Here is a 126,044-nt window from a genome sequence, read left to right as displayed (position 1 = left end):
CCCGGCCAGGGAGCACCTTCTGCGGGTCGGAGGCTCCGGGTCGGAGCCCCTGGAGCCTGGAGCCCTCACCGGGCCCCGAACTCGGCTGCCGGAGGCAGTGCAGTGCCTCATGGATAAAAGGGCACCCAGCCGGTCTCGAACTCGCGTGAGGCGGAGCAGGGATCATCCACCCCGCACACGGCCAGACTTTGCCCGGCCAGGGAGCACCTTCTGCGGGTCGGAGGCTCCGGGTCGGAGCCCCTGGAGCCTGGAGCCCTCACCGGGCCCCGAACTCGGCTGCCGGAGGCAGTGCAGTGCCTCATGGATAAAAGGGCACCCAGCCGGTCTCGAACTCGCGTGAGGCGGAGCAGGGATCATCCACCCCGCACACGGCCAGACTTTGCCCGGCCAGGGAGCACCTTCTGCGGGTCGGAGGCTCCGGGTCGGAGCCCCTGGAGCCTGGAGCCCTCACCGGGCCCCGAACTCGGCTGCCGGAGGAAGTGCAGTGCCTCATGGATAAAAGGGCACCCAGCCGGTCTCGAACTCGCGTGAGGCGGAGCAGGGATCATCCACCCCGCACACGGCCAGACTTTGCCCGGCCAGGGAGCACCTTCTGCGGGTCGGAGGCTCCGGGTCGGAGCCCCTGGAGCCTGGAGCCCTCACCGGGCCCCGAACTCGGCTGCCGGAGGCAGTGCAGTGCCTCATGGATAAAAGGGCACCCAGCCGGTCTCGAACTCGCGTGAGGCGGAGCAGGGATCATCCACCCCGCACACGGCCAGACTTTGCCCGGCCAGGGAGCACCTTCTGCGGGTCGGAGGCTCCGGGTCGGAGCCCCTGGAGCCTGGAGCCCTCACCGGGCCCCGAACTCGGCTGCCGGAGGAAGTGCAGTGCCTCATGGATAAAAGGGCACCCAGCCGGTCTCGAACTCGCGTGAGGCGGAGCAGGGATCATCCACCCCGCACACGGCCAGACTTTGCCCGGCCAGGGAGCACCTTCTGCGGGTCGGAGGCTCCGGGTCGGAGCCCCTGGAGCCTGGAGCCCTCACCGGGCCCCGAACTCGGCTGCCGGAGGAAGTGCAGTGCCTCATGGATAAAAGGGCACCCAGCCGGTCTCGAACTCGCGTGAGGCGGAGCAGGGATCATCCACCCCGCACACGGCCAGACTTTGCCCGGCCAGGGAGCACCTTCTGCGGGTCGGAGGCTCCGGGTCGGAGCCCCTGGAGCCTGGAGCCCTCACCGGGCCCCGAACTCGGCTGCCGGAGGCAGTGCAGTGCCTCATGGATAAAAGGGCACCCAGCCGGTCTCGAACTCGCGTGAGGCGGAGCAGGGATCATCCACCCCGCACACGGCCAGACTTTGCCCGGCCAGGGAGCACCTTCTGCGGGTCGGAGGCTCCGGGTCGGAGCCCCTGGAGCCTGGAGCCCTCACCGGGCCCCGAACTCGGCTGCCGGAGGCAGTGCAGTGCCTCATGGATAAAAGGGCACCCAGCCGGTCTCGAACTCGCGTGAGGCGGAGCAGGGATCATCCACCCCGCACACGGCCAGACTTTGCCCGGCCAGGGAGCACCTTCTGCGGGTCGGAGGCTCCGGGTCGGAGCCCCTGGAGCCTGGAGCCCTCACCGGGCCCCGAACTCGGCTGCCGGAGGCAGTGCAGTGCCTCATGGATAAAAGGGCACCCAGCCGGTCTCGAACTCGCGTGAGGCGGAGCAGGGATCATCCACCCCGCACACGGCCAGACTTTGCCCGGCCAGGGAGCACCTTCTGCGGGTCGGAGGCTCCGGGTCGGAGCCCCTGGAGCCTGGAGCCCTCACCGGGCCCCGAACTCGGCTGCCGGAGGAAGTGCAGTGCCTCATGGATAAAAGGGCACCCAGCCGGTCTCGAACTCGCGTGAGGCGGAGCAGGGATCATCCACCCCGCACACGGCCAGACTTTGCCCGGCCAGGGAGCACCTTCTGCGGGTCGGAGGCTCCGGGTCGGAGCCCCTGGAGCCTGGAGCCCTCACCGGGCCCCGAACTCGGCTGCCGGAGGCAGTGCAGTGCCTCATGGATAAAAGGGCACCCAGCCGGTCTCGAACTCGCGTGAGGCGGAGCAGGGATCATCCACCCCGCACACGGCCAGACTTTGCCCGGCCAGGGAGCACCTTCTGCGGGTCGGAGGCTCCGGGTCGGAGCCCCTGGAGCCTGGAGCCCTCACCGGGCCCCGAACTCGGCTGCCGGAGGCAGTGCAGTGCCTCATGGATAAAAGGGCACCCAGCCGGTCTCGAACTCGCGTGAGGCGGAGCAGGGATCATCCACCCCGCACACGGCCAGACTTTGCCCGGCCAGGGAGCACCTTCTGCGGGTCGGAGGCTCCGGGTCGGAGCCCCTGGAGCCTGGAGCCCTCACCGGGCCCCGAACTCGGCTGCCGGAGGAAGTGCAGTGCCTCATGGATAAAAGGGCACCCAGCCGGTCTCGAACTCGCGTGAGGCGGAGCAGGGATCATCCACCCCGCACACGGCCAGACTTTGCCCGGCCAGGGAGCACCTTCTGCGGGTCGGAGGCTCCGGGTCGGAGCCCCTGGAGCCTGGAGCCCTCACCGGGCCCCGAACTCGGCTGCCGGAGGCAGTGCAGTGCCTCATGGATAAAAGGGCACCCAGCCGGTCTCGAACTCGCGTGAGGCGGAGCAGGGATCATCCACCCCGCACACGGCCAGACTTTGCCCGGCCAGGGAGCACCTTCTGCGGGTCGGAGGCTCCGGGTCGGAGCCCCTGGAGCCTGGAGCCCTCACCGGGCCCCGAACTCGGCTGCCGGAGGAAGTGCAGTGCCTCATGGATAAAAGGGCACCCAGCCGGTCTCGAACTCGCGTGAGGCGGAGCAGGGATCATCCACCCCGCACACGACCAGACTTTGCCCGGGGAAGGGCCACTCTGGCTGGGCATGGCCCCCACTGAGCACCCCCTGGAACCCCTGGAGCCCCTGGAGCACCTCCAGAGCCACCCCCACTCCTCCAGACTCTGCCCGGGGAAGGGCCACTCTGGCTGGGCATGGCCTCCGCCGAGCACCCCCTGGAGCCCCCGGAGCACCTCCAGAGCCACCCCCCACTCCTCCAGACTCTGCCCGGGGAAGGGACACTCTGGCTGGGCATGGCCTCCACTGAGCACCCCCTGAAGCCCCCGGAGCACCTCCAGAGCCACCCCCCACTCTCCCCAGACTATGCCCGGGGAAGGGCCACTCTGGCTGGGCATGGCCTCCACTGAGCACCCCCTGGAGCCCCCGGAGCACCTCCAGAGCCACCCCCCACTCTCCCCAGACTATGCCCGGGGAAGGGCCACTCTGGCTGGGCCTGGCCTCCGCCGAGCACCCCCTGGAACCCCTGGAGCCCCTCCAGAGCCACCCCCCACTCCTCCAGACTCACCCCGGGGAAGGGCCACTCTGGCTGGGCATGGCCTCCGCCGAGCACCCCCCTGGAACCCCTGGAGCCCCTCCAGAGCCACCCCCCACTCCTCCAGACTCACCCCGGGGAAGGGCAACTCTGGCTGGGCATGGCCTCCGCTGAGCACCCCCTGGAACCCCTGGAGCCCCCGGAGCACCTCCAGAGCCACCCCCCACTCTCCCCAGACTATGCCCGGGGAAGGGCCACTCTGGCTGGGCATGGCCTCCACTGAGCACCCCCTGGAGCCCCCGGAGCACCTCCAGAGCCACCCCCCACTCTCCCCAGACTATGCCCGGGGAAGGGCCACTCTGGCTGGGCATGGCCTCCGCCGAGCACCCCCTGGAACCCCTGGAGCCCCCGGAGCACCTCCAGAGCCACCCCCCACTCCTCCAGACTCTGCCCGGGGAAGGGCCACTCTGGCTGGGCATGGCCTCCACCGAGCACCCCCTGGAACCCCTGGAGCCCCCGGAGCACCTCCAGAGCCACCCCCCACTCCTCCAGACTCTGCACGGGGAAGGGACACTCTGGCTGGGCATGGCCTCCACTGAGCACCCCCTGGAGCCCCCGGAGCACCTCCAGAGCCACCCCCCACTCTCCCCAGACTATGCCCGGGGAAGGGCCACTCTGGCTGGGCATGGCCTCCGCCGAGCACCCCCTGGAACCCCTGGAGCCCCTCCAGAGCCACCCCCCACTCCTCCAGACTCACCCCGGGGAAGGGCAACTCTGGCTGGGCATGGCCCCCACTGAGCACCCCCTGGAACCCCTGGAGCCCCCGGAGCACCTCCAGAGCCACCCCCCACTCTCCCCAGATTCTGCCCGGGGAAGGGCCACTCTGGCTGGGCATGGCCTCCGCCGAGCACCCCCTGGAACCCCTGGAGCCCCTCCAGAGCCACCCCGCATTCCCCCAAACTCAGTCTGGGGACGGGCCACTCTTCCCCGGGTTGCAGGCTCTGGGACTCCGGGGATGACCACCGGGGACCAGGCCCTCCCTTCGAACCCGGGGACCCACACTTAAGCACCCCCACACGGGCTACACACCCTTGTTTCAGCCCCCTGGAGGTCCGTGCCCTTGGTACTATACCATGGAAGTCCGTGCCCTTGGTACTCCGACTGGAGTACCAAGGGAACGGCCCAGCACTCACCACAGAGGCTCGCGCCGGCCCCGGCCCACCTTTCGTCCCCGGGTACCCACACTTAAGCACCCCAACACGAGCTACACACCCTTGGTGCAGCCCCCTGGAAGTCCGTGCCCTTGGTACTCTGAGCCACTTTAAAAGATAAAAAGCACCAGGACCCCAAGGCCCTGGCTCCCCTGTCCCCTACACCACACTTGGAGGCAGGGCCCTTGCCCTCCACTGGCTGCCCCCGCGCCCAATGTACTCCATAACCGAAGAAGAGAGGGGGACCCGGAGGCCGGCCTACTAGGGTAACAGGTTTAATTTAGAGCCGGGGCTCTGGACCACAAATGCCAACAACCCCGCAGTGCGCAGGAGCCTTCGAAGCTGGATGAAACCAGAACGGGGCCCTACGATGGCGGTGACCAGCCAGTTGATAGCAAAGTGAGCCCTGGACAGGAGCTGCATTTGACAAACTCAGAGACGAGGAAGGGACCGGAGTCGGACCAAATATATCATCTGGCGCTGTGTCCAGCGTGAGGGTGAGCCAGCGCAAATCAGGACCACAAATGCCAACAACCCCGCAGTGCGCAGGAGCCTTCGAAGCTGGATGAAACCAGAACGGGGCCCTACGATGGCGGTGACCAGCCAGTTGATAGCAAAGTGAGCCCTGGACAGGCGCTGCATTTGACAAACTCAGAGACGAGGAAGGGACCGGAGTCGGACCAAAAATATGCGCCGGCCCTGCCCCCCGCCCCGCGCAGAGCCATCGGACACGTTGAGGCTGAAGGGGACTGGCGCAGAGCCCTTGGGCCCAGGGGCTAAGCGCAGCCATCATCCTTCAAGCCGCGCCTCCTGCTGCGCGGGGGTGAGTGACAATGGGCTCGGACTGTGGTTCCGTCGGACGCGTTGAGGCTGAAGGAGACTGGCGCAGAGCCCCTGTAACAGGGGCTAAGCGCAGCCATCATCCTCCAAGCCGCGCGTCCTTCAGTGCGGGGGTGAGTGACAGTGGGCCTGGACTGTTGTTCCACCGGACGCGTTGAGGCTGAAGGGGACTGGTGCAGAGCCCCTGTGCCAGGGGCTAAGCGCAGCCATCATCCTCCAAGCCGCGCGTCCTTCTGCGCAGGGGTGAGTGACAGTGGACCCGGACTGTGTTCCCACCGGACGCGTTGAGGCTGAAGGGGACTGGCTCAGAGCCCCTGGCACAGGGGCTAAGCACAGCCATCATCCTTCAAGCCGCGCGTCCTTCAGTGCGGGGGTGAGTGACAGAGGGCCTGGACTGTTGTTCCACCGGACGCGTTGAGGCTGAAGGGGACTGGTGCAGAGCCCCTGTGCCAGGGGCTAAGCGCAGCCATCATCCTCCAAGCCGCGCGTCCTTCTGCGCAGGGGTGAGTGACAATGGACCCGGACTGTGTTCCCACCGGACGCGTTGAGGCTGAAGGGGACTGGCTCAGAGCCCCTGGCACAGGGGCTAAGCGCAGCCATCATCCTCCAAGCCGCGCGTCCTTCAGTGCGGGGGTGAGTGACAGTGGGCCTGGACTGTTGTTCCACCGGACGCGTTGAGGCTGAAGGGGACTGGTGCAGAGCCCCTGTGCCAGGGGCTAAGCGCAGCCATCATCCTTCAAGCCGCGCGTCCTTCAGTGCGGGGGTGAGTGACGGTCCCATCTCCGGAGACAAGGGGCCAGGCGCGGGGGAAGCCAGTCAGACTGAAGCCCCGCGCCTGGTGGGACCTCTGTCTCGGCCTCGCTTCCAACGTTTCCGGCGTGAGGTTAGCCGGAGCAAACCACAGCCGCAAAATGTAAACAAACCCGCAGTGCGCAGGAGCCTTCGAAGCTGGATAAAACCAGAACGGGGCCCTACGATGGCGGGTCTTGAGTGCCAATAGACCAAGCTCCTTGTCTGGTATACATAGAACCATGATTTGTACCATTTTCATGGTTGATTCACGGATGATCCCTGCTCCGCCTCACGCGAGTTGGACGGCTGGGTGCCTTTTATCCATGAGGCACTGCACTGCCTCCGGCAGCCGAGTTCGGGGCCCGGTGAGGGCTCCAGGCTCCAGGGGCTCCGACCCGGAGCCTCCGACCCGCAGAAGGTTCTCCCTGGCCGGGCAAAGTCTGGCCGTATGCGGGGTGGATGGCCCTGGGTCTGGGCGGCGCTAAGATCACGGAGCGGGTCACCTCCGCGTACAGCCCGTGGTCAGCGTGACACCGTGCTCTGCCCCGAGCAATCAGAGCAAACAGGAAGCTTCTGGAAGTGCCCGGGAGTCTGGTAAAATCAAGCCGAAAATAGACCCTCTCATGCCGGGTCTGAGCGGCGCTTAGAGCCCGGAGGAGCGCGGAGCGCGGGGCTCCATTCAGAGGCTCCGTGATCCGCCTTACAACCAGCTCTCACCTCCGCGTACAGCCCGTGGTCAGCGTGACACCGTGCTCTGCCCCGAGCAATCAGAGCAAACAGGAAGCTTCTGGAAGTGCCCGGGAGTCTGGTAAAATCAAGCCGAAAATAGACCCTCTCATGCCGGGTCTGAGCGGCGCTTAGAGCCCGGTGGAGCGCGGAGCGCGGGGCTCCATTCAGAGGCTCCGTGATCCGCCTTACAACCAGCTCTCACCTCCGCGTACAGCCCGTGGTCAGCGTGACACCGTGCTCTGCCCCGAGCAATCAGAGCAAACAGGAAGCTTCTGGAAGTGCCCGGGAGTCTGGTAAAATCAAGCCGAAAATAGACCCTCTCATGCCGGGTCTGAGCGGCGCTTAGAGCCCGGTGGAGCGCGGAGCGCGGGGCTCCATTCAGAGGCTCCGTGATCCGACGCTCACCTCCGCACCTCCGAACCATGACTTGACATTACGGCTGTGAAGGAGCCTTGGAAGCTGGATAAAACCAGAACGGGGCCCATCGATCGCGGTTCTCGTGTGCCCGTCAAACGAGCTCCTTGCCCGGTATCCGCACAACCAGGAAATGTACCTGTTTCGATTGCGAAAAACGTCATTCTCAAAAACCGCCCGCCCCTCCCTCCCAGCATTACCATTTTGCACATTCCGCGTGAGAGCAGCGTAAGAATTTCTCGGGAGCAGCGTGATTTAGCCCGGGAATTTTGAGCTGAACGCTTATTCCCACGAGCCCAAAAAACGACTAAGTCCAACGGTATATAGTGTACTATTGCCGAAAAACGACAGAGTCGCTCTGGTATAGTGTACTATTGCCGAAAAATGACAGAGTCTTTTCAGGTATAGTGTACTATTTCGGTTTTTACTCTAAGTCCCTCAGGGGCATATGGTGCTATACTATGATGGTCAGATCACCTCCAGGCCCCAGGGGAGTGCTTTTCTGGGGGCAAACAGTGCACTGATGATGGGGGATTATTTCATTTTGCTCATTTTGGTGTTTTTTCACATTTTAACCCATTTTCACCCCATTTGCTCACAACTTCATACTACGGCCCGGAAAAACGACAGAGTCGCTCTGGTATAGTGTACTATTGCCGAAAAATGACAGAGTCTTTTCAGGTATAGTGTACTATTTCGGTTTTTACTCTAAGTCCCTCAGGGGCATATGGTGCTATACTATGATGGTCAGATCACCTCCAGGCCCCAGGGGAGTGCTTTTCTGGGGGCAAACAGTGCACTGATGATGGGGGATTATTTCATTTTGCTCATTTTGGTGTTTTTTCACATTTTAACCCATTTTCACCCCATTTGCTCACAACTTCATACTACGGCCCGGAAAAACGACAGAGTCGCTCGGGTATAGTGTACTATTGCCGAAAAATGACAGAGTCTTTTCAGGTATAGTGTACTATTTCGGTTTTTACTCTAAGTCCCTCAGGGGCATATGGTGCTATACTCTGATGGTCAGATCACCTCCAGGCCCCATTGGAGTGCTTTTCTGGGGGCAAACAGTGCACTGATGATGGGGGATTATTTCATTTTGCTCATTTTGGTGTTTTTTCACATTTTAACCCATTTTCACCCCTTTTGCTCACAACTTCATACTACGGCCCGGAAAAACGACAGAGTCCCTCGGGTATAGTGTACTATTGCCGAAAAACGACAGAGTCCCTCGGGTATAGTGTACTATTGCCGAAAAACGACAGAGTCCCTCGGGTATAGTGTACTATTGCCGAAAAACGACAGAGTCCCTCGGGTATAGTGTACTATTGCCGAAAAACGACAGAGTCCCTCGGGTATAGTGTACTATTGCCGAAAAACGACAGAGTCCCTCGGGTATAGTGTACTATTGGCTGGAAGCTCGGTTTTTTTTCTAAGACCAGCAGGGGTATATGGTACTATATTCTGGTGGTCAGATCACCTCCAGGCCCCAGGGGAGTGCTTTTCTGGGGGCAAACTGTGCACTGATGATGGGGGATTATTTCATTTTGCTCATTTTGGTGTTTTTTCACATTTTAACCCATTTTCACCCCTTTTGCTCACATCTTCAAACTCGGGCCCTGATTACAAGTTCTGACCAAATGATGACAAACACGGTATTTATTATGTATTTTTTTCATTTTTTTTATTTTTCCAACTTATACATCCATCATTGGTGCCAGGCAGGTTGTGGAGAAAGCAGTGAAGAAAGGAGAGAGCCATCACAGAAAAGATGTCCATCCAGGGTCAAGGTACCCTGCACTTTTACATATCCAAATGACAGCATTTAAAGTTTTTTAGCGTATGGTATCTCTCGTTGCATGGAACCGCACAGAGGCCAACGCCACACTGACGGCACCTGTACTTTGTTTGCCGCCTGCCTTTGGTACGAGAGCGGTCAGAGCACACGGCGCAGTCTGGACGTCCCTCTGCTTGACAAAGCCAATGACGCTCTGTGAGTCTCTGTGGCATTTCACCCTCCGGTCTTGAGCGCCTTTCTTGTTTTTTGGAGTGATCAGCCAGTAATGCATCAATAATCTTCTGAATGTAAACCTTTAAAGGTTTGTGTGGGCCTGGAGTGGATTTGGTGCATATGATGTGTGAGTTGACAATACTTATGCTTATAATGGCATTGAATATGCGATGATACCATTTCCGGGACCTGTGTGGAAAGAGGTATGTCTTCATCCTCTGGTCAGCAGTGTCCACTCCACCCATGTAGGCGTTGTACTGGTCGACACATACAGGTCTTTTGATGTCACGGAAGCCAGTGTCATCTGTCTTGGATCGGATCCTCCTCTGAACACAATCATTTCCATGGACTGTGGACAACATGGTGAGACGTTTAGTATCGTGCCAAGCACAAGCCAGGAGTTTTCCCTTTCTGCAAAAAACTGGGTCATCTCCTTTTTTCAGCTGTAAGACACTTTTACCAAGGCATTTTGGCATCCCCAACCTGGTAATCCTTACCGTCCCACACAGTCCAGTTTCCAAATCTGCTAATTCATTTGCAATTACAGGCGAGGTATAGTAACTGTCCATGTAAATCTCGTGTCCTTTGCCCGTAAAGGGAGAAACCAACTCACGGACAACTGCGTGTGTTGCACTGATGTTGCTTGCATTATTTTTGTACTGTCCAGTGTGCATTGACCAGCGCAAAACATACCCTGAACAGCTTTCACTCAGGGCATACACTCTATAGCCATATTTGTCAGGTTTATTCGGAGAGTAACATTTTAGTGAAGATCTCCCCTTGAAAGCTATTGTCATTTCATCTAAAGAAAGCTCCTTGATTGGACTGTAAACTGCTGCAAATTTGGGAATAATCAAATCTATTATTGGGCGGACTTTGAACAGTTTATCGTGCCCGGGCTCGCCTGTTCTCACATAATCATTATTGTTGACAAAATGAAAGAACGAAAGAATGATTTCAAATCTGTTTCTTGACATTACATTTCCAAATCCAGGCGTTTGTGTAAGCCAAAATGTTCCCCAGTAATCCTCGATTTCAGGTTTCTCAACAAGGCCCATGGAGAGATGCAAAGCGAAGAAAGCTTTCATTTCGGTGACTGATACATCATACCACTCAAGAAATCTTGAATGTGGCCTCAGAATCATAGGTGCCATACACTGATGTGCATATCTATTTGTCTCATCAGTAATGAAAGTCCAAAACTGATCGGTCAGAAAGAGTGACAGAATATCAAATGGATTAGCATCCGTCAGATCCATCTCTCCTGTGTAGCCAACTGGGTCTTCAAAAGGTTTGATCCATGCCTCAAATACCTCGACCTCTCTCAGCATGTCCCAGCTCTCATCCACCGGGCAAGTTTTACTGCAGCCACTGGTTCCACTGGTTCCTCGCCTCCGTCTGTCCTTTGCACCTGTCCGTTGTTTCGAAGTCCCTTCATCTCCACTTGGAAATCCATCGTCACTCTCGGGGAGATAATACCCTTCAGAGTCAGAATCTGCTGTAAATTGCATGCCACGTGTACTTCCTCCAGCCATTTTTTTCCTTACCGGATCTGCCCTGGATCATACCTGGCTAATAAAGGGAAGTTGCACCGAACCGACCAATGACTGAAGTGATTCATTTTCTACTATTATTTCATTAATTTCCTTGTACGGTAAAGTTGCATTTCTGCGACTTTGGCGCTTAAAGGGTTAGAATACAGAGTTGTTGGTTTCAATACCTTATCATCTGCTGCCATCTTCTGTATTTTTTGTAAATAAAGGTGGACAAAAATAAATAAATATTTGACAAACGCCAAGCCTAGCCCCAAGCCCCAAGGACTGATAACCCTTTAGGCGCCAGAGATTATGGATGAAATAGATGTATAAATAAAAAACTTCCTGAGATACAGAGAACTGAAGCCGGGGCACAGCTCTGGGTCGGCAGTGCCCCTGGAGGCCCGTAGAAGCTCCACACTCCAGTTGATTCTTGGATAAAAGGGTACCCAGCCGGTCTCGAACTCGCGTGAGGCGGAGCAGGGATCATCCACCCCGCACACGGCCAGACTTTGCCCGGCCAGGGAGCACCTTCTGCGGGTCGGAGGCTCCGGGTCGGAGCCCCTGGAGCCTGGAGCCCTCACCGGGCCCCGAACTCGGCTGCCGGAGGAAGTGCAGTGCCTCATGGATAAAAGGGCACCCAGCCGGTCTCGAACTCGCGTGAGGCGGAGCAGGGATCATCCACCCCGCACACGGCCAGACTTTGCCCGGCCAGGGAGCACCTTCTGCGGGTCGGAGGCTCCGGGTCGGAGCCCCTGGAGCCTGGAGCCCTCACCGGGCCCCGAACTCGGCTGCCGGAGGCAGTGCAGTGCCTCATGGATAAAAGGGCACCCAGCCGGTCTCGAACTCGCGTGAGGCGGAGCAGGGATCATCCACCCCGCACACGGCCAGACTTTGCCCGGCCAGGGAGCACCTTCTGCGGGTCGGAGGCTCCGGGTCGGAGCCCCTGGAGCCTGGAGCCCTCACCGGGCCCCGAACTCGGCTGCCGGAGGCAGTGCAGTGCCTCATGGATAAAAGGGCACCCAGCCGGTCTCGAACTCGCGTGAGGCGGAGCAGGGATCATCCACCCCGCACACGGCCAGACTTTGCCCGGCCAGGGAGCACCTTCTGCGGGTCGGAGGCTCCGGGTCGGAGCCCCTGGAGCCTGGAGCCCTCACCGGGCCCCGAACTCGGCTGCCGGAGGAAGTGCAGTGCCTCATGGATAAAAGGGCACCCAGCCGGTCTCGAACTCGCGTGAGGCGGAGCAGGGATCATCCACCCCGCACACGGCCAGACTTTGCCCGGCCAGGGAGCACCTTCTGCGGGTCGGAGGCTCCGGGTCGGAGCCCCTGGAGCCTGGAGCCCTCACCGGGCCCCGAACTCGGCTGCCGGAGGCAGTGCAGTGCCTCATGGATAAAAGGGCACCCAGCCGGTCTCGAACTCGCGTGAGGCGGAGCAGGGATCATCCACCCCGCACACGGCCAGACTTTGCCCGGCCAGGGAGCACCTTCTGCGGGTCGGAGGCTCCGGGTCGGAGCCCCTGGAGCCTGGAGCCCTCACCGGGCCCCGAACTCGGCTGCCGGAGGCAGTGCAGTGCCTCATGGATAAAAGGGCACCCAGCCGGTCTCGAACTCGCGTGAGGCGGAGCAGGGATCATCCACCCCGCACACGGCCAGACTTTGCCCGGCCAGGGAGCACCTTCTGCGGGTCGGAGGCTCCGGGTCGGAGCCCCTGGAGCCTGGAGCCCTCACCGGGCCCCGAACTCGGCTGCCGGAGGAAGTGCAGTGCCTCATGGATAAAAGGGCACCCAGCCGGTCTCGAACTCGCGTGAGGCGGAGCAGGGATCATCCACCCCGCACACGGCCAGACTTTGCCCGGCCAGGGAGCACCTTCTGCGGGTCGGAGGCTCCGGGTCGGAGCCCCTGGAGCCTGGAGCCCTCACCGGGCCCCGAACTCGGCTGCCGGAGGCAGTGCAGTGCCTCATGGATAAAAGGGCACCCAGCCGGTCTCGAACTCGCGTGAGGCGGAGCAGGGATCATCCACCCCGCACACGGCCAGACTTTGCCCGGCCAGGGAGCACCTTCTGCGGGTCGGAGGCTCCGGGTCGGAGCCCCTGGAGCCTGGAGCCCTCACCGGGCCCCGAACTCGGCTGCCGGAGGAAGTGCAGTGCCTCATGGATAAAAGGGCACCCAGCCGGTCTCGAACTCGCGTGAGGCGGAGCAGGGATCATCCACCCCGCACACGACCAGACTTTGCCCGGGGAAGGGCCACTCTGGCTGGGCATGGCCCCCACTGAGCACCCCCTGGAACCCCTGGAGCCCCTGGAGCACCTCCAGAGCCACCCCCACTCCTCCAGACTCTGCCCGGGGAAGGGCCACTCTGGCTGGGCATGGCCTCCGCCGAGCACCCCCTGGAGCCCCCGGAGCACCTCCAGAGCCACCCCCCACTCCTCCAGACTCTGCCCGGGGAAGGGACACTCTGGCTGGGCATGGCCTCCACTGAGCACCCCCTGAAGCCCCCGGAGCACCTCCAGAGCCACCCCCCACTCTCCCCAGACTATGCCCGGGGAAGGGCCACTCTGGCTGGGCATGGCCTCCACTGAGCACCCCCTGGAGCCCCCGGAGCACCTCCAGAGCCACCCCCCACTCTCCCCAGACTATGCCCGGGGAAGGGCCACTCTGGCTGGGCCTGGCCTCCGCCGAGCACCCCCTGGAACCCCTGGAGCCCCTCCAGAGCCACCCCCCACTCCTCCAGACTCACCCCGGGGAAGGGCCACTCTGGCTGGGCATGGCCTCCGCCGAGCACCCCCCTGGAACCCCTGGAGCCCCTCCAGAGCCACCCCCCACTCCTCCAGACTCACCCCGGGGAAGGGCAACTCTGGCTGGGCATGGCCTCCGCTGAGCACCCCCTGGAACCCCTGGAGCCCCCGGAGCACCTCCAGAGCCACCCCCCACTCTCCCCAGACTATGCCCGGGGAAGGGCCACTCTGGCTGGGCATGGCCTCCACTGAGCACCCCCTGGAGCCCCCGGAGCACCTCCAGAGCCACCCCCCACTCTCCCCAGACTATGCCCGGGGAAGGGCCACTCTGGCTGGGCATGGCCTCCGCCGAGCACCCCCTGGAACCCCTGGAGCCCCCGGAGCACCTCCAGAGCCACCCCCCACTCCTCCAGACTCTGCCCGGGGAAGGGCCACTCTGGCTGGGCATGGCCTCCACCGAGCACCCCCTGGAACCCCTGGAGCCCCCGGAGCACCTCCAGAGCCACCCCCCACTCCTCCAGACTCTGCACGGGGAAGGGACACTCTGGCTGGGCATGGCCTCCACTGAGCACCCCCTGGAGCCCCCGGAGCACCTCCAGAGCCACCCCCCACTCTCCCCAGACTATGCCCGGGGAAGGGCCACTCTGGCTGGGCATGGCCTCCGCCGAGCACCCCCTGGAACCCCTGGAGCCCCTCCAGAGCCACCCCCCACTCCTCCAGACTCACCCCGGGGAAGGGCAACTCTGGCTGGGCATGGCCCCCACTGAGCACCCCCTGGAACCCCTGGAGCCCCCGGAGCACCTCCAGAGCCACCCCCCACTCTCCCCAGATTCTGCCCGGGGAAGGGCCACTCTGGCTGGGCATGGCCTCCGCCGAGCACCCCCTGGAACCCCTGGAGCCCCTCCAGAGCCACCCCGCATTCCCCCAAACTCAGTCTGGGGACGGGCCACTCTTCCCCGGGTTGCAGGCTCTGGGACTCCGGGGATGACCACCGGGGACCAGGCCCTCCCTTCGAACCCGGGGACCCACACTTAAGCACCCCCACACGGGCTACACACCCTTGTTTCAGCCCCCTGGAGGTCCGTGCCCTTGGTACTATACCATGGAAGTCCGTGCCCTTGGTACTCCGACTGGAGTACCAAGGGAACGGCCCAGCACTCACCACAGAGGCTCGCGCCGGCCCCGGCCCACCTTTCGTCCCCGGGTACCCACACTTAAGCACCCCAACACGAGCTACACACCCTTGGTGCAGCCCCCTGGAAGTCCGTGCCCTTGGTACTCTGAGCCACTTTAAAAGATAAAAAGCACCAGGACCCCAAGGCCCTGGCTCCCCTGTCCCCTACACCACACTTGGAGGCAGGGCCCTTGCCCTCCACTGGCTGCCCCCGCGCCCAATGTACTCCATAACCGAAGAAGAGAGGGGGACCCGGAGGCCGGCCTACTAGGGTAACAGGTTTAATTTAGAGCCGGGGCTCTGGACCACAAATGCCAACAACCCCGCAGTGCGCAGGAGCCTTCGAAGCTGGATGAAACCAGAACGGGGCCCTACGATGGCGGTGACCAGCCAGTTGATAGCAAAGTGAGCCCTGGACAGGAGCTGCATTTGACAAACTCAGAGACGAGGAAGGGACCGGAGTCGGACCAAATATATCATCTGGCGCTGTGTCCAGCGTGAGGGTGAGCCAGCGCAAATCAGGACCACAAATGCCAACAACCCCGCAGTGCGCAGGAGCCTTCGAAGCTGGATGAAACCAGAACGGGGCCCTACGATGGCGGTGACCAGCCAGTTGATAGCAAAGTGAGCCCTGGACAGGCGCTGCATTTGACAAACTCAGAGACGAGGAAGGGACCGGAGTCGGACCAAAAATATGCGCCGGCCCTGCCCCCCGCCCCGCGCAGAGCCATCGGACACGTTGAGGCTGAAGGGGACTGGCGCAGAGCCCTTGGGCCCAGGGGCTAAGCGCAGCCATCATCCTTCAAGCCGCGCCTCCTGCTGCGCGGGGGTGAGTGACAATGGGCTCGGACTGTGGTTCCGTCGGACGCGTTGAGGCTGAAGGAGACTGGCGCAGAGCCCCTGTAACAGGGGCTAAGCGCAGCCATCATCCTCCAAGCCGCGCGTCCTTCAGTGCGGGGGTGAGTGACAGTGGGCCTGGACTGTTGTTCCACCGGACGCGTTGAGGCTGAAGGGGACTGGTGCAGAGCCCCTGTGCCAGGGGCTAAGCGCAGCCATCATCCTCCAAGCCGCGCGTCCTTCTGCGCAGGGGTGAGTGACAGTGGACCCGGACTGTGTTCCCACCGGACGCGTTGAGGCTGAAGGGGACTGGCTCAGAGCCCCTGGCACAGGGGCTAAGCACAGCCATCATCCTTCAAGCCGCGCGTCCTTCAGTGCGGGGGTGAGTGACAGAGGGCCTGGACTGTTGTTCCACCGGACGCGTTGAGGCTGAAGGGGACTGGTGCAGAGCCCCTGTGCCAGGGGCTAAGCGCAGCCATCATCCTCCAAGCCGCGCGTCCTTCTGCGCAGGGGTGAGTGACAATGGACCCGGACTGTGTTCCCACCGGACGCGTTGAGGCTGAAGGGGACTGGCTCAGAGCCCCTGGCACAGGGGCTAAGCGCAGCCATCATCCTCCAAGCCGCGCGTCCTTCAGTGCGGGGGTGAGTGACAGTGGGCCTGGACTGTTGTTCCACCGGACGCGTTGAGGCTGAAGGGGACTGGTGCAGAGCCCCTGTGCCAGGGGCTAAGCGCAGCCATCATCCTTCAAGCCGCGCGTCCTTCAGTGCGGGGGTGAGTGACGGTCCCATCTCCGGAGACAAGGGGCCAGGCGCGGGGGAAGCCAGTCAGACTGAAGCCCCGCGCCTGGTGGGACCTCTGTCTCGGCCTCGCTTCCAACGTTTCCGGCGTGAGGTTAGCCGGAGCAAACCACAGCCGCAAAATGTAAACAAACCCGCAGTGCGCAGGAGCCTTCGAAGCTGGATAAAACCAGAACGGGGCCCTACGATGGCGGGTCTTGAGTGCCAATAGACCAAGCTCCTTGTCTGGTATACATAGAACCATGATTTGTACCATTTTCATGGTTGATTCACGGATGATCCCTGCTCCGCCTCACGCGAGTTGGACGGCTGGGTGCCTTTTATCCATGAGGCACTGCACTGCCTCCGGCAGCCGAGTTCGGGGCCCGGTGAGGGCTCCAGGCTCCAGGGGCTCCGACCCGGAGCCTCCGACCCGCAGAAGGTTCTCCCTGGCCGGGCAAAGTCTGGCCGTATGCGGGGTGGATGGCCCTGGGTCTGGGCGGCGCTAAGATCACGGAGCGGGTCACCTCCGCGTACAGCCCGTGGTCAGCGTGACACCGTGCTCTGCCCCGAGCAATCAGAGCAAACAGGAAGCTTCTGGAAGTGCCCGGGAGTCTGGTAAAATCAAGCCGAAAATAGACCCTCTCATGCCGGGTCTGAGCGGCGCTTAGAGCCCGGAGGAGCGCGGAGCGCGGGGCTCCATTCAGAGGCTCCGTGATCCGCCTTACAACCAGCTCTCACCTCCGCGTACAGCCCGTGGTCAGCGTGACACCGTGCTCTGCCCCGAGCAATCAGAGCAAACAGGAAGCTTCTGGAAGTGCCCGGGAGTCTGGTAAAATCAAGCCGAAAATAGACCCTCTCATGCCGGGTCTGAGCGGCGCTTAGAGCCCGGTGGAGCGCGGAGCGCGGGGCTCCATTCAGAGGCTCCGTGATCCGCCTTACAACCAGCTCTCACCTCCGCGTACAGCCCGTGGTCAGCGTGACACCGTGCTCTGCCCCGAGCAATCAGAGCAAACAGGAAGCTTCTGGAAGTGCCCGGGAGTCTGGTAAAATCAAGCCGAAAATAGACCCTCTCATGCCGGGTCTGAGCGGCGCTTAGAGCCCGGTGGAGCGCGGAGCGCGGGGCTCCATTCAGAGGCTCCGTGATCCGACGCTCACCTCCGCACCTCCGAACCATGACTTGACATTACGGCTGTGAAGGAGCCTTGGAAGCTGGATAAAACCAGAACGGGGCCCATCGATCGCGGTTCTCGTGTGCCCGTCAAACGAGCTCCTTGCCCGGTATCCGCACAACCAGGAAATGTACCTGTTTCGATTGCGAAAAACGTCATTCTCAAAAACCGCCCGCCCCTCCCTCCCAGCATTACCATTTTGCACATTCCGCGTGAGAGCAGCGTAAGAATTTCTCGGGAGCAGCGTGATTTAGCCCGGGAATTTTGAGCTGAACGCTTATTCCCACGAGCCCAAAAAACGACTAAGTCCAACGGTATATAGTGTACTATTGCCGAAAAACGACAGAGTCGCTCTGGTATAGTGTACTATTGCCGAAAAATGACAGAGTCTTTTCAGGTATAGTGTACTATTTCGGTTTTTACTCTAAGTCCCTCAGGGGCATATGGTGCTATACTATGATGGTCAGATCACCTCCAGGCCCCAGGGGAGTGCTTTTCTGGGGGCAAACAGTGCACTGATGATGGGGGATTATTTCATTTTGCTCATTTTGGTGTTTTTTCACATTTTAACCCATTTTCACCCCATTTGCTCACAACTTCATACTACGGCCCGGAAAAACGACAGAGTCGCTCTGGTATAGTGTACTATTGCCGAAAAATGACAGAGTCTTTTCAGGTATAGTGTACTATTTCGGTTTTTACTCTAAGTCCCTCAGGGGCATATGGTGCTATACTATGATGGTCAGATCACCTCCAGGCCCCAGGGGAGTGCTTTTCTGGGGGCAAACAGTGCACTGATGATGGGGGATTATTTCATTTTGCTCATTTTGGTGTTTTTTCACATTTTAACCCATTTTCACCCCATTTGCTCACAACTTCATACTACGGCCCGGAAAAACGACAGAGTCGCTCGGGTATAGTGTACTATTGCCGAAAAATGACAGAGTCTTTTCAGGTATAGTGTACTATTTCGGTTTTTACTCTAAGTCCCTCAGGGGCATATGGTGCTATACTCTGATGGTCAGATCACCGCCAGGCCCCATTGGAGTGCTTTTCTGGGGGCAAACAGTGCACTGATGATGGGGGATTATTTCATTTTGCTCATTTTGGTGTTTTTTCACATTTTAACCCATTTTCACCCCTTTTGCTCACAACTTCATACTACGGCCCGGAAAAACGACAGAGTCCCTCGGGTATAGTGTACTATTGCCGAAAAACGACAGAGTCCCTCGGGTATAGTGTACTATTGCCGAAAAACGACAGAGTCCCTCGGGTATAGTGTACTATTGCCGAAAAACGACAGAGTCCCTCGGGTATAGTGTACTATTGCCGAAAAACGACAGAGTCCCTCGGGTATAGTGTACTATTGCCGAAAAACGACAGAGTCCCTCGGGTATAGTGTACTATTGGCTGGAAGCTCGGTTTTTTTTCTAAGACCAGCAGGGGTATATGGTACTATATTCTGGTGGTCAGATCACCTCCAGGCCCCAGGGGAGTGCTTTTCTGGGGGCAAACTGTGCACTGATGATGGGGGATTATTTCATTTTGCTCATTTTGGTGTTTTTTCACATTTTAACCCATTTTCACCCCTTTTGCTCACATCTTCAAACTCGGGCCCTGATTACAAGTTCTGACCAAATGATGACAAACACGGTATTTATTATGTATTTTTTTCATTTTTTTTATTTTTCCAACTTATACATCCATCATTGGTGCCAGGCAGGTTGTGGAGAAAGCAGTGAAGAAAGGAGAGAGCCATCACAGAAAAGATGTCCATCCAGGGTCAAGGTACCCTGCACTTTTACATATCCAAATGACAGCATTTAAAGTTTTTTAGCGTATGGTATCTCTCGTTGCATGGAACCGCACAGAGGCCAACGCCACACTGACGGCACCTGTACTTTGTTTGCCGCCTGCCTTTGGTACGAGAGCGGTCAGAGCACACGGCGCAGTCTGGACGTCCCTCTGCTTGACAAAGCCAATGACGCTCTGTGAGTCTCTGTGGCATTTCACCCTCCGGTCTTGAGCGCCTTTCTTGTTTTTTGGAGTGATCAGCCAGTAATGCATCAATAATCTTCTGAATGTAAACCTTTAAAGGTTTGTGTGGGCCTGGAGTGGATTTGGTGTATATGATGTGTGAGTTGACAATACTTATGCTTATAATGGCATTGAATATGCGATGATACCATTTCCGGGACCTGTGTGGAAAGAGGTATGTCTTCATCCTCTGGTCAGCAGTGTCCACTCCACCCATGTAGGCGTTGTACTGGTCGACACATACAGGTCTTTTGATGTCACGGAAGCCAGTGTCATCTGTCTTGGATCGGATCCTCCTCTGAACACAATCATTTCCATGGACTGTGGACAACATGGTGAGACGTTTAGTATCGTGCCAAGCACAAGCCAGGAGTTTTCCCTTTCTGCAAAAAACTGGGTCATCTCCTTTTTTCAGCTGTAAGACACTTTTACCAAGGCATTTTGGCATCCCCAACCTGGTAATCCTTACCGTCCCACACAGTCCAGTTTCCAAATCTGCTAATTCATTTGCAATTACAGGCGAGGTATAGTAACTGTCCATGTAAATCTCGTGTCCTTTGCCCGTAAAGGGAGAAACCAACTCACGGACAACTGCGTGTGTTGCACTGATGTTGCTTGCATTATTTTTGTACTGTCCAGTGTGCATTGACCAGCGCAAAACATACCCTGAACAGCTTTCACTCAGGGCATACACTCTATAGCCATATTTGTCAGGTTTATTCGGAGAGTAACATTTTAGTGAAGATCTCCCCTTGAAAGCTATTGTCATTTCATCTAAAGAAAGCTCCTTGATTGGACTGTAAACTGCTGCAAATTTGGGAATAATCAAATCTATTATTGGGCGGACTTTGAACAGTTTATCGTGCCCGGGCTCGCCTGTTCTCACATAATCATTATTGTTGACAAAATGAAAGAACGAAAGAATGATTTCAAATCTGTTTCTTGACATTACATTTCCAAATCCAGGCGTTTGTGTAAGCCAAAATGTTCCCCAGTAATCCTCGATTTCAGGTTTCTCAACAAGGCCCATGGAGAGATGCAAAGCGAAGAAAGCTTTCATTTCGGTGACTGATACATCATACCACTCAAGAAATCTTGAATGTGGCTTCAGAATCATAGGTGCCATACACTGATGTGCATATCTATTTGTCTCATCAGTAATGAAAGTCCAAAACTGATCGGTCAGAAAGAGTGACAGAATATCAAATGGATTAGCATCCGTCAGATCCATCTCTCCTGTGTAGCCAACTGGGTCTTCAAAAGGTTTGATCCATGCCTCAAATACCTCGACCTCTCTCAGCATGTCCCAGCTCTCATCCACCGGGCAAGTTTTACTGCAGCCACTGGTTCCACTGGTTCCTCGCCTCCGTCTGTCCTTTGCACCTGTCCGTTGTTTCGAAGTCCCTTCATCTCCACTTGGAAATCCATCGTCACTCTCGGGGAGATAATACCCTTCAGAGTCAGAATCTGCTGTAAATTGCATGCCACGTGTACTTCCTCCAGCCATTTTTTTCCTTACCGGATCTGCCCTGGATCATACCTGGCTAATAAAGGGAAGTTGCACCGAACCGACCAATGACTGAAGTGATTCATTTTCTACTATTATTTCATTAATTTCCTTGTACGGTAAAGTTGCATTTCTGCGACTTTGGCGCTTAAAGGGTTAGAATACAGAGTTGTTGGTTTCAATACCTTATCATCTGCTGCCATCTTCTGTATTTTTTGTAAATAAAGGTGGACAAAAATAAATAAATATTTGACAAACGCCAAGCCTAGCCCCAAGCCCCAAGGACTGATAACCCTTTAGGCGCCAGAGATTATGGATGAAATAGATGTATAAATAAAAAACTTCCTGAGATACAGAGAACTGAAGCCGGGGCACAGCTCTGGGTCGGCAGTGCCCCTGGAGGCCCGTAGAAGCTCCACACTCCAGTTGATTCTTGGATAAAAGGGTACCCAGCCGGTCTCGAACTCGCGTGAGGCGGAGCAGGGATCATCCACCCCGCACACGGCCAGACTTTGCCCGGCCAGGGAGCACCTTCTGCGGGTCGGAGGCTCCGGGTCGGAGCCCCTGGAGCCTGGAGCCCTCACCGGGCCCCGAACTCGGCTGCCGGAGGAAGTGCAGTGCCTCATGGATAAAAGGGCACCCAGCCGGTCTCGAACTCGCGTGAGGCGGAGCAGGGATCATCCACCCCGCACACGGCCAGACTTTGCCCGGCCAGGGAGCACCTTCTGCGGGTCGGAGGCTCCGGGTCGGAGCCCCTGGAGCCTGGAGCCCTCACCGGGCCCCGAACTCGGCTGCCGGAGGCAGTGCAGTGCCTCATGGATAAAAGGGCACCCAGCCGGTCTCGAACTCGCGTGAGGCGGAGCAGGGATCATCCACCCCGCACACGGCCAGACTTTGCCCGGCCAGGGAGCACCTTCTGCGGGTCGGAGGCTCCGGGTCGGAGCCCCTGGAGCCTGGAGCCCTCACCGGGCCCCGAACTCGGCTGCCGGAGGCAGTGCAGTGCCTCATGGATAAAAGGGCACCCAGCCGGTCTCGAACTCGCGTGAGGCGGAGCAGGGATCATCCACCCCGCACACGGCCAGACTTTGCCCGGCCAGGGAGCACCTTCTGCGGGTCGGAGGCTCCGGGTCGGAGCCCCTGGAGCCTGGAGCCCTCACCGGGCCCCGAACTCGGCTGCCGGAGGAAGTGCAGTGCCTCATGGATAAAAGGGCACCCAGCCGGTCTCGAACTCGCGTGAGGCGGAGCAGGGATCATCCACCCCGCACACGGCCAGACTTTGCCCGGCCAGGGAGCACCTTCTGCGGGTCGGAGGCTCCGGGTCGGAGCCCCTGGAGCCTGGAGCCCTCACCGGGCCCCGAACTCGGCTGCCGGAGGCAGTGCAGTGCCTCATGGATAAAAGGGCACCCAGCCGGTCTCGAACTCGCGTGAGGCGGAGCAGGGATCATCCACCCCGCACACGGCCAGACTTTGCCCGGCCAGGGAGCACCTTCTGCGGGTCGGAGGCTCCGGGTCGGAGCCCCTGGAGCCTGGAGCCCTCACCGGGCCCCGAACTCGGCTGCCGGAGGAAGTGCAGTGCCTCATGGATAAAAGGGCACCCAGCCGGTCTCGAACTCGCGTGAGGCGGAGCAGGGATCATCCACCCCGCACACGACCAGACTTTGCCCGGGGAAGGGCCACTCTGGCTGGGCATGGCCCCCACTGAGCACCCCCTGGAACCCCTGGAGCCCCTGGAGCACCTCCAGAGCCACCCCCACTCCTCCAGACTCTGCCCGGGGAAGGGCCACTCTGGCTGGGCATGGCCTCCGCCGAGCACCCCCTGGAGCCCCCGGAGCACCTCCAGAGCCACCCCCCACTCCTCCAGACTCTGCCCGGGGAAGGGACACTCTGGCTGGGCATGGCCTCCACTGAGCACCCCCTGAAGCCCCCGGAGCACCTCCAGAGCCACCCCCCACTCTCCCCAGACTATGCCCGGGGAAGGGCCACTCTGGCTGGGCATGGCCTCCACTGAGCACCCCCTGGAGCCCCCGGAGCACCTCCAGAGCCACCCCCCACTCTCCCCAGACTATGCCCGGGGAAGGGCCACTCTGGCTGGGCCTGGCCTCCGCCGAGCACCCCCTGGAACCCCTGGAGCCCCTCCAGAGCCACCCCCCACTCCTCCAGACTCACCCCGGGGAAGGGCCACTCTGGCTGGGCATGGCCTCCGCCGAGCACCCCCCTGGAACCCCTGGAGCCCCTCCAGAGCCACCCCCCACTCCTCCAGACTCACCCCGGGGAAGGGCAACTCTGGCTGGGCATGGCCTCCGCTGAGCACCCCCTGGAACCCCTGGAGCCCCCGGAGCACCTCCAGAGCCACCCCCCACTCTCCCCAGACTATGCCCGGGGAAGGGCCACTCTGGCTGGGCATGGCCTCCACTGAGCACCCCCTGGAGCCCCCGGAGCACCTCCAGAGCCACCCCCCACTCTCCCCAGACTATGCCCGGGGAAGGGCCACTCTGGCTGGGCATGGCCTCCGCCGAGCACCCCCTGGAACCCCTGGAGCCCCCGGAGCACCTCCAGAGCCACCCCCCACTCCTCCAGACTCTGCCCGGGGAAGGGCCACTCTGGCTGGGCATGGCCTCCACCGAGCACCCCCTGGAACCCCTGGAGCCCCCGGAGCACCTCCAGAGCCACCCCCCACTCCTCCAGACTCTGCACGGGGAAGGGACACTCTGGCTGGGCATGGCCTCCACTGAGCACCCCCTGGAGCCCCCGGAGCACCTCCAGAGCCACCCCCCACTCTCCCCAGACTATGCCCGGGGAAGGGCCACTCTGGCTGGGCATGGCCTCCGCCGAGCACCCCCTGGAACCCCTGGAGCCCCTCCAGAGCCACCCCCCACTCCTCCAGACTCACCCCGGGGAAGGGCAACTCTGGCTGGGCATGGCCCCCACTGAGCACCCCCTGGAACCCCTGGAGCCCCCGGAGCACCTCCAGAGCCACCCCCCACTCTCCCCAGATTCTGCCCGGGGAAGGGCCACTCTGGCTGGGCATGGCCTCCGCCGAGCACCCCCTGGAACCCCTGGAGCCCCTCCAGAGCCACCCCGCATTCCCCCAAACTCAGTCTGGGGACGGGCCACTCTTCCCCGGGTTGCAGGCTCTGGGACTCCGGGGATGACCACCGGGGACCAGGCCCTCCCTTCGAACCCGGGGACCCACACTTAAGCACCCCCACACGGGCTACACACCCTTGTTTCAGCCCCCTGGAGGTCCGTGCCCTTGGTACTATACCATGGAAGTCCGTGCCCTTGGTACTCCGACTGGAGTACCAAGGGAACGGCCCAGCACTCACCACAGAGGCTCGCGCCGGCCCCGGCCCACCTTTCGTCCCCGGGTACCCACACTTAAGCACCCCAACACGAGCTACACACCCTTGGTGCAGCCCCCTGGAAGTCCGTGCCCTTGGTACTCTGAGCCACTTTAAAAGATAAAAAGCACCAGGACCCCAAGGCCCTGGCTCCCCTGTCCCCTACACCACACTTGGAGGCAGGGCCCTTGCCCTCCACTGGCTGCCCCCGCGCCCAATGTACTCCATAACCGAAGAAGAGAGGGGGACCCGGAGGCCGGCCTACTAGGGTAACAGGTTTAATTTAGAGCCGGGGCTCTGGACCACAAATGCCAACAACCCCGCAGTGCGCAGGAGCCTTCGAAGCTGGATGAAACCAGAACGGGGCCCTACGATGGCGGTGACCAGCCAGTTGATAGCAAAGTGAGCCCTGGACAGGAGCTGCATTTGACAAACTCAGAGACGAGGAAGGGACCGGAGTCGGACCAAATATATCATCTGGCGCTGTGTCCAGCGTGAGGGTGAGCCAGCGCAAATCAGGACCACAAATGCCAACAACCCCGCAGTGCGCAGGAGCCTTCGAAGCTGGATGAAACCAGAACGGGGCCCTACGATGGCGGTGACCAGCCAGTTGATAGCAAAGTGAGCCCTGGACAGGCGCTGCATTTGACAAACTCAGAGACGAGGAAGGGACCGGAGTCGGACCAAAAATATGCGCCGGCCCTGCCCCCCGCCCCGCGCAGAGCCATCGGACACGTTGAGGCTGAAGGGGACTGGCGCAGAGCCCTTGGGCCCAGGGGCTAAGCGCAGCCATCATCCTTCAAGCCGCGCCTCCTGCTGCGCGGGGGTGAGTGACAATGGGCTCGGACTGTGGTTCCGTCGGACGCGTTGAGGCTGAAGGAGACTGGCGCAGAGCCCCTGTAACAGGGGCTAAGCGCAGCCATCATCCTCCAAGCCGCGCGTCCTTCAGTGCGGGGGTGAGTGACAGTGGGCCTGGACTGTTGTTCCACCGGACGCGTTGAGGCTGAAGGGGACTGGTGCAGAGCCCCTGTGCCAGGGGCTAAGCGCAGCCATCATCCTCCAAGCCGCGCGTCCTTCTGCGCAGGGGTGAGTGACAGTGGACCCGGACTGTGTTCCCACCGGACGCGTTGAGGCTGAAGGGGACTGGCTCAGAGCCCCTGGCACAGGGGCTAAGCACAGCCATCATCCTTCAAGCCGCGCGTCCTTCAGTGCGGGGGTGAGTGACAGAGGGCCTGGACTGTTGTTCCACCGGACGCGTTGAGGCTGAAGGGGACTGGTGCAGAGCCCCTGTGCCAGGGGCTAAGCGCAGCCATCATCCTCCAAGCCGCGCGTCCTTCTGCGCAGGGGTGAGTGACAATGGACCCGGACTGTGTTCCCACCGGACGCGTTGAGGCTGAAGGGGACTGGCTCAGAGCCCCTGGCACAGGGGCTAAGCGCAGCCATCATCCTCCAAGCCGCGCGTCCTTCAGTGCGGGGGTGAGTGACAGTGGGCCTGGACTGTTGTTCCACCGGACGCGTTGAGGCTGAAGGGGACTGGTGCAGAGCCCCTGTGCCAGGGGCTAAGCGCAGCCATCATCCTTCAAGCCGCGCGTCCTTCAGTGCGGGGGTGAGTGACGGTCCCATCTCCGGAGACAAGGGGCCAGGCGCGGGGGAAGCCAGTCAGACTGAAGCCCCGCGCCTGGTGGGACCTCTGTCTCGGCCTCGCTTCCAACGTTTCCGGCGTGAGGTTAGCCGGAGCAAACCACAGCCGCAAAATGTAAACAAACCCGCAGTGCGCAGGAGCCTTCGAAGCTGGATAAAACCAGAACGGGGCCCTACGATGGCGGGTCTTGAGTGCCAATAGACCAAGCTCCTTGTCTGGTATACATAGAACCATGATTTGTACCATTTTCATGGTTGATTCACGGATGATCCCTGCTCCGCCTCACGCGAGTTGGACGGCTGGGTGCCTTTTATCCATGAGGCACTGCACTGCCTCCGGCAGCCGAGTTCGGGGCCCGGTGAGGGCTCCAGGCTCCAGGGGCTCCGACCCGGAGCCTCCGACCCGCAGAAGGTTCTCCCTGGCCGGGCAAAGTCTGGCCGTATGCGGGGTGGATGGCCCTGGGTCTGGGCGGCGCTAAGATCACGGAGCGGGTCACCTCCGCGTACAGCCCGTGGTCAGCGTGACACCGTGCTCTGCCCCGAGCAATCAGAGCAAACAGGAAGCTTCTGGAAGTGCCCGGGAGTCTGGTAAAATCAAGCCGAAAATAGACCCTCTCATGCCGGGTCTGAGCGGCGCTTAGAGCCCGGAGGAGCGCGGAGCGCGGGGCTCCATTCAGAGGCTCCGTGATCCGCCTTACAACCAGCTCTCACCTCCGCGTACAGCCCGTGGTCAGCGTGACACCGTGCTCTGCCCCGAGCAATCAGAGCAAACAGGAAGCTTCTGGAAGTGCCCGGGAGTCTGGTAAAATCAAGCCGAAAATAGACCCTCTCATGCCGGGTCTGAGCGGCGCTTAGAGCCCGGTGGAGCGCGGAGCGCGGGGCTCCATTCAGAGGCTCCGTGATCCGCCTTACAACCAGCTCTCACCTCCGCGTACAGCCCGTGGTCAGCGTGACACCGTGCTCTGCCCCGAGCAATCAGAGCAAACAGGAAGCTTCTGGAAGTGCCCGGGAGTCTGGTAAAATCAAGCCGAAAATAGACCCTCTCATGCCGGGTCTGAGCGGCGCTTAGAGCCCGGTGGAGCGCGGAGCGCGGGGCTCCATTCAGAGGCTCCGTGATCCGACGCTCACCTCCGCACCTCCGAACCATGACTTGACATTACGGCTGTGAAGGAGCCTTGGAAGCTGGATAAAACCAGAACGGGGCCCATCGATCGCGGTTCTCGTGTGCCCGTCAAACGAGCTCCTTGCCCGGTATCCGCACAACCAGGAAATGTACCTGTTTCGATTGCGAAAAACGTCATTCTCAAAAACCGCCCGCCCCTCCCTCCCAGCATTACCATTTTGCACATTCCGCGTGAGAGCAGCGTAAGAATTTCTCGGGAGCAGCGTGATTTAGCCCGGGAATTTTGAGCTGAACGCTTATTCCCACGAGCCCAAAAAACGACTAAGTCCAACGGTATATAGTGTACTATTGCCGAAAAACGACAGAGTCGCTCTGGTATAGTGTACTATTGCCGAAAAATGACAGAGTCTTTTCAGGTATAGTGTACTATTTCGGTTTTTACTCTAAGTCCCTCAGGGGCATATGGTGCTATACTATGATGGTCAGATCACCTCCAGGCCCCAGGGGAGTGCTTTTCTGGGGGCAAACAGTGCACTGATGATGGGGGATTATTTCATTTTGCTCATTTTGGTGTTTTTTCACATTTTAACCCATTTTCACCCCATTTGCTCACAACTTCATACTACGGCCCGGAAAAACGACAGAGTCGCTCTGGTATAGTGTACTATTGCCGAAAAATGACAGAGTCTTTTCAGGTATAGTGTACTATTTCGGTTTTTACTCTAAGTCCCTCAGGGGCATATGGTGCTATACTATGATGGTCAGATCACCTCCAGGCCCCAGGGGAGTGCTTTTCTGGGGGCAAACAGTGCACTGATGATGGGGGATTATTTCATTTTGCTCATTTTGGTGTTTTTTCACATTTTAACCCATTTTCACCCCATTTGCTCACAACTTCATACTACGGCCCGGAAAAACGACAGAGTCGCTCGGGTATAGTGTACTATTGCCGAAAAATGACAGAGTCTTTTCAGGTATAGTGTACTATTTCGGTTTTTACTCTAAGTCCCTCAGGGGCATATGGTGCTATACTCTGATGGTCAGATCACCTCCAGGCCCCATTGGAGTGCTTTTCTGGGGGCAAACAGTGCACTGATGATGGGGGATTATTTCATTTTGCTCATTTTGGTGTTTTTTCACATTTTAACCCATTTTCACCCCTTTTGCTCACAACTTCATACTACGGCCCGGAAAAACGACAGAGTCCCTCGGGTATAGTGTACTATTGCCGAAAAACGACAGAGTCCCTCGGGTATAGTGTACTATTGCCGAAAAACGACAGAGTCCCTCGGGTATAGTGTACTATTGCCGAAAAACGACAGAGTCCCTCGGGTATAGTGTACTATTGCCGAAAAACGACAGAGTCCCTCGGGTATAGTGTACTATTGCCGAAAAACGACAGAGTCCCTCGGGTATAGTGTACTATTGGCTGGAAGCTCGGTTTTTTTTCTAAGACCAGCAGGGGTATATGGTACTATATTCTGGTGGTCAGATCACCTCCAGGCCCCAGGGGAGTGCTTTTCTGGGGGCAAACTGTGCACTGATGATGGGGGATTATTTCATTTTGCTCATTTTGGTGTTTTTTCACATTTTAACCCATTTTCACCCCTTTTGCTCACATCTTCAAACTCGGGCCCTGATTACAAGTTCTGACCAAATGATGACAAACACGGTATTTATTATGTATTTTTTTCATTTTTTTTATTTTTCCAACTTATACATCCATCATTGGTGCCAGGCAGGTTGTGGAGAAAGCAGTGAAGAAAGGAGAGAGCCATCACAGAAAAGATGTCCATCCAGGGTCAAGGTACCCTGCACTTTTACATATCCAAATGACAGCATTTAAAGTTTTTTAGCGTATGGTATCTCTCGTTGCATGGAACCGCACAGAGGCCAACGCCACACTGACGGCACCTGTACTTTGTTTGCCGCCTGCCTTTGGTACGAGAGCGGTCAGAGCACACGGCGCAGTCTGGACGTCCCTCTGCTTGACAAAGCCAATGACGCTCTGTGAGTCTCTGTGGCATTTCACCCTCCGGTCTTGAGCGCCTTTCTTGTTTTTTGGAGTGATCAGCCAGTAATGCATCAATAATCTTCTGAATGTAAACCTTTAAAGGTTTGTGTGGGCCTGGAGTGGATTTGGTGTATATGATGTGTGAGTTGACAATACTTATGCTTATAATGGCATTGAATATGCGATGATACCATTTCCGGGACCTGTGTGGAAAGAGGTATGTCTTCATCCTCTGGTCAGCAGTGTCCACTCCACCCATGTAGGCGTTGTACTGGTCGACACATACAGGTCTTTTGATGTCACGGAAGCCAGTGTCATCTGTCTTGGATCGGATCCTCCTCTGAACACAATCATTTCCATGGACTGTGGACAACATGGTGAGACGTTTAGTATCGTGCCAAGCACAAGCCAGGAGTTTTCCCTTTCTGCAAAAAACTGGGTCATCTCCTTTTTTCAGCTGTAAGACACTTTTACCAAGGCATTTTGGCATCCCCAACCTGGTAATCCTTACCGTCCCACACAGTCCAGTTTCCAAATCTGCTAATTCATTTGCAATTACAGGCGAGGTATAGTAACTGTCCATGTAAATCTCGTGTCCTTTGCCCGTAAAGGGAGAAACCAACTCACGGACAACTGCGTGTGTTGCACTGATGTTGCTTGCATTATTTTTGTACTGTCCAGTGTGCATTGACCAGCGCAAAACATACCCTGAACAGCTTTCACTCAGGGCATACACTCTATAGCCATATTTGTCAGGTTTATTCGGAGAGTAACATTTTAGTGAAGATCTCCCCTTGAAAGCTATTGTCATTTCATCTAAAGAAAGCTCCTTGATTGGACTGTAAACTGCTGCAAATTTGGGAATAATCAAATCTATTATTGGGCGGACTTTGAACAGTTTATCGTGCCCGGGCTCGCCTGTTCTCACATAATCATTATTGTTGACAAAATGAAAGAACGAAAGAATGATTTCAAATCTGTTTCTTGACATTACATTTCCAAATCCAGGCGTTTGTGTAAGCCAAAATGTTCCCCAGTAATCCTCGATTTCAGGTTTCTCAACAAGGCCCATGGAGAGATGCAAAGCGAAGAAAGCTTTCATTTCGGTGACTGATACATCATACCACTCAAGAAATCTTGAATGTGGCTTCAGAATCATAGGTGCCATACACTGATGTGCATATCTATTTGTCTCATCAGTAATGAAAGTCCAAAACTGATCGGTCAGAAAGAGTGACAGAATATCAAATGGATTAGCATCCGTCAGATCCATCTCTCCTGTGTAGCCAACTGGGTCTTCAAAAGGTTTGATCCATGCCTCAAATACCTCGACCTCTCTCAGCATGTCCCAGCTCTCATCCACCGGGCAAGTTTTACTGCAGCCACTGGTTCCACTGGTTCCTCGCCTCCGTCTGTCCTTTGCACCTGTCCGTTGTTTCGAAGTCCCTTCATCTCCACTTGGAAATCCATCGTCACTCTCGGGGAGATAATACCCTTCAGAGTCAGAATCTGCTGTAAATTGCATGCCACGTGTACTTCCTCCAGCCATTTTTTTCCTTACCGGATCTGCCCTGGATCATACCTGGCTAATAAAGGGAAGTTGCACCGAACCGACCAATGACTGAAGTGATTCATTTTCTACTATTATTTCATTAATTTCCTTGTACGGTAAAGTTGCATTTCTGCGACTTTGGCGCTTAAAGGGTTAGAATACAGAGTTGTTGGTTTCAATACCTTATCATCTGCTGCCATCTTCTGTATTTTTTGTAAATAAAGGTGGACAAAAATAAATAAATATTTGACAAACGCCAAGCCTAGCCCCAAGCCCCAAGGACTGATAACCCTTTAGGCGCCAGAGATTATGGATGAAATAGATGTATAAATAAAAAACTTCCTGAGATACAGAGAACTGAAGCCGGGGCACAGCTCTGGGTCGGCAGTGCCCCTGGAGGCCCGTAGAAGCTCCACACTCCAGTTGATTCTTGGATAAAAGGGTACCCAGCCGGTCTCGAACTCGCGTGAGGCGGAGCAGGGATCATCCACCCCGCACACGGCCAGACTTTGCCCGGCCAGGGAGCACCTTCTGCGGGTCGGAGGCTCCGGGTCGGAGCCCCTGGAGCCTGGAGCCCTCACCGGGCCCCGAACTCGGCTGCCGGAGGAAGTGCAGTGCCTCATGGATAAAAGGGCACCCAGCCGGTCTCGAACTCGCGTGAGGCGGAGCAGGGATCATCCACCCCGCACACGGCCAGACTTTGCCCGGCCAGGGAGCACCTTCTGCGGGTCGGAGGCTCCGGGTCGGAGCCCCTGGAGCCTGGAGCCCTCACCGGGCCCCGAACTCGGCTGCCGGAGGCAGTGCAGTGCCTCATGGATAAAAGGGCACCCAGCCGGTCTCGAACTCGCGTGAGGCGGAGCAGGGATCATCCACCCCGCACACGGCCAGACTTTGCCCGGCCAGGGAGCACCTTCTGCGGGTCGGAGGCTCCGGGTCGGAGCCCCTGGAGCCTGGAGCCCTCACCGGGCCCCGAACTCGGCTGCCGGAGGCAGTGCAGTGCCTCATGGATAAAAGGGCACCCAGCCGGTCTCGAACTCGCGTGAGGCGGAGCAGGGATCATCCACCCCGCACACGGCCAGACTTTGCCCGGCCAGGGAGCACCTTCTGCGGGTCGGAGGCTCCGGGTCGGAGCCCCTGGAGCCTGGAGCCCTCACCGGGCCCCGAACTCGGCTGCCGGAGGAAGTGCAGTGCCTCATGGATAAAAGGGCACCCAGCCGGTCTCGAACTCGCGTGAGGCGGAGCAGGGATCATCCACCCCGCACACGGCCAGACTTTGCCCGGCCAGGGAGCACCTTCTGCGGGTCGGAGGCTCCGGGTCGGAGCCCCTGGAGCCTGGAGCCCTCACCGGGCCCCGAACTCGGCTGCCGGAGGCAGTGCAGTGCCTCATGGATAAAAGGGCACCCAGCCGGTCTCGAACTCGCGTGAGGCGGAGAAGGGATCATCCACCCCGCACACGGCCAGACTTTGCCCGGCCAGGGAGCACCTTCTGCGGGTCGGAGGCTCCGGGTCGGAGCCCCTGGAGCCTGGAGCCCTCACCGGGCCCCGAACTCGGCTGCCGGAGGCAGTGCAGTGCCTCATGGATAAAAGGGCACCCAGCCGGTCTCGAACTCGCGTGAGGCGGAGCAGGGATCATCCACCCCGCACACGGCCAGACTTTGCCCGGCCAGGGAGCACCTTCTGCGGGTCGGAGGCTCCGGGTCGGAGCCCCTGGAGCCTGGAGCCCTCACCGGGCCCCGAACTCGGCTGCCGGAGGAAGTGCAGTGCCTCATGGATAAAAGGGCACCCAGCCGGTCTCGAACTCGCGTGAGGCGGAGCAGGGATCATCCACCCCGCACACGGCCAGACTTTGCCCGGCCAGGGAGCACCTTCTGCGGGTCGGAGGCTCCGGGTCGGAGCCCCTGGAGCCTGGAGCCCTCACCGGGCCCCGAACTCGGCTGCCGGAGGCAGTGCAGTGCCTCATGGATAAAAGGGCACCCAGCCGGTCTCGAACTCGCGTGAGGCGGAGCAGGGATCATCCACCCCGCACACGGCCAGACTTTGCCCGGCCAGGGAGCACCTTCTGCGGGTCGGAGGCTCCGGGTCGGAGCCCCTGGAGCCTGGAGCCCTCACCGGGCCCCGAACTCGGCTGCCGGAGGAAGTGCAGTGCCTCATGGATAAAAGGGCACCCAGCCGGTCTCGAACTCGCGTGAGGCGGAGCAGGGATCATCCACCCCGCACACGACCAGACTTTGCCCGGGGAAGGGCCACTCTGGCTGGGCATGGCCCCCACTGAGCACCCCCTGGAACCCCTGGAGCCCCTGGAGCACCTCCAGAGCCACCCCCACTCCTCCAGACTCTGCCCGGGGAAGGGCCACTCTGGCTGGGCATGGCCTCCGCCGAGCACCCCCTGGAGCCCCCGGAGCACCTCCAGAGCCACCCCCCACTCCTCCAGACTCTGCCCGGGGAAGGGACACTCTGGCTGGGCATGGCCTCCACTGAGCACCCCCTGAAGCCCCCGGAGCACCTCCAGAGCCACCCCCCACTCTCCCCAGACTATGCCCGGGGAAGGGCCACTCTGGCTGGGCATGGCCTCCACTGAGCACCCCCTGGAGCCCCCGGAGCACCTCCAGAGCCACCCCCCACTCTCCCCAGACTATGCCCGGGGAAGGGCCACTCTGGCTGGGCCTGGCCTCCGCCGAGCACCCCCTGGAACCCCTGGAGCCCCTCCAGAGCCACCCCCCACTCCTCCAGACTCACCCCGGGGAAGGGCCACTCTGGCTGGGCATGGCCTCCGCCGAGCACCCCCCTGGAACCCCTGGAGCCCCTCCAGAGCCACCCCCCACTCCTCCAGACTCACCCCGGGGAAGGGCAACTCTGGCTGGGCATGGCCTCCGCTGAGCACCCCCTGGAACCCCTGGAGCCCCCGGAGCACCTCCAGAGCCACCCCCCACTCTCCCCAGACTATGCCCGGGGAAGGGCCACTCTGGCTGGGCATGGCCTCCACTGAGCACCCCCTGGAGCCCCCGGAGCACCTCCAGAGCCACCCCCCACTCTCCCCAGACTATGCCCGGGGAAGGGCCACTCTGGCTGGGCATGGCCTCCGCCGAGCACCCCCTGGAACCCCTGGAGCCCCCGGAGCACCTCCAGAGCCACCCCCCACTCCTCCAGACTCTGCCCGGGGAAGGGCCACTCTGGCTGGGCATGGCCTCCACCGAGCACCCCCTGGAACCCCTGGAGCCCCCGGAGCACCTCCAGAGCCACCCCCCACTCCTCCAGACTCTGCACGGGGAAGGGACACTCTGGCTGGGCATGGCCTCCACTGAGCACCCCCTGGAGCCCCCGGAGCACCTCCAGAGCCACCCCCCACTCTCCCCAGACTATGCCCGGGGAAGGGCCACTCTGGCTGGGCATGGCCTCCGCCGAGCACCCCCTGGAACCCCTGGAGCCCCTCCAGAGCCACCCCCCACTCCTCCAGACTCACCCCGGGGAAGGGCAACTCTGGCTGGGCATGGCCCCCACTGAGCACCCCCTGGAACCCCTGGAGCCCCCGGAGCACCTCCAGAGCCACCCCCCACTCTCCCCAGATTCTGCCCGGGGAAGGGCCACTCTGGCTGGGCATGGCCTCCGCCGAGCACCCCCTGGAACCCCTGGAGCCCCTCCAGAGCCACCCCGCATTCCCCCAAACTCAGTCTGGGGACGGGCCACTCTTCCCCGGGTTGCAGGCTCTGGGACTCCGGGGATGACCACCGGGGACCAGGCCCTCCCTTCGAACCCGGGGACCCACACTTAAGCACCCCCACACGGGCTACACACCCTTGTTTCAGCCCCCTGGAGGTCCGTGCCCTTGGTACTATACCATGGAAGTCCGTGCCCTTGGTACTCCGACTGGAGTACCAAGGGAACGGCCCAGCACTCACCACAGAGGCTCGCGCCGGCCCCGGCCCACCTTTCGTCCCCGGGTACCCACACTTAAGCACCCCAACACGAGCTACACACCCTTGGTGCAGCCCCCTGGAAGTCCGTGCCCTTGGTACTCTGAGCCACTTTAAAAGATAAAAAGCACCAGGACCCCAAGGCCCTGGCTCCCCTGTCCCCTACACCACACTTGGAGGCAGGGCCCTTGCCCTCCACTGGCTGCCCCCGCGCCCAATGTACTCCATAACCGAAGAAGAGAGGGGGACCCGGAGGCCGGCCTACTAGGGTAACAGGTTTAATTTAGAGCCGGGGCTCTGGACCACAAATGCCAACAACCCCGCAGTGCGCAGGAGCCTTCGAAGCTGGATGAAACCAGAACGGGGCCCTACGATGGCGGTGACCAGCCAGTTGATAGCAAAGTGAGCCCTGGACAGGAGCTGCATTTGACAAACTCAGAGACGAGGAAGGGACCGGAGTCGGACCAAATATATCATCTGGCGCTGTGTCCAGCGTGAGGGTGAGCCAGCGCAAATCAGGACCACAAATGCCAACAACCCCGCAGTGCGCAGGAGCCTTCGAAGCTGGATGAAACCAGAACGGGGCCCTACGATGGCGGTGACCAGCCAGTTGATAGCAAAGTGAGCCCTGGACAGGCGCTGCATTTGACAAACTCAGAGACGAGGAAGGGACCGGAGTCGGACCAAAAATATGCGCCGGCCCTGCCCCCCGCCCCGCGCAGAGCCATCGGACACGTTGAGGCTGAAGGGGACTGGCGCAGAGCCCTTGGGCCCAGGGGCTAAGCGCAGCCATCATCCTTCAAGCCGCGCCTCCTGCTGCGCGGGGGTGAGTGACAATGGGCTCGGACTGTGGTTCCGTCGGACGCGTTGAGGCTGAAGGAGACTGGCGCAGAGCCCCTGTAACAGGGGCTAAGCGCAGCCATCATCCTCCAAGCCGCGCGTCCTTCAGTGCGGGGGTGAGTGACAGTGGGCCTGGACTGTTGTTCCACCGGACGCGTTGAGGCTGAAGGGGACTGGTGCAGAGCCCCTGTGCCAGGGGCTAAGCGCAGCCATCATCCTCCAAGCCGCGCGTCCTTCTGCGCAGGGGTGAGTGACAGTGGACCCGGACTGTGTTCCCACCGGACGCGTTGAGGCTGAAGGGGACTGGCTCAGAGCCCCTGGCACAGGGGCTAAGCACAGCCATCATCCTTCAAGCCGCGCGTCCTTCAGTGCGGGGGTGAGTGACAGAGGGCCTGGACTGTTGTTCCACCGGACGCGTTGAGGCTGAAGGGGACTGGTGCAGAGCCCCTGTGCCAGGGGCTAAGCGCAGCCATCATCCTCCAAGCCGCGCGTCCTTCTGCGCAGGGGTGAGTGACAATGGACCCGGACTGTGTTCCCACCGGACGCGTTGAGGCTGAAGGGGACTGGCTCAGAGCCCCTGGCACAGGGGCTAAGCGCAGCCATCATCCTCCAAGCCGCGCGTCCTTCAGTGCGGGGGTGAGTGACAGTGGGCCTGGACTGTTGTTCCACCGGACGCGTTGAGGCTGAAGGGGACTGGTGCAGAGCCCCTGTGCCAGGGGCTAAGCGCAGCCATCATCCTTCAAGCCGCGCGTCCTTCAGTGCGGGGGTGAGTGACGGTCCCATCTCCGGAGACAAGGGGCCAGGCGCGGGGGAAGCCAGTCAGACTGAAGCCCCGCGCCTGGTGGGACCTCTGTCTCGGCCTCGCTTCCAACGTTTCCGGCGTGAGGTTAGCCGGAGCAAACCACAGCCGCAAAATGTAAACAAACCCGCAGTGCGCAGGAGCCTTCGAAGCTGGATAAAACCAGAACGGGGCCCTACGATGGCGGGTCTTGAGTGCCAATAGACCAAGCTCCTTGTCTGGTATACATAGAACCATGATTTGTACCATTTTCATGGTTGATTCACGGATGATCCCTGCTCCGCCTCACGCGAGTTGGACGGCTGGGTGCCTTTTATCCATGAGGCACTGCACTGCCTCCGGCAGCCGAGTTCGGGGCCCGGTGAGGGCTCCAGGCTCCAGGGGCTCCGACCCGGAGCCTCCGACCCGCAGAAGGTTCTCCCTGGCCGGGCAAAGTCTGGCCGTATGCGGGGTGGATGGCCCTGGGTCTGGGCGGCGCTAAGATCACGGAGCGGGTCACCTCCGCGTACAGCCCGTGGTCAGCGTGACACCGTGCTCTGCCCCGAGCAATCAGAGCAAACAGGAAGCTTCTGGAAGTGCCCGGGAGTCTGGTAAAATCAAGCCGAAAATAGACCCTCTCATGCCGGGTCTGAGCGGCGCTTAGAGCCCGGAGGAGCGCGGAGCGCGGGGCTCCATTCAGAGGCTCCGTGATCCGCCTTACAACCAGCTCTCACCTCCGCGTACAGCCCGTGGTCAGCGTGACACCGTGCTCTGCCCCGAGCAATCAGAGCAAACAGGAAGCTTCTGGAAGTGCCCGGGAGTCTGGTAAAATCAAGCCGAAAATAGACCCTCTCATGCCGGGTCTGAGCGGCGCTTAGAGCCCGGTGGAGCGCGGAGCGCGGGGCTCCATTCAGAGGCTCCGTGATCCGCCTTACAACCAGCTCTCACCTCCGCGTACAGCCCGTGGTCAGCGTGACACCGTGCTCTGCCCCGAGCAATCAGAGCAAACAGGAAGCTTCTGGAAGTGCCCGGGAGTCTGGTAAAATCAAGCCGAAAATAGACCCTCTCATGCCGGGTCTGAGCGGCGCTTAGAGCCCGGTGGAGCGCGGAGCGCGGGGCTCCATTCAGAGGCTCCGTGATCCGACGCTCACCTCCGCACCTCCGAACCATGACTTGACATTACGGCTGTGAAGGAGCCTTGGAAGCTGGATAAAACCAGAACGGGGCCCATCGATCGCGGTTCTCGTGTGCCCGTCAAACGAGCTCCTTGCCCGGTATCCGCACAACCAGGAAATGTACCTGTTTCGATTGCGAAAAACGTCATTCTCAAAAACCGCCCGCCCCTCCCTCCCAGCATTACCATTTTGCACATTCCGCGTGAGAGCAGCGTAAGAATTTCTCGGGAGCAGCGTGATTTAGCCCGGGAATTTTGAGCTGAACGCTTATTCCCACGAGCCCAAAAAACGACTAAGTCCAACGGTATATAGTGTACTATTGCCGAAAAACGACAGAGTCGCTCTGGTATAGTGTACTATTGCCGAAAAATGACAGAGTCTTTTCAGGTATAGTGTACTATTTCGGTTTTTACTCTAAGTCCCTCAGGGGCATATGGTGCTATACTATGATGGTCAGATCACCTCCAGGCCCCAGGGGAGTGCTTTTCTGGGGGCAAACAGTGCACTGATGATGGGGGATTATTTCATTTTGCTCATTTTGGTGTTTTTTCACATTTTAACCCATTTTCACCCCATTTGCTCACAACTTCATACTACGGCCCGGAAAAACGACAGAGTCGCTCTGGTATAGTGTACTATTGCCGAAAAATGACAGAGTCTTTTCAGGTATAGTGTACTATTTCGGTTTTTACTCTAAGTCCCTCAGGGGCATATGGTGCTATACTATGATGGTCAGATCACCTCCAGGCCCCAGGGGAGTGCTTTTCTGGGGGCAAACAGTGCACTGATGATGGGGGATTATTTCATTTTGCTCATTTTGGTGTTTTTTCACATTTTAACCCATTTTCACCCCATTTGCTCACAACTTCATACTACGGCCCGGAAAAACGACAGAGTCGCTCGGGTATAGTGTACTATTGCCGAAAAATGACAGAGTCTTTTCAGGTATAGTGTACTATTTCGGTTTTTACTCTAAGTCCCTCAGGGGCATATGGTGCTATACTCTGATGGTCAGATCACCGCCAGGCCCCATTGGAGTGCTTTTCTGGGGGCAAACAGTGCACTGATGATGGGGGATTATTTCATTTTGCTCATTTTGGTGTTTTTTCACATTTTAACCCATTTTCACCCCTTTTGCTCACAACTTCATACTACGGCCCGGAAAAACGACAGAGTCCCTCGGGTATAGTGTACTATTGCCGAAAAACGACAGAGTCCCTCGGGTATAGTGTACTATTGCCGAAAAACGACAGAGTCCCTCGGGTATAGTGTACTATTGCCGAAAAACGACAGAGTCCCTCGGGTATAGTGTACTATTGCCGAAAAACGACAGAGTCCCTCGGGTATAGTGTACTATTGCCGAAAAACGACAGAGTCCCTCGGGTATAGTGTACTATTGGCTGGAAGCTCGGTTTTTTTTCTAAGACCAGCAGGGGTATATGGTACTATATTCTGGTGGTCAGATCACCTCCAGGCCCCAGGGGAGTGCTTTTCTGGGGGCAAACTGTGCACTGATGATGGGGGATTATTTCATTTTGCTCATTTTGGTGTTTTTTCACATTTTAACCCATTTTCACCCCTTTTGCTCACATCTTCAAACTCGGGCCCTGATTACAAGTTCTGACCAAATGATGACAAACACGGTATTTATTATGTATTTTTTTCATTTTTTTTATTTTTCCAACTTATACATCCATCATTGGTGCCAGGCAGGTTGTGGAGAAAGCAGTGAAGAAAGGAGAGAGCCATCACAGAAAAGATGTCCATCCAGGGTCAAGGTACCCTGCACTTTTACATATCCAAATGACAGCATTTAAAGTTTTTTAGCGTATGGTATCTCTCGTTGCATGGAACCGCACAGAGGCCAACGCCACACTGACGGCACCTGTACTTTGTTTGCCGCCTGCCTTTGGTACGAGAGCGGTCAGAGCACACGGCGCAGTCTGGACGTCCCTCTGCTTGACAAAGCCAATGACGCTCTGTGAGTCTCTGTGGCATTTCACCCTCCGGTCTTGAGCGCCTTTCTTGTTTTTTGGAGTGATCAGCCAGTAATGCATCAATAATCTTCTGAATGTAAACCTTTAAAGGTTTGTGTGGGCCTGGAGTGGATTTGGTGTATATGATGTGTGAGTTGACAATACTTATGCTTATAATGGCATTGAATATGCGATGATACCATTTCCGGGACCTGTGTGGAAAGAGGTATGTCTTCATCCTCTGGTCAGCAGTGTCCACTCCACCCATGTAGGCGTTGTACTGGTCGACACATACAGGTCTTTTGATGTCACGGAAGCCAGTGTCATCTGTCTTGGATCGGATCCTCCTCTGAACACAATCATTTCCATGGACTGTGGACAACATGGTGAGACGTTTAGTATCGTGCCAAGCACAAGCCAGGAGTTTTCCCTTTCTGCAAAAAACTGGGTCATCTCCTTTTTTCAGCTGTAAGACACTTTTACCAAGGCATTTTGGCATCCCCAACCTGGTAATCCTTACCGTCCCACACAGTCCAGTTTCCAAATCTGCTAATTCATTTGCAATTACAGGCGAGGTATAGTAACTGTCCATGTAAATCTCGTGTCCTTTGCCCGTAAAGGGAGAAACCAACTCACGGACAACTGCGTGTGTTGCACTGATGTTGCTTGCATTATTTTTGTACTGTCCAGTGTGCATTGACCAGCGCAAAACATACCCTGAACAGCTTTCACTCAGGGCATACACTCTATAGCCATATTTGTCAGGTTTATTCGGAGAGTAACATTTTAGTGAAGATCTCCCCTTGAAAGCTATTGTCATTTCATCTAAAGAAAGCTCCTTGATTGGACTGTAAACTGCTGCAAATTTGGGAATAATCAAATCTATTATTGGGCGGACTTTGAACAGTTTATCGTGCCCGGGCTCGCCTGTTCTCACATAATCATTATTGTTGACAAAATGAAAGAACGAAAGAATGATTTCAAATCTGTTTCTTGACATTACATTTCCAAATCCAGGCGTTTGTGTAAGCCAAAATGTTCCCCAGTAATCCTCGATTTCAGGTTTCTCAACAAGGCCCATGGAGAGATGCAAAGCGAAGAAAGCTTTCATTTCGGTGACTGATACATCATACCACTCAAGAAATCTTGAATGTGGCTTCAGAATCATAGGTGCCATACACTGATGTGCATATCTATTTGTCTCATCAGTAATGAAAGTCCAAAACTGATCGGTCAGAAAGAGTGACAGAATATCAAATGGATTAGCATCCGTCAGATCCATCTCTCCTGTGTAGCCAACTGGGTCTTCAAAAGGTTTGATCCATGCCTCAAATACCTCGACCTCTCTCAGCATGTCCCAGCTCTCATCCACCGGGCAAGTTTTACTGCAGCCACTGGTTCCACTGGTTCCTCGCCTCCGTCTGTCCTTTGCACCTGTCCGTTGTTTCGAAGTCCCTTCATCTCCACTTGGAAATCCATCGTCACTCTCGGGGAGATAATACCCTTCAGAGTCAGAATCTGCTGTAAATTGCATGCCACGTGTACTTCCTCCAGCCATTTTTTTCCTTACCGGATCTGCCCTGGATCATACCTGGCTAATAAAGGGAAGTTGCACCAAACCGACCAATGACTGAAGTGATTCATTTTCTACTATTATTTCATTAATTTCCTTGTACGGTAAAGTTGCATTTCTGCGACTTTGGCGCTTAAAGGGTTAATTTCCCCTGGGGCCAGATTTTTCGGAGGACCAGAGGTGCACAACACGACACTACTGTATCAAAATGTTGTCAAATGTTGTGTGAAATAACATACCAAATGCTTTAGCAACATTCCTTTGCAAAATTACCCATCCAGTACCGAACCTGAATTAAAACTAGGACTAGACGAATACCAACCAGGTCTGAACCAGAACTAACCCTGAATCAAAGCAGGTGGAAAGCAAAATTCAGCAAGGCCTTAACCAAGACCAAACCAGGTCTAACCTAGTGCTAACACAGAATTAAACCCGTAAACAAGATGATTCTTTTTTTAAAATTGATTTCAAAGATGGGTTGTGGACTGGAGTATATCAACTGGAGGGTCTGATGGACTCCTGCATACAAAATGCAGTTTACATAGGCTATACTACCACATCTACTTTTTGATACTGGGGTCTGACATCAAATCAGTGTACAAAGACCAATCTATCAGCAAAAAACAAAAACGATACACAGTAGTTTTACTTGCTTAAAAATTGAGAAGATAGAAGACAGAATCTGGTTTGATCTTCCAAATGAACCCTTGGTTTAACATTAAAGGATTTACCACTTATTTATTTCACACTGATCAACTGACCGTTTTCAAGTTAAAATTTGAAGCGGGCTAGCCAGGAGTCGAACCTAGAATCTTATGATCCGTAGTCAGACGCGTTATCCATTGCGCCACTAGCCCCTAAAAGTCCAGCTTTGTGGCTCAGTTGTCCAGAGTTTAAGGACAAACTGATGAATATCAGTAGAAACACTCAAACTGAGCACTGCAATGCCTGGCATATTTCTATCATAGTGAGAATATTGTATTATTGGACATTTATGAATGCTGTCAAGCTATCTATTTACTGTAATATTCTTATGTATGAAACTGATTGAGAAAAATGCAAAGAAATCTTGCTGGGTATGCCGTGACCCGGATTCCAACCGGGGTTGCTGCGACCACAACGCAGAGTACTTACCACTATACGATCACGGCTGCTTTTTCGTAGGGCACTGACATTTAATCAGTGGACAAAGACCAGGTTTTTGTTTGGGCCTCCAAATTAGCTCTTGTCTAACATTCTAGTACTTACCAGTTATTTTACACACTGAGCCTAGAATCCTCTGATCCATAGTCACATGCGTTATCCATTGTGCCCTTAGCCCCTATACCAGGGCTATTCAACTTAATTTCCCCTGGGGCCAGATTTTTCGGAGGACCAGAGGTGCACAACACGACACTACTGTATCAAAATGTTGTCAAATGTTGTGTGAAATAACATACCAAATGCTTTAGCAACATTCCTTTGCAAAATTACCCATCCAGTACCGAACCTGAATTAAAACTAGGACTAGACGAATACCAACCAGGTCTGAACTAGAACTAACCCTGAATCAAAGCAGGTGGAAAGCAAAATTCAGCAAGGCCTTAACCAAGACCAAACCAGGTCTAACCTAGTGCTAACACAGAATTAAACCCGTAAACAAGATGATTCTTTTTTTTAAATTGATTTCAAAGATGGGTTGTGGACTGGAGTATATCAACTGGAGGGTCTGATGGACTGCTGCATACAAAATGCAGTGTACATAGGCTATACTACCACATCTACTTTTTGATACTGGGGTCTGACATCAAATCAGTGTACAAAGACCAATCTATCAACAAAAAACAAAAACGATACACAGTAGTTTTACTTGCTTAAAAATTGAGAAGATAGAAGACAGAATCTGGTTTGATCTTCCAAATGAACCCTTGGTTCAACATTAAAGGATTTACCACTTATTTATTTCACACTGATCAACTGACCGTTTTAAAGTTAAAATTAGATGCGAGCTAGCCAGGAGTCGAACCTAGAATCTTCTGATCCGTAGTCAGACGCGTTATCCATTGCGCCACTAGCCCCTAAAAGTCCAGCTTTGTGGCTCAGTTGTCCAGAGTTTAAGGACAAACTGATGAATATCAGTAGAAACACTCAAACTGAGCACTGCAATGCCTGGCATATTTCTATCATAGTGAGAATATTGTATTATTGGACATTTATGAATGCTGTCAAGCTATCTATTTACTGTAATATTCTTATGTATGAAAATGATTGAGAAAAATGCAAAGAAATCTTGCTAGGTATGCCGTGACCCGGATTCGGACCGGGGTTGCTGCGACCACAACGCAGAGTACTTACCACTATACGATCACGGCTGCTTTTTCGTAGGGCACTGACATTTAATCAGTGGACAAAGACCAGGTTTTTGTTTGGGCCTCCAAATTAGCTCTTGTCTAACATTCTAGTACTTACCAGTTATTTTACACACTGAGCCTAGAATCCTCTGATCCATAGTCACATGCGTTATCCATTGTGCCCTTAGCCCCTATACCAGGGCTATTCAACTTAATTTCCCCTGGGGCCAGATTTTTCGGAGGACCAGAGGTGCACAACACGACACTACTGTATCAAAATGTTGTCAAATGTTGTGTGAAATAACATACCAAATGCTTTAGCAACATTCCTTTGCAAAATTACCCATCCAGTACCGAACCTGAATTAAAACTAGGACTAGACGAATACCAACCAGGTCTGAACCAGAACTAACCCTGAATCAAAGCAGGTGGAAAGCAAAATTCAGCAAGGCCTTAACCAAGACCAAACCAGGTCTAACCTAGTGCTAACACAGAATTAAACCCGTAAACAAGATGATTATTTTTTTTTTATTGATTTCAAAGATGGGTTGTGGACTGGAGTATATCAACTGGAGGGTCTGATGGACTGCTGCATACAAAATGCAGTGTACATAGGCTATACTACCACATCTACTTTTTGATACTGGGGTCTGACATCAAATCAGTGTACAAAGACCAATCTATCAACAAAAAACAAAAACGATACACAGTAGTTTTACTTGCTTAAAAATTGAGAAGATAGAAGACAGAATCTGGTTTGATCTTCCAAATGAACCCTTGGTTCAACATTAAAGGATTTACCAGTTATTTATTTCACACTGATCAACTGACCGTTTTCAAGTTAAAATTTGATGCGAGCTAGCCAGAGAACCTAGAATCTTCTGATCCGTAGTCAGACGCGTTATCCATTGTGCCACTAGCCCCTAAAACTCCAGCTTTGTGGCTCAGTTGTCCAGAGTTTAAGGACAAACTGATAAATATCAGTAGATACACTCAAACTGAGCACTGCAATGCCTGGCATATTTCTATCATAGTGAGAATATTGTATTATTGGACATTTATGAATGCTGTCAAGCTATCTATTTACTGTAATATTCTTATGTATGAAACTGATTGAGAAAAATGCAAAGAAATCTTGCTAGGTATGCCGTGACCCGGATTCGAGCCGGGGTTGCTGCGACCACAACGCAGAGTACTTACCACTATACGATCACGGCTGCTTTTTCGTAGGGCACTTACATTTAATCAGTGGACAAAGACCAGGTTTTTGTTTGGGCCTCCAAATTAGCTCTTGTCTAACATTCTAGTACTTACCAGTTATTTTACACACTGAGCCTAGAATCCTCTGATCCATAGTCACATGCGTTATCCATTGTGCCCTTAGCCCCTATACCAGGGCTATTCAACTTAATTTCCCCTGGGGCCAGATTTTTCGGAGGACCAGAGGTGCACAACACGACACTACTGTATCAAAATGTTGTCAAATGTTGTGTGAAATAACATACCAAATGCTTTAGCAACATTCCTTTGCAAAATTACCCATCCAGTACCGAACCTGAATTAAAACTAGGACTAGATGAATACCAACCAGGTCTGAACCAGAACTAACCCTGAATCAAAGCAGGTGGAAAGCAAAATTCAGCAAGGCTTTAACCAAGACAGAACCAGGTCTAACCTAGTGCTAACACAGAATTAAACCCGTAAACAAGATGATTCTTTTTTTTAAATTGATTTCAAAGATGGGTTGTGGACTGGAGTATATCAACTGGAGGGTCTAATGGACTGCTGCATACAAAATGCAGTGTACATAGGCTATACTACCACATCTACTTTTTGATACTGGGGTCTGACATCAAATCAGTGTACAAAGACCAATCTATCAACAAAAAACAAAAACGATACACAGTAGTGTTACTTGCTTAAAAATTGAGAAGATAGAAGACAGAATCTGGTTTGATCTTCCAAATGAACCCTTGGTTCAACATTAAAGGATCAACCACTTATTTATTTCACACTGATCAACTGACCGTTTTAAAGTTAAAATTAGATGCGAGCTAGCCAGGAGTCGAACCTAGAATCTTCTGATCCGTAGTCAGACGTCCAGAGTTTAAGGACAAACTGATGAACATCAGTAGAAACACTCAAACTGAGCACTGCAATGCCTGGCATATTTCTATCATAGTGAGAATATTGTATTATTGGACATTTATGAATGCTGTCAAGCTATCCATTTACTGTAATATTCTTATGTATGAAACTGATTGAGGAAAATTCAAAGAAATCTTGGTAGGTATGCCGTGACCCAGATTCGAAGCGGGGTTGCTGCGACCACAACGCAGAGTACTTACCACTATACGATCACGGCTGCTTTTTCGTAGGGCACTGACATTTAATCAGTGGACAAAGACCAGGTTTTTGTTTGGGCCTCCAAATTAGCTCTTGTCTAACATTCTAGTACTTACCAGTTATTTTACACACTGAGCCTAGAATCCTCTGATCCATAGTCACATGCGTTATCCATTGTGCCCTTAGCCCCTATACCAGGGCTATTCAACTTAATTTCCCCTGGGGCCAGATTTTTCGGAGGACCAGAGGTGCACAACACGACACTACTGTATCAAAATGTTGTCAAATGTTGTGTGAAATAACATACCAAATGCTTTAGCAACATTCCTTTGCAAAATTACCCATCCAGTACCGAACCTGAATTAAAACTAGGACTAGACGAATACCAACCAGGTCTGAACCAGAACTAACCCTGAATCAAAGCAGGTGGAAAGCAAAATTCAGCAAGGCCTTAACCAAGACCAAACCAGGTCTAACCTAGTGCTAACACAGAATTAAACCCGTAAACAAGATGATTATTTTTTTTTTATTGATTTCAAAGATGGGTTGTGGACTGGAGTATATCAACTGGAGGGTCTGATGGACTGCTGCATACAAAATGCAGTGTACATAGGCTATACTACCACATCTACTTTTTGATACTGGGGTCTGACATCAAATCAGTGTACAAAGACCAATCTATCAACAAAAAACAAAAACGATACACAGTAGTTTTACTTGCTTAAAAATTGAGAAGATAGAAGACAGAATCTGGTTTGATCTTCCAAATGAACCCTTGGTTCAACATTAAAGGATTTACCACTTATTTATTTCACACTGATCAACTGACCGTTTTCAAGTTAAAATTTGATGCGAGCTAGCCAGAGAACCTAGAATCTTCTGATCCGTAGTCAGACGCGTTATCCATTGTGCCACTAGCCCCTAAAACTCCAGCTTTGTGGCTCAGTTGTCCAGAGTTTAAGGACAAACTGATGAATATCAGTAGATACACTCAAACTGAGCACTGCAATGCCTGGCATATTTCTATCATAGTGAGAATATTGTATTATTGGACATTTATGAATGCTGTCAAGCTATCTATTTACTGTAATATTCTTATGTATGAAACTGATTGAGAAAAATGCAAAGAAATCTTGCTAGGTATGCCGTGACCCGGATTCGAGCCGGGGTTGCTGCGACCACAACGCAGAGTACTTACCACTATACGATCACGGCTGCTTTTTCGTAGGGCACTTACATTTAATCAGTGGACAAAGACCAGGTTTTTGTTTGGGCCTCCAAATTAGCTCTTGTCTAACATTCTAGTACTTACCAGTTATTTTACACACTGAGCCTAGAATCCTCTGATCCATAGTCACATGCGTTATCCATTGTGCCCTTAGCCCCTATACCAGGGCTATTCAACTTAATTTCCCCTGGGGCCAGATTTTTCGGAGGACCAGAGGTGCACAACACGACACTACTGTATCAAAATGTTGTCAAATGTTGTGTGAAATAACATACCAAATGCTTTAGCAACATTCCTTTGCAAAATTACCCATCCAGTACCGAACCTGAATTAAAACTAGGACTAGATGAATACCAACCAGGTCTGAACCAGAACTAACCCTGAATCAAAGCAGGTGGAAAGCAAAATTCAGCAAGGCTTTAACCAAGACCAAACCAGGTCTAACCTAGTGCTAACACAGAATTAAACCCGTAAACAAGATGATTCTTTTTTTTAAATTGATTTCAAAGATGGGTTGTGGACTGGAGTATATCAACTGGAGGGTCTAATGGACTGCTGCATACAAAATGCAGTGTACATAGGCTATACTACCACATCTACTTTTTGATACTGGGGTCTGACATCAAATCAGTGTACAAAGACCAATCTATCAACAAAAAACAAAAACGATACAGAGTAGTGTTACTTGCTTAAAAATTGAGAAGATAGAAGACAGAATCTGGTTTGATCTTCCAAATGAACCCTTGGTTCAACATTAAAGGATCAACCACTTATTTATTTCACACTGATCAACTGACCGTTTTAAAGTTAAAATTTGATGCGAGCTAGCCAAGAGTCGAACCTAGAATCTTCTGGTCCGTAGTCAGACGCGTTATCCATTGCGCCACTAGCCTCTAAAAGTCCAGCTTTGTGGCTCAGTTGTCCAGAGTTTAAGGACAAACTGATGAACATCAGTAGAAACACTCAAACTGAGCACTGCAATGCCTGGCATATTTCTATCATAGTGAGAATATTGTATTATTGGACATTTATGAATGCTGTCAAGCTATCCATTTACTGTAATATTCTTATGTATGAAACTGATTGAGGAAAATTCAAAGAAATCTTGGTAGGTATGCCGAGACCCAGATTCGAACCGGGGTTGCTGCGACCACAACGCAGAGTACTTACCACTATACGATCACGGCTGCTTTTTCGTAGGGCACTGACATTTAATCAGTGGACAAAGACCAGGTTTTTGTTTGGGCCTCCAAATTAGCTCTTGTCTAACATTCTAGTACTTACCAGTTATTTTACACACTGAGCCTAGAATCCTCTGATCCATAGTCACATGCGTTATCCATTGTGCCCTTAGCCCCTATACCAGGGCTATTCAACTTAATTTCCCCTGGGGCCAGATTTTTCGGAGGACCAGAGGTGCACAACACGACACTACTGTATCAAAATGTTGTCAAATGTTGTGTGAAATAACATACCAAATGCTTTAGCAACATTCCTTTGCAAAATTACCCATCCAGTACCGAACCTGAATTAAAACTAGGACTAGACGAATACCAACCAGGTCTGAACCAGAACTAACCCTGAATCAAAGCAGGTGGAAAGCAAAATTCAGCAAGGCCTTAACCAAGACCAAACCAGGTCTAACCTAGTTTTAACACAGAATTAAACCCGTAAACAAGATGATTATTTTTTTTTAATTGATTTCAAAGATGGGTTGTGGACTGGAGTATATCAACTGGAGGGTCTGATGGACTGCTGCATACAAAATGCAGTGTACATAGGCTATACTACCACATCTACTTTTTGATACTGGGGTCTGACATCAAATCAGTGTACAAAGACCAATCTATCAACAAAAAACAAAAACGATACACAGTAGTTTTACTTGCTTAAAAATTGAGAAGATAGAAGACAGAATCTGGTTTGATCTTCCAAATGAACCCTTGGTTCAACATTAAAGGATTTACCACTTATTTATTTCACACTGATCAACTGACCGTTTTCAAGTTAAAATTTGATGCGAGCTAGCCAGGAATCGAACCTAGAATCTTCTGATCCGTAGCCAGACGCGTTATCCATTGTGCCACTAGCCCCTAAAACTCCAGCTTTGTGGCTCAGTTGTCCAGAGTTTAAGGACAAACTGATGAATATCAGTAGAAACACTCAAACTGAGCACTGCAATGCCTGGCATATTTCTATCATAGTGAGAATATTGTATTATTGGACATTTATGAATGCTGTCAAGCTATCTATTTACTGTAATATTCTTATGTATGAAACTGATTGAGAAAAATGCAAAGAAATCTTGCTAGGTATGCCGTGACCCGGATTCGAGCCGGGGTTGCTGCGACCACAACGCAGAGTACTTACCACTATACGATCACGGCTGCTTTTTCGTAGGGCACTTACATTTAATCAGTGGACAAAGACCAGGTTTTTGTTTGGGCCTCCAAATTAGCTCTTGTCTAACATTCTAGTACTTACCAGTTATTTTACACACTGAGCCTAGAATCCTCTGATCCATAGTCACATGCGTTATCCATTGTGCCCTTAGCCCCTATACCAGGGCTATTCAACTTAATTTCCCCTGGGGCCAGATTTTTCGGAGGACCAGAGGTGCACAACACGACACTACTGTATCAAAATGTTGTCAAATGTTGTGTGAAATAACATACCAAATGCTTTAGCAACATTCCTTTGCAAAATTACCCATCCAGTACCGAACCTGAATTAAAACTAGGACTAGATGAATACCAACCAGGTCTGAACCAGAACTAACCCTGAATCAAAGCAGGTGGAAAGCAAAATTCAGCAAGGCTTTAACCAAGACCAAACCAGGTCTAACCTAGTGCTAACACAGAATTAAACCCGTAAACAAGATGATTCTTTTTTTTAAATTGATTTCAAAGATGGGTTGTGGACTGGAGTATATCAACTGGAGGGTCTAATGGACTGCTGCATACAAAATGCAGTGTACATAGGCTATACTACCACATCTACTTTTTGATACTGGGGTCTGACATCAAATCAGTGTACAAAGACCAATCTATCAACAAAAAACAAAAACGATACACAGTAGTGTTACTTGCTTAAAAATTGAGAAGATAGAAGACAGAATCTGGTTTGATCTTCCAAATGAACCCTTGGTTCAACATTAAAGGATCAACCACTTATTTATTTCACACTGATCAACTGACCGTTTTAAAGTTAAAATTTGATGCGAGCTAGCCAGGAGTCGAACCTAGAATCTTCTGATCCGTAGTCAGACGCGTTATCCATTGCGCCACTAGCCCCTAAAAGTCCAGCTTTGTGGCTCAGTTGTCCAGAGTTTAAGGACAAACTGATGAACATCAGTAGAAACACTCAAACTGAGCACTGCAATGCCTGGCATATTTCTATCATAGTGAGAATATTGTATTATTGGACATTTATGAATGCTGTCAAGCTATCCATTTACTGTAATATTCTTATGTATGAAACTGATTGAGGAAAATTCAAAGAAATCTTGGTAAGTATGCCGTGACCCAGATTCGAACCGGGGTTGCTGCGACCACAACGCAGAGTACTTACCACTATACGATCACGGCTGCTTTTTCGTAGGGCACTGACATTTAATCAGTGGACAAAGACCAGGTTTTTGTTTGGGCCTCCAAATTAGCTCTTGTCTAACATTCTAGTACTTACCAGTTATTTTACACACTGAGCCTAGAATCCTCTGATCCATAGTCACATGCGTTATCCATTGTGCCCTTAGCCCCTATACCAGGGCTATTCAACTTAATTTCCCCTGGGGCCAGATTTTTCGGAGGACCAGAGGTGCACAACACGACACTACTGTATCAAAATGTTGTCAAATGTTGTGTGAAATAACATACCAAATGCTTTAGCAACATTCCTTTGCAAAATTACCCATCCAGTACCGAACCTGAATTAAAACTAGGACTAGACGAATACCAACCAGGTCTGAACCAGAACTAACCCTGAATCAAAGCAGGTGGAAAGCAAAATTCAGCAAGGCCTTAACCAAGACCAAACCAGGTCTAACCTAGTGCTAACACAGAATTAAACCCGTAAACAAGATGATTTTTTTTTTTTTAATTGATTTCAAAGATGGGTTGTGGACTGGAGTATATCAACTGGAGGGTCTGATGGACTGCTGCATACAAAATGCAGTGTACATAGGCTATACTACCACATCTACTTTTTGATACTGGGGTCTGACATCAAATCAGTGTACAAAGACCAATCTATCAACAAAAAACAAAAACGATACACAGTAGTTTTACTTGCTTAAAAATTGAGAAGATAGAAGACAGAATCTGGTTTGATCTTCCAAATGAACCCTTGGTTCAACATTAAAGGATTTACCACTTATTTATTTCACACTGATCAACTGACCGTTTTCAAGTTAAAATTTGATGCGAGCTAGCCAGGAGTCGAACCTAGAATCTTCTGATCCGTAGTCAGACGCGTTATCCATTGTGCCACTAGCCCCTAAAACTCCAGCTTTGTGGCTCAGTTGTCCAGAGTTTAAGGACAAACTGATGAATATCAGTAGAAACACTCAAACTGAGCACTGCAATGCCTGGCATATTTCTATCATAGTGAGAATATTGTATTATTGGACATTTATGAATGCTGTCAAGCTATCTATTTACTGTAATATTCTTATGTATGAAACTGATTGAGAAAAATGCAAAGAAATCTTGCTAGGTATGCCGTGACCCGGATTCGAGCCGGGGTTGCTGCGACCACAACGCAGAGTACTTACCACTATACGATCACGGCTGCTTTTTCGTAGGGCACTTACATTTAATCAGTGGACAAAGACCAGGTTTTTGTTTGGGCCTCCAAATTAGCTCTTGTCTAACATTCTAGTACTTACCAGTTATTTTACACACTGAGCCTAGAATCCTCTGATCCATAGTCACATGCGTTATCCATTGTGCCCTTAGCCCCTATACCAGGGCTATTCAACTTAATTTCCCCTGGGGCCAGATTTTTCGGAGGACCAGAGGTGCACAACACGACACTACTGTATCAAAATGTTGTCAAATGTTGTGTGAAATAACATACCAAATGCTTTAGCAACATTCCTTTGCAAAATTACCCATCCAGTACCGAACCTGAATTAAAACTAGGACTAGATGAATACCAACCAGGTCTGAACCAGAACTAACCCTGAATCAAAGCAGGTGGAAAGCAAAATTCAGCAAGGCTTTAACCAAGACCAAACCAGGTCTAACCTAGTGCTAACACAGAATTAAACCCGTAAACAAGATGATTCTTTTTTTTAAATTGATTTCAAAGATGGGTTGTGGACTGGAGTATATCAACTGGAGGGTCTAATGGACTGCTGCATACAAAATGCAGTGTACATAGGCTATACTACCACATCTACTTTTTGATACTGGGGTCTGACATCAAATCAGTGTACAAAGACCAATCTATCAACAAAAAACAAAAACGATACACAGTAGTGTTACTTGCTTAAAAATTGAGAAGATAGAAGACAGAATCTGGTTTGATCTTCCAAATGAACCCTTGGTTCAACATTAAAGGATCAACCACTTATTTATTTCACACTGATCAACTGACCGTTTTAAAGTTAAAATTTTATGCGAGCTAGCCAGGAGTCGAACCTAGAATCTTCTGATCCGTAGTCAGACGCGTTATCCATTGTGCCACTAGCCCCTAAAACTCCAGCTTTGTGGCTCAGTTGTCCAGAGTTTAAGGACAAACTGATGAATATCAGTAGAAACACTCAAACTGAGCACTGCAATGCCTGGCATATTTCTATCATAGTGAGAATATTGTATTATTGGACATTTATGAATGCTGTCAAGCTATCTATTTACTGTAATATTCTTATGTATGAAACTGATTGAGAAAAATGCAAAGAAATCTTGCTAGGTATGCCGTGACCCGGATTCGAGCCGGGGTTGCTGCGACCACAACGCAGAGTACTTACCACTATACGATCACGGCTGCTTTTTCGTAGGGCACTTACATTTAATCAGTGGACAAAGACCAGGTTTTTGTTTGGGCCTCCAAATTAGCTCTTGTCTAACATTCTAGTACTTACCAGTTATTTTACACACTGAGCCTAGAATCCTCTGATCCATAGTCACATGCGTTATCCATTGTGCCCTTAGCCCCTATACCAGGGCTATTCAACTTAATTTCCCCTGGGGCCAGATTTTTCGGAGGACCAGAGGTGCACAACACGACACTACTGTATCAAAATGTTGTCAAATGTTGTGTGAAATAACATACCAAATGCTTTAGCAACATTCCTTTGCAAAATTACCCATCCAGTACCGAACCTGAATTAAAACTAGGACTAGACGAATACCAACCAGGTCTGAACCAGAACTAACCCTGAATCAAAGCAGGTGGAAAGCAAAATTCAGCAAGGCCTTAACCAAGACCAAACCAGGTCTAACCTAGTGCTAACACAGAATTAAACCCGTAAACAAGATGATTTTTTTTTTTTAATTGATTTCAAAGATGGGTTGTGGACTGGAGTATATCAACTGGAGGGTCTGATGGACTGCTGCATACAAAATGCAGTGTACATAGGCTATACTACCACATCTACTTTTTGATACTGGGGTCTGACATCAAATCAGTGTACAAAGACCAATCTATCAACAAAAAACAAAAACGATACACAGTAGTTTTACTTGCTTAAAAATTGAGAAGATAGAAGACAGAATCTGGTTTGATCTTCCAAATGAACCCTTGGTTCAACATTAAAGGATTTACCACTTATTTATTTCACACTGATCAACTGACCGTTTTCAAGTTAAAATTTGATGCGAGCTAGCCAGGAGTCGAACCTAGAATCTTCTGATCCGTAGTCAGACGCGTTATCCATTGTGCCACTAGCCCCTAAAACTCCAGCTTTGTGGCTCAGTTGTCCAGAGTTTAAGGACAAACTGATGAATATCAGTAGAAACACTCAAACTGAGCACTGCAATGCCTGGCATATTTCTATCATAGTGAGAATATTGTATTATTGGACATTTATGAATGCTGTCAAGCTATCTATTTACTGTAATATTCTTATGTATGAAACTGATTGAGAAAAATGCAAAGAAATCTTGCTAGGTATGCCGTGACCCGGATTCGAGCCGGGGTTGCTGCGACCACAACGCAGAGTACTTACCACTATACGATCACGGCTGCTTTTTCGTAGGGCACTTACATTTAATCAGTGGACAAAGACCAGGTTTTTGTTTGGGCCTCCAAATTAGCTCTTGTCTAACATTCTAGTACTTACCAGTTATTTTACACACTGAGCCTAGAATCCTCTGATCCATAGTCACATGCGTTATCCATTGTGCCCTTAGCCCCTATACCAGGGCTATTCAACTTAATTTCCCCTGGGGCCAGATTTTTCGGAGGACCAGAGGTGCACAACACGACACTACTGTATCAAAATGTTGTCAAATGTTGTGTGAAATAACATACCAAATGCTTTAGCAACATTCCTTTGCAAAATTACCCATCCAGTACCGAACCTGAATTAAAACTAGGACTAGATGAATACCAACCAGGTCTGAACCAGAACTAACCCTGAATCAAAGCAGGTGGAAAGCAAAATTCAGCAAGGCTTTAACCAAGACCAAACCAGGTCTAACCTAGTGCTAACACAGAATTAAACCCGTAAACAAGATGATTCTTTTTTTTAAATTGATTTCAAAGATGGGTTGTGGACTGGAGTATATCAACTGGAGGGTCTAATGGACTGCTGCATACAAAATGCAGTGTACATAGGCTATACTACCACATCTACTTTTTGATACTGGGGTCTGACATCAAATCAGTGTACAAAGACCAATCTATCAACAAAAAACAAAAACGATACACAGTAGTGTTACTTGCTTAAAAATTGAGAAGATAGAAGACAGAATCTGGTTTGATCTTCCAAATGAACCCTTGGTTCAACATTAAAGGATCAACCACTTATTTATTTCACACTGATCAACTGACCGTTTTAAAGTTAAAATTTTATGCGAGCTAGCCAGGAGTCGAACCTAGAATCTTCTGATCCGTAGTCAGACGCGTTATCCATTGTGCCACTAGCCCCTAAAACTCCAGCTTTGTGGCTCAGTTGTCCAGAGTTTAAGGACAAACTGATGAATATCAGTAGAAACACTCAAACTGAGCACTGCAATGCCTGGCATATTTCTATCATAGTGAGAATATTGTATTATTGGACATTTATGAATGCTGTCAAGCTATCTATTTACTGTAATATTCTTATGTATGAAACTGATTGAGAAAAATGCAAAGAAATCTTGCTAGGTATGCCGTGACCCGGATTCGAGCCGGGGTTGCTGCGACCACAACGCAGAGTACTTACCACTATACGATCACGGCTGCTTTTTCGTAGGGCACTTACATTTAATCAGTGGACAAAGACCAGGTTTTTGTTTGGGCCTCCAAATTAGCTCTTGTCTAACATTCTAGTACTTACCAGTTATTTTACACACTGAGCCTAGAATCCTCTGATCCATAGTCACATGCGTTATCCATTGTGCCCTTAGCCCCTATACCAGGGCTATTCAACTTAATTTCCCCTGGGGCCAGATTTTTCGGAGGACCAGAGGTGCACAACACGACACTACTGTATCAAAATGTTGTCAAATGTTGTGTGAAATAACATACCAAATGCTTTAGCAACATTCCTTTGCAAAATTACCCATCCAGTACCGAACCTGAATTAAAACTAGGACTAGATGAATACCAACCAGGTCTGAACCAGAACTAACCCTGAATCAAAGCAGGTGGAAAGCAAAATTCAGCAAGGCTTTAACCAAGACCAAACCAGGTCTAACCTAGTGCTAACACAGAATTAAACCCGTAAACAAGATGATTCTTTTTTTTAAATTGATTTCAAAGATGGGTTGTGGACTGGAGTATATCAACTGGAGGGTCTAATGGACTGCTGCATACAAAATGCAGTGTACATAGGCTATACTACCACATCTACTTTTTGATACTGGGGTCTGACATCAAATCAGTGTACAAAGACCAATCTATCAACAAAAAACAAAAACGATACACAGTAGTGTTACTTGCTTAAAAATTGAGAAGATAGAAGACAGAATCTGGTTTGATCTTCCAAATGAACCCTTGGTTCAACATTAAAGGATCAACCACTTATTTATTTCACACTGATCAACTGACCGTTTTAAAGTTAAAATTTTATGCGAGCTAGCCAGGAGTCGAACCTAGAATCTTCTGATCCGTAGTCAGACGCGTTATCCATTGCGCCACTAGCCCCTAAAAGTCCAGCTTTGTGGCTCAGTTGTCCAGAGTTTAAGGACAAACTGATGAATATCAGTAGAAACACTCAAACTGAGCACTGCAATGCCTGGCATATTTCTATCATAGTGAGAATATTGTATTATTGGACATTTATGAATGCTGTCAAGCTATCTATTTACTGTAATATTCTTATGTATGAAACTGATTGAGAAAAATGCAATGAAATCTTGCTAGGTATGCCGTGACCCGGATTCGAACCAGGGTTGCTGCGACCACAACGCAGAGTACTTACCACTATACGATCACGGCTGCCTTTTCGTAGGGCACTGACATTTAATCAGTGGACAAAGACCAGGTTTTTGTTTGGGCCTCCAAATTAGCTCTTGTCTAACATTCTAGTACTTACCAGTTATTTTACACACTGAGCCTAGAATCCTAGGATCCATAGTCACATGCGTTATCCATTGTGCCCTTAGCCCCTACACCAGGGCTATTCAACTTAATTTCCCCTGGGGCCAGATTTTTCGGAGGACCAGAGGTGCACAACACGACACTACTGTATCAAAATGTTGTCAAATGTTGTGTGAAATAACTTACCAAATGCTTTAGCAACATTCCTTTGCAAAATTACCCATCCAGTACCGAACCTGAATTAAAACTAGGACTAGACGAATACCAACCAGGTCTGAACCAGAACTAACCCTGAATCAAAGCAGGTGGAAAGCAAAATTCAGCAAGGCCTTAACCAAGACCAAACCAGGTCTAACCTAGGGCTAACACAGAATTAAACCCGTAAACAAGATGATTATTTTTTTTTAATTGATTTCAAAGATGGGTTGTGGACTGGAGTATATCAACTGGAGGGTCTGATGGACTGCTGCATACAAAATGCAGTGTACATAGGCTATACTACCACATCTACTTTTTGATACTGGGGTCTGACATCAAATCAGTGTACAAAGACCAATCTATCAACAAAAAACAAAAACGATACACAGTAGTTTTACTTGCTTAAAAATTGAGAAGATAGAAGACAGAATCTGGTTTGATCTTCCAAATGAACCCTTGGTTCAACATTAAAGGATTTACCACTTATTTATTTCACACTGATCAACTGACCGTTTTCAAGTTAAAATTTGATGCGAGCTAGCCAGGAGTCGAACCTAGAATCTTCTGATCCTTAATCACACGCGTTATCCATTGCGCCACTAGCCCCTAAAACTCCAGCCTTGTGGCTCAGTTGTCCAGAGTTTAAGGACAAACTGATGAATATCAGTAGAAACACTCAAACTGAGCACTGCAATGCCTGGCATATTTCTATCATAGTGAGAATATTGTATTATTGGACATTTATGAATGCTGTCAAGCTATCCATTTACTGTAATATTCTTATGTATGAAACTGATTGAGAAAAATGCAAAGAAATCTTGGTAGGTATGCCGTGACCCAGATTCGAACCAGGGTTGCTGCGACCACAACGCAGAGTACTTACCACTATACGATCACGGCTGCTTTTTCGTAGGGCACTGACATTTAATCAGTGGACAAAGACCAGGTTTTTGTTTGGGCCTCCAAATTAGCTCTTGTCTAACATTCTAGTACTTACCAGTTATTTTACACACTGAGCCTAGAATCCTCTGATCCATAGTCACATGCGTTATCCATTGTGCCCTTAGCCCCTATACCAGGGCTATTCAACTTAATTTCCCCTGGGGCCAGATTTTTCGGAGGACCAGAGGTGCACAACACGACACTGCTGTATCAAAATGTTGTCAAATGTTGTGTGAAATAACATACCAAATGCTTTAGCAACATTCCTTTGCAAAATTACCCATCCAGTACCGAACCTGAATTAAAACTAGGACTAGACGAATACCAACCAGGTCTGAACCAGAACTAACCCTGAATCAAAGCAGGTGGAAAGCAAAATTCAGCAAGGCCTTAACCAAGACCAAACCAGGTCTAACCTAGTGCTAACACAGAATTAAACCCGTAAACAAGATGATTATTTTTTTTTAATTGATTTCAAAGATGGGTTGTGGACTGGAGTATATCAACTGGAGGGTCTGATGGACTGCTGCATACAAAATGCAGTGTACATAGGCTATACTACCACATCTACTTTTTGATACTGGGGTCTGACATCAAATCAGTGTACAAAGACCAATCTATCAACAAAAAACAAAAATGATACACAGTAGTTTTACTTGCTTAAAAATTGAGAAGATAGAAGACAGAATCTGGTTTGATCTTCCAAATGAACCCTTGGTTTAACATTAAAGGATTTACCACTTATTTATTTCACACTGATCAACTGACCGTTTTCAAGTTAAAATTTGATGCGAGCTAGCCAGGAGTCGAACCTAGAATCTTCTGATCCTTAATCACACGCGTTATCCATTGCGCCACTAGCCCCTAAAACTCCAGCTTTGTGGCTCAGTTGTCCAGAGTTTAAGGACAAACTGATGAATATCAGTAGAAACACTCAAACTGAGCACTGCAATGCCTGGCATATTTCTATCATAGTGAGAATATTGTATTATTGGACATTTATGAATGCTGTCAAGCTATCCATTTACTGTAATATTCTTATGTATGAAACTGATTGAGAAAAATGCAAAGAAATCTTGGTAGGTATGCCGTGACCCAGATTCGAACCAGGGTTGCTGCGACCACAACGCAGAGTACTTACCACTATACGATCACGGCTGCTTTTTCGTAGGGCACTGACATTTAATCAGTGGACAAAGACCAGGTTTTTGTTTGGGCCTCCAAATTAGCTCTTGTCTAACATTCTAGTACTTACCAGTTATTTTACACACTGAGCCTAGAATCCTCTGATCCATAGTCACATGCGTTATCCATTGTGCCCTTAGCCCCTATACCAGGGCTATTCAACTTAATTTCCCCTGGGGCCAGATTTTTCGGAGGACCAGAGGTGCACAACACGACACTGCTGTATCAAAATGTTGTCAAATGTTGTGTGAAATAACATACCAAATGCTTTAGCAACATTCCTTTGCAAAATTACCCATCCAGTACCGAACCTGAATTAAAACTAGGACTAGACGAATACCAACCAGGTCTGAACCAGAACTAACCCTGAATCAAAGCAGGTGGAAAGCAAAATTCAGCAAGGCCTTAACCAAGACCAAACCAGGTATAACCTAGTGCTAACACAGAATTAAACCCGTAAACAAGATGATTCTTTTTTTTAAATTGATTTCAAAGATGGGTTGTGGACTGGAGTATATCAACTGGAGGGTCTGATGGACTGCTGCATACAAAATGCAGTGTACATAGGCTATACTACCACATCTACTTTTTGATACTGGGGTCTGACATCAAATCAGTGTACAAAGACCAATCTATCAACAAAAAACAAAAACGATACACAGTAGTTTTACTTGCTTAAAAATTGAGAAGATAGAAGACAGAATCTGGTTTGATCTTCCAAATGAACCCTTGGTTCAACATTAAAGGATTTACCACTTATTTATTTCACACTGATCAACTGACCGTTTTCAAGTTAAAATTTGATGCGAGCTAGCCAGGAGTCGAACCTAGAATCTTCTGATCCTTAATCACACGCGTTATCCATTGCGCCACTAGCCCCTAAAACTCCAGCTTTGTGGCTCAGTTGTCCAGAGTTTAAGGACAAACTGATGAATATCAGTAGAAACACTCAAACTGAGCACTGCAATGCCTGGCATATTTCTATCATAGTGAGAATATTGTATTATTGGACATTTATGAATGCTGTCAAGCTATCCATTTACTGTAATATTCTTATGTATGAAACTGATTGAGAAAAATGCAAAGAAATCTTGGTAGGTATGCCGTGACCCAGATTCGAACCAGGGTTGCTGCGACCACAACGCAGAGTACTTACCACTATACGATCACGGCTGCTTTTTCGTAGGGCACTGACATTTAATCAGTGGACAAAGACCAGGTTTTTGTTTGGGCCTCCAAATTAGCTCTTTTCTAACATTCTAGTACTTACCAGTTATTTTACACACTGAGCCTAGAATCCTCTGATCCATAGTCACATGCGTTATCCATTGTGCCCTTAGCCCCTATACCAGGGCTATTCAACTTAATTTCCCCTGGGGCCAGATTTTTCGGAGGACCAGAGGTGCACAACACGACACTGCTGTATCAAAATGTTGTCAAATGTTGTGTGAAATAACATACCAAATGCTTTAGCAACATTCCTTTGCAAAATTACCCATCCAGTACCGAACCTGAATTAAAACTAGGACTAGACGAATACCAACCAGGTCTGAACCAGAACTAACCCTGAATCAAAGCAGGTGGAAAGCAAAATTCAGCAAGGCCTTAACCAAGACCAAACCAGGTCTAACCTAGTGCTAACACAGAATTAAACCCGTAAACAAGATGATTCTTTTTTTTAAATTGATTTCAAAGATGGGTTGTGGACTGGAGTATATCAACTGGAGGGTCTGATGGACTGCTGCATACAAAATGCAGTGTACATAGGCTATACTACCACATCTACTTTTTGATACTGGGGTCTGACATCAAATCAGTGTACAAAGACCAATCTATCAACAAAAAACAAAAATGATACACAGTAGTTTTACTTGCTTAAAAATTGAGAAGATAGAAGACAGAATCTGGTTTGATCTTCCAAATGAACCCTTGGTTTAACATTAAAGGATTTACCACTTATTTATTTCACACTGATCAACTGACCGTTTTCAAGTTAAAAATTGATGCGAGTTAGCCAGGAGTCGAACCTAGAATCTTCTGATCCTTAATCACACGCGTTATCCATTGCGCCACTAGCCCCTAAAACTCCAGCTTTGTGGCTCAGTTGTCCAGAGTTTAAGGACAAACTGATGAATATCAGTAGAAACACTCAAACTGAGCACTGCAATGCCTGGCATATTTCTATCATAGTGAGAATATTGTATTATTGGACATTTATGAATGCTGTCAAGCTATCTATTTACTGTAATATTCTTATGTATGAAACTGATTGAGAAAAATGCAATGAAATCTTGCTAGGTATGTCGTGACCCGGATTCGGACCGGGGTTGCTGCGACCACAACGCAGAGTACTTACCACTATACGATCACAGCTGCTTTTTCGTAGGGCACTGACATTTAATCAGTGGACAAAGACCAGGTTTTTGTTTGGGCCTCCAAATTAGCTCTTGTCTAACATTCTAGTACTTACCAGTTATTTTACACACTGAGCCTAGAATCCTAGGATCCATAGTCACATGCGTTATCCATTGTGCCCTTAGCCCCTACACCAGGGCTATTCAACTTAATTTCCCCTGGGGCCAGATTTTTCGGAGGACCAGAGGTGCACAACACGACACTACTGTATCAAAATGTTGTCAAATGTTGTGTGAAATAACTTACCAAATGCTTTAGCAACATTCCTTTGCAAAATTACCCATCCAGTACCGAACCTGAATTAAAACTAGGACTAGACGAATACCAACCAGGTCTGAACCAGAACTAACCCTGAATCAAAGCAGGTGGAAAGCAAAATTCAGCAAGGCCTTAACCAAGACCAAACCAGGTCTAACCTAGGGCTAACACAGAATTAAACCCGTAAACAAGATGATTATTTTTTTTTAATTGATTTCAAAGATGGGTTGTGGACTGGAGTATATCAACTGGAGGGTCTGATGGACTGCTGCATACAAAATGCAGTGTACATAGGCTATACTACCACATCTACTTTTTGATACTGGGGTCTGACATCAAATCAGTGTACAAAGACCAATCTATCAACAAAAAACAAAAACGATACACAGTAGTTTTACTTGCTTAAAAATTGAGAAGATAGAAGACAGAATCTGGTTTGATCTTCCAAATGAACCCTTGGTTCAACATTAAAGGATTTACCACTTATTTATTTCACACTGATCAACTGACCGTTTTCAAGTTAAAATTTGATGCGAGCTAGCCAGGAGTCGAACCTAGAATCTTCTGATCCTTAATCACACGCGTTATCCATTGCGCCACTAGCCCCTAAAACTCCAGCTTTGTGGCTCAGTTGTCCAGAGTTTAAGGACAAACTGATGAATATCAGTAGAAACACTCAAACTGAGCACTGCAATGCCTGGCATATTTCTATCATAGTGAGAATATTGTATTATTGGACATTTATGAATGCTGTCAAGCTATCTATTTACTGTAATATTCTTATGTATGAAACTGATTGAGAAAAATGCAAAGAAATCTTGCTAGGTATGCCGTGACCCGGATTCGAGCCGGGGTTGCTGCGACCACAACGCAGAGTACTTACCACTATACGATCACGGCTGCTTTTTCGTAGGGCACTTACATTTAATCAGTGGACAAAGACCAGGTTTTTGGTTGGGCCTCCAAATTAGCTCTTGTCTAACATTCTAGTACTTACCAGTTATTTTACACACTGAGCCTAGAATCCTCTGATCCATAGTCACATGCGTTATCCATTGTGCCCTTAGCCCCTATACCAGGGCTATTCAACTTAATTTCCCCTGGGGCCAGATTTTTCGGAGGACCAGAGGTGCACAACACGACACTACTGTATCAAAATGTTGTCAAATGTTGTGTGAAATAACATACCAAATGCTTTAGCAACATTCCTTTGCAAAATTACCCATCCAGTACCGAACCTGAATTAAAACTAGGACTAGATGAATACCAACCAGGTCTGAACCAGAACTAACCCTGAATCAAAGCAGGTGGAAAGCAAAATTCAGCAAGGCTTTAACCAAGACCAAACCAGGTCTAACCTAGTGCTAACACAGAATTAAACCCGTAAACAAGATGATTCTTTTTTTTAAATTGATTTCAAAGATGGGTTGTGGACTGGAGTATATCAACTGGAGGGTCTAATGGACTGCTGCATACAAAATGCAGTGTACATAGGCTATACTACCACATCTACTTTTTGATACTGGGGTCTGACATCAAATCAGTGTACAAAGACCAATCTATCAACAAAAAACAAAAACGATACACAGTAGTGTTACTTGCTTAAAAATTGAGAAGATAGAAGACAGAATCTGGTTTGATCTTCCAAATGAACCCTTGGTTCAACATTAAAGGATCAACCACTTATTTATTTCACACTGATCAACTGACCGTTTTAAAGTTAAAATTTGATGCGAGCTAGCCAGGAGTCGAACCTACAATCTTCTGATCCGTAGTCAGACGCGTTATCCATTGCGCCACTAGCCCCTAAAAGTCCAGCTTTGTGGCTCAGTTGTCCAGAGTTTAAGGACAAACTGATGAACATCAGTAGAAACACTCAAACTGAGCACTGCAATGCCTGGCATATTTCTATCATAGTGAGAATATTGTATTATTGGACATTTATGAATGCTGTCAAGCTATCCATTTACTGTAATATTCTTATGTATGAAACTGATTGAGGAAAATTCAAAGAAATCTTGGTAGGTATGCCGTGACCCAGATTCGAACCGGGGTTGCTGCGACCACAACGCAGAGTACTTACCACTATACGATCACGGCTGCTTTTTCGTAGGGCACTGACATTTAATCAGTGGACAAAGACCAGGTTTTTGTTTGGGCCTCCAAATTAGCTCTTGTCTAACATTCTAGTACTTACCAGTTATTTTACACACTGAGCCTCTGATCCATAGTCACATGCGTTATCCATTGTGCCCTTAGCCCCTATACCAGGGCTATTCAACTTAATTTCCCCTGGGGCCAGATTTTTCGGAGGACCAGAGGTGCACAACACGACACTACTGTATCAAAATGTTGTCAAATGTTGTGTGAAATAACATACCAAATGCTTTAGCAACATTCCTTTGCAAAATTACCCATCCAGTACCGAACCTGAATTAAAACTAGGACTAGACGAATACCAACCAGGTCTGAACCAGAACTAACCCTGAATCAAAGCAGGTGGAAAGCAAAATTCAGCAAGGCCTTAACCAAGACCAAACCAGGTCTAACCTAGTGCTAACACAGAATTAAACCCGTAAACAAGATGATTATTTTTTTTTAATTGATTTCAAAGATGGGTTGTGGACTGGAGTATATCAACTGGAGGGTCTGATGGACTGCTGCATACAAAATGCAGTGTACATAGGCTATACTACCACATCTACTTTTTGATACTGGGGTCTGACATCAAATCAGTGTACAAAGACCAATCTATCAACAAAAAACAAAAACGATACACAGTAGTTTTACTTGCTTAAAAATTGAGAAGATAGAAGACAGAATCTGGTTTGATCTTCCAAATGAACCCTTGGTTCAACATTAAAGGATTTACCACTTATTTATTTCACACTGATCAACTGACCGTTTTCAAGTTAAAATTTGATGCGAGCTAGCCAGAGAACCTAGAATCTTCTGATCCGTAGTCAGACGCGTTATCCATTGTGCCACTAGCCCCTAAAACTCCAGCTTTGTGGCTCAGTTGTCCAGAGTTTAAGGACAAACTGATGAATATCAGTAGATACACTCAAACTGAGCACTGCAATGCCTGGCATATTTCTATCATAGTGAGAATATTGTATTATTGGACATTTATGAATGCTGTCAAGCTATCTATTTACTGTAATATTCTTATGTATGAAACTGATTGAGAAAAATGCAAAGAAATCTTGCTAGGTATGCCGTGACCCGGATTCGAGCCGGGGTTGCTGCGACCACAACGCAGAGTACTTACCACTATACGATCACGGCTGCTTTTTCGTAGGGCACTTACATTTAATCAGTGGACAAAGACCAGGTTTTTGTTTGGGCCTCCAAATTAGCTCTTGTCTAACATTCTAGTACTTACCAGTTATTTTACACACTGAGCCTAGAATCCTCTGATCCATAGTCACATGCGTTATCCATTGTGCCCTTAGCCCCTATACCAGGGCTATTCAACTTAATTTCCCCTGGGGCCAGATTTTTCGGAGGACCAGAGGTGCACAACACGACACTACTGTATCAAAATGTTGTCAAATGTTGTGTGAAATAACATACCAAATGCTTTAGCAACATTCCTTTGCAAAATTACCCATCCAGTACCGAACCTGAATTAAAACTAGGACTAGATGAATACCAACCAGGTCTGAACCAGAACTAACCCTGAATCAAAGCAGGTGGAAAGCAAAATTCAGCAAGGCTTTAACCAAGACCAAACCAGGTCTAACCTAGTGCTAACACAGAATTAAACCCGTAAACAAGATGATTCTTTTTTTTAAATTGATTTCAAAGATGGGTTGTGGACTGGAGTATATCAACTGGAGGGTCTGATGGACTGCTGCATACAAAATGCAGTGTACATAGGCTATACTACCACATCTACTTTTTGATACTGGGGTCTGACATCAAATCAGTGTACAAAGACCAATCTATCAACAAAAAACAAAAACGATACACAGTAGTGTTACTTGCTTAAAAATTGAGAAGATAGAAGACAGAATCTGGTTTGATCTTCCAAATGAACCCTTGGTTCAACATTAAAGGATCAACCACTTATTTATTTCACACTGATCAACTGACCGTTTTAAAGTTAAAATTTGATGCGAGCTAGCCAGGAGTCGAACCTAGAATCTTCTGATCCGTAGTCAGACGCGTTATCCATTGTGCCACTAGCCCCTAAAACTCCAGCTTTGTGGCTCAGTTGTCCAGAGTTTAAGGACAAACTGATGAATATCAGTAGAAACACTCAAACTGAGCACTGCAATGCCTGGCATATTTCTATCATAGTGAGAATATTGTATTATTGGACATTTATGAATGCTGTCAAGCTATCTATTTACTGTAATATTCTTATGTATGAAACTGATTGAGAAAAATGCAAAGAAATCTTGCTAGGTATGCCGTGACCCGGATTCGAGCCGGGGTTGCTGCGACCACAACGCAGAGTACTTACCACTATACGATCACGGCTGCTTTTTCGTAGGGCACTTACATTTAATCAGTGGACAAAGACCAGGTTTTTGTTTGGGCCTCCAAATTAGCTCTTGTCTAACATTCTAGTACTTACCAGTTATTTTACACACTGAGCCTAGAATCCTCTGATCCATAGTCACATGCGTTATCCATTGTGCCCTTAGCCCCTATACCAGGGCTATTCAACTTAATTTCCCCTGGGGCCAGATTTTTCGGAGGACCAGAGGTGCACAACACGACACTACTGTATCAAAATGTTGTCAAATGTTGTGTGAAATAACATACCAAATGCTTTAGCAACATTCCTTTGCAAAATTACCCATCCAGTACCGAACCTGAATTAAAACTAGGACTAGATGAATACCAACCAGGTCTGAACCAGAACTAACCCTGAATCAAAGCAGGTGGAAAGCAAAATTCAGCAAGGCTTTAACCAAGACCAAACCAGGTCTAACCTAGTGCTAACACAGAATTAAACCCGTAAACAAGATGATTCTTTTTTTTAAATTGATTTCAAAGATGGGTTGTGGACTGGAGTATATCAACTGGAGGGTCTAATGGACTGCTGCATACAAAATGCAGTGTACATAGGCTATACTACCACATCTACTTTTTGATACTGGGGTCTGACATCAAATCAGTGTACAAAGACCAATCTATCAACAAAAAACAAAAACGATACACAGTAGTGTTACTTGCTTAAAAATTGAGAAGATAGAAGACAGAATCTGGTTTGATCTTCCAAATGAACCCTTGGTTCAACATTAAAGGATCAACCACTTATTTATTTCACACTGATCAACTGACCGTTTTAAAGTTAAAATTTTATGCGAGCTAGCCAGGAGTCGAACCTAGAATCTTCTGATCCGTAGTCAGACGCGTTATCCATTGCGCCACTAGCCCCTAAAAGTCCAGCTTTGTGGCTCAGTTGTCCAGAGTTTAAGGACAAACTGATGAATATCAGTAGAAACACTCAAACTGAGCACTGCAATGCCTGGCATATTTCTATCATAGTGAGAATATTGTATTATTGGACATTTATGAATGCTGTCAAGCTATCTATTTACTGTAATATTCTTATGTATGAAACTGATTGAGAAAAATGCAATGAAATCTTGCTAGGCATGCCGTGACCCGGATTCGAACCAGGGTTGCTGCGACCACAACGCAGAGTACTTACCACTATACGATCACGGCTGCCTTTTCGTAGGGCACTGACATTTAATCAGTGGACAAAGACCAGGTTTTTGTTTGGGCCTCCAAATTAGCTCTTGTCTAACATTCTAGTACTTACCAGTTATTTTACACACTGAGCCTAGAATCCTAGGATCCATAGTCACATGCGTTATCCATTGTGCCCTTAGCCCCTACACCAGGGCTATTCAACTTAATTTCCCCTGGGGCCAGATTTTTTCGGAGGACCAGAGGTGCACAACACGACACTACTGTATCAAAATGTTGTCAAATGTTGTGTGAAATAACTTACCAAATGCTTTAGCAACATTCCTTTGCAAAATTACCCATCCAGTACCGAACCTGAATTAAAACTAGGACTAGACGAATACCAACCAGGTCTGAACCAGAACTAACCCTGAATCAAAGCAGGTGGAAAGCAAAATTCAGCAAGGCCTTAACCAAGACCAAACCAGGTCTAACCTAGGGCTAACACAGAATTAAACCCGTAAACAAGATGATTATTTTTTTTTAATTGATTTCAAAGATGGGTTGTGGACTGGAGTATATCAACTGGAGGGTCTGATGGACTGCTGCATACAAAATGCAGTGTACATAGGCTATACTACCACATCTACTTTTTGATACTGGGGTCTGACATCAAATCAGTGTACAAAGACCAATCTATCAACAAAAAACAAAAACGATACACAGTAGTTTTACTTGCTTAAAAATTGAGAAGATAGAAGACAGAATCTGGTTTGATCTTCCAAATGAACCCTTGGTTCAACATTAAAGGATTTACCACTTATTTATTTCACACTGATCAACTGACCGTTTTCAAGTTAAAATTTGATGCGAGCTAGCCAGGAGTCGAACCTAGAATCTTCTGATCCTTAATCACACGCGTTATCCATTGCGCCACTAGCCCCTAAAACTCCAGCCTTGTGGCTCAGTTGTCCAGAGTTTAAGGACAAACTGATGAATATCAGTAGAAACACTCAAACTGAGCACTGCAATGCCTGGCATATTTCTATCATAGTGAGAATATTGTATTATTGGACATTTATGAATGCTGTCAAGCTATCCATTTACTGTAATATTCTTATGTATGAAACTGATTGAGAAAAATGCAAAGAAATCTTGGTAGGTATGCCGTGACCCAGATTCGAACCAGGGTTGCTGCGACCACAACGCAGAGTACTTACCACTATACGATCACGGCTGCTTTTTCGTAGGGCACTGACATTTAATCAGTGGACAAAGACCAGGTTTTTGTTTGGGCCTCCAAATTAGCTCTTGTCTAACATTCTAGTACTTACCAGTTATTTTACACACTGAGCCTAGAATCCTCTGATCCATAGTCACATGCGTTATCCATTGTGCCCTTAGCCCCTATACCAGGGCTATTCAACTTAATTTCCCCTGGGGCCAGATTTTTCGGAGGACCAGAGGTGCACAACACGACACTGCTGTATCAAAATGTTGTCAAATGTTGTGTGAAATAACATACCAAATGCTTTAGCAACATTCCTTTGCAAAATTACCCATCCAGTACCGAACCTGAATTAAAACTAGGACTAGACGAATACCAACCAGGTCTGAACCAGAACTAACCCTGAATCAAAGCAGGTGGAAAGCAAAATTCAGCAAGGCCTTAACCAAGACCAAACCAGGTCTAACCTAGTGCTAACACAGAATTAAACCCGTAAACAAGATGATTATTTTTTTTTAATTGATTTCAAAGATGGGTTGTGGACTGGAGTATATCAACTGGAGGGTCTGATGGACTGCTGCATACAAAATGCAGTGTACATAGGCTATACTACCACATCTACTTTTTGATACTGGGGTCTGACATCAAATCAGTGTACAAAGACCAATCTATCAACAAAAAACAAAAATGATACACAGTAGTTTTACTTGCTTAAAAATTGAGAAGATAGAAGACAGAATCTGGTTTGATCTTCCAAATGAACCCTTGGTTTAACATTAAAGGATTTACCACTTATTTATTTCACACTGATCAACTGACCGTTTTCAAGTTAAAATTTGATGCGAGCTAGCCAGGAGTCGAACCTAGAATCTTCTGATCCTTAATCACACGCGTTATCCATTGCGCCACTAGCCCCTAAAACTCCAGCTTTGTGGCTCAGTTGTCCAGAGTTTAAGGACAAACTGATGAATATCAGTAGAAACACTCAAACTGAGCACTGCAATGCCTGGCATATTTCTATCATAGTGAGAATATTGTATTATTGGACATTTATGAATGCTGTCAAGCTATCCATTTACTGTAATATTCTTATGTATGAAACTGATTGAGAAAAATGCAAAGAAATCTTGGTAGGTATGCCGTGACCCAGATTCGAACCAGGGTTGCTGCGACCACAACGCAGAGTACTTACCACTATACGATCACGGCTGCTTTTTCGTAGGGCACTGACATTTAATCAGTGGACAAAGACCAGGTTTTTGTTTGGGCCTCCAAATTAGCTCTTGTCTAACATTCTAGTACTTACCAGTTATTTTACACACTGAGCCTAGAATCCTCTGATCCATAGTCACATGCGTTATCCATTGTGCCCTTAGCCCCTATACCAGGGCTATTCAACTTAATTTCCCCTGGGGCCAGATTTTTCGGAGGACCAGAGGTGCACAACACGACACTGCTGTATCAAAATGTTGTCAAATGTTGTGTGAAATAACATACCAAATGCTTTAGCAACATTCCTTTGCAAAATTACCCATCCAGTACCGAACCTGAATTAAAACTAGGACTAGACGAATACCAACCAGGTCTGAACCAGAACTAACCCTGAATCAAAGCAGGTGGAAAGCAAAATTCAGCAAGGCCTTAACCAAGACCAAACCAGGTCTAACCTAGTGCTAACACAGAATTAAACCCGTAAACAAGATGATTCTTTTTTTTAAATTGATTTCAAAGATGGGTTGTGGACTGGAGTATATCAACTGGAGGGTCTGATGGACTGCTGCATACAAAATGCAGTGTACATAGGCTATACTACCACATCTACTTTTTGATACTGGGGTCTGACATCAAATCAGTGTACAAAGACCAATCTATCAACAAAAAACAAAAACGATACACAGTAGTTTTACTTGCTTAAAAATTGAGAAGATAGAAGACAGAATCTGGTTTGATCTTCCAAATGAACCCTTGGTTCAACATTAAAGGATTTACCACTTATTTATTTCACACTGATCAACTGACCGTTTTCAAGTTAAAATTTGATGCGAGCTAGCCAGGAGTCGAACCTAGAATCTTCTGATCCTTAATCACACGCGTTATCCATTGCGCCACTAGCCCCTAAAACTCCAGCTTTGTGGCTCAGTTGTCCAGAGTTTAAGGACAAACTGATGAATATCAGTAGAAACACTCAAACTGAGCACTGCAATGCCTGGCATATTTCTATCATAGTGAGAATATTGTATTATTGGACATTTATGAATGCTGTCAAGCTATCCATTTACTGTAATATTCTTATGTATGAAACTGATTGAGAAAAATGCAAAGAAATCTTGGTAGGTATGCCGTGACCCAGATTCGAACCAGGGTTGCTGCGACCACAACGCAGAGTACTTACCACTATACGATCACGGCTGCTTTTTCGTAGGGCACTGACATTTAATCAGTGGACAAAGACCAGGTTTTTGTTTGGGCCTCCAAATTAGCTCTTGTCTAACATTCTAGTACTTACCAGTTATTTTACACACTGAGCCTAGAATCCTCTGATCCATAGTCACATGCGTTATCCATTGTGCCCTTAGCCCCTATACCAGGGCTATTCAACTTAATTTCCCCTGGGGCCAGATTTTTCGGAGGACCAGAGGTGCACAACACGACACTGCTGTATCAAAATGTTGTCAAATGTTGTGTGAAATAACATACCAAATGCTTTAGCAACATTCCTTTGCAAAATTACCCATCCAGTACCGAACCTGAATTAAAACTAGGACTAGACGAATACCAACCAGGTCTGAACCAGAACTAACCCTGAATCAAAGCAGGTGGAAAGCAAAATTCAGCAAGGCCTTAACCAAGACCAAACCAGGTCTAACCTAGGGCTAACACAGAATTAAACCCGTAAACAAGATGATTATTTTTTTTTAATTGATTTCAAAGATGGGTTGTGGACTGGAGTATATCAACTGGAGGGTCTGATGGACTGCTGCATACAAAATGCAGTGTACATAGGCTATACTACCACATCTACTTTTTGATACTGGGGTCTGACATCAAATCAGTGTACAAAGACCAATCTATCAACAAAAAACAAAAACGATACACAGTAGTTTTACTTGCTTAAAAATTGAGAAGATAGAAGACAGAATCTGGTTTGATCTTCCAAATGAACCCTTGGTTCAACATTAAAGGATTTACCACTTATTTATTTCACACTGATCAACTGACCGTTTTCAAGTTAAAATTTGATGCGAGCTAGCCAGGAGTCGAACCTAGAATCTTCTGATCCTTAATCACACGCGTTATCCATTGCGCCACTAGCCCCTAAAACTCCAGCCTTGTGGCTCAGTTGTCCAGAGTTTAAGGACAAACTGATGAATATCAGTAGAAACACTCAAACTGAGCACTGCAATGCCTGGCATATTTCTATCATAGTGAGAATATTGTATTATTGGACATTTATGAATGCTGTCAAGCTATCCATTTACTGTAATATTCTTATGTATGAAACTGATTGAGAAAAATGCAAAGAAATCTTGGTAGGTATGCCGTGACCCAGATTCGAACCAGGGTTGCTGCGACCACAACGCAGAGTACTTACCACTATACGATCACGGCTGCTTTTTCGTAGGGCACTGACATTTAATCAGTGGACAAAGACCAGGTTTTTGTTTGGGCCTCCAAATTAGCTCTTGTCTAACATTCTAGTACTTACCAGTTATTTTACACACTGAGCCTAGAATCCTCTGATCCATAGTCACATGCGTTATCCATTGTGCCCTTAGCCCCTATACCAGGGCTATTCAACTTAATTTCCCCTGGGGCCAGATTTTTCGGAGGACCAGAGGTGCACAACACGACACTGCTGTATCAAAATGTTGTCAAATGTTGTGTGAAATAACATACCAAATGCTTTAGCAACATTCCTTTGCAAAATTACCCATCCAGTACCGAACCTGAATTAAAACTAGGACTAGACGAATACCAACCAGGTCTGAACCAGAACTAACCCTGAATCAAAGCAGGTGGAAAGCAAAATTCAGCAAGGCCTTAACCAAGACCAAACCAGGTCTAACCTAGTGCTAACACAGAATTAAACCCGTAAACAAGATGATTATTTTTTTTTAATTGATTTCAAAGATGGGTTGTGGACTGGAGTATATCAACTGGAGGGTCTGATGGACTGCTGCATACAAAATGCAGTGTACATAGGCTATACTACCACATCTACTTTTTGATACTGGGGTCTGACATCAAATCAGTGTACAAAGACCAATCTATCAACAAAAAACAAAAATGATACACAGTAGTTTTACTTGCTTAAAAATTGAGAAGATAGAAGACAGAATCTGGTTTGATCTTCCAAATGAACCCTTGGTTTAACATTAAAGGATTTACCACTTATTTATTTCACACTGATCAACTGACCGTTTTCAAGTTAAAATTTGATGCGAGCTAGCCAGGAGTCGAACCTAGAATCTTCTGATCCTTAATCACACGCGTTATCCATTGCGCCACTAGCCCCTAAAACTCCAGCTTTGTGGCTCAGTTGTCCAGAGTTTAAGGACAAACTGATGAATATCAGTAGAAACACTCAAACTGAGCACTGCAATGCCTGGCATATTTCTATCATAGTGAGAATATTGTATTATTGGACATTTATGAATGCTGTCAAGCTATCCATTTACTGTAATATTCTTATGTATGAAACTGATTGAGAAAAATGCAAAGAAATCTTGGTAGGTATGCCGTGACCCAGATTCGAACCAGGGTTGCTGCGACCACAACGCAGAGTACTTACCACTATACGATCACGGCTGCTTTTTCGTAGGGCACTGACATTTAATCAGTGGACAAAGACCAGGTTTTTGTTTGGGCCTCCAAATTAGCTCTTGTCTAACATTCTAGTACTTACCAGTTATTTTACACACTGAGCCTAGAATCCTCTGATCCATAGTCACATGCGTTATCCATTGTGCCCTTAGCCCCTATACCAGGGCTATTCAACTTAATTTCCCCTGGGGCCAGATTTTTCGGAGGACCAGAGGTGCACAACACGACACTGCTGTATCAAAATGTTGTCAAATGTTGTGTGAAATAACATACCAAATGCTTTAGCAACATTCCTTTGCAAAATTACCCATCCAGTACCGAACCTGAATTAAAACTAGGACTAGACGAATACCAACCAGGTCTGAACCAGAACTAACCCTGAATCAAAGCAGGTGGAAAGCAAAATTCAGCAAGGCCTTAACCAAGACCAAACCAGGTCTAACCTAGTGCTAACACAGAATTAAACCCGTAAACAAGATGATTCTTTTTTTTAAATTGATTTCAAAGATGGGTTGTGGACTGGAGTATATCAACTGGAGGGTCTGATGGACTGCTGCATACAAAATGCAGTGTACATAGGCTATACTACCACATCTACTTTTTGATACTGGGGTCTGACATCAAATCAGTGTACAAAGACCAATCTATCAACAAAAAACAAAAACGATACACAGTAGTTTTACTTGCTTAAAAATTGAGAAGATAGAAGACAGAATCTGGTTTGATCTTCCAAATGAACCCTTGGTTCAACATTAAAGGATTTACCACTTATTTATTTCACACTGATCAACTGACCGTTTTCAAGTTAAAATTTGATGCGAGCTAGCCAGGAGTCGAACCTAGAATCTTCTGATCCTTAATCACACGCGTTATCCATTGCGCCACTAGCCCCTAAAACTCCAGCTTTGTGGCTCAGTTGTCCAGAGTTTAAGGACAAACTGATGAATATCAGTAGAAACACTCAAACTGAGCACTGCAATGCCTGGCATATTTCTATCATAGTGAGAATATTGTATTATTGGACATTTATGAATGCTGTCAAGCTATCCATTTACTGTAATATTCTTATGTATGAAACTGATTGAGAAAAATGCAAAGAAATCTTGGTAGGTATGCCGTGACCCAGATTCGAACCAGGGTTGCTGCGACCACAACGCAGAGTACTTACCACTATACGATCACGGCTGCTTTTTCGTAGGGCACTGACATTTAATCAGTGGACAAAGACCAGGTTTTTGTTTGGGCCTCCAAATTAGCTCTTGTCTAACATTCTAGTACTTACCAGTTATTTTACACACTGAGCCTAGAATCCTCTGATCCATAGTCACATGCGTTATCCATTGTGCCCTTAGCCCCTATACCAGGGCTATTCAACTTAATTTCCCCTGGGGCCAGATTTTTCGGAGGACCAGAGGTGCACAACACGACACTGCTGTATCAAAATGTTGTCAAATGTTGTGTGAAATAACATACCAAATGCTTTAGCAACATTCCTTTGCAAAATTACCCATCCAGTACCGAACCTGAATTAAAACTAGGACTAGACGAATACCAACCAGGTCTGAACCAGAACTAACCCTGAATCAAAGCAGGTGGAAAGCAAAATTCAGCAAGGCCTTAACCAAGACCAAACCAGGTCTAACCTAGTGCTAACACAGAATTAAACCCGTAAACAAGATGATTCTTTTTTTTAAATTGATTTCAAAGATGGGTTGTGGACTGGAGTATATCAACTGGAGGGTCTGATGGACTGCTGCATACAAAATGCAGTGTACATAGGCTATACTACCACATCTACTTTTTGATACTGGGGTCTGACATCAAATCAGTGTACAAAGACCAATCTATCAACAAAAAACAAAAATGATACACAGTAGTTTTACTTGCTTAAAAATTGAGAAGATAGAAGACAGAATCTGGTTTGATCTTCCAAATGAACCCTTGGTTTAACATTAAAGGATTTACCACTTATTTATTTCACACTGATCAACTGACCGTTTTCAAGTTAAAAATTGATGCGAGTTAGCCAGGAGTCGAACCTAGAATCTTCTGATCCTTAATCACACGCGTTATCCATTGCGCCACTAGCCCCTAAAACTCCAGCTTTGTGGCTCAGTTGTCCAGAGTTTAAGGACAAACTGATGAATATCAGTAGAAACACTCAAACTGAGCACTGCAATGCCTGGCATATTTCTATCATAGTGAGAATATTGTATTATTGGACATTTATGAATGCTGTCAAGCTATCTATTTACTGTAATATTCTTATGTATGAAACTGATTGAGAAAAATGCAATGAAATCTTGCTAGGTATGTCGTGACCCGGATTCGGACCGGGGTTGCTGCGACCACAACGCAGAGTACTTACCACTATACGATCACAGCTGCTTTTTCGTAGGGCACTGACATTTAATCAGTGGACAAAGACCAGGTTTTTGTTTGGGCCTCCAAATTAGCTCTTGTCTAACATTCTAGTACTTACCAGTTATTTTACACACTGAGCCTAGAATCCTAGGATCCATAGTCACATGCGTTATCCATTGTGCCCTTAGCCCCTACACCAGGGCTATTCAACTTAATTTCCCCTGGGGCCAGATTTTTCGGAGGACCAGAGGTGCACAACACGACACTACTGTATCAAAATGTTGTCAAATGTTGTGTGAAATAACTTACCAAATGCTTTAGCAACATTCCTTTGCAAAATTACCCATCCAGTACCGAACCTGAATTAAAACTAGGACTAGACGAATACCAACCAGGTCTGAACCAGAACTAACCCTGAATCAAAGCAGGTGGAAAGCAAAATTCAGCAAGGCCTTAACCAAGACCAAACCAGGTCTAACCTAGGGCTAACACAGAATTAAACCCGTAAACAAGATGATTATTTTTTTTTAATTGATTTCAAAGATGGGTTGTGGACTGGAGTATATCAACTGGAGGGTCTGATGGACTGCTGCATACAAAATGCAGTGTACATAGGCTATACTACCACATCTACTTTTTGATACTGGGGTCTGACATCAAATCAGTGTACAAAGACCAATCTATCAACAAAAAACAAAAACGATACACAGTAGTTTTACTTGCTTAAAAATTGAGAAGATAGAAGACAGAATCTGGTTTGATCTTCCAAATGAACCCTTGGTTCAACATTAAAGGATTTACCACTTATTTATTTCACACTGATCAACTGACCGTTTTCAAGTTAAAATTTGATGCGAGCTAGCCAGGAGTCGAACCTAGAATCTTCTGATCCTTAATCACACGCGTTATCCATTGCGCCACTAGCCCCTAAAACTCCAGCTTTGTGGCTCAGTTGTCCAGAGTTTAAGGACAAACTGATGAATATCAGTAGAAACGCTCAAACTGAGCACTGCAATGCCTGGCATATTTCTATCATAGTGAGAATATTGTATTATTGGACATTTATGAATGCTGTCAAGCTATCCATTTACTGTAATATTCTTATGTATGAAACTGATTGAGAAAAATGCAAAGAATTCTTGGTAGGTATGCCGTGACCCAGATTCGAACCAGGGTTGCTGCGACCACAACGCAGAGTACTTACCACTATACGATCACGGCTGCTTTTTCGTAGGGCACTGACATTTAATCAGTGGACAAAGACCAGGTTTTTGTTTGGGCCTCCAAATTAGCTCTTGTCTAACATTCTAGTACTTACCAGTTATTTTACACACTGAGCCTAGAATCCTCTGATCCATAGTCACATGCGTTATCCATTGTGCCCTTAGCCCCTATACCAGGGCTATTCAACTTAATTTCCCCTGGGGCCAGATTTTTCGGAGGACCAGAGGTGCACAACACGACACTGCTGTATCAAAATGTTGTCAAATGTTGTGTGAAATAACATACCAAATGCTTTAGCAACATTCCTTTGCAAAATTACCCATCCAGTACCGAACCTGAATTAAAACTAGGACTAGACGAATACCAACCAGGTCTGAACCAGAACTAACCCTGAATCAAAGCAGGTGGAAAGCAAAATTCAGCAAGGCCTTAACCAAGACCAAACCAGGTCTAACCTAGTGCTAACACAGAATTAAACCCGTAAACAAGATGATTCTTTTTTTTAAATTGATTTCAAAGATGGGTTGTGGACTGGAGTATATCAACTGGAGGGTCTGATGGACTGCTGCATACAAAATGCAGTGTACATAGGCTATACTACCACATCTACTTTTTGATACTGGGGTCTGACATCAAATCAGTGTACAAAGACCAATCTATCAACAAAAAACAAAAATGATACACAGTAGTTTTACTTGCTTAAAAATTGAGAAGATAGAAGACAGAATCTGGTTTGATCTTCCAAATGAACCCTTGGTTTAACATTAAAGGATTTACCACTTATTTATTTCACACTGATCAACTGACCGTTTTCAAGTTAAAAATTGATGCGAGTTAGCCAGGAGTCGAACCTAGAATCTTCTGATCCGTAGTCAGACGCGTTATCCATTGCGCCACTAGCCCCTAAAACTCCAGCTTTGTGGCTCAGTTGTCCAGAGTTTAAGGACAAACTGATGAATATCAGTAGAAACACTCAAACTGAGCACTGCAATGCCTGGCATATTTCTATCATAGTGAGAATATTGTATTATTGGACATTTATGAATGCTGTCAAGCTATCTATTTACTGTAATATTCTTATGTATGAAACTGATTGAGAAAAATGCAATGAAATCTTGCTAGGTATGTCGTGACCCGGATTCGGACCGGGGTTGCTGCGACCACAACGCAGAGTACTTACCACTATACGATCACAGCTGCTTTTTCGTAGGGCACTGACATTTAATCAGTGGACAAAGACCAGGTTTTTGTTTGGGCCTCCAAATTAGCTCTTGTCTAACATTCTAGTACTTACCAGTTATTTTACACACTGAGCCTAGAATCCTAGGATCCATAGTCACATGCGTTATCCATTGTGCCCTTAGCCCCTACACCAGGGCTATTCAACTTAATTTCCCCTGGGGCCAGATTTTTCGGAGGACCAGAGGTGCACAACACGACACTACTGTATCAAAATGTTGTCAAATGTTGTGTGAAATAACTTACCAAATGCTTTAGCAACATTCCTTTGCAAAATTACCCATCCAGTACCGAACCTGAATTAAAACTAGGACTAGACTTATACCAACCAGGTCTGAACCAGAACTAACCCTGAATCAAAGCAGGTGGAAAGCAAAATTCAGCAAGGCCTTAACCAAGACCAAACCAGGTCTAACCTAGGGCTAACACAGAATTAAACCCGTAAACAAGATGATTATTTTTTTTTAATTGATTTCAAAGATGGGTTGTGGACTGGAGTATATCAACTGGAGGGTCTGATGGACTGCTGCATACAAAATGCAGTGTACATAGGCTATACTACCACATCTACTTTTTGATACTGGGGTCTGACATCAAATCAGTGTACAAAGACCAATCTATCAACAAAAAACAAAAACGATACACAGTAGTTTTACTTGCTTAAAAATTGAGAAGATAGAAGACAGAATCTGGTTTGATCTTCCAAATGAACCCTTGGTTCAACATTAAAGGATTTACCACTTATTTATTTCACACTGATCAACTGACCGTTTTCAAGTTAAAACTTGATGCGAGCTAGCCAGGAGTCGAACCTAGAATCTTCTGATCCGTAGTCAGACGCGTTATCCATTGTGCCACTAGCCCCTAAAACTCCAGCTTTGTGGCTCAGTTGTCCAGAGTTTAAGGACAAACTGATGAATATCAGTAGAAACACTCAAACTGAGCACTGCAATGCCTGGCATATTTCTATCATAGTGAGAATATTGTATTATTGGACATTTATGAATGCTGTCAAGCTATCTATTTACTGTAATATTCTTATGTATGAAACTGATTGAGAAAAATGCAAAGAAATCTTGCTAGGTATGCCGTGACCCGGATTCGAGCCGGGGTTGCTGCGACCACAACGCAGAGTACTTACCACTATACGATCACGGCTGCTTTTTCGTAGGGCACTTACATTTAATCAGTGGACAAAGACCAGGTTTTTGTTTGGGCCTCCAAATTAGCTCTTGTCTAACATTCTAGTACTTACCAGTTATTTTACACACTGAGCCTAGAATCCTCTGATCCATAGTCACATGCGTTATCCATTGTGCCCTTAGCCCCTATACCAGGGCTATTCAACTTAATTTCCCCTGGGGCCAGATTTTTCGGAGGACCAGAGGTGCACAACACGACACTACTGTATCAAAATGTTGTCAAATGTTGTGTGAAATAACATACCAAATGCTTTAGCAACATTCCTTTGCAAAATTACCCATCCAGTACCGAACCTGAATTAAAACTAGGACTAGATGAATACCAACCAGGTCTGAACCAGAACTAACCCTGAATCAAAGCAGGTGGAAAGCAAAATTCAGCAAGGCTTTAACCAAGACCAAACCAGGTCTAACCTAGTGCTAACACAGAATTAAACCCGTAAACAAGATGATTCTTTTTTTTAAATTGATTTCAAAGATGGGTTGTGGACTGGAGTATATCAACTGGAGGGTCTAATGGACTGCTGCATACAAAATGCAGTGTACATAGGCTATACTACCACATCTACTTTTTGATACTGGGGTCTGACATCAAATCAGTGTACAAAGACCAATCTATCAACAAAAAACAAAAACGATACACAGTAGTGTTACTTGCTTAAAAATTGAGAAGATAGAAGACAGAATCTGGTTTGATCTTCCAAATGAACCCTTGGTTCAACATTAAAGGATTTACCACTTATTTATTTCACACTGATCAACTGACCGTTTTCAAGTTAAAATTTGATGCGAGCTAGCCAGGAGTCGAACCTAGAATCTTCTGATCCGTAGTCAGACGCGTTATCCATTGTGCCACTAGCCCCTAAAACTCCAGCTTTGTGGCTCAGTTGTCCAGAGTTTAAGGACAAACTGATGAATATCAGTAGAAACACTCAAACTGAGCACTGCAATGCCTGGCATATTTCTATCATAGTGAGAATATTGTATTATTGGACATTTATGAATGCTGTCAAGCTATCTATTTACTGTAATATTCTTATGTATGAAACTGATTGAGAAAAATGCAAAGAAATCTTGCTAGGTATGCCGTGACCCGGATTCGAGCCGGGGTTGCTGCGACCACAACGCAGAGTACTTACCACTATACGATCACGGCTGCTTTTTCGTAGGGCACTTACATTTAATCAGTGGACAAAGACCAGGTTTTTGTTTGGGCCTCCAAATTAGCTCTTGTCTAACATTCTAGTACTTACCAGTTATTTTACACACTGAGCCTAGAATCCTCTGATCCATAGTCACATGCGTTATCCATTGTGCCCTTAGCCCCTATACCAGGGCTATTCAACTTAATTTCCCCTGGGGCCAGATTTTTCGGAGGACCAGAGGTGCACAACACGACACTACTGTATCAAAATGTTGTCAAATGTTGTGTGAAATAACATACCAAATGCTTTAGCAACATTCCTTTGCAAAATTACCCATCCAGTACCGAACCTGAATTAAAACTAGGACTAGATGAATACCAACCAGGTCTGAACCAGAACTAACCCTGAATCAAAGCAGGTGGAAAGCAAAATTCAGCAAGGCTTTAACCAAGACCAAACCAGGTCTAACCTAGTGCTAACACAGAATTAAACCCGTAAACAAGATGATTCTTTTTTTTAAATTGATTTCAAAGATGGGTTGTGGACTGGAGTATATCAACTGGAGGGTCTAATGGACTGCTGCATACAAAATGCAGTGTACATAGGCTATACTACCACATCTACTTTTTGATACTGGGGTCTGACATCAAATCAGTGTACAAAGACCAATCTATCAACAAAAAACAAAAACGATACACAGTAGTGTTACTTGCTTAAAAATTGAGAAGATAGAAGACAGAATCTGGTTTGATCTTCCAAATGAACCCTTGGTTCAACATTAAAGGATCAACCACTTATTTATTTCACACTGATCAACTGACCGTTTTAAAGTTAAAATTTGATGCGAGCTAGCCAGGAGTCGAACCTACAATCTTCTGATCCGTAGTCAGACGCGTTATCCATTGCGCCACTAGCCCCTAAAAGTCCAGCTTTGTGGCTCAGTTGTCCAGAGTTTAAGGACAAACTGATGAACATCAGTAGAAACACTCAAACTGAGCACTGCAATGCCTGGCATATTTCTATCATAGTGAGAATATTGTATTATTGGACATTTATGAATGCTGTCAAGCTATCCATTTACTGTAATATTCTTATGTATGAAACTGATTGAGGAAAATTCAAAGAAATCTTGGTAGGTATGCCGTGACCCAGATTCGAACCGGGGTTGCTGCGACCACAACGCAGAGTACTTACCACTATACGATCACGGCTGCTTTTTCGTAGGGCACTGACATTTAATCAGTGGACAAAGACCAGGTTTTTGTTTGGGCCTCCAAATTAGCTCTTGTCTAACATTCTAGTACTTACCAGTTATTTTACACACTGAGCCTCTGATCCATAGTCACATGCGTTATCCATTGTGCCCTTAGCCCCTATACCAGGGCTATTCAACTTAATTTCCCCTGGGGCCAGATTTTTCGGAGGACCAGAGGTGCACAACACGACACTACTGTATCAAAATGTTGTCAAATGTTGTGTGAAATAACATACCAAATGCTTTAGCAACATTCCTTTGCAAAATTACCCATCCAGTACCGAACCTGAATTAAAACTAGGACTAGACGAATACCAACCAGGTCTGAACCAGAACTAACCCTGAATCAAAGCAGGTGGAAAGCAAAATTCAGCAAGGCCTTAACCAAGACCAAACCAGGTCTAACCTAGTGCTAACACAGAATTAAACCCGTAAACAAGATGATTATTTTTTTTTAATTGATTTCAAAGATGGGTTGTGGACTGGAGTATATCAACTGGAGGGTCTGATGGACTGCTGCATACAAAATGCAGTGTACATAGGCTATACTACCACATCTACTTTTTGATACTGGGGTCTGACATCAAATCAGTGTACAAAGACCAATCTATCAACAAAAAACAAAAACGATACACAGTAGTTTTACTTGCTTAAAAATTGAGAAGATAGAAGACAGAATCTGGTTTGATCTTCCAAATGAACCCTTGGTTCAACATTAAAGGATTTACCACTTATTTATTTCACAACGCAGAGTACTTACCACTATACGATCACGGCTGCTTTTTCGTAGGGCACTGACATTTAATCAGTGGACAAAGACCAGGTTTTTGTTTGGGCCTCCAAATTAGCTCTTGTCTAACATTCTAGTACTTACCAGTTATTTTACACACTGAGCCTCTGATCCATAGTCACATGCGTTATCCATTGTGCCCTTAGCCCCTATACCAGGGCTATTCAACTTAATTTCCCCTGGGGCCAGATTTTTCGGAGGACCAGAGGTGCACAACACGACACTACTGTATCAAAATGTTGTCAAATGTTGTGTGAAATAACATACCAAATGCTTTAGCAACATTCCTTTGCAAAATTACCCATCCAGTACCGAACCTGAATTAAAACTAGGACTAGACGAATACCAACCAGGTCTGAACCAGAACTAACCCTGAATCAAAGCAGGTGGAAAGCAAAATTCAGCAAGGCCTTAACCAAGACCAAACCAGGTCTAACCTAGTGCTAACACAGAATTAAACCCGTAAACAAGATGATTCTTTTTTTTAAATTGATTTCAAAGATGGGTTGTGGACTGGAGTATATCAACTGGAGGGTCTGATGGACTGCTGCATACAAAATGCAGTGTACATAGGCTATACTACCACATCTACTTTTTGATACTGGGGTCTGACATCAAATCAGTGTACAAAGACCAATCTATCAACAAAAAACAAAAACGATACACAGTAGTGTTACTTGCTTAAAAATTGAGAAGATAGAAGACAGAATCTGGTTTGATCTTCCAAATGAACCCTTGGTTCAACATTAAAGGATCAACCACTTATTTATTTCACACTGATCAACTGACCGTTTTAAAGTTAAAATTTGATGCGAGCTAGCCAGGAGTCGAACCTACAATCTTCTGATCCGTAGTCAGACGCGTTATCCGTTGCGCCACTAGCCCCTAAAAGTCCAGCTTTGTGGCTCAGTTGTCCAGAGTTTAAGGACAAACTGATGAACATCAGTAGAAACACTCAAACTGAGCACTGCAATGCCTGGCATATTTCTATCATAGTGAGAATATTGTATTATTGGACATTTATGAATGCTGTCAAGCTATCCATTTACTGTAATATTCTTATGTATGAAACTGATTGAGGAAAATTCAAAGAAATCTTGGTAGGTATGCCGTGACCCAGATTCGAACCGGGGTTGCTGCGACCACAACGCAGAGTACTTACCACTATACGATCACGGCTGCTTTTTCGTAGGGCACTGACATTTAATCAGTGGACAAAGACCAGGTTTTTGTTTGGGCCTCCAAATTAGCTCTTGTCTAACATTCTAGTACTTACCAGTTATTTTACACACTGAGCCTCTGATCCATAGTCACATGCGTTATCCATTGTGCCCTTAGCCCCTATACCAGGGCTATTCAACTTAATTTCCCCTGGGGCCAGATTTTTCGGAGGACCAGAGGTGCACAACACGACACTACTGTATCAAAATGTTGTCAAATGTTGTGTGAAATAACATACCAAATGCTTTAGCAACATTCCTTTGCAAAATTACCCATCCAGTACCGAACCTGAATTAAAACTAGGACTAGACGAATACCAACCAGGTCTGAACCAGAACTAACCCTGAATCAAAGCAGGTGGAAAGCAAAATTCAGCAAGGCCTTAACCAAGACCAAACCAGGTCTAACCTAGTGCTAACACAGAATTAAACCCGTAAACAAGATGATTATTTTTTTTTAATTGATTTCAAAGATGGGTTGTGGACTGGAGTATATCAACTGGAGGGTCTGATGGACTGCTGCATACAAAATGCAGTGTACATAGGCTATACTACCACATCTACTTTTTGATACTGGGGTCTGACATCAAATCAGTGTACAAAGACCAATCTATCAACAAAAAACAAAAACGATACACAGTAGTTTTACTTGCTTAAAAATTGAGAAGATAGAAGACAGAATCTGGTTTGATCTTCCAAATGAACCCTTGGTTCAACATTAAAGGATTTACCACTTATTTATTTCACAACGCAGAGTACTTACCACTATACGATCACGGCTGCTTTTTCGTAGGGCACTGACATTTAATCAGTGGACAAAGACCAGGTTTTTGTTTGGGCCTCCAAATTAGCTCTTGTCTAACATTCTAGTACTTACCAGTTATTTTACACACTGAGCCTCTGATCCATAGTCACATGCGTTATCCATTGTGCCCTTAGCCCCTATACCAGGGCTATTCAACTTAATTTCCCCTGGGGCCAGATTTTTCGGAGGACCAGAGGTGCACAACACGACACTACTGTATCAAAATGTTGTCAAATGTTGTGTGAAATAACATACCAAATGCTTTAGCAACATTCCTTTGCAAAATTACCCATCCAGTACCGAACCTGAATTAAAACTAGGACTAGACGAATACCAACCAGGTCTGAACCAGAACTAACCCTGAATCAAAGCAGGTGGAAAGCAAAATTCAGCAAGGCCTTAACCAAGACCAAACCAGGTCTAACCTAGTGCTAACACAGAATTAAACCCGTAAACAAGATGATTATTTTTTTTTAATTGATTTCAAAGATGGGTTGTGGACTGGAGTATATCAACTGGAGGGTCTGATGGACTGCTGCATACAAAATGCAGTGTACATAGGCTATACTACCACATCTACTTTTTGATACTGGGGTCTGACATCAAATCAGTGTACAAAGACCAATCTATCAACAAAAAACAAAAACGATACACAGTAGTTTTACTTGCTTAAAAATTGAGAAGATAGAAGACAGAATCTGGTTTGATCTTCCAAATGAACCCTTGGTTCAACATTAAAGGATTTACCACTTATTTATTTCACAACGCAGAGTACTTACCACTATACGATCACGGCTGCTTTTTCGTAGGGCACTGACATTTAATCAGTGGACAAAGACCAGGTTTTTGTTTGGGCCTCCAAATTAGCTCTTGTCTAACATTCTAGTACTTACCAGTTATTTTACACACTGAGCCTCTGATCCATAGTCACATGCGTTATCCATTGTGCCCTTAGCCCCTATACCAGGGCTATTCAACTTAATTTCCCCTGGGGCCAGATTTTTCGGAGGACCAGAGGTGCACAACACGACACTACTGTATCAAAATGTTGTCAAATGTTGTGTGAAATAACATACCAAATGCTTTAGCAACATTCCTTTGCAAAATTTCCCATCCAGTACCGAACCTGAATTAAAACTAGGACTAGACGAATACCAACCAGGTCTGAACCAGAACTAACCCTGAATCAAAGCAGGTGGAAAGCAAAATTCAGCAAGGCCTTAACCAAGACCAAACCAGGTCTAACCTAGTGCTAACACAGAATTAAACCCGTAAACAAGATGATTATTTTTTTTTAATTGATTTCAAAGATGGGTTGTGGACTGGAGTATATCAACTGGAGGGTCTGATGGACTGCTGCATACAAAATGCAGTGTACATAGGCTATACTACCACATCTACTTTTTGATACTGGGGTCTGACATCAAATCAGTGTACAAAGACCAATCTATCAACAAAAAACAAAAACGATACACAGTAGTTTTACTTGCTTAAAAATTGAGAAGATAGAAGACAGAATCTGGTTTGATCTTCCAAATGAACCCTTGGTTCAACATTAAAGGATTTACCACTTATTTATTTCACAACGCAGAGTACTTACCACTATACGATCACGGCTGCTTTTTCGTAGGGCACTGACATTTAATCAGTGGACAAAGACCAGGTTTTTGTTTGGGCCTCCAAATTAGCTCTTGTCTAACATTCTAGTACTTACCAGTTATTTTACACACTGAGCCTCTGATCCATAGTCACATGCGTTATCCATTGTGCCCTTAGCCCCTATACCAGGGCTATTCAACTTAATTTCCCCTGGGGCCAGATTTTTCGGAGGACCAGAGGTGCACAACACGACACTACTGTATCAAAATGTTGTCAAATGTTGTGTGAAATAACATACCAAATGCTTTAGCAACATTCCTTTGCAAAATTTCCCATCCAGTACCGAACCTGAATTAAAACTAGGACTAGACGAATACCAACCAGGTCTGAACCAGAACTAACCCTGAATCAAAGCAGGTGGAAAGCAAAATTCAGCAAGGCCTTAACCAAGACCAAACCAGGTCTAACCTAGTGCTAACACAGAATTAAACCCGTAAACAAGATGATTATTTTTTTTTAATTGATTTCAAAGATGGGTTGTGGACTGGAGTATATCAACTGGAGGGTCTGATGGACTGCTGCATACAAAATGCAGTGTACATAGGCTATACTACCACATCTACTTTTTGATACTGGGGTCTGACATCAAATCAGTGTACAAAGACCAATCTATCAACAAAAAACAAAAACGATACACAGTAGTTTTACTTGCTTAAAAATTGAGAAGATAGAAGACAGAATCTGGTTTGATCTTCCAAATGAACCCTTGGTTCAACATTAAAGGATTTACCACTTATTTATTTCACACTGATCAACTGACCGTTTTCAAGTTAAAATTTGATGCGAGCTAGCCAGGAGTCGAACCTAGAATCTTCTGATCCGTAGTCAGACGCGTTATCCATTGTGCCACTAGCCCCTAAAACTCCAGCTTTGTGGCTCAGTTGTCCAGAGTTTAAGGACAAACTGATGAATATCAGTAGAAACACTCAAACTGAGCACTGCAATGCCTGGCATATTTCTATCATGGTGAGAATATTGTATTATTGGACATTTATGAATGCTGTCAAGCTATCTATTTACTGTAATATTCTTATGTATGAAACTGATTGAGAAAAATGCAAAGAAATCTTGCTAGGTATGCCGTGACCCGGATTCGAGCCGGGGTTGCTGCGACCACAACGCAGAGTACTTACCACTATACGATCACGGCTGCTTTTTCGTAGGGCACTTACATTTAATCAGTGGACAAAGACCAGGTTTTTGTTTGGGCCTCCAAATTAGCTCTTGTCTAACATTCTAGTACTTACCAGTTATTTTACACACTGAGCCTAGAATCCTCTGATCCATAGTCACATGCGTTATCCATTGTGCCCTTAGCCCCTATACCAGGGCTATTCAACTTAATTTCCCCTGGGGCCAGATTTTTCGGAGGACCAGAGGTGCACAACACGACACTACTCTATCAAAATGTTGTCAAATGTTGTGTGAAATAACATACCAAATGCTTTAGCAACATTCCTTTGCAAAATTACCCATCCAGTACCGAACCTGAATTAAAACTAGGACTAGACGAATACCAACCAGGTCTGAACCAGAACTAACCCTGAATCAAAGCAGGTGGAAAGCAAAATTCAGCAAGGCCTTAACCAAGACCAAACCAGGTCTAACCTAGTGCTAACACAGAATTAAACCCGTAAACAAGATGATTATTTTTTTTTTATTGATTTCAAAGATGAGTTGTGGACTGGAGTATATCAACTGGAGGGTCTGATGGACTGCTGCATACAAAATGCAGTGTACATAGGCTATACTACCACATCTACTTTTTGATACTGGGGTCTGACATCAAATCAGTGTACAAAGACCAATCTATCAACAAAAAACAAAAACGATACACAGTAGTTTTACTTGCTTAAAAATTGAGAAGATAGAAGACAGAATCTGGTTTGATCTTCCAAATGAACCCTTGGTTCAACATTAAAGGATTTACCACTTATTTATTTCACACTGATCAACTGACCGTTTTCAAGTTAAAATTTGATGCGAGCTAGCCAGGAGTCGAACCTAGAATCTTCTGATCCGTAGTCAGACGCGTTATCCATTGTGCCACTAGCCCCTAAAACTCCAGCTTTGTGGCTCAGTTGTCCAGAGTTTAAGGACAAACTGATGAATATCAGTAGAAACACTCAAACTGAGCACTGCAATGCCTGGCATATTTCTATCATAGTGAGAATATTGTATTATTGGACATTTATGAATGCTGTCAAGCTATCTATTTACTGTAATATTCTTATGTATGAAACTGATTGAGAAAAATGCAAAGAAATCTTGCTAGGTATGCCGTGACCCGGATTCGAGCCGGGGTTGCTGCGACCACAACGCAGAGTACTTACCACTATACGATCACGGCTGCTTTTTCGTAGGGCACTTACATTTAATCAGTGGACAAAGACCAGGTTTTTGTTTGGGCCTCCAAATTAGCTCTTGTCTAACATTCTAGTACTTACCAGTTATTTTACACACTGAGCCTAGAATCCTCTGATCCATAGTCACATGCGTTATCCATTGTGCCCTTAGCCCCTATACCAGGGCTATTCAACTTAATTTCCCCTGGGGCCAGATTTTTCGGAGGACCAGAGGTGCACAACACGACACTACTGTATCAAAATGTTGTCAAATGTTGTGTGAAATAACATACCAAATGCTTTAGCAACATTCCTTTGCAAAATTACCCATCCAGTACCGAACCTGAATTAAAACTAGGACTAGACGAATACCAACCAGGTCTGAACCAGAACTAACCCTGAATCAAAGCAGGTGGAAAGCAAAATTCAGCAAGGCCTTAACCAAGACCAAACCAGGTCTAACCTAGTGCTAACACAGAATTAAACCCGTAAACAAGATGATTCTTTTTTTTAAATTGATTTCAAAGATGGGTTGTGGACTGGAGTATATCAACTGGAGGGTCTGATGGACTGCTGCATACAAAATGCAGTGTACATAGGCTATACTACCACATCTACTTTTTGATACTGGGGTCTGACATCAAATCAGTGTACAAAGACCAATCTATCAACAAAAAACAAAAACGATACACAGTAGTGTTACTTGCTTAAAAATTGAGAAGATAGAAGACAGAATCTGGTTTGATCTTCCAAATGAACCCTTGGTTCAACATTAAAGGATCAACCACTTATTTATTTCACACTGATCAACTGACCGTTTTAAAGTTAAAATTTGATGCGAGCTAGCCAGGAGTCGAACCTACAATCTTCTGATCCGTAGTCAGACGCGTTATCCGTTGCGCCACTAGCCCCTAAAAGTCCAGCTTTGTGGCTCAGTTGTCCAGAGTTTAAGGACAAACTGATGAACATCAGTAGAAACACTCAAACTGAGCACTGCAATGCCTGGCATATTTCTATCATAGTGAGAATATTGTATTATTGGACATTTATGAATGCTGTCAAGCTATCCATTTACTGTAATATTCTTATGTATGAAACTGATTGAGGAAAATTCAAAGAAATCTTGGTAGGTATGCCGTGACCCAGATTCGAACCGGGGTTGCTGCGACCACAACGCAGAGTACTTACCACTATACGATCACGGCTGCTTTTTCGTAGGGCACTGACATTTAATCAGTGGACAAAGACCAGGTTTTTGTTTGGGCCTCCAAATTAGCTCTTGTCTAACATTCTAGTACTTACCAGTTATTTTACACACTGAGCCTCTGATCCATAGTCACATGCGTTATCCATTGTGCCCTTAGCCCCTATACCAGGGCTATTCAACTTAATTTCCCCTGGGGCCAGATTTTTCGGAGGACCAGAGGTGCACAACACGACACTACTGTATCAAAATGTTGTCAAATGTTGTGTGAAATAACATACCAAATGCTTTAGCAACATTCCTTTGCAAAATTACCCATCCAGTACCGAACCTGAATTAAAACTAGGACTAGACGAATACCAACCAGGTCTGAACCAGAACTAACCCTGAATCAAAGCAGGTGGAAAGCAAAATTCAGCAAGGCCTTAACCAAGACCAAACCAGGTCTAACCTAGTGCTAACACAGAATTAAACCCGTAAACAAGATGATTATTTTTTTTTAATTGATTTCAAAGATGGGTTGTGGACTGGAGTATATCAACTGGAGGGTCTGATGGACTGCTGCATACAAAATGCAGTGTACATAGGCTATACTACCACATCTACTTTTTGATACTGGGGTCTGACATCAAATCAGTGTACAAAGACCAATCTATCAACAAAAAACAAAAACGATACACAGTAGTTTTACTTGCTTAAAAATTGAGAAGATAGAAGACAGAATCTGGTTTGATCTTCCAAATGAACCCTTGGTTCAACATTAAAGGATTTACCACTTATTTATTTCACAACGCAGAGTACTTACCACTATACGATCACGGCTGCTTTTTCGTAGGGCACTGACATTTAATCAGTGGACAAAGACCAGGTTTTTGTTTGGGCCTCCAAATTAGCTCTTGTCTAACATTCTAGTACTTACCAGTTATTTTACACACTGAGCCTCTGATCCATAGTCACATGCGTTATCCATTGTGCCCTTAGCCCCTATACCAGGGCTATTCAACTTAATTTCCCCTGGGGCCAGATTTTTCGGAGGACCAGAGGTGCACAACACGACACTACTGTATCAAAATGTTGTCAAATGTTGTGTGAAATAACATACCAAATGCTTTAGCAACATTCCTTTGCAAAATTACCCATCCAGTACCGAACCTGAATTAAAACTAGGACTAGACGAATACCAACCAGGTCTGAACCAGAACTAACCCTGAATCAAAGCAGGTGGAAAGCAAAATTCAGCAAGGCCTTAACCAAGACCAAACCAGGTCTAACCTAGTGCTAACACAGAATTAAACCCGTAAACAAGATGATTATTTTTTTTTAATTGATTTCAAAGATGGGTTGTGGACTGGAGTATATCAACTGGAGGGTCTGATGGACTGCTGCATACAAAATGCAGTGTACATAGGCTATACTACCACATCTACTTTTTGATACTGGGGTCTGACATCAAATCAGTGTACAAAGACCAATCTATCAACAAAAAACAAAAACGATACACAGTAGTTTTACTTGCTTAAAAATTGAGAAGATAGAAGACAGAATCTGGTTTGATCTTCCAAATGAACCCTTGGTTCAACATTAAAGGATTTACCACTTATTTATTTCACAACGCAGAGTACTTACCACTATACGATCACGGCTGCTTTTTCGTAGGGCACTGACATTTAATCAGTGGACAAAGACCAGGTTTTTGTTTGGGCCTCCAAATTAGCTCTTGTCTAACATTCTAGTACTTACCAGTTATTTTACACACTGAGCCTCTGATCCATAGTCACATGCGTTATCCATTGTGCCCTTAGCCCCTATACCAGGGCTATTCAACTTAATTTCCCCTGGGGCCAGATTTTTCGGAGGACCAGAGGTGCACAACACGACACTACTGTATCAAAATGTTGTCAAATGTTGTGTGAAATAACATACCAAATGCTTTAGCAACATTCCTTTGCAAAATTTCCCATCCAGTACCGAACCTGAATTAAAACTAGGACTAGACGAATACCAACCAGGTCTGAACCAGAACTAACCCTGAATCAAAGCAGGTGGAAAGCAAAATTCAGCAAGGCCTTAACCAAGACCAAACCAGGTCTAACCTAGTGCTAACACAGAATTAAACCCGTAAACAAGATGATTATTTTTTTTTAATTGATTTCAAAGATGGGTTGTGGACTGGAGTATATCAACTGGAGGGTCTGATGGACTGCTGCATACAAAATGCAGTGTACATAGGCTATACTACCACATCTACTTTTTGATACTGGGGTCTGACATCAAATCAGTGTACAAAGACCAATCTATCAACAAAAAACAAAAACGATACACAGTAGTTTTACTTGCTTAAAAATTGAGAAGATAGAAGACAGAATCTGGTTTGATCTTCCAAATGAACCCTTGGTTCAACATTAAAGGATTTACCACTTATTTATTTCACAACGCAGAGTACTTACCACTATACGATCACGGCTGCTTTTTCGTAGGGCACTGACATTTAATCAGTGGACAAAGACCAGGTTTTTGTTTGGGCCTCCAAATTAGCTCTTGTCTAACATTCTAGTACTTACCAGTTATTTTACACACTGAGCCTCTGATCCATAGTCACATGCGTTATCCATTGTGCCCTTAGCCCCTATACCAGGGCTATTCAACTTAATTTCCCCTGGGGCCAGATTTTTCGGAGGACCAGAGGTGCACAACACGACACTACTGTATCAAAATGTTGTCAAATGTTGTGTGAAATAACATACCAAATGCTTTAGCAACATTCCTTTGCAAAATTTCCCATCCAGTACCGAACCTGAATTAAAACTAGGACTAGACGAATACCAACCAGGTCTGAACCAGAACTAACCCTGAATCAAAGCAGGTGGAAAGCAAAATTCAGCAAGGCCTTAACCAAGACCAAACCAGGTCTAACCTAGTGCTAACACAGAATTAAACCCGTAAACAAGATGATTATTTTTTTTTAATTGATTTCAAAGATGGGTTGTGGACTGGAGTATATCAACTGGAGGGTCTGATGGACTGCTGCATACAAAATGCAGTGTACATAGGCTATACTACCACATCTACTTTTTGATACTGGGGTCTGACATCAAATCAGTGTACAAAGACCAATCTATCAACAAAAAACAAAAACGATACACAGTAGTTTTACTTGCTTAAAAATTGAGAAGATAGAAGACAGAATCTGGTTTGATCTTCCAAATGAACCCTTGGTTCAACATTAAAGGATTTACCACTTATTTATTTCACACTGATCAACTGACCGTTTTCAAGTTAAAATTTGATGCGAGCTAGCCAGGAGTCGAACCTAGAATCTTCTGATCCGTAGTCAGACGCGTTATCCATTGTGCCACTAGCCCCTAAAACTCCAGCTTTGTGGCTCAGTTGTCCAGAGTTTAAGGACAAACTGATGAATATCAGTAGAAACACTCAAACTGAGCACTGCAATGCCTGGCATATTTCTATCATGGTGAGAATATTGTATTATTGGACATTTATGAATGCTGTCAAGCTATCTATTTACTGTAATATTCTTATGTATGAAACTGATTGAGAAAAATGCAAAGAAATCTTGCTAGGTATGCCGTGACCCGGATTCGAGCCGGGGTTGCTGCGACCACAACGCAGAGTACTTACCACTATACGATCACGGCTGCTTTTTCGTAGGGCACTTACATTTAATCAGTGGACAAAGACCAGGTTTTTGTTTGGGCCTCCAAATTAGCTCTTGTCTAACATTCTAGTACTTACCAGTTATTTTACACACTGAGCCTAGAATCCTCTGATCCATAGTCACATGCGTTATCCATTGTGCCCTTAGCCCCTATACCAGGGCTATTCAACTTAATTTCCCCTGGGGCCAGATTTTTCGGAGGACCAGAGGTGCACAACACGACACTACTCTATCAAAATGTTGTCAAATGTTGTGTGAAATAACATACCAAATGCTTTAGCAACATTCCTTTGCAAAATTACCCATCCAGTACCGAACCTGAATTAAAACTAGGACTAGACGAATACCAACCAGGTCTGAACCAGAACTAACCCTGAATCAAAGCAGGTGGAAAGCAAAATTCAGCAAGGCCTTAACCAAGACCAAACCAGGTCTAACCTAGTGCTAACACAGAATTAAACCCGTAAACAAGATGATTATTTTTTTTTTATTGATTTCAAAGATGAGTTGTGGACTGGAGTATATCAACTGGAGGGTCTGATGGACTGCTGCATACAAAATGCAGTGTACATAGGCTATACTACCACATCTACTTTTTGATACTGGGGTCTGACATCAAATCAGTGTACAAAGACCAATCTATCAACAAAAAACAAAAACGATACACAGTAGTTTTACTTGCTTAAAAATTGAGAAGATAGAAGACAGAATCTGGTTTGATCTTCCAAATGAACCCTTGGTTCAACATTAAAGGATTTACCACTTATTTATTTCACACTGATCAACTGACCGTTTTCAAGTTAAAATTTGATGCGAGCTAGCCAGGAGTCGAACCTAGAATCTTCTGATCCGTAGTCAGACGCGTTATCCATTGTGCCACTAGCCCCTAAAACTCCAGCTTTGTGGCTCAGTTGTCCAGAGTTTAAGGACAAACTGATGAATATCAGTAGAAACACTCAAACTGAGCACTGCAATGCCTGGCATATTTCTATCATAGTGAGAATATTGTATTATTGGACATTTATGAATGCTGTCAAGCTATCTATTTACTGTAATATTCTTATGTATGAAACTGATTGAGAAAAATGCAAAGAAATCTTGCTAGGTATGCCGTGACCCGGATTCGAGCCGGGGTTGCTGCGACCACAACGCAGAGTACTTACCACTATACGATCACGGCTGCTTTTTCGTAGGGCACTTACATTTAATCAGTGGACAAAGACCAGGTTTTTGTTTGGGCCTCCAAATTAGCTCTTGTCTAACATTCTAGTACTTACCAGTTATTTTACACACTGAGCCTAGAATCCTCTGATCCATAGTCACATGCGTTATCCATTGTGCCCTTAGCCCCTATACCAGGGCTATTCAACTTAATTTCCCCTGGGGCCAGATTTTTCGGAGGACCAGAGGTGCACAACACGACACTACTGTATCAAAATGTTGTCAAATGTTGTGTGAAATAACATACCAAATGCTTTAGCAACATTCCTTTGCAAAATTACCCATCCAGTACCGAACCTGAATTAAAACTAGGACTAGACGAATACCAACCAGGTCTGAACCAGAACTAACCCTGAATCAAAGCAGGTGGAAAGCAAAATTCAGCAAGGCCTTAACCAAGACCAAACCAGGTCTAACCTAGTGCTAACACAGAATTAAACCCGTAAACAAGATGATTCTTTTTTTTAAATTGATTTCAAAGATGGGTTGTGGACTGGAGTATATCAACTGGAGGGTCTGATGGACTGCTGCATACAAAATGCAGTGTACATAGGCTATACTACCACATCTACTTTTTGATACTGGGGTCTGACATCAAATCAGTGTACAAAGACCAATCTATCAACAAAAAACAAAAACGATACACAGTAGTGTTACTTGCTTAAAAATTGAGAAGATAGAAGACAGAATCTGGTTTGATCTTCCAAATGAACCCTTGGTTCAACATTAAAGGATCAACCACTTATTTATTTCACACTGATCAACTGACCGTTTTAAAGTTAAAATTTGATGCGAGCTAGCCAGGAGTCGAACCTACAATCTTCTGATCCGTAGTCAGACGCGTTATCCGTTGCGCCACTAGCCCCTAAAAGTCCAGCTTTGTGGCTCAGTTGTCCAGAGTTTAAGGACAAACTGATGAACATCAGTAGAAACACTCAAACTGAGCACTGCAATGCCTGGCATATTTCTATCATAGTGAGAATATTGTATTATTGGACATTTATGAATGCTGTCAAGCTATCCATTTACTGTAATATTCTTATGTATGAAACTGATTGAGGAAAATTCAAAGAAATCTTGGTAGGTATGCCGTGACCCAGATTCGAACCGGGGTTGCTGCGACCACAACGCAGAGTACTTACCACTATACGATCACGGCTGCTTTTTCGTAGGGCACTGACATTTAATCAGTGGACAAAGACCAGGTTTTTGTTTGGGCCTCCAAATTAGCTCTTGTCTAACATTCTAGTACTTACCAGTTATTTTACACACTGAGCCTCTGATCCATAGTCACATGCGTTATCCATTGTGCCCTTAGCCCCTATACCAGGGCTATTCAACTTAATTTCCCCTGGGGCCAGATTTTTCGGAGGACCAGAGGTGCACAACACGACACTACTGTATCAAAATGTTGTCAAATGTTGTGTGAAATAACATACCAAATGCTTTAGCAACATTCCTTTGCAAAATTACCCATCCAGTACCGAACCTGAATTAAAACTAGGACTAGACGAATACCAACCAGGTCTGAACCAGAACTAACCCTGAATCAAAGCAGGTGGAAAGCAAAATTCAGCAAGGCCTTAACCAAGACCAAACCAGGTCTAACCTAGTGCTAACACAGAATTAAACCCGTAAACAAGATGATTATTTTTTTTTAATTGATTTCAAAGATGGGTTGTGGACTGGAGTATATCAACTGGAGGGTCTGATGGACTGCTGCATACAAAATGCAGTGTACATAGGCTATACTACCACATCTACTTTTTGATACTGGGGTCTGACATCAAATCAGTGTACAAAGACCAATCTATCAACAAAAAACAAAAACGATACACAGTAGTTTTACTTGCTTAAAAATTGAGAAGATAGAAGACAGAATCTGGTTTGATCTTCCAAATGAACCCTTGGTTCAACATTAAAGGATTTACCACTTATTTATTTCACAACGCAGAGTACTTACCACTATACGATCACGGCTGCTTTTTCGTAGGGCACTGACATTTAATCAGTGGACAAAGACCAGGTTTTTGTTTGGGCCTCCAAATTAGCTCTTGTCTAACATTCTAGTACTTACCAGTTATTTTACACACTGAGCCTCTGATCCATAGTCACATGCGTTATCCATTGTGCCCTTAGCCCCTATACCAGGGCTATTCAACTTAATTTCCCCTGGGGCCAGATTTTTCGGAGGACCAGAGGTGCACAACACGACACTACTGTATCAAAATGTTGTCAAATGTTGTGTGAAATAACATACCAAATGCTTTAGCAACATTCCTTTGCAAAATTACCCATCCAGTACCGAACCTGAATTAAAACTAGGACTAGACGAATACCAACCAGGTCTGAACCAGAACTAACCCTGAATCAAAGCAGGTGGAAAGCAAAATTCAGCAAGGCCTTAACCAAGACCAAACCAGGTCTAACCTAGTGCTAACACAGAATTAAACCCGTAAACAAGATGATTATTTTTTTTTAATTGATTTCAAAGATGGGTTGTGGACTGGAGTATATCAACTGGAGGGTCTGATGGACTGCTGCATACAAAATGCAGTGTACATAGGCTATACTACCACATCTACTTTTTGATACTGGGGTCTGACATCAAATCAGTGTACAAAGACCAATCTATCAACAAAAAACAAAAACGATACACAGTAGTTTTACTTGCTTAAAAATTGAGAAGATAGAAGACAGAATCTGGTTTGATCTTCCAAATGAACCCTTGGTTCAACATTAAAGGATTTACCACTTATTTATTTCACAACGCAGAGTACTTACCACTATACGATCACGGCTGCTTTTTCGTAGGGCACTGACATTTAATCAGTGGACAAAGACCAGGTTTTTGTTTGGGCCTCCAAATTAGCTCTTGTCTAACATTCTAGTACTTACCAGTTATTTTACACACTGAGCCTCTGATCCATAGTCACATGCGTTATCCATTGTGCCCTTAGCCCCTATACCAGGGCTATTCAACTTAATTTCCCCTGGGGCCAGATTTTTCGGAGGACCAGAGGTGCACAACACGACACTACTGTATCAAAATGTTGTCAAATGTTGTGTGAAATAACATACCAAATGCTTTAGCAACATTCCTTTGCAAAATTTCCCATCCAGTACCGAACCTGAATTAAAACTAGGACTAGACGAATACCAACCAGGTCTGAACCAGAACTAACCCTGAATCAAAGCAGGTGGAAAGCAAAATTCAGCAAGGCCTTAACCAAGACCAAACCAGGTCTAACCTAGTGCTAACACAGAATTAAACCCGTAAACAAGATGATTATTTTTTTTTAATTGATTTCAAAGATGGGTTGTGGACTGGAGTATATCAACTGGAGGGTCTGATGGACTGCTGCATACAAAATGCAGTGTACATAGGCTATACTACCACATCTACTTTTTGATACTGGGGTCTGACATCAAATCAGTGTACAAAGACCAATCTATCAACAAAAAACAAAAACGATACACAGTAGTTTTACTTGCTTAAAAATTGAGAAGATAGAAGACAGAATCTGGTTTGATCTTCCAAATGAACCCTTGGTTCAACATTAAAGGATTTACCACTTATTTATTTCACAACGCAGAGTACTTACCACTATACGATCACGGCTGCTTTTTCGTAGGGCACTGACATTTAATCAGTGGACAAAGACCAGGTTTTTGTTTGGGCCTCCAAATTAGCTCTTGTCTAACATTCTAGTACTTACCAGTTATTTTACACACTGAGCCTCTGATCCATAGTCACATGCGTTATCCATTGTGCCCTTAGCCCCTATACCAGGGCTATTCAACTTAATTTCCCCTGGGGCCAGATTTTTCGGAGGACCAGAGGTGCACAACACGACACTACTGTATCAAAATGTTGTCAAATGTTGTGTGAAATAACATACCAAATGCTTTAGCAACATTCCTTTGCAAAATTTCCCATCCAGTACCGAACCTGAATTAAAACTAGGACTAGACGAATACCAACCAGGTCTGAACCAGAACTAACCCTGAATCAAAGCAGGTGGAAAGCAAAATTCAGCAAGGCCTTAACCAAGACCAAACCAGGTCTAACCTAGTGCTAACACAGAATTAAACCCGTAAACAAGATGATTATTTTTTTTTAATTGATTTCAAAGATGGGTTGTGGACTGGAGTATATCAACTGGAGGGTCTGATGGACTGCTGCATACAAAATGCAGTGTACATAGGCTATACTACCACATCTACTTTTTGATACTGGGGTCTGACATCAAATCAGTGTACAAAGACCAATCTATCAACAAAAAACAAAAACGATACACAGTAGTTTTACTTGCTTAAAAATTGAGAAGATAGAAGACAGAATCTGGTTTGATCTTCCAAATGAACCCTTGGTTCAACATTAAAGGATTTACCACTTATTTATTTCACACTGATCAACTGACCGTTTTCAAGTTAAAATTTGATGCGAGCTAGCCAGGAGTCGAACCTAGAATCTTCTGATCCGTAGTCAGACGCGTTATCCATTGTGCCACTAGCCCCTAAAACTCCAGCTTTGTGGCTCAGTTGTCCAGAGTTTAAGGACAAACTGATGAATATCAGTAGAAACACTCAAACTGAGCACTGCAATGCCTGGCATATTTCTATCATGGTGAGAATATTGTATTATTGGACATTTATGAATGCTGTCAAGCTATCTATTTACTGTAATATTCTTATGTATGAAACTGATTGAGAAAAATGCAAAGAAATCTTGCTAGGTATGCCGTGACCCGGATTCGAGCCGGGGTTGCTGCGACCACAACGCAGAGTACTTACCACTATACGATCACGGCTGCTTTTTCGTAGGGCACTTACATTTAATCAGTGGACAAAGACCAGGTTTTTGTTTGGGCCTCCAAATTAGCTCTTGTCTAACATTCTAGTACTTACCAGTTATTTTACACACTGAGCCTAGAATCCTCTGATCCATAGTCACATGCGTTATCCATTGTGCCCTTAGCCCCTATACCAGGGCTATTCAACTTAATTTCCCCTGGGGCCAGATTTTTCGGAGGACCAGAGGTGCACAACACGACACTACTCTATCAAAATGTTGTCAAATGTTGTGTGAAATAACATACCAAATGCTTTAGCAACATTCCTTTGCAAAATTACCCATCCAGTACCGAACCTGAATTAAAACTAGGACTAGACGAATACCAACCAGGTCTGAACCAGAACTAACCCTGAATCAAAGCAGGTGGAAAGCAAAATTCAGCAAGGCCTTAACCAAGACCAAACCAGGTCTAACCTAGTGCTAACACAGAATTAAACCCGTAAACAAGATGATTATTTTTTTTTTATTGATTTCAAAGATGAGTTGTGGACTGGAGTATATCAACTGGAGGGTCTGATGGACTGCTGCATACAAAATGCAGTGTACATAGGCTATACTACCACATCTACTTTTTGATACTGGGGTCTGACATCAAATCAGTGTACAAAGACCAATCTATCAACAAAAAACAAAAACGATACACAGTAGTTTTACTTGCTTAAAAATTGAGAAGATAGAAGACAGAATCTGGTTTGATCTTCCAAATGAACCCTTGGTTCAACATTAAAGGATTTACCACTTATTTATTTCACACTGATCAACTGACCGTTTTCAAGTTAAAATTTGATGCGAGCTAGCCAGGAGTCGAACCTAGAATCTTCTGATCCGTAGTCAGACGCGTTATCCATTGTGCCACTAGCCCCTAAAACTCCAGCTTTGTGGCTCAGTTGTCCAGAGTTTAAGGACAAACTGATGAATATCAGTAGAAACACTCAAACTGAGCACTGCAATGCCTGGCATATTTCTATCATAGTGAGAATATTGTATTATTGGACATTTATGAATGCTGTCAAGCTATCTATTTACTGTAATATTCTTATGTATGAAACTGATTGAGAAAAATGCAAAGAAATCTTGCTAGGTATGCCGTGACCCGGATTCGAGCCGGGGTTGCTGCGACCACAACGCAGAGTACTTACCACTATACGATCACGGCTGCTTTTTCGTAGGGCACTTACATTTAATCAGTGGACAAAGACCAGGTTTTTGTTTGGGCCTCCAAATTAGCTCTTGTCTAACATTCTAGTACTTACCAGTTATTTTACACACTGAGCCTAGAATCCTCTGATCCATAGTCACATGCGTTATCCATTGTGCCCTTAGCCCCTATACCAGGGCTATTCAACTTAATTTCCCCTGGGGCCAGATTTTTCGGAGGACCAGAGGTGCACAACACGACACTACTGTATCAAAATGTTGTCAAATGTTGTGTGAAATAACATACCAAATGCTTTAGCAACATTCCTTTGCAAAATTACCCATCCAGTACCGAACCTGAATTAAAACTAGGACTAGATGAATACCAACCAGGTCTGAACCAGAACTAACCCTGAATCAAAGCAGGTGGAAAGCAAAATTCAGCAAGGCTTTAACCAAGACCAAACCAGGTCTAACCTAGTGCTAACACAGAATTAAACCCGTAAACAAGATGATTCTTTTTTTTAAATTGATTTCAAAGATGGGTTGTGGACTGGAGTATATCAACTGGAGGGTCTAATGGACTGCTGCATACAAAATGCAGTGTACATAGGCTATACTACCACATCTACTTTTTGATACTGGGGTCTGACATCAAATCAGTGTACAAAGACCAATCTATCAACAAAAAACAAAAACGATACACAGTAGTGTTACTTGCTTAAAAATTGAGAAGATAGAAGACAGAATCTGGTTTGATCTTCCAAATGAACCCTTGGTTCAACATTAAAGGATCAACCACTTATTTATTTCACACTGATCAACTGACCGTTTTAAAGTTAAAATTTGATGCGAGCTAGCCAGGAGTCGAACCTAGAATCTTCTGATCCGTAGTCAGACGCGTTATCCATTGCGCCACTAGCCCCTAAAAGTCCAGCTTTGTGGCTCAGTTGTCCAGAGTTTAAGGACAAACTGATGAACATCAGTAGAAACACTCAAACTGAGCACTGCAATGCCTGGCATATTTCTATCATAGTGAGAATATTGTATTATTGGACATTTATGAATGCTGTCAAGCTATCCATTTACTGTAATATTCTTATGTATGAAACTGATTGAGGAAAATTCAAAGAAATCTTGGTAGGTATGCCGTGACCCAGATTCGAACCGGGGTTGCTGCGACCACAACGCAGAGTACTTACCACTATACGATCACGGCTGCTTTTTCGTAGGGCACTGACATTTAATCAGTGGACAAAGACCAGGTTTTTGTTTGGGCCTATAAATTAGCTCTTGTCTAACATTCTAGTACTTACCAGTTATTTTACACACTGAGCCTCTGATCCATAGTCACATGCGTTATCCATTGTGCCCTTAGCCCCTATACCAGGGCTATTCAACTTAATTTCCCCTGGGGCCAGATTTTTCGGAGGACCAGAGGTGCACAACACGACACTACTGTATCAAAATGTTGTCAAATGTTGTGTGAAATAACATACCAAATGCTTTAGCAACATTCCTTTGCAAAATTACCCATCCAGTACCGAACCTGAATTAAAACTAGGACTAGACGAATACCAACCAGGTCTGAACCAGAACTAACCCTGAATCAAAGCAGGTGGAAAGCAAAATTCAGCAAGGCCTTAACCAAGACCAAACCAGGTCTAACCTAGTGCTAACACAGAATTAAACCCGTAAACAAGATGATTATTTTTTTTTAATTGATTTCAAAGATGGGTTGTGGACTGGAGTATATCAACTGGAGGGTCTGATGGACTGCTGCATACAAAATGCAGTGTACATAGGCTATACTACCACATCTACTTTTTGATACTGGGGTCTGACATCAAATCAGTGTACAAAGACCAATCTATCAACAAAAAACAAAAACGATACACAGTAGTTTTACTTGCTTAAAAATTGAGAAGATAGAAGACAGAATCTGGTTTGATCTTCCAAATGAACCCTTGGTTCAACATTAAAGGATTTACCACTTATTTATTTCACACTGATCAACTGACCGTTTTCAAGTTAAAATTTGATGCGAGCTAGCCAGGAGTCGAACCTAGAATCTACTGATCCGTAGTCAGACGCGTTATCCATTGTGCCACTAGCCCCTAAAACTCCAGCTTTGTGGCTCAGTTGTCCAGAGTTTAAGGACAAACTGATGAATATCAGTAGAAACACCCAAACTGAGCACTGCAATGCCTGGCATATTTCTATCATAGTGAGAATATTGTATTATTGGACATTTATGAATGCTGTCAAGCTATCTATTTACTGTAATATTCTTATGTATGAAACTGATTGAGAAAAATGCAAAGAAATCTTGCTAGGTATGCCGTGACCCGGATTCGAGCCGGGGTTGCTGCGACCACAACGCAGAGTACTTACCACTATACGATCACGGCTGCTTTTTCGTAGGGCACTTACATTTAATCAGTGGACAAAGACCAGGTTTTTGTTTGGGCCTCCAAATTAGCTCTTGTCTAACATTCTAGTACTTACCAGTTATTTTACACACTGAGCCTAGAATCCTCTGATCCATAGTCACATGCGTTATCCATTGTGCCCTTAGCCCCTATACCAGGGCTATTCAACTTAATTTCCCCTGGGGCCAGATTTTTCGGAGGACCAGAGGTGCACAACACGACACTACTGTATCAAAATGTTGTCAAATGTTGTGTGAAATAACATACCAAATGCTTTAGCAACATTCCTTTGCAAAATTACCCATCCAGTACCGAACCTGAATTAAAACTAGGACTAGATGAATACCAACCAGGTCTGAACCAGAACTAACCCTGAATCAAAGCAGGTGGAAAGCAAAATTCAGCAAGGCTTTAACCAAGACCAAACCAGGTCTAACCTAGTGCTAACACAGAATTAAACCCGTAAACAAGATGATTCTTTTTTTTAAATTGATTTCAAAGATGGGTTGTGGACTGGAGTATATCAACTGGAGGGTCTAATGGACTGCTGCATACAAAATGCAGTGTACATAGGCTATACTACCACATCTACTTTTTGATACTGGGGTCTGACATCAAATCAGTGTACAAAGACCAATCTATCAACAAAAAACAAAAACGATACACAGTAGTGTTACTTGCTTAAAAATTGAGAAGATAGAAGACAGAATCTGGTTTGATCTTCCAAATGAACCCTTGGTTCAACATTAAAGGATCAACCACTTATTTATTTCACACTGATCAACTGACCGTTTTAAAGTTAAAATTTGATGCGAGCTAGCCAGGAGTCGAACCTAGAATCTTCTGATCCGTAGTCAGACGCGTTATCCATTGCGCCACTAGCCCCTAAAAGTCCAGCTTTGTGGCTCAGTTGTCCAGAGTTTAAGGACAAACTGATGAACATCAGTAGAAACACTCAAACTGAGCACTGCAATGCCTGGCATATTTCTATCATAGTGAGAATATTGTATTATTGGACATTTATGAATGCTGTCAAGCTATCCATTTACTGTAATATTCTTATGTATGAAACTGATTGAGGAAAATTCAAAGAAATCTTGGTAGGTATGCCGTGACCCAGATTCGAACCGGGGTTGCAGCGACCACAACGCAGAGTACTTACCACTATACGATCACGGCTGCTTTTTCGTAGGGCACTGACATTTAATCAGTGGACAAAGACCAGGTTTTTGTTTGGGCCTCCAAATTAGCTCTTGTCTAACATTCTAGTACTTACCAGTTATTTTACACACTGAGCCTCTGATCCATAGTCACATGCGTTATCCATTGTGCCCTTAGCCCCTATACCAGGGCTATTCAACTTAATTTCCCCTGGGGCCAGATTTTTCGGAGGACCAGAGGTGCACAACACGACACTACTGTATCAAAATGTTGTCAAATGTTGTGTGAAATAACATACCAAATGCTTTAGCAACATTCCTTTGCAAAATTACCCATCCAGTACCGAACCTGAATTAAAACTAGGACTAGACGAATACCAACCAGGTCTGAACCAGAACTAACCCTGAATCAAAGCAGGTGGAAAGCAAAATTCAGCAAGGCCTTAACCAAGACCAAACCAGGTCTAACCTAGTGCTAACACAGAATTAAACCCGTAAACAAGATGATTATTTTTTTTTAATTGATTTCAAAGATGGGTTGTGGACTGGAGTATATCAACTGGAGGGTCTGATGGACTGCTGCATACAAAATGCAGTGTACATAGGCTATACTACCACATCTACTTTTTGATACTGGGGTCTGACATCAAATCAGTGTACAAAGACCAATCTATCAACAAAAAACAAAAACGATACACAGTAGTTTTACTTGCTTAAAAATTGAGAAGATAGAAGACAGAATCTGGTTTGATCTTCCAAATGAACCCTTGGTTCAACATTAAAGGATTTACCACTTATTTATTTCACAACGCAGAGTACTTACCACTATACGATCACGGCTGCTTTTTCGTAGGGCACTGACATTTAATCAGTGGACAAATACCAGGTTTTTGTTTGGGCCTCCAAATTAGCTCTTGTCTAACATTCTAGTACTTACCAGTTATTTTACACACTGAGCCTCTGATCCATAGTCACATGCGTTATCCATTGTGCCCTTAGCCCCTATACCAGGGCTATTCAACTTAATTTCCCCTGGGGCCAGATTTTTCGGAGGACCAGAGGTGCACAACACGACACTACTGTATCAAAATGTTGTCAAATGTTGTGTGAAATAACATACCAAATGCTTTAGCAACATTCCTTTGCAAAATTACCCATCCAGTACCGAACCTGAATTAAAACTAGGACTAGACGAATACCAACCAGGTCTGAACCAGAACTAACCCTGAATCAAAGCAGGTGGAAAGCAAAATTCAGCAAGGCCTTAACCAAGACCAAACCAGGTCTAACCTAGTGCTAACACAGAATTAAACCCGTAAACAAGATGATTATTTTTTTTTAATTGATTTCAAAGATGGGTTGTGGACTGGAGTATATCAACTGGAGGGTCTGATGGACTGCTGCATACAAAATGCAGTGTACATAGGCTATACTACCACATCTACTTTTTGATACTGGGGTCTGACATCAAATCAGTGTACAAAGACCAATCTATCAACAAAAAACAAAAACGATACACAGTAGTTTTACTTGCTTAAAAATTGAGAAGATAGAAGACAGAATCTGGTTTGATCTTCCAAATGAACCCTTGGTTCAACATTAAAGGATTTACCACTTATTTATTTCACACTGATCAACTGACCGTTTTGAAGTTAAAATTTGATGCGAGCTAGCCAGGAGTCGAACCTAGAATCTTCTGATCCGTAGTCAGACGCGTTATCCATTGTGCCACTAGCCCCTGAAACTCCAGCTTTGTGGCTCAGTTGTCCAGAGTTTAAGGACAAACTGATGAATATCAGTAGAAACACTCAAACTGAGCACTGCAATGCCTGGCATATTTCTATCATAGTGAGAATATTGTATTATTGGACATTTATGAATGCTGTCAAGCTATCTATTTACTGTAATATTCTTATGTATGAAACTGATTGAGAAAAATGCAAAGAAATCTTGCTAGGTATGCCGTGACCCGGATTCGAGCCGGGGTTGCTGCGACCACAACGCAGAGTACTTACCACTATACGATCACGGCTGCTTTTTCGTAGGGCACTTACATTTAATCAGTGGACAAAGACCAGGTTTTTGTTTGGGCCTCCAAATTAGCTCTTGTCTAACATTCTAGTACTTACCAGTTATTTTACACACTGAGCCTAGAATCCTCTGATCCATAGTCACATGCGTTATCCATTGTGCCCTTAGCCCCTATACCAGGGCTATTCAACTTAATTTCCCCTGGGGCCAGATTTTTCGGAGGACCAGAGGTGCACAACACGACACTACTGTATCAAAATGTTGTCAAATGTTGTGTGAAATAACATACCAAATGCTTTAGCAACATTCCTTTGCAAAATTACCCATCCAGTACCGAACCTGAATTAAAACTAGGACTAGATGAATACCAACCAGGTCTGAACCAGAACTAACCCTGAATCAAAGCAGGTGGAAAGCAAAATTAAGCAAGGCTTTAACCAAGACCAAACCAGGTCTAACCTAGTGCTAACACAGAATTAAACCCGTAAACAAGATGATTCTTTTTTTTAAATTGATTTCAAAGATGGGTTGTGGACTGGAGTATATCAACTGGAGGGTCTAATGGACTGCTGCATACAAAATGCAGTGTACATAGGCTATACTACCACATCTACTTTTTGATACTGGGGTCTGACATCAAATCAGTGTACAAAGACCAATCTATCAACAAAAAACAAAAACGATACACAGTAGTGTTACTTGCTTAAAAATTGAGAAGATAGAAGACAGAATCTGGTTTGATCTTCCAAATGAACCCTTGGTTCAACATTAAAGGATCAACCACTTATTTATTTCACACTGATCAACTGACCGTTTTAAAGTTAAAATTTGATGCGAGCTAGCCAGGAGTCGAACCTAGAATCTTCTGATCCTTAATCACACGCGTTATCCATTGCGCCACTAGCCCCTAAAACTCCAGCTTTGTGGCTCAGTTGTCCAGAGTTTTAGGACAAACTGATGAATATCAGTAGAAACACTCAAACTCAGCACTGCAATGCCTGGCATATTTCTATCATAGTGAGAATATTGTATTATTGGATATGTATGAATGCTGTCAAGCTATCTATTTACTGTAATATTCTTATGTATGAAACTGATTGAGAAAAATGCAAAGAAATCTTGCTGGGTATGCCGTGACCCGGATTCGAACCGGGGTTGCTGCGATCACAACGCAGAGTACTTACCACTATACGATCACGGCTGCTTTTTCGTAGGGCACTGACATTTAATCAGTGGACAAAGACCAGGTTTTTGTTTGGGCCTCCAAATTAGCTCTTGTCTAACATTCTAGTACTTACCAGTTATTTTACACACTGAGCCTAGAATCCTCTGATCCATAGTCACATGCGTTATCCATTGTGCCCTTAGCCCCTATACCAGGGCTATTCAACTTAATTTCCCCTGGGGCCAGATTTTTCGGAGGACCAGAGGTGCACAACACGACACTACTGTATCAAAATGTTGTTAAATGTTGTGTGAAATAACATACCAAATGCTTTAGCAACATTCCTTTGCAAAATTACCCATCCAGTACCGAACCTGAATTAAAACTAGGACTAGACGAATACCAACCAGGTCTGAACCAGAACTAACCCTGAATCAAAGCAGGTGGAAAGCAAAATTCAGCAAGGCCTTAACCAAGACCAAACCAGGTCTAACCTAGTGCTAACACAGAATTAAACCCGTAAACAAGATGATTCTTTTTTTTAAATTGATTTCAAAGATGGGTTGTGGACTGGAGTATATCAACTGGAGGGTCTGATGGACTGCTGCATACAAAATGCAGTGTACATAGGCTATACTACCACATCTACTTTTTGATACTGGGGTCTGACATCAAATCAGTGTACAAAGACCAATCTATCAACAAAAAACAAAAACGATACACAGTAGTTTTACTTGCTTAAAAATTGAGAAGATAGAAGACAGAATCTGGTTTGATCTTCCAAATGAACCCTTGGTTTAACATTAAAGGATTTACCACTTATTTATTTCACACTGATCAACTGACCGTTTTAAAGTTAAAATTTGATGCGAGCTAGCCAGGAGTCGAACCTAGAATCTTCTGATCTGTAGTCAGACGCGTTAGCCATTGCGCCACTAGCCCCTAAAACTCCAGCTTTGTGGCTCAGTTGTCCAGAGTTTAAGGACAAACTGATGAATATCAGTAGAAACACTCAAACTGAGCACTGCAATGCCTGGCATATTTCTATCATAGTGAGAATATTGTATTATTGGACATGTATGAATGCTGTCAAGCTATCTATTTACTGTAATATTCTTATGTATGAAACTGATTGAGAAAAATGCAAAGAAATCTTGCTGGGTATCCCGTGACCCGAATTCGAACCGGGGTTGCTGCGACCACAACGCAGAGTACTTACCACTGTACGATCACGGCTGCTTCTTTATAGGGCACTGACATTTAATCAGTGGACAAAGACCAGGTTTTTGTTTGGGCCTCCAAATTAGCTCTTGTCTAACATTCTAGTACTTACCAGTTATTTTACACACTGAGCCTAGAATCCTCTGATCCATAGTCACATGCGTTATCCATTGTGCCCTTAGCCCCTATACCAGGGCTATTCAACTTAATTTCCCCTGGGGCCAGATTTTTCGGAGGACCAGAGGTGCACAACACGACACTACTGTATCAAAATGTTGTTAAATGTTGTGTGAAATAACATACCAAATGCTTTAGCAACATTCCTTTGCAAAATTACCCATCCAGTACCGAACCTGAATTAAAACTAGGACTAGACGAATACCAACCAGGTCTGAACCAGAACTAACCCTGAATCAAAGCAGGTGGAAAGCAAAATTCAGCAAGGCCTTAACCAAGACCAAACCAGGTCTAACCTAGTGCTAACACAGAATTAAACCCGTAAACAAGATGATTCTTTTTTTTAAATTGATTTCAAAGATGGGTTGTGGACTGGAGTATATCAACTGGAGGGTCTGATGGACTGCTGCATACAAAATGCAGTGTACATAGGCTATACTACCACATCTACTTTTTGATACTGGGGTCTGACATCAAATCAGTGTACAAAGACCAATCTATCAACAAAAAACAAAAACGATACACAGTAGTTTTACTTGCTTAAAAATTGAGAAGATAGAAGACAGAATCTGGTTTGATCTTCCAAATGAACCCTTGGTTTAACATTAAAGGATTTACCACTTATTTATTTCACACTGATCAACTGACCGTTTTAAAGTTAAAATTTGATGCGAGCTAGCCAGGAGTCGAACCTAGAATCTTCTGATCTGTAGTCAGACGCGTTAGCCATTGCGCCACTAGCCCCTAAAACTCCAGCTTTGTGGCTCAGTTGTCCAGAGTTTAAGGACAAACTGATGAATATCAGTAGAAACACTCAAACTGAGCACTGCAATGCCTGGCATATTTCTATCATAGTGAGAATATTGTATTATTGGACATGTATGAATGCTGTCAAGCTATCTATTTACTGTAATATTCTTATGTATGAAACTGATTGAGAAAAATGCAAAGAAATCTTGCTGGGTATCCCGTGACCCGAATTCGAACCGGGGTTGCTGCGACCACAACGCAGAGTACTTACCACTGTACGATCACGGCTGCTTCTTTATAGGGCACTGACATTTAATCAGTGGACAAAGACCAGGTTTTTGTTTGGGCCTCCAAATTAGCTCTTGTCTAACATTCTAGTACTTACCAGTTATTTTACACACTGAGCCTAGAATCCTCTGATCCATAGTCACATGCGTTATCCATTGTGCCCTTAGCCCCTATACCAGGGCTATTCAACTTAATTTCCCCTGGGGCCAGATTTTTCGGAGGACCAGAGGTGCACAACACGACACTACTGTATCAAAATGTTGTCAAATGTTGTGTGAAATAACATACCAAATGCTTTAGCAACATTCCTTTGCAAAATTACCCATCCAGTACCGAACCTGAATTAAAACTAGGACTAGATGAATACCAACCAGGTCTGAACCAGAACTAACCCTGAATCAAAGCAGGTGGAAAGCAAAATTCAGCAAGGCTTTAACCAAGACCAAACCAGGTCTAACCTAGTGCTAACACAGAATTAAACCCGTAAACAAGATGATTCTTTTTTTTAAATTGATTTCAAAGATGGGTTGTGGACTGGAGTATATCAACTGGAGGGTCTAATGGACTGCTGCATACAAAATGCAGTGTACATAGGCTATACTACCACATCTACTTTTTGATACTGGGGTCTGACATCAAATCAGTGTACAAAGACCAATCTATCAACAAAAAACAAAAACGATACACAGTAGTGTTACTTGCTTAAAAATTGAAAAGATAGAAGACAGAATCTGGTTTGATCTTCCAAATGAACCCTTGGTTCAACATTAAAGGATCAACCACTTATTTATTTCACACTGATCAACTGACCGTTTTAAAGTTAAAATTTGATGCGAGCTAGCCAGGAGTCGAACCTAGAATCTTCTGATCCGTAGTCAGACACGTTATCCATTGCGCCACTAGCCCCTAAAACTCCAGCTTTGTGGCTCAGTTGTCCAGAGTTTAAGGACAAACTGATGAACATCAGTAGAAACACTCAAACTGAGCACTGCAATGCCTGGCATATTTCTATCATAGTGAGAATATTGTATTATTGGACATTTATGAATGCTGTCAAGCTATCCATTTACTGTAATATTCTTATGAATGAAACTGATTGAGGAAAATTCAAAGAAATCTTGGTAGGTATGCCGTGACCCAGATTCGAACCGGGGTTGCTGCGACCACAACGCAGAGTACTTACCACTATACGATCACGGCTGCTTTTTCGTAGGGCACTGACATTTAATCAGTGGACAAAGACCAGGTTTTTGTTTGGGCCTCCAAATTAGCTCTTGTCTAACATTCTAGTACTTACCAGTTATTTTACACACTGAGCCTAGAATCCTCTGATCCATAGTCACATGCGTTATCCATTGTGCCCTTAGCCCCTATACCAGGGCTATTCAACTTAATTTCCCCTGGGGCCAGATTTTTCGGAGGACCAGAGGTGCACAACACGACACTACTGTATCAAAATGTTGTCAAATGTTGTGTGAAATAACATACCAAATGCTTTAGCAACATTCCTTTGCAAAATTACCCATCCAGTACCGAACCTGAATTAAAACTAGGACTAGACGAATACCAACCAGGTCTGAACCAGAACTAACCCTGAATCAAAGCAGGTGGAAAGCAAAATTCAGCAAGGCCTTAACCAAGACCAAACCAGGTCTAACCTAGTGCTAACACAGAATTAAACCCGTAAACAAGATGATTATTTTTTTTTTAAATTGATTTCAAAGATGGGTTGTGGACTGGAGTATATCAACTGGAGGGTCTGATGGACTGCTGCATACAAAATGCAGTGTACATAGGCTATACTACCACATCTACTTTTTGATACTGGGGTCTGACATCAAATCAGTGTACAAAGACCAATCTATCAACAAAAAACAAAAACGATACACAGTAGTTTTACTTGCTTAAAAATTGAGAAGATAGAAGACAGAATCTGGTTTGATCTTCCAAATGAACCCTTGGTTCAACATTAAAGGATTTACCACTTATTTATTTCACACTGATCAACTGACCGTTTTCAAGTTAAAATTTGATGCGAGCTAGCCAGGAGTCGAACCTAGAATCTTCTGATCCGTAGTCAGACGCGTTATCCATTGTGCCACTATCCCCTAAAACTCCAGCTTTGTGGCTCAGTTGTCCAGAGTTTAAGGACAAACTGATGAATATCAGTAGAAACACTCAAACTGAGCACTGCAATGCCTGGCATATTTCTATCATAGTGAGAATATTGTATTATTGGACATTTATGAATGCTGTCAAGCTATCTATTTACTGTAATATTCTTATGTATGAAACTGATTGAGAAAAATGCAAAGAAATCTTGCTAGGTATGCCGTGACCCGGATTCGAGCCGGGGTTGCTGCGACCACAACGCAGAGTACTTACCACTATACGATCACGGCTGCTTTTTCGTAGGGCACTTACATTTAATCAGTGGACAAAGACCAGGTTTTTGTTTGGGCCTCCAAATTAGCTCTTGTCTAACATTCTAGTACTTACCAGTTATTTTACACACTGAGCCTAGAATCCTCTGATCCATAGTCACATGCGTTATCCATTGTGCCCTTAGCCCCTATACCAGGGCTATTCAACTTAATTTCCCCTGGGGCCAGATTTTTCGGAGGACCAGAGGTGCACAACACGACACTACTGTATCAAAATGTTGTCAAATGTTGTGTGAAATAACATACCAAATGCTTTAGCAACATTCCTTTGCAAAATTACCCATCCAGTACCGAACCTGAATTAAAACTAGGACTAGATGAATACCAACCAGGTCTGAACCAGAACTAACCCTGAATCAAAGCAGGTGGAAAGCAAAATTCAGCAAGGCTTTAACCAAGACCAAACCAGGTCTAACCTAGTGCTAACACAGAATTAAACCCGTAAACAAGATGATTCTTTTTTTTAAATTGATTTCAAAGATGGGTTGTGGACTGGAGTATATCAACTGGAGGGTCTAATGGACTGCTGCATACAAAATGCAGTGTACATAGGCTATACTACCACATCTACTTTTTGATACTGGGGTCTGACATCAAATCAGTGTACAAAGACCAATCTATCAACAAAAAACAAAAACGATACACAGTAGTGTTACTTGCTTAAAAATTGAGAAGATAGAAGACAGAATCTGGTTTGATCTTCCAAATGAACCCTTGGTTCAACATTAAAGGATCAACCACTTATTTATTTCACACTGATCAACTGACCGTTTTGAAGTTAAAATTTGATGCGAGCTAGCCAGGAGTCGAACCTAGAATCTTCTGATCCGTAGTCAGACGCGTTATCCATTGCGCCACTAGCCCCTAAAAGTCCAGCTTTGTGGCTCAGTTGTCCAGAGTTTAAGGACAAACTGATGAATATCAGTAGAAACACTCAAACTGAGCACTGCAATGCCTGGCATATTTCTATCATAGTGAGAATATTGTATTATTGGACATTTATGAATGCTGTCAAGCTATCCATTTACTGTAATATTCTTATGTATGAAACTGATTGAGAAAAATGCAAAGAAATCTTGTTAGGTATGCCGTGACCCAGATTCGAACCGGGGTTGCTGCGACCACAACGCAGAGTACTTACCACTATACGATCACGGCTGCTTTTTCGTAGGGCACTTACATTTAATCAGTGGACAAAGACCAGGTTTTTGTTTGGGCCTCCAAATTAGCTCTTGTCTAACATTCTAGTACTTACCAGTTATTTTACACACTGAGCCTAGAATCCTCTGATCCATAGTCACATGCGTTATCCATTGTGCCCTTAGCCCCTATACCAGGGCTATTCAACTTAATTTCCCCTGGGGCCAGATTTTTCGGAGGACCAGAGGTGCACAACACGACACTACTGTATCAAAATGTTGTCAAATGTTGTGTGAAATAACATACCAAATGCTTTAGCAACATTCCTTTGCAAAATTACCCATCCAGTACCGAACCTGAATTAAAACTAGGACTAGATGAATACCAACCAGGTCTGAACCAGAACTAACCCTGAATCAAAGCAGGTGGAAAGCAAAATTCAGCAAGGCTTTAACCAAGACCAAACCAGGTCTAACCTAGTGCTAACACAGAATTAAACCCGTAAACAAGATGATTCTTTTTTTTTAAATTGATTTCAAAGATGGGTTGTGGACTGGAGTATATCAACTGGAGGGTCTGATGGACTGCTGCATACAAAATGCAGTGTACATAGGCTATACTACCACATCTACTTTTTGATACTGGGGTCTGACATCAAATCAGTGTACAAAGACCAATCTATCAACAAAAAACAAAAACGATACACAGTAGTGTTACTTGCTTAAAAATTGAGAAGATAGAAGACAGAATCTGGTTTGATCTTCCAAATGAACCCTTGGTTCAACATTAAAGGATCAACCACTGATTTATTTCACACTGATCAACTGACCGTTTTAAAGTTAAAATTTGATGCGAGCTAGCCAGGAGTCGAACCTAGAATTTTCTGATTCGTAGTCAGACGCGTTATCCATTGCGCCACTAGCCCCTAAACGTCCAGCTTTGTGGCTCAGTTGTCCAGAGTTTAAGGACAAACTGATGAATATCAGTAGAAACACTCAAACTGAGCACTGCAATGCCTGGCATATTTCTATCATAGTGAGAATATTGTATTATTGGACATGTATGAATGCTGTCAAGCTATCTATTTACTGTAATATTCTTATGTATGAAACTGATTGAGAAAAATGCAAAGAAATCTTGCTGGGTATCCCGTGACCCGAATTCGAACCGGGGTTGCTGCGACCACAACGCAGAGTACTTACCACTGTACGATCACGGCTGCTTCTTTATAGGGCACTGACATTTAATCAGTGGACAAAGACCAGGTTTTTGTTTGGGCCTCCAAATTAGCTCTTGTCTAACATTCTAGTACTTACCAGTTATTTTACACACTGAGCCTAGAATCCTCTGATCCATAGTCACATGCGTTATCCATTGTGCCCTTAGCCCCTATACCAGGGCTATTCAACTTAACCCTTTAAGCGCCAAAGTCGCAGAAATGCAACTTTACCGTACAAGGAAATTAATGAAATAATAGTAGAAAATGAATCACTTCAGTCATTGGTCGGTTCGGTGCAACTTCCCTTTATTAGCCAGGTATGATCCAGGGCAGATCCGGTAAGGAAAAAAATGGCTGGAGGAAGTACACGTGGCATGCAATTTACAGCAGATTCTGACTCTGAAGGGTATTATCTCCCCGAGAGTGACGATGGATTTCCAAGTGGAGATGAAGGGACTTCGAAACAACGGACAGGTGCAAAGGACAGACGGAGGCGAGGAACCAGTGGAACCAGTGGCTGCAGTAAAACTTGCCCGGTGGATGAGAGCTGGGACATGCTGAGAGAGGTCGAGGTATTTGAGGCATGGATCAAACCTTTTGAAGACCCAGTTGGCTACACAGGAGAGATGGATCTGACGGATGCTAATCCATTTGATATTCTGTCACTCTTTCTGACCGATCAGTTTTGGACTTTCATTACTGATGAGACAAATAGATATGCACATCAGTGTATGGCACCTATGATTCTGAAGCCACATTCAAGATTTCTTGAGTGGTATGATGTATCAGTCACCGAAATGAAAGCTTTCTTCGCTTTGCATCTCTCCATGGGCCTTGTTGAGAAACCTGAAATCGAGGATTACTGGGGAACATTTTGGCTTACACAAACGCCTGGATTTGGAAATGTAATGTCAAGAAACAGATTTGAAATCATTCTTTCGTTCTTTCATTTTGTCAACAATAATGATTATGTGAGAACAGGCGAGCCCGGGCACGATAAACTGTTCAAAGTCCGCCCAATAATAGATTTGATTATTCCCAAATTTGCAGCAGTTTACAGTCCAATCAAGGAGCTTTCTTTAGATGAAATGACAATAGCTTTCAAGGGGAGATCTTCACTAAAATGTTACTCTCCGAATAAACCTGACAAATATGGCTATAGAGTGTATGCCCTGAGTGAAAGCTGTTCAGGGTATGTTTTGCGCTGGTCAATGCACACTGGACAGTACAAAAATAATGCAAGCAACATCAGTGCAACACACGCAGTTGTCCGTGAGTTGGTTTCTCCCTTTACGGGCAAAGGACACGAGATTTACATGGACAGTTACTATACCTCGCCTGTAATTGCAAATGAATTAGCAGATTTGGAAACTGGACTGTGTGGGACGGTAAGGATTACCAGGTTGGGGATGCCAAAATGCCTTGGTAAAAGTGTCTTACAGCTGAAAAAAGGAGATGACCCAGTTTTTTGCAGAAAGGGAAAACTCCTGGCTTGTGCTTGGCACGATACTAAACGTCTCACCATGTTGTCCACAGTCCATGGAAATGATTGTGTTCAGAGGAGGATCCGATCCAAGACAGATGACACTGGCTTCCGTGACATCAAAAGACCTGTATGTGTCGACCAGTACAACGCCTACATGGGTGGAGTGGACACTGCTGACCAGAGGATGAAGACATACCTCTTTCCACACAGGTCCCGGAAATGGTATCATCGCATATTCAATGCCATTATAAGCATAAGTATTGTCAACTCACACATCATATACACCAAATCCACTCCAGGCCCACACAAACCTTTAAAGGTTTACATTCAGAACATTATTGATGCATTACTGGCTGATCACTCCAAAAAACAAGAAAGGCGCTCAAGACCGGAGGGTGAAATGCCACAGAGACTCACAGAGCGTCATTGGCTTTGTCAAGCAGAGGGACGTCCAGACTGCGCCGTGTGCTCTGACCGCTCTCGTACCAAAGGCAGGCGGCAAACAAAGTACAGGTGCCGTCAGTGTGGCGTTGGCCTCTGTGCGGTTCCATGCAACGAGAGATACCATACGCTAAAAAACTTTAAATGCTGTCATTTGGATATGTAAAAGTGCAGGGTACCTTAACCCTGGATGGACATCTTTTCTGTGATGGCTCTCTCCTTTCTTCACTGCTTTCTCCACAACCTGCCTGGCACCAATGATGGATGTATAAGTTAAAAAAAAATGAAAAAAATACATAATAAATACCGTGTTTGTCATCATTTGGTCAGAACTTGTAATCAGGGCCCGAGTTTGAAGATGTGAGCAAAAGGGGTGAAAATGGGTTAAAATGTGAAAAAACACCAAAATGAGCAAAATGAAGTAATCCCCCATCATCAGTGCACAGTTTGCCCCCAGAAAAGCACTCCCCTGGGGCCTGGAGGTGATCTGACCACCAGAATATAGTACCATATACCCCTGCTGGACTTAGAAAAAAAACCGAGCTTCCAGCCAATAGTACACTATACCCGAGGGACTCTGTCGTTTTTCGGCAATAGTACACTATACCCGAGGGACTCTGTCGTTTTTCGGCAATAGTACACTATACCCGAGGGACTCTGTCGTTTTTCGGCAATAGTACACTATACCCGAGGGACTCTGTCGTTTTTCGGCAATAGTACACTATACCCGAGGGACTCTGTCGTTTTTCGGCAATAGTACACTATACCCGAGGGACTCTGTCGTTTTTCGGCAATAGTACACTATACCCGAGGGACTCTGTCGTTTTTCCGGGCCGTAGTATGAAGTTGTGAGCAAAAGGGGTGAAAATGGGTTAAAATGTGAAAAAACACCAAAATGAGCAAAATGAAATAATCCCCCATCATCAGTGCACTGTTTGACCCCAGAAAAGCACTCCCCTGGGGCCTGGAGGTGATCTGACCATCAGAGTATAGCACCATATGCCCCTGAGGGACTTAGAGTAAAAACCGAAATAGTACACTATGCCTGAAAAGACTCTGTCGTTTTTCGGCAATAGTACACTATACCCGAGGGACTCTGTCGTTTTTCCGGGCCGTAGTAGGAAGTTGTGAGCAAAAGGGGTGAAAATGGGTTAAAATGTGAAAAAACACCAAAATGAGCAAAATGAAGTAATCCCCCATCATCAGTGCACAGTTTGCCCCCAGAAAAGCACTCCCCTGGGGCCTGGAGGTGATCTGACCACCAGAATATAGTACCATATACCCCTGCTGGACTTAGAAAAAAAACCGAGCTTCCAGCCAATAGTACACTATACCCGAGGGACTCTGTCGTTTTTCGGCAATAGTACACTATACCCGAGGGACTCTGTCGTTTTTCGGCAATAGTACACTATACCCGAGGGACTCTGTCGTTTTTCGGCAATAGTACACTATACCCGAGGGACTCTGTCGTTTTTCGGCAATAGTACACTATACCCGAGGGACTCTGTCGTTTTTCGGCAATAGTACACTATACCCGAGGGACTCTGTCGTTTTTCGGCAATAGTACACTATACCCGAGGGACTCTGTCGTTTTTCCGGGCCGTAGTATGAAGTTGTGAGCAAAAGGGGTGAAAATGGGTTAAAATGTGAAAAAACACCAAAATGAGCAAAATGAAATAATCCCCCATCATCAGTGCACTGTTTGACCCCAGAAAAGCACTCCCCTGGGGCCTGGAGGTGATCTGACCATCAGAGTATAGCACCATATGCCCCTGAGGGACTTAGAGTAAAAACCGAAATAGTACACTATGCCTGAAAAGACTCTGTCGTTTTTCGGCAATAGTACACTATACCCGAGGGACTCTGTCGTTTTTCCGGGCCGTAGTAGGAAGTTGTGAGCAAAAGGGGTGAAAATGGGTTAAAATGTGAAAAAACACCAAAATGAGCAAAATGAAATAATCCCCCATCATCAGTGCACTGTTTGACCCCAGAAAAGCACTCCCCTGGGGCCTGGAGGTGATCTGACCATCAGAGTATAGCACCATATGCCCCTGAGGGACTTAGAGTAAAAACCGAAATAGTACACTATACTCGAAAAATTTCAAAGTGTGGTTAAGAGTACCAAGGGCACGGGCTTCCATGTCAGAGTACCAAGGGCACGGGCTTCCAGGCGGCTGCCCCTAAGGGGTTTAGCCCGCGAGGGGGTGCTTAAGGGTGGGTCCCCGGGTTCGGAGGGAGAGCCTGGTCCCCGGTGGTCATCCCCGGAGTCCCGGAGCCCAGGACCCGGGGAAGAGTGTGCCCGGGTCGGGGCTGAGTCTGGTGGAGTGGGGGGTGGCTCTGGAGGTGCTCCGGGGGGCTCCAGGGGGTGCTTGGTGGAGGCCATGCCCAGCCAGAGTGTCCCTTCCCCGGGGTGAGTCTGGGGAGAGTGGGGGGTGGCTCTGGGGGTGCTCCGGGGGCTCCAGGGGGTGCTTGGTGGAGACCATGCCCAGCCAGAGTGGCCCTTCCCCGGGGTGAGTCTGGGGAGAGTGGGGGGTGGCTCTGGAGGGCCTCCGGGGGTTCCAGGGGGTGCTCGGCAGAGGCCATGCCCAGCCAGAGTGGCCCTTCCCCGGGCAGAGTCTGGGGAGAGTGGGGGGTGGCTCTGGAGGTGCTCCCGGGGCTCCAGGGGTTCCAGGGGGTGCTCAGTGGAGGCCATGCCCAGCCAGAGTGTCCCTTCCCCGGGATGAGTCTGGGGAGAGTGGGGGGTGGCTCTGGGGGTGCTCCGGGGGCTCCAGGGGGTGCTCGGCGGAGGCCATGCCCAGCCAGAGTGTCCCTTCCCCGGGGTGAGTCTGGAGGAGTGGGGGGTGGCTCTGGAGGTGCTCCGGGGGCTCCAGGGGGTGCTTGGTGGAGACCATGCCCAGCCAGAGTGGCCCTTCCCCGGGGTGAGTCTGGGGAGAGTGGGGGGTGGCTCTGGAGGTGCTCCGGGGGCTCCAGGGGGTGCTCAGTGGAGGCCATGCCCAGCCAGAGTGGCCCTTCCCCGGGGTGAGTCTGGAGGAGTGGGGGGTGGCTCTGGAGGGGCTCCAGGGGTTCCAGGGGGTGCTCGGCGGAGGCCATGCCCAGCCAGAGTGGCCCTTCCCCGGGCATAGTCTGGGGAGAGTGGGGGGTGGCTCTGGAGGTGCTCCGGGGGCTCCAGGGGGTGCTCAGTGGAGGCCATGCCCAGCCAGAGTGGCCCTTCCCCGGGGTGAGTCTGGAGGAGTGGGGGGTGGCTCTGGAGGTGCTCCGGGGGGCTCCAGGGGGTGCTTGGTGGAGGCCATGCCCAGCCAGAGTGGCCCTTCCCCGGGCAGAGTCTGGGGAGAGTGGGGGGTGGCTCTGGGGGTGCTCCGGGGGCTCCAGGGGGTGCTCGGCGGAGGCCATGCCCAGCCAGAGTGGCCCTTCCCCGGGGTGAGTCTGGTGGAGTGGGGGGTGGCCCTGGAGGGGCTCCGGGGGTTCCAGGGGGTGCTCGGCGGAGGCCATGCCCGGCCAGAGTGTCCCTTCCCCGGGCAGAGTCTGGGGAGAGTGGGGGGTGGCTATGGAGCTGCTCCGGGGGCTCCAGGGGTTCCAGGGGGTGCTCGGCGGAGGCCATGCACGGCCAGAGTGTCCCTTCCCCGGGCAGAGTCTGGGGAGAGTGGGGGGTGGCTCTGGAGGGCCTCCGGGGGCTCCAGGGGTTCCAGGGGGTGCTCGGCGGAGGCCATGCCCAGCCAGAGTGTCCCGTCCCCGGGGTGAGTCTGGAGGAGTGGGGGGTGGCTCTGGAGGTGCTCCGGGGGCTCCAGGAGGTGCTTGGTGGAGGCCATGCCCAGCCAGAGTGTCCCTTCCCCGGGGTGAGTCTGGAGGAGTGGGGGGGTGGCTCTGGAGGTGCTCCGGGGGGTTCCAGGGGGTGCTCGGCGGAGGCCATGCCCGGCCAGAGTGTCCCTTCCCCGGGCAGAGTCTGGGGAGAGTGGGGGGTGGCTCTGGAGGTGCTCCGGGGGCTCCAGGGGTTCCAGGGGGTGCTCGGCGGAGGCCATGCCCAGCCAGAGTGTCCCTTCCCCGGGGTGAGTCTGGAGGAGTGGGGGGTGGCTCTGGAGGTGCTCCGGGGGCTCCAGGGGGTGCTTGGTGGAGGCCATGCCCAGCCAGAGTGGACCTTCCCCGGGGTGAGTCTGGAGGAGTGGGGGGTGGCTCTGGAGGTGCTCCGGGGGGCTCCAGGGGGTGCTTGGTGGAGGCCATGCCCAGCCAGAGTGGCCCTTCCCCGGGCATAGTCTGGGGAGAGTGGGGGGGTGGCTCTGGGGGTGCTCCGGGGGCTCCAGGGGGTGCTCGGCGGAGGCCATGCCCAGCCAGAGTGGACCTTCCCCGGGGTGAGTCTGGGGAGAGTGGGGGGTGGCTCTGGAGGGTCTCCGGGGGCTCCAGGGGCTGCTCGGCGGAGGCCATGCCCAGCCAGAGTGTCCCTTCCCCGGGGTGAGTCTGGAGGAGTGGGGGGTGGCTCTGGAGGTGCTCCGGGGGCTCCAGGGGGTGCTCAGTGGAGGCCATGCCCAGCCAGAGTGGCCCTTCCCCGGGGTGAGTCTGGAGGAGTGGGGGGTGGCTCTGGAGGGGCTCCAGGGGTTCCAGGGGGTGCTCGGCGGAGGCCATGCCCAGCCAGAGTGGCCCTTCCCCGGGCATAGTCTGGGGAGAGTGGGGGGTGGCTCTGGAGGTGCTCCGGGGGCTCCAGGGGGTGCTCAGTGGAGGCCATGCCCAGCCAGAGTGGCCCTTCCCCGGGGTGAGTCTGGAGGAGTGGGGGGTGGCTCTGGAGGGGCTCCAGGGGTTCCAGGGGGTGCTCGGCGGAGGCCATGCCCAGCCAGAGTGGCCCTTCCCCGGGCATAGTCTGGGGAGAGTGGGGGGTGGCTCTGGAGGTGCTCCGGGGGCTCCAGGGGGTGCTCAGTGGAGGCCATGCCCAGCCAGAGTGGCCCTTCCCCGGGGTGAGTCTGGAGGAGTGGGGGGTGGCTCTGGAGGTGCTCCGGGGGCTCCAGGGGTTCCAGGGGGTGCTCAGCGGAGGCCATGCCCGGCCAGAGTGGCCCTTCCCCGGGCAGAGTCTGGGGAGAGTGGGGGGTGGCTCTGGAGCTGCTCCGGGGGCTCCAGGGGTTCCAGGGGGTGGTCAGCGGAGGCCATGCCCAGCCAGAGTGGACCTTCCCCGGGGTGAGTCTGGAGGAGTGGGGGGTGGCCCTGGAGGGGCTCCAGGGGTTCCAGGGGGTGCTCGGCGGAGGCCATGCCCAGCCAGAGTGTCCCTTCCCCGGGGTGAGTCTGGAGGAGTGGGGGGTGGCTCTGGAGGTGCTCCGGGGGCTCCAGGGGGTGCTTGGTGGAGGCCATGCCCAGCCAGAGTGGCCCTTCCCCGGGCAGAGTCTGGGGAGAGTGGGGGGTGGCTCTGGGGGTGCTCCGGGGGCTCCAGGGGGTGCTCGGCGGAGGCCATGCCCAGCCAGAGTGTCCCTTCCCCGGGGTGAGTCTGGAGGAGTGGGGGGTGGCCCTGGAGGGGCTCCGGGGGTTCCAGGGGGTGCTCGGCGGAGGCCATGCCCGGCCAGAGTGTCCCTTCCCCGGGCAGAGTCTGGGGAGAGTGGGGGGTGGCTCTGGAGGGCCTCCGGGGGTTCCAGGGGGTGGTAGGCGGAGGCCATGCCCGGCCAGAGTGTCCCTTCCCCGGGCAGAGTCTGGGGAGAGTGGGGGGTGGCTCTGGAGCTGCTCCGGGGGCTCCAGGGGTTCCAGGGGGTGCTCGGCGGAGGCCATGCCCGGCCAGAGTGTCCCTTCCCCGGGCAGAGTCTGGGGAGAGTGGGGAGTGGCTCTGGAGGGTCTCCGGGGGCTCCAGGGGCTGCTCGGCGGAGGCCATGCCCAGCCAGAGTGTCCCTTCCCCGGGGTGAGTCTGGAGGAGTGGGGGGTGGCTCTGGAGGGTCTCCGGGGGCTCCAGGGGCTCCAGGGGGTGCTCAGCGGAGGCCATGCCCAGCCAGAGTGGCCCTTCCCCGGCCTCATATGCGGCAGAGTGCGGGGTGAGCAAAATGGGTGAAAATGGGTTAAAATGTGAAAAAACACAAAAATGAGCAAAATGAAATAATCCCCCATCATCAGTGCACTGTTTGACCCCAGAAAAGCACTCCCCTGGGGCCTGGAGGTGATCTGACCATCATAGTATAGCACCCCATGCCCCTGAGGGACTTAGAGTAAAAACCGAAATAGTACACTATACCCGAAAAGACTCTGTCATTTTTCGGCAATAGTACACTATACCCATCGACTCTGTCGTTTTTCCGGGCCGTAGTACGAAGTTGTGAGCAAAAGGGGTGAAAATGGGTTAAAATGTGAAAAAACACCAAAATGAGCAAAATGAAATAATCCCCCATCATCAGTGCACTGTTTGACCCCAGAAAAGCACTCCCCTGGGGCCTGGAGGTGATCTGACCATCATAGTATAGTACACTATACCCCTGAGGGACTTAGAGTAAAAACCGAAATAGTACACTATACTCGAAAAATTTCAAAGTGTGGTTAAGAGTACCAAGGGCACGGGCTTCCATGTCAGAGTACCAAGGGCACGGGCTTCCAGGCGGCTGCCCCTAAGGGGTTTAGCCCGCGAGGGGGTGCTTAAGGGTGGGTCCCCGGGTTCGGAGGGAGAGCCTGGTCCCCGGTGGTCATCCCCGGAGTCCCGGAGCCCAGGACCCGGGGAAGAGTGTGCCCGGGTCGGGGCTGAGTCTGGTGGAGTGGGGGGGTGGCCCTGGAGGTGCTCCAGGGGCTCCAGGGGTTCCAGGGGGTGCTCAGTGGAGGCCATGCCCAGCCAGAGTGTCCCTTCCCCGGGGTGAGTCTGGGGAGAGTGGGGGGTGGCTCTGGGGGTGCTCCGGGGGCTCCAGGGGGTGCTTGGTGGAGACCATGCCCAGCCAGAGTGGCCCTTCCCCGGGGTGAGTCTGGGGAGAGTGGGGGGTGGCTCTGGAGGGCCTCCGGGGGTTCCAGGGGGTGCTCGGCAGAGGCCATGCCCAGCCAGAGTGGCCCTTCCCCGGGCAGAGTCTGGGGAGAGTGGGGGGTGGCTCTGGAGGTGCTCCCGGGGCTCCAGGGGTTCCAGGGGGTGCTCGGCGGAGGCCATGCCCAGCCAGAGTGTCCCTTCCCCGTGGTGAGTCTGGAGGAGTGGGGGGTGGCTCTGGAGGGGCTCCAGGGGTTCCAGGGGGTGCTCGGTGGAGACCATGCCCAGCCAGAGTGGCCCTTCCCCGGGGTGAGTCTGGAGGAGTGGGGGGTGGCTCTGGAGCGGCTCCAGGGGTTCCAGGGGGTGCTCGGCGGAGGCCATGCCCAGCCAGAGTGGCCCTTCCCCGGGCATAGTCTGGGGAGAGTGGGGGGTGGCTCTGGAGGTGCTCCGGGGGCTCCAGGGGGTGCTCAGTGGAGGCCATGCCCAGCCAGAGTGGCCCTTCCCCGGGGTGAGTCTGGAGGAGTGGGGGGTGGCTCTGGAGGTGCTCCGGGGGCTCCAGGGGTTCCAGGGGGTGCTCAGCGGAGGCCATGCCCGGCCAGAGTGGCCCTTCCCCGGGCAGAGTCTGGGGAGAGTGGGGGGTGGCTCTGGAGCTGCTCCGGGGGCTCCAGGGGTTCCAGGGGGTGGTCAGCGGAGGCCATGCCCAGCCAGAGTGGACCTTCCCCGGGGTGAGTCTGGAGGAGTGGGGGGTGGCCCTGGAGGGGCTCCAGGGGTTCCAGGGGGTGCTCGGCGGAGGCCATGCCCAGCCAGAGTGTCCCTTCCCCGGGGTGAGTCTGGAGGAGTGGGGGGTGGCTCTGGAGGTGCTCCCGGGGCTCCAGGGGTTCCAGGGGGTGCTCAGTGGAGGCCATGCCCAGCCAGAGTGTCCCTTCCCCGAGCATAGTCTGGGGAGAGTGGGGGGTGGCTCTGGAGGTGCTCCGGGGGCTCCAGGGGGTGCTCAGTGGAGGCCATGCCCAGCCAGAGTGGCCCTTCCCCGGGGTGAGTCTGGAGGAGTGGGGGGTGGCTCTGGAGGGGCTCCAGGGGATCCAGGGGGTGCTCGGCGGAGGCCATGCCCAGCCAGAGTGGCCCTTCCCCGGGCATAGTCTGGGGAGAGTGGGGGGTGGCTCTGGAGGTGCTCCGGGGGCTCCAGGGGGTGCTCTGTGGAGGCCATGCCCAGCCAGAGTGGCCCTTCCCCGGGCATAGTCTGGGGAGAGTGGGGGGTGGCTCTGGAGGTGCTCCGGGGGCTCCAGGGGGTGCTTGGTGGAGACCATGCCCAGCCAGAGTGGCCCTTCCCCGGGGTGAGTCTGGGGAGAGTGGGGGGTGGCTCTGGAGGGCCTCCGGGGGTTCCAGGGGGTGCTCAGTGGAGGCCATGCCCAGCCAGAGTGGCCCTTCCCCGGGCATAGTCTGGGGAGAGTGGGGGTTGGCTCTGGAGGTGCTCCGGGGGCTCCAGGGGGTGCTTGGTGGAGACCATGCCCAGCCAGAGTGGCCCTTCCCCGGGGTGAGTCTGGGGAGAGTGGGGGGTGGCTCTGGAGGGCCTCCGGGGGTTCCAGGGGGTGCTCGGCGGAGGCCATGCCCAGCCAGAGTGGCCCTTCCCCGGGCATAGTCTGGGGAGAGTGGGGGGTGGCTCTGGAGGTGCTCCGGGGGCTCCAGGGGGTGCTCAGTGGAGGCCATGCCCAGCCAGAGTGGCCCTTCCCCGGGGTGAGTCTGGAGGAGTGGGGGGTGGCTCTGGAGGTGCTCCGGGGGCTCCAGGGGTTCCAGGGGGTGCTCAGTGGGGGCCATGCCCAGCCAGAGTGGCCCTTCCCCGGGCAAAGTCTGGTCGTGTGCGGGGTGGATGATCCCTGCTCCGCCTCACGCGAGTTCGAGACCGGCTGGGTGCCCTTTTATCCATGAGGCACTGCACTGCCTCCGGCAGCCGAGTTCGGGGCCCGGTGAGGGCTCCAGGCTCCAGGGGCTCCGACCCGGAGCCTCCGACCCGCAGAAGGTGCTCCCTGGCCGGGCAAAGTCTGGCCGTGTGCGGGGTGGATGATCCCTGCTCCGCCTCACGCGAGTTCGAGACCGGCTGGGTGCCCTTTTATCCATGAGGCACTGCACTGCCTCCGGCAGCCGAGTTCGGGGCCCGGTGAGGGCTCCAGGCTCCAGGGGCTCCGACCCGGAGCCTCCGACCCACAGAAGGTGCTCCCTGGCCGGGCAAAGTCTGGCCGTGTGCGGGGTGGATGATCCCTGCTCCGCCTCACGCGAGTTCGAGACCGGCTGGGTGCCCTTTTATCCATGAGGCACTGCACTGCCTCCGGCAGCCGAGTTCGGGGCCCGGTGAGGGCTCCAGGGGCTCCGACCCGGAGCCTCCGACCCGCAGAAGGTGCTCCCTGGCCGGGCAAAGTCTGGCCGTGTGCGGGGTGGATGATCCCTGCTCCGCCTCACGCGAGTTCGAGACCGGCTGGGTGCCCTTTTATCCATGAGGCACTGCACTGCCTCCGGCAGCCGAGTT

At 47.8% G+C, this 126,044-nt stretch overlaps 33 non-coding genes across 33 annotated transcripts; all 33 read right to left on the bottom strand.

The window, feature by feature from the left end:
• Positions 1–41,821: 41,821 nt before the first annotated feature.
• trnar-acg (transfer RNA arginine (anticodon ACG)) lies at positions 41,822–41,894 on the bottom strand. The gene has a single exon. It is a non-coding gene; the product is annotated as a tRNA-Arg (tRNA).
• A 1,127-nt stretch (positions 41,895–43,021) lies between these two features.
• On the bottom strand, positions 43,022–43,094 carry trnar-acg (transfer RNA arginine (anticodon ACG)). The gene has a single exon. It is a non-coding gene; the product is annotated as a tRNA-Arg (tRNA).
• A 5,867-nt stretch (positions 43,095–48,961) lies between these two features.
• trnar-acg (transfer RNA arginine (anticodon ACG)) lies at positions 48,962–49,034 on the bottom strand. The gene has a single exon. It is a non-coding gene; the product is annotated as a tRNA-Arg (tRNA).
• Positions 49,035–50,161: 1,127 nt separating this feature from the next.
• On the bottom strand, positions 50,162–50,234 carry trnar-acg (transfer RNA arginine (anticodon ACG)). Its single transcript has one exon. It is a non-coding gene; the product is annotated as a tRNA-Arg (tRNA).
• A 1,128-nt stretch (positions 50,235–51,362) lies between these two features.
• trnar-acg (transfer RNA arginine (anticodon ACG)) lies at positions 51,363–51,435 on the bottom strand. The gene has a single exon. It is a non-coding gene; the product is annotated as a tRNA-Arg (tRNA).
• Positions 51,436–52,562: 1,127 nt separating this feature from the next.
• trnar-acg (transfer RNA arginine (anticodon ACG)) lies at positions 52,563–52,635 on the bottom strand. Its single transcript has one exon. It is a non-coding gene; the product is annotated as a tRNA-Arg (tRNA).
• Positions 52,636–53,762: 1,127 nt separating this feature from the next.
• Positions 53,763–53,835, bottom strand: trnar-acg (transfer RNA arginine (anticodon ACG)). Its single transcript has one exon. It is a non-coding gene; the product is annotated as a tRNA-Arg (tRNA).
• Positions 53,836–54,962: 1,127 nt separating this feature from the next.
• trnar-acg (transfer RNA arginine (anticodon ACG)) lies at positions 54,963–55,035 on the bottom strand. Its single transcript has one exon. It is a non-coding gene; the product is annotated as a tRNA-Arg (tRNA).
• Positions 55,036–56,162: 1,127 nt separating this feature from the next.
• On the bottom strand, positions 56,163–56,235 carry trnar-acg (transfer RNA arginine (anticodon ACG)). The gene has a single exon. It is a non-coding gene; the product is annotated as a tRNA-Arg (tRNA).
• Positions 56,236–56,457: 222 nt separating this feature from the next.
• Positions 56,458–56,529, bottom strand: trnah-gug (transfer RNA histidin (anticodon GUG)). Its single transcript has one exon. It is a non-coding gene; the product is annotated as a tRNA-His (tRNA).
• A 6,833-nt stretch (positions 56,530–63,362) lies between these two features.
• trnar-acg (transfer RNA arginine (anticodon ACG)) lies at positions 63,363–63,435 on the bottom strand. Its single transcript has one exon. It is a non-coding gene; the product is annotated as a tRNA-Arg (tRNA).
• Positions 63,436–65,750: 2,315 nt separating this feature from the next.
• Positions 65,751–65,823, bottom strand: trnar-acg (transfer RNA arginine (anticodon ACG)). Its single transcript has one exon. It is a non-coding gene; the product is annotated as a tRNA-Arg (tRNA).
• Positions 65,824–66,950: 1,127 nt separating this feature from the next.
• Positions 66,951–67,023, bottom strand: trnar-acg (transfer RNA arginine (anticodon ACG)). Its single transcript has one exon. It is a non-coding gene; the product is annotated as a tRNA-Arg (tRNA).
• Positions 67,024–67,245: 222 nt separating this feature from the next.
• Positions 67,246–67,317, bottom strand: trnah-gug (transfer RNA histidin (anticodon GUG)). Its single transcript has one exon. It is a non-coding gene; the product is annotated as a tRNA-His (tRNA).
• Positions 67,318–77,751: 10,434 nt separating this feature from the next.
• trnar-acg (transfer RNA arginine (anticodon ACG)) lies at positions 77,752–77,824 on the bottom strand. The gene has a single exon. It is a non-coding gene; the product is annotated as a tRNA-Arg (tRNA).
• A 1,127-nt stretch (positions 77,825–78,951) lies between these two features.
• On the bottom strand, positions 78,952–79,024 carry trnar-acg (transfer RNA arginine (anticodon ACG)). Its single transcript has one exon. It is a non-coding gene; the product is annotated as a tRNA-Arg (tRNA).
• Positions 79,025–80,151: 1,127 nt separating this feature from the next.
• trnar-acg (transfer RNA arginine (anticodon ACG)) lies at positions 80,152–80,224 on the bottom strand. Its single transcript has one exon. It is a non-coding gene; the product is annotated as a tRNA-Arg (tRNA).
• Positions 80,225–81,351: 1,127 nt separating this feature from the next.
• Positions 81,352–81,424, bottom strand: trnar-acg (transfer RNA arginine (anticodon ACG)). The gene has a single exon. It is a non-coding gene; the product is annotated as a tRNA-Arg (tRNA).
• Positions 81,425–87,019: 5,595 nt separating this feature from the next.
• On the bottom strand, positions 87,020–87,092 carry trnar-acg (transfer RNA arginine (anticodon ACG)). Its single transcript has one exon. It is a non-coding gene; the product is annotated as a tRNA-Arg (tRNA).
• A 1,127-nt stretch (positions 87,093–88,219) lies between these two features.
• On the bottom strand, positions 88,220–88,292 carry trnar-acg (transfer RNA arginine (anticodon ACG)). Its single transcript has one exon. It is a non-coding gene; the product is annotated as a tRNA-Arg (tRNA).
• Positions 88,293–93,074: 4,782 nt separating this feature from the next.
• trnar-acg (transfer RNA arginine (anticodon ACG)) lies at positions 93,075–93,147 on the bottom strand. Its single transcript has one exon. It is a non-coding gene; the product is annotated as a tRNA-Arg (tRNA).
• Positions 93,148–94,274: 1,127 nt separating this feature from the next.
• trnar-acg (transfer RNA arginine (anticodon ACG)) lies at positions 94,275–94,347 on the bottom strand. Its single transcript has one exon. It is a non-coding gene; the product is annotated as a tRNA-Arg (tRNA).
• Positions 94,348–99,129: 4,782 nt separating this feature from the next.
• On the bottom strand, positions 99,130–99,202 carry trnar-acg (transfer RNA arginine (anticodon ACG)). The gene has a single exon. It is a non-coding gene; the product is annotated as a tRNA-Arg (tRNA).
• A 1,127-nt stretch (positions 99,203–100,329) lies between these two features.
• trnar-acg (transfer RNA arginine (anticodon ACG)) lies at positions 100,330–100,402 on the bottom strand. Its single transcript has one exon. It is a non-coding gene; the product is annotated as a tRNA-Arg (tRNA).
• A 1,127-nt stretch (positions 100,403–101,529) lies between these two features.
• Positions 101,530–101,602, bottom strand: trnar-acg (transfer RNA arginine (anticodon ACG)). Its single transcript has one exon. It is a non-coding gene; the product is annotated as a tRNA-Arg (tRNA).
• A 2,319-nt stretch (positions 101,603–103,921) lies between these two features.
• Positions 103,922–103,994, bottom strand: trnar-acg (transfer RNA arginine (anticodon ACG)). Its single transcript has one exon. It is a non-coding gene; the product is annotated as a tRNA-Arg (tRNA).
• A 1,940-nt stretch (positions 103,995–105,934) lies between these two features.
• trnar-acg (transfer RNA arginine (anticodon ACG)) lies at positions 105,935–106,007 on the bottom strand. Its single transcript has one exon. It is a non-coding gene; the product is annotated as a tRNA-Arg (tRNA).
• A 1,422-nt stretch (positions 106,008–107,429) lies between these two features.
• On the bottom strand, positions 107,430–107,501 carry trnah-gug (transfer RNA histidin (anticodon GUG)). Its single transcript has one exon. It is a non-coding gene; the product is annotated as a tRNA-His (tRNA).
• An 833-nt stretch (positions 107,502–108,334) lies between these two features.
• On the bottom strand, positions 108,335–108,407 carry trnac-aca (transfer RNA cysteine (anticodon ACA)). Its single transcript has one exon. It is a non-coding gene; the product is annotated as a tRNA-Cys (tRNA).
• A 1,127-nt stretch (positions 108,408–109,534) lies between these two features.
• Positions 109,535–109,607, bottom strand: trnac-aca (transfer RNA cysteine (anticodon ACA)). The gene has a single exon. It is a non-coding gene; the product is annotated as a tRNA-Cys (tRNA).
• A 1,127-nt stretch (positions 109,608–110,734) lies between these two features.
• On the bottom strand, positions 110,735–110,807 carry trnar-acg (transfer RNA arginine (anticodon ACG)). The gene has a single exon. It is a non-coding gene; the product is annotated as a tRNA-Arg (tRNA).
• A 2,329-nt stretch (positions 110,808–113,136) lies between these two features.
• On the bottom strand, positions 113,137–113,209 carry trnar-acg (transfer RNA arginine (anticodon ACG)). The gene has a single exon. It is a non-coding gene; the product is annotated as a tRNA-Arg (tRNA).
• Positions 113,210–114,337: 1,128 nt separating this feature from the next.
• Positions 114,338–114,410, bottom strand: trnar-acg (transfer RNA arginine (anticodon ACG)). Its single transcript has one exon. It is a non-coding gene; the product is annotated as a tRNA-Arg (tRNA).
• Positions 114,411–126,044: the final 11,634 nt, after the last annotated feature.

This window comes from Eucyclogobius newberryi, unplaced genomic scaffold (genome assembly GCF_026437365.1).
Source record: "Eucyclogobius newberryi isolate DKJ021-1_F unplaced genomic scaffold, fEucNew1.0.hap1 SCAF_10, whole genome shotgun sequence".
In the NCBI taxonomy this organism is placed as follows: domain Eukaryota; kingdom Metazoa; phylum Chordata; class Actinopteri; order Gobiiformes; family Gobiidae; genus Eucyclogobius; species Eucyclogobius newberryi.
This window is presented reverse-complemented; position numbering and strand designations above follow the sequence as displayed.